General features: G+C 37.2%; 5 protein-coding genes, 1 long non-coding RNA gene and 3 pseudogenes across 6 annotated transcripts; 8 read left to right on the top strand and 1 right to left on the bottom strand.

The window, feature by feature from the left end:
- Positions 1 to 38152: 38152 nt before the first annotated feature.
- LOC116143998 (auxin-responsive protein SAUR68-like) lies at positions 38153 to 38665 on the top strand. Its single transcript, XM_031429446.1, is given in 2 exon segments — positions 38153 to 38442; positions 38445 to 38665. Coding segments are annotated over 2 exon segments (444 nt in total). The 5' UTR covers positions 38153 to 38183; the 3' UTR covers positions 38630 to 38665.
- A 4009-nt stretch (positions 38666 to 42674) lies between these two features.
- On the top strand, positions 42675 to 43121 carry LOC116144007 (auxin-responsive protein SAUR64-like). The gene has a single exon (XM_031429452.1). The coding sequence runs from the start codon at positions 42675 to 42677 to the stop codon at positions 43119 to 43121; it is 447 nt and encodes a 148-aa protein (XP_031285312.1).
- A 17925-nt stretch (positions 43122 to 61046) lies between these two features.
- Positions 61047 to 61483, top strand: LOC116144004 (annotated as a pseudogene).
- Positions 61484 to 68775: 7292 nt separating this feature from the next.
- Positions 68776 to 69270, top strand: LOC116144001 (annotated as a pseudogene).
- Positions 69271 to 72535: 3265 nt separating this feature from the next.
- Positions 72536 to 72901, top strand: LOC116143999 (auxin-responsive protein SAUR68-like). Its single transcript, XM_031429447.1, has one exon. The coding sequence runs from the start codon at positions 72536 to 72538 to the stop codon at positions 72899 to 72901; it is 366 nt and encodes a 121-aa protein (XP_031285307.1).
- A 7353-nt stretch (positions 72902 to 80254) lies between these two features.
- Positions 80255 to 80702, top strand: LOC116144005 (auxin-responsive protein SAUR67-like). The gene has a single exon (XM_031429450.1). The coding sequence runs from the start codon at positions 80301 to 80303 to the stop codon at positions 80700 to 80702; it is 402 nt and encodes a 133-aa protein (XP_031285310.1). The 5' UTR covers positions 80255 to 80300.
- A 2683-nt stretch (positions 80703 to 83385) lies between these two features.
- On the top strand, positions 83386 to 115989 carry LOC116144006 (annotated as a pseudogene).
- Positions 115990 to 133229: 17240 nt separating this feature from the next.
- Positions 133230 to 136430, top strand: LOC116144000 (putative disease resistance RPP13-like protein 1). The gene has a single exon (XM_031429448.1). It carries the CDS (start codon positions 133230 to 133232, stop codon positions 136428 to 136430), a length of 3201 nt encoding a protein of 1066 aa, XP_031285308.1.
- Positions 136431 to 141648: 5218 nt separating this feature from the next.
- On the bottom strand, positions 141649 to 144173 carry LOC116144014. Its single transcript, XR_004130201.1, has 5 exons — positions 143699 to 144173; positions 143006 to 143161; positions 142796 to 142887; positions 142540 to 142624; positions 141649 to 141880 (listed from the first exon to the last, which is right to left on the bottom strand). It is a non-coding gene; the product is annotated as an uncharacterized LOC116144014 (long non-coding RNA).
- Positions 144174 to 144179: the final 6 nt, after the last annotated feature.

The following is a 144179-nucleotide window of genomic DNA, read 5'->3' as shown; positions in this document are numbered from 1 at the left end:
ACCCTTTTGTCGCTTCTGTAGATTGCAAAATAGACCCCCCAACGACAAGAGCCAAGGAAGGGGCTAACTTACCTGTAGAGGGTGCTTTTGAGGACCCCCCTCGAGAAATTTACTCGGTGCTTATCATTGACGAGCTGCGAAGGGTAGTTAGCCAGTTCGTTGTCAAGATAGATGTCTTCCACGAGGTGGCATATACTGCTCGGGATCCACCACGTGGGTTCGCTGCGATCTCTGAAGATATCTTTAAGGGTGGGGGATTGATTCCTTTCCACCCTTTCACCAAGTCGGTCCTCGATCATTTCGGGATCGCATCGATGTAGCTCACCTCGAACGCGTACATGATCGCCATTGCCATGTACATCGCTTGTCGGGAGAATGGACTGGGCGAGTTAACTGCGGTTGAGCTCGACTGCTCGTATGTTTTGAAAAGGAGCAAGGACAAGGATTCCTGGTACTTATCTAAACGAAACACAATACAGGCTGGGATACATAGCTATCCAAGCAATGCAGGAGCATACGACACAAAGTTTTTCTTTTTCCGTTATGACGGCATTAGCCGTTTCCAGGATCCGAGTAGGTTCTATTTCCTTCTATCTGTCCCATTATCACTTCTCAAGATCTTTATGGTTTTTTCTACCTGTTTTTCCACTAGAAGCTTGACCTCTTTGAATACACCAGCAACCTGTCCTTTTTGCTTCAGAAAATACACCCAACACATCCTAGAATAGTCATCAATGAATAGCACAAAGTACTACTCCCATTCAAGGATAAGTTTCCACAGGACCACATACATCCGTATGATGAGTTGCAGTTTTTCAGTTGCTCTCCAGGTTTGGTTTGTAGGGAAGGATTGCCTACTCAACTTGCCAAGTTGACAAGCTTTGCACATGGTATCACTCTCCTCTAATCCTGGCAAGTTATGGAGCAGCCTTGGTTTGATTTCTTTGAGACCTTGGTAATGGACATGACCAAGTCTCTTGCCATTTCACAAATTCATCTACCTTTACACTGTGGCCCTATGTTCAGTTTTTTTCAGTTTGAGGGAAAGCTTTTCCCACCATTTTGACTCCATAACTCACACCCCTTACTATCTAAAATTTGACAGATTTGATTGTCAAAATGTAAAACATAATGGTTTTCTAACATTTGTCCTACACTTAGGAGGCTTTGAGTAATTTTGGGTACTATAACATTTGAGATGAGTTTGGTACCTGTGGAGGTTTGTATTGCAACATCTCCCTTCCCCTTGCTTCAACATAATCACCATTTGCCACTTTAATCCTGGACTGATGTGCTGAGTTTAATCTCACAAAATCCTGCAAGTGTGGTGTCATATGGTTTGTACACCCACTGTCAACCAGCCAGCCATCACAGCAGGTAGGTGTACACTGCAGGAGGCCATAAACAGCTGTTCTTCTCCCTGTTCTGGTTGCTGGTCCTCTATCACTTGTGCTTGCTGCTGGACTGCTCCCTTGCTCTTGCACACCCTCTCTATATGCCAAACTGCTTACATGCTCTGCATTGTATTCCTGGCCTAAACCAGCACCTTTTTTCAGAGTGTCCTTCCTTTTACAGTGGGAACAAGGTCGATATTCTTTCATCCCACCTGGTTTTCCCCATTGGCCATTACTCCTTTCTTTCCCTTTCTTTTCCCAACTACCTCTTGTTATTCCCCTGAACTTGTTTGGTTTTGTGAGTTGCCATCATTGCACCCCCACCAACATCTTCTTGCCTCAAGAGCCTTCTTTGCTCTTGTGCTTGCATGCATGAACCAGCTCTGTGAGTGTGACCTTCCCATGTCTCTTGAGTCCTCTAAAGATGAGATTTTGGACTCAATCTTTCGGGTAGGCTGACCGGGACTTTCTCCACCACTTTCCTATCAGTCACTCCACTCGCATAGCCTATCTTGTTTACAACACCCATTAACCTTGTAACATAGTCTTTGACCTTCTCTGATTCTTGCATCCTCTGCATCTCAAATTCCTCTTAAATTTAGCACCTGCATGTTCCTTGTTGTGGTGTGCTGCCCATTACTCTCTCCTCTTATCCCATGCCTCTTTTGGAGTCTCATATGCCATGATCCTTGTGAATACAAGGTCTGTTACAGCAACATGAATGTGGGAGAGAGCTCTTGGTGCTTTGGCTGTTTCTTCCTCATGCAATCTCATTTGGAAAGCCTTCATCTTAACGGCCCATATGTGGTAGTGCTCCCCATTATACTGGAGGTGACATCAGGGCTGATTGAGCGCCATTGTTTCAAGTTTTGTGTCTTACGCAGGGTAACAAAGGTTGCAGATGCAGGTTTGTTTTAGGCTGAAAATGGGAGGTTCTTGAGTAGAGATTGATGACTGAGTGTAAGAGAGATTTCAGTTGTTTTGGTGTAAAGCTTTGATACCATTTGTTGGTATTTGGCCGAGAACTCTAAAAGAAAAGAGAAAATGCTGAAAATGATGCTATATTTCATTATACTGTAACTTGCAATATACACATCAAAGGCTTACTGTTTTACCAACTACAACAACCATTCAGACTTTAAATTTCAAAACGAAGTTGGTAACTTGATTATCTTACACTGATTACACCTAAACATGACACAAAAATTAACAACTCCAGCGCAGTCACAGTAGCTTCAATTTCGACAGAAAATGGGGAATGCATCTGCTGCTTGGCACCAAACACTCTTCAAAATAAACTGACTTAACTGAGTTTCCAGCAAATTATCAATGCTTCAACACTTTGCTAGCTTCTATACAACATGTCACCACTCCGCATCGTCTTCTCTTGTTCAAGCCAGATTCATGAGCAAACACTTATTGGATACTGAAAAGATCTTGAAAAACGGACTCTTCACTTAAGAATGTTAACATATGATGTAATATAATTTCGCACATAGAGTTTGATTTTGTGATGGAAAAGAAATATATACATTTTCATTTTCATGAACTGTTGTGGTTCTTTATGGACCTTGCTAATTTTACTTACAGAATTGAGGGAAAAAAATACCCAGTACTAGTATACAATATCACAGCATGCAATGTTAAGAAATGTCTTTTCATTTTATCCATTTAACTTATATCGAATTTCCAGAGATCTAGTTTCAATACTAATTGGTCATGAGATTCAGAAAGTAGGCTAGACAAAAACTGAATTATGAGACAAATAAAAAGCAACTAGGCACAAATTAGTTCATGTGGCTTCTTAGTAAAGTAGCCCCTAAAGCATGTCCTCGGAAAAAAGATCTATAAGAGACCTTAAAGGGTTCACGAGGAAAATACCCCTGCATGACACGTATTATATATATGATACCAAAAACATTGGAATAAACATTTTTCTTCATCACAGTTACCGTGAACGCTTTGTTTGATAAAATTCTTAACCTTGATCGAAGGATCGTTCACCTTCTTGTTAGTTCCTTTTAGTTTAATCTATTCTTGTTATTTTGAGAAAGATTATAACTGTCACGAAATTGATGGAAACTACTGTGTCCTTTAACCACAAACAGAAAGGATGTGCTCTCCCATGACAATCAATTCAAACATCTATTCCTATATAACTAACTGCTTGGAGTCTCAAGTTACCACAGCTATGAAAATCATCAAATGATATTTTATTTCATTTTGTTGGTCATTCTAGCATAAGGTAGTTGTATTCATTATTACATGTTTTAAGTAGCCCAAATCGTTCATGCAAAACTTGTTAGCAGAAGAGACAAATGCATAACAAGTGACTAGACCTCACAGTTTTGAAGTATCTCTGCTTTAGGATCACGTGGAGTACATCCTATCGACCCAACATAGAAACAATATTGGTATATGATGTGTCTTCTCCTCGTCTGTAAATATGAGCAAATTTCCATTGCATTATGCACAACACAAGCCTAATCTCATCTCTACATCTTCTAATTCACTTCTTCAAAATCCAAAATCTATATCATGATCAACTCAAAGAGGCTCTGAATTCACCAGAAAGTGGCACAAAATGGCTGCAATGAAGCGCCTCAGGATTCTGTTTCCAGGATCCGATGCAGACCAGATCTCATTTATATCTAATAAGGCCATTTTATTGGGTACACCACTGATGAACGCGGGTTCACAATTCCCTTGGAATATCTCAGCACAAGTGTCTTTAGAAAGCTCTTAAGAATATCTGAAGAGGATCAAACATAGACCTCTTGAATTCTTCAAGTTGAGTTTGCTTACTCCCTGTCACAAGTAAATCATCAACATACAGGGAAATGATCATAATATCTTCATCAATCTCCCTAACATACAATGTATGTTCATTTGGACTTCTCACAAAATCCAAATTCAGCAAGTGATTGTTTATTCTGCTGTACCAGGCCCTAGGTGCCTGTTTAAGGCCATACAAGGCCTTCCTTAGGAGATACACTTTGTCTTCCTTTCCCCTGACTTTATACCCTTCCGGTTGCTCAACATATATCTCCTCATTCAGCCATCCATTAAGGAAGGCAGATTTGATGTCCAACTGAAATATTTTCCATGAGAATTGGGTTGCCACTGCAAGTAGTAGCCAGATTGTGTCATGCCTTGCAACTGCTACAAAGGTATCTAGAAAATCAACTCCATACTGCTGAGCAAAGCCTTTGACAACTAGCCTTGCTTTGTGCTTGAGGACTGAACCATCCAGATTGAGCTTCTTCTTGAAAATCCATTTAATTTGGATCACTTTTCTGTTTTGAGGTCTGTCCACCAAGTTCCAAGTTTGGTTCTTTTCAATCATTGCAAGCTCCTCCTTCATGGCCACTCTCCACACCTCTGATTTTGCAGCCTCAAAGTAACATGTTGGCTCAAGTGAAGCCATGTTGCATCTCTCATAAACCTCAGCTAAAGGTCTGGTACCTCTAACTGAAATTTCATCTTCCACATCACTCTCAACATCATCAAAAATCTGCTCATGTACAGCTTCTGTCCAGCCTGGTTTTGTCTCTACATCAGGTTTGTTTTCTTCCCAATTCCATACTCTATCCTCATTAATCTTGACATCCCTAGAAATCTGAATTTTTCTGGTTTCTGGAACATATACCCTATAGACTTTAGATTTTCTACTATAGCCTATAAAGATACCAATTAATGCCTTTTCATCTAGCTTGAACCTTTTTGTTGCTGGAACCAAAATGTAACATACACTCCCGAAAATTTTTAGCCTCTCCACTGTTGGTTTAACTCCATTCCATGCTTCATAGGGTGTTTTGCTGTCCAAGGCTTTTGTGGGAAGCCTATTGAGCAGAAAAATTGCTGTGTTAACAGCTTCTGCCCAAAATTTCTTTGGCAATCTCTTCTCAACCACCATGCATCTAGCCATCTCTACAACTGGCCTGTTTTTCCTCTCACTGACTCCATTTTGCTGTGGAGTGTGGGGGCTGCTGTATTGGTGCTTAATTCCAGCATCTTTGCACACTTGCTCAAACTCTTGAGAAGTGTACNACTGAGACCAAGTTTCATTATATTAATTGATTTCGATTTGAATTTTTTTTGTTTTTGTTTTTGGCTAAGATTGTTTTCTGTTTACTCAAAACCCTCTAGCCTTAGTCACATCATCAAAAATTCGGCTAGACACTCTTCGTGGGATCGACCCTTGCTTACCCTATTTACAGTTCAGTAGTTAGGTTAGGAAGGTTTTTAATCTTGGTTGCCTACGACAGCACACCACCACCAGACCCGCTGGAGCTGATCCCAGCGGTCCCTCAGTCGGAGCACAGGTGGGTGCTTCTACTTGACCTGCTGAAGTTCTTCCGCCAACTGCTCACCCAAAGCAGAAGACAACGGCTTCAAGGCCCAAGAAGAGGTGGCAAATTCGGACCGAGGAGACGGAGTCCTAAGGGGAAAGTGTGGGCATTCAACCCGAGAGGTCGTAGCCTTACCAAGCATTCAGCTCGGGAGGGTCGCCTAGGGGTGCAACCGACATTTCGATTGGTCAGTCACCGCGACCTGCGATTGCAGTACCCAGGAGGAGGCCGGGCAAAGAACCCACGGATCAGGCTCTACCCGTCGAGGGCGTCGGTACGCTCGTGCTAGAGTCAATGGCCCATGTCCCAGACCATCTACAGCTGGTGGTCCTAACACTCCTAGAATGCGAGCTTGCGGAGTCATTCGAGCAGTTTCTGACATCTAGTTCTGCCGAACTCCTGTCCACAACATTCTAACTATTTAGCCAGGTAAACGAGCTGTCCTGGTTGGGGACCTTTATTCCTTAAAAAGGGAAATATGCTAACTCTTTATCTTATCGTGCAGGCTTTGCTTTCCCTGCACATGTCTCAGCAGAAGGCCCAGCTGGGGTTTGTTAAGCAATTGGTCAAGCTGCGGGGGGAGAATGCTCGGCTCGTGCAGGACCTGGAGGCCGCACAAGCTGACAGAGATTCGTCCATTGCTCAAGCAGACCAATTCATGTCCGAAAGGGACGCTGATGGGAATGCAAAATGTCATATTTAACCCCCTTAATGTTTAGTCTTTTATACGTATTTGTTTCCTAATTGTACTCATTATTACTTTATTTTGGTTTAGGAAGCAAATGGAGGTTTTAATTGAAAAACGGAATTAATTAGGGGAATTCGGACAGTTTCGCCACTGCTTCGTATTCTGGGCATAATTCTCTCATCCAAGCTCCGATTGAGATGATTCAAAATGCTGTGGAACGCTAAGAAAGATATCTACAACTTTCATGTTTTGAGTTTTTAGAGATACTGGCTGAATAAAGGTTGTAATCGAGCTTGAAGTTGACACACCTGCATTGCCGACGTCCTGGACGTTCTGACTTGTTATGCAAGTCAGTCTATTATTGCACGTTTGTAGACATACATGCTGCACGAAAATTACAGCTGGAAACACTCCTTTCCTATTTTATTAGGACTCTATTTTATTTTATTTATTTCCAATTAGAATTAAATTAGGATAATGTTATTTTAGGATAGGAGAATATTTCTTTTAGGAGATTGAGTGGGATTCGAATTCTAAATTGGATTTTAAAAGGGATCAGATTAGGTTTTAAGGACCAGCCTCTCTCTCTTTTTCTTCTCTGAATTTTCTTTCTTTTTGAGTTTTGTTTATGCCATGAGTGGCTAAAGTTGTACTTGGTCACGGAAACGGAGACCTCGGAATCAACCAACTGAGATCTATCTATTTTATTTTAATGTTCAATTTTTGTGTTTGAGTATTGAATGTTATTCGTGCATATCTTCATGATTGATGCAATTAATTACTAGGAGGCCTACTAGTGTATTATTTGTGCAATCTACTGCTGAGTTTTATACAAATCTGTAATTGTTTGATCCCTCTAACTTGTGAAGCAATTAGGGTTAATAATTTGCTCCGTCAAGAATTATAATCTTAGAAGAACATTCACTAAATTAAATACAACCGCTTGTGTTTTGTGTGTTTAGCTTCATCGATTTCTCTAATTCTTAAGCTGCCATTAAATTAAATCTTGAGCGCTTGTCTAGGGTTGTTTAGTGGTAAGATTTTAGGATCGCTTGTTTCCTAATTAATTACAATTAAGGAGAGATAGGAAAATAGTTCCAACGGTGAATAATCAGGTATGAATTGATTTACTTTTGCATCATGATCAGTTGTAAGATCCGATGGTGGATGTTGACGGAGACCAAGTTTCGTTATATTAATTGATTTCGATTTGAATTGTTTTTTGTTTTGATTTTTGCTAAGATAGTTTTCTATTTTACCAAAACCCCCCAGCCTTATTCACATCATCAAAAATTCGGCTAAACACTCTTCATGGGATCGCCTTGCTTACCCTATTTACAGTTCAGTAGTTAGGTTAGGAAGGTTTTTAATCTTGGTTGCCTACGACAGCACACCAGACGCTACTCGCTGCACCGTGGACTTCCAGAAGACCGAACTGGACAAGCATGGCGAGGAGGTGAAGAGTTCCAGTGGACTTTGGCTAGGCTTTCAAGGAGGCTGAGAAAAAGGATCAAGCGTTATAGAATTCCTCTGAATGAGCCATGCGCTAAACAAGAAAGAGCTAACCTATGGAGGCTACTGAAAGGCAGCGAATAGAGCTCGAGGCCGTGCTTCACTTCGTTGAGGGCCGCATTGCCTTGCTAACTGCAAAGATGGAAAGGCAGGAGGCGGAAATGGAGAACAGGGCTGTGGACTGGACGATCAGGTCCATCTTCGCTCTTCAGGCGAAGAACCCTAAGATGGATCTGTCCGATCTTCCCAGTGAGTACCGAGATAACTGGTTGCTTTAGCCCAGGCTGAGACTGAGAGACAGCTCAAGGGCCTGATCCGAAAGTCATTCAGAGTATATCCCCGAGGTGGTCTCGCCTGAACAGGAAGTCGGCGACCAGCTTGGATCATTGAGGTCGCTCCTCCGGGCCTTGGAACAGTATCAGTGATTTGTCCTTATAACCCTTATCCTACTTTATGGACCTCTCTCCCCCCCCCCCCCCCCCTCCTTTTTTTTTTTATGATGAATAAAAGTCGCTTTGAGTAATTTTTTCAGCATGCATAGGAATTTTGAGTACCCTCAATTACATATGAGATCACATAGTAGTTGCTTACAATTACATTGGAATAAGTCTATGCGAACATAATTATACATTCTATGCGAGCAGAATTGGATATACAAAGCGATTACAAAAAGAACTGAATTACATTCGCTATTTACAAAAGCTTGCGAAAAATAAAAGTTTACAAGGAAACTGAGTCAGGAATTACTGATAATAAGGTTGTAAATGCTTAGCATTCCAAGCTCGCTGTACCACGGAACCATTCAACCTTTTGAGGTGGTAAGTCCCTGGTCTTACTTTGGCAATGCAGTATGGGCCCTCCCAGTTTGGTCCCAATACTCTGACACTTGGTTCTCTAGCACCGAGAAGAACTTCCTTCAATACAAGGTCACCGACCTGGAAGTCTCTTCGTCTGACCTTAGAATCGAAGAACCTTTTCACGGTTTTCTGATAGGCTACTATTCTCAGTGAAGCCTTGCTGCGACATTCTTCAACAAGGTCCAGACTTGTGTGCAGAATCGCTTCATTGTCTGCTTCATTGTAAAGGTCCCTCCGAAGTGAACCGGTTCCTACCTCCACGGGGATCATTGCTTCGCAGCCATATGCTAGCAAAAAGAGAGTTTCTGAGGTAGAGGTTCTCAGGGTTGTTCTGTATGCCCACAGAACTTCAGGAAGGTTGTCGGCCCAGTTTCCCTTGGCTGTGCCAAGTTTGGCCTTTAGAGTGTGCTTGATGGTTTTGTTGACAGCTTCAACTTGACCATTGCTTGCGGTCTTGCGACAGAGGAAAATTTTTTATGGATAACCAGCTCGTCGCAAAACTGCTTGAACTCCTCGTTGTCGAACTGTTTACCATTATCTGAGATGAGGGTATGAGGAATCCTGTAGCGGCACACGATGTTCTTGAAGACGAAGTCCTTGAGCTTTCTGGTTGTGATCGCGGCTAATGGCTGAGCTTCGACCTATTTGGTGAAGTAATCCACCGCGACCACGGCATATTTCACTCCCTCTTTACCGGCCGGCATGGGGCTGATGAGATCGATCCCCCACATAGAGAACGACTAAGGGCTGGTCATAGTCGTTAGTTGGTGAGAGGGAGCTCGCGGTATGTTTGCGAACCGCTGGCACTTATCACACCTTTTGACAAAGTTGTAGGTGTCTTCCTGGATCAGGGGTCAATAGTAGCCTTGGCGAACAACTTTGTTAGCAAGAGATCGTGCGGCGGTGTGATTACCGCAGATCCCTTCATGTATCTCCCTCATGATATAATCTGCCTCTTCGTTATTTACACATCAGAGGAGAGGGGCACTGAACCCTTGCCTATACAACTGATCTCTAATGAGGGTGTAACAGGTAGATCTTGTTCGCAGAATCCTTGTCTCGACCTTGTCGTCAGGTAAGGTCCCATCTTTGAGATGCCGAATAATGGGGGTCATCTATGAATCTGAATCTGTTACATTCATGACCTGTTCGATTAGGCTGATACTAGGGATCTCGATGAATCGAACAGGAATGCTCTCTGGTGCATCTGAGACCAATGATGAGGCTATTCTTGCCAAGGTGTCCGCCACCGAATTGCTATCTTTGGGAATCTGAGTGATCGTGAAGTGCTTGAACGGCTCGAGTGCGGCCTTAGCTTTCTTCAGATAATTGATCATGTTATCTTCATTGGCTTGGTACTCTCCTAAAATCTGATTAACGACCAGCATGAAGTCACTATGGACACTGATTGCGGCTGTGCCCATTTCCCTGGCCAAACTCAGTCTAGCGAGCAGAGCTTCATACTCAGCCTCATTATTGGTTGCTTTGAAACCGAACCGGAGAATGCCATGAATGCGAGCCCCTTCGGGACTCAACAAGAGAAGACCCGTCCTGGCCCTCTTTCTGTTCGATGATCCATCGACGTAGAGGGTCCAGGTCGAGAGATTTTGAACAGTTTTCTGGATGACTTCGTTAGGCTATTCCGACTCGTTCGCTAGATGATGCGAGAACTCTGATATGAAGTCGACAACAGCCTACCCTTTAATGGTTGCTCTCAATTTGTAATGGAGATCGAACTGATTGAGTTCTATGGCCCATTTGAGCAATTTACCCGACGCCTCTGGTTTTTGGAGGACCTGTCTAAGTGGGTAATTAGTCAATACGTGAACTGTATGGGCATGGAAGTAAGGTCGCAACTTTCGGAAAGTGATCAGCAGGGCATAGGCTAATCGCTCCATTTTTGGATACCACATCTTGGCATCCAATAGACGATTGCTCGTGTAATATACTGGCCATTGCGTTCTGTTCTCTTCCCGAACTAAAGTTGTACTGACTGCAAACTGCAAGACGGACAAGTACAGAAGGAGGATCTCTTGTGGGAGAGGTTTGGACAGAAGTGGTGGCTTCCCGAGTTGTTCCTTTATTCTCTAGAAGGCTTATTCGCACTCGGGGGTCCATTCAAACTTTTTATTGGCCTTGAATACATTGAAGAATGGCAAGCAGCGATCTGTTAGCCTCGATATGAAGTGACTTGGCGCTGCTATTCACCCGTTCAGGCTCATGACTTGTTTTTTGTTGGTCAGGCTCTTCATATCGAGGAGAGCTTGAATTTTTTCGGGGTTGATCTCAATTCCCCGCTGGTTAACCATGTACCCTAGGAACTTTCCTGAGGATACTCTGAATGAACATTTGAGGGGGTTCAGCTTCATTCGGTACTATCAGAGGAGGTTGAACATCTCAGCGAGATCTGCTACGTGATCGGAAGCGACATGCGACTTGACCAGCATGTTGTCCATATAGACCTCCATCGATCTGCCTATCTGCTTGGAGGACATCAGGTTAACTAGTCGCTGGTAAGTTACACCAGCGTTCTTGAGGCCGAAGGGCATAACTTTGTAGCAGTACAGCCCTCAGTCTAAAACAAAAGATGTATGCTCTTCGTTCGGTGCGTACATCAGAATTTGGTTGTATCCCAAGTACGCGTCCATGAAACTCAGCAGCTCGTGCCCTGAGGTGGAATCCACGAGCTGGTCAATCCTTGGCAGGGGAAAACTATCTTTCAGACATGCCTTGTTGAGGTCAGTGAAGTCGACGCAGGTTCGCCATTTGCCGTTAGGCTTCTTTACTAGAACTGGGTTGGCAATCCAGGTCAGATAGAGTGCTTCTCGGATGGATCCATTTCGGAGGAGGTTATCCACCTCAAGCTTCAAGGCAGTATACTGCTCCAGATCCATCGCTCTCCTCTTTTGACGAACTGGCTTGGCTTCACTGTCGAGGTTTAATGGATGGCAAATAACATTCGGGATGATCCCGACCATATCTGCATGCAACCATGCGAACACATTGATGTTTTCCCTGAGGAAGCTGGTCAGTTCGGTAGCGAGTTGGGGATTGAGATTTTTACCGATCCTTAACACCTTGCTTGGTTCATTCTAGTTGACCAGTACTTCAATCAGGTCCTCAACTGGCCCACTAGAAGGGCAGTCTTGAATGCGAGGATCTATATTATCCTCGGCTGGGCCAGGCTGTGGCTCGATCTGGCTGATCGCCATTGCTTGGTTATGATCACCGCGCGAGGTGCCTTTGCCTTTGCCTTTGCATGCCATCTGCACTACTTTCACATAGCAGTCACAAGATGCGATTTGAGACCCGCTAACTTCCCCAATCGTCGTCAGGGTGGGGAACTTCATCTTTAGATGGTATATTAAAGTGATTGCCTTGAAGTGTCTCAACAGAGGTCGCCCCAAGATTCCATTAGAGGCGGATGGGCAATCCACTACCAAGAACTCAATTACCTTGGTCACCTCGTCGAAGTCATCCAGCGTGACTAGGAGTGAGATTGTTCCCTTGGGGAGCAGGTGGCCCCCTGTGAAGCCATACAAAGGGAACGAGGCAAGCTTCAGGTCGGCCTCGTCTAACTTCATTCTTTCAAAAGTCGAAGCGAACAGGATGTTCACAGCACTTCCGTTATCCACTAACATTCTCTGGACATTATGGCACCCTATAAGGGGCGTGATCACAAGGGCATCATCGTGAGGATGATGCAGGCGGGCCGCATCTTTTTTGGAGAAGGAAATTTCCTCCTCCCAACAAACCTTTTGTGGTCATTGTGCCATGCTCATTGTTCTGATGGGGTCGCGATGTGCCTCGCGAGCATACCTTTCTTGGGCACCTCACGAGTTCCCTGTGAATTCCCCGCGAAGTGCGATCCTCCAAAGATTAAATTAAGGGTGCACACTCTTTTCTGATCACGGCGCTTCTTGCTTGGCTCCCCCTGGTTTTTCTCTTGTAAGGGAGCAGAGTCATCAATATACTCTTTGAAATGTCCCTGCTTGATGAGGTTTTCGATTGCTTGCTTGAGAGCTCGGCATTCATCGGTATGGTGCCCATTGTCCCAATGATAGCGACAATATTTTTTACTGTTCCTGGCCGATGGGGGATTTTTCATGGGCTCAGGTTCTCTGAGCAGGCTGGCCTCTTCTGATTTGTCAAGAATAGCCGATACAGATGCATTCAAAGGGGTATATTGGTTCCTGTCGCGATCGCGACGAGGAACTGGGGCATAAGACTTTTTGGGCTCATAGCACGACTTTTTCCCTTTTCACTGATCATCAGGAGCCCATCTATGATCAACTCTCATTCTTTCTTCCCAACCAGGTGCACTACCTGAGGTGTCGCGATCGCGGCGGTGGAGTGCAGCTATAGAACTTTCAATACAGAGATACTTCTCCGCGAGATTGTAAAAACGGGTGAGGGAAACATCATCCTCAGCCTGTAGCTCTTTCCACAGGTCGGTTTGTGGATGAACTCCTGCAATGATGAGAGTTCGGACAGACTCCTCGGGAGTGTGAGCCACTTTGTTGAGTTCTTTGTGGAATCTATCTATATATGATTGAAAGGATTCATCCCTTTCTTGCCTTATGTTGCTGAGGTAGCTCAGAGGCATTGAGAACTTTCTGTTTGCTTGGAAGTGTCTCAGGAACGTCGTGCTCATCCGAGGCCACGAGCTGATCGATCCCATTGGGAGCGACCTGAGCCACCGTTTGGCATGAGAAGTTAAGGTCACTGCCAAACACCGACATTTTGCCAAATCTGAGACCTGGTGAAAGCTTTATCAGGTCGTTGAATTCATATAAGTGATCCTGCGGATCAGAATTTCCATCAAACGCCCACATGTCAGGCATTCTAAACCTTGATGGTACTGGGGCGGCTAATATCGCTAGAGAAAAGGGAGACGCCAAAGTGACCTACCCTTGCTCGTTTTGCTGAGCTTTCATTTGATCAAAAGCTCGCTGCAGCTCTTCGATTTAAGGTAGCGGCGTTACCTGGGGATTACTTTCTGCAACATGGGTGCGACCCTCACGGTTACAGTTGAGGAATGACTGTAGGTCGGATTCCCCCTTGCCTCTGCCAGCAGTCCTAGCCAATCTTGACACACGCTGGCTAGAGCCGTGTAATGGCGTTGCATTATTCGGGGAACTTTCATGACCTCTGCGGTGGTGCGAACTAACCCGCAGAGTGTGGTAGCTTCCTGTGTGACGATTAGGATCGTTTTGGCAGTAATGAGAATTGCCCCGCCTAACACTTTTATGGGAGTTTTCATGTGACGTGGCGTGGGATGGCTCGGGCTGCACCCTTTCACCAGTCGCAACGCCACATGTATTCTACTAGGGGCGTGGTCGGTGTTCGCTAGGCCTTTTGAGCTTTTAGGCCTATTCGCCACTTGCTTACCCTTTCTTCAGCGCGCTGCAGTGCTCGCGGCATGAGCTATCGCCCTTTGCAGCGCTTTCGCGCGACCTGCAGACATTTTTGGCGGTTGCACAACCTCATTTGACTTGGGCAGTACATTCTGGTCCAAACGGTCCAATCTCCGCATGACCGTTTGAAGAGTATTATTGAACCCCTCTAGGTAGCTTAGAACGGTAGGGTCAAGTTGTGAACTTGACGGGATGTTCCCCGCGGTAGTCTACGGGGCCGAGGGTACCTTGGGGGAGGTATCCTCCTACATTTGAGGGATCCCCTCAGTATTCTGGTTGGTTTTCTTAGGTTCAAATCGGTGAGCCATTTGCTGCTGTAGGGCCGATAGGTTAGAGATTCTTCTGATGAAGGACGAGTGCCAAATCAGCCATTCCTTTAGCACCAAACTGTTGATGCGTGATTTTGACACCAATGAAACGCACGTGTGAGATGCTGAGCTGGCCCAGAAGACACACGTGAAAGCAAAAGAATCGAGAGCAAATGCAGTGAGAAAGAAGTTTTAAAGTGGTTCGGATGCTGAGAAAGCAAGTCCTACGTCCACTGATGTTTGTAGTAATGATAAAGGTCAGGTCGCTTCAGCGGATTGACTTTACAATGATAATACAAGGTATCAAATGCTGTATATTCTAGAGAGAGAGGGTAGCTAATCAAGAGTAAAATGTGCCAATCCCCTAAATGAGAGAGGAGCTCTCAGTTTATAGTGGGATGGATTAAGGTTATCACTACTGAATCTGTGAGCTGGTGGGATTATCCGTGCAAATCCTTCTTTATCTCACATTGCCCACCTTCTAGAGTAATTCACGCTATTTGTTGCGGAGATTGGACACGTGTACATCCTCTAGCCTTTCTTTAGTCTGGTGCGCACCCACTGTATTAACAGGAGTGTGTTGCTTGCATCATCATGCGACGCGGCTGTGCTAGAATGTCAACGGACTCTTCTCGAGGTCTGACCTTTCGCACTTAATTGGGTGCCACGTCAGCCCTATTTTCCCAGGCATAACATTACTCAACCTCGACTCCATTTTCTATGGGACAAAGTCATCAACAAACACTTATTTGTAGCTATTGAAGAGATAATGGTACATTAGCTTGTATATATGATTTATAGTTTTGATGTACAATACTTTCTCCAGTTTTGTAAATATCATTTCTGTGGTCAACTTAATGCCTGAATTTTGCTTTTCAATGTGCTTGGAGACAAATTTCATGTAGCCTAATATTTATCGAGAAAAGAATTCTCTTTAAGTGAAATATGTCTAAGCACATACGCATATTTAACACTGAGAGAGGAAGAAAATCTGTTAGCATTTGCTAACATATGAGCCACTATGTAAAATCTATAAGAGATACCCCCTCTTGGCATCCAATAGACGATTTCTCGTGTAATATACTGGCCATTGCGTTCTGTTCTCTTCCCGAACTAAAGTTGTACTGACTGCAAACTGCAAGACGGACAGTACAGAAGGAGGATCTCTTGTGGGAGAGGTTTGGACAGAAGTGGTGGCTTCCCGAGTTGTTCCTTTATTCTCTAGAAGGCTTATTCGCACTCGGGGTCCATTCAACTTTTTATTGGCCTTGAATACTTGAGAATGGCAAGCGATCTGTTAGCCTCGATATGAAGGACTTGGCGCTGCTATTCACCCGTTCAGGCTCATGACTTGTTTTTTGTTGGTCAGGCTCTTCATATCGAGGAGACTTGAATTTTTTCGGGGTTGATCTCAATTCCCCGCTGGTTAACCATGTACCCTAGGAACTTTCCTGAGATACTCTGAATGAACATTTGAGGGGGTTCAGCTTCATTCGTACTATCAGAGGAGGTTGAACATCTCCAGCGAGTCTGCTACGTGATCGGAAGCGACATGCGACTTACCACATGTTGTCCATATACCCTCCATCGATCTGCCTATCTGCTTGGAGGACATCAGGTTAACTAGTCGCTGGTAAGTTACACCAGTTCTTGAGGCCGAAGGGCATAACTTTGTAGCAGTACACCCTCAGTCTAAAACAAAGATGTATGCTCTTCGTTCGGTGCGTACATCAGAATTTGGTTGTATCCCAAGTACGCGTCCATAAACTCAGCAGCTCGTGCCCTGAGGTGGAATCCACGAGCTGGTCAATCCTTGGCAGGGGAAAACTATCTTTCAGACATGCCTTGTTGAGGTCAGTGAAGTCGACGCAGGTTCGCCATTTGCCGTTAGGCTTCTTTACTAGAACTGGGTTGCAATCCAGGTCAGATAGAGTGCTTCTCGGATGGATCCATTTCGGAGGAGGTTATCCACCTCAAGCTTCAAGGCAGTATACTGCTCCAGATCCATCGCTCTCCTCTTTTGACGAACTGGCTTGGCTTCATGTCGAGGTTTAATGGATGGCAAATAACATTCGGGATGATCCGACCATATCTGCATGCACCTGCAACACATTGATGTTTTCCCTGAGGAAGCTGGTCAGTTCGGTAGCGAGTTGGGGATTGAGATTTTTACCGATCCTTAACACCTTGCTTGGTTCTTCTAGTTGACCAGTACTTCAATCAGTCCTCAACTGGCCCACTAGAAGGGCAGTCTTGAATGCAGATCTATATTATCCTGCTGGGCCAGGCTGTGGCTCGATCTGGCTGATCGCCATTGCTTGTTATGATCACGCGCGAGGTGCCTTTGCCTTTGCCTTTGCATGCCATCTGCACTACTTTCACATAGCAGTCACAAGAGTCGATTTGAGACCCGCTAACTTCCCCAATCGTCGTCAGGGTGGGGAACTTCATCTTAATGGTATATTAAAGTGATTGCCTTGAAGTGTCTCAACAGAGGTCGCCCCAAGTCATTAGAGGCGGATGGCAATCCACTACCAAGAACTCAATTACCTTGGTCCCCCTCGTCGAAGTCATCCAGCGTGACTAGGAGTGAGATTGTTCCCTTGGGGAGCAGGTGGCCCCCGTGAAGCCATACAAAGGAAACGGCAAGCTTCAGGTCGGCCTCGTCTACCTTCATTCTTTCAAATCAAGCGAACAGGATGTTCACAGCACTTCCGTTACCACTAACATTCTCTGGACATTATGGCACCCTATAAGGGCGTGATCACAAGCATCATCGTGAGGTGATGCAGGCGGCCGCATCTTTTTTGGAGAAGAAATTTCCTCCTCCAACAACCTTTTGTGGTCATTGTGCCATCCATTGTTCTGATGGGGTCGCGTGTGCCTCGCGAGCATACCTTTCTTGGGCACCTCACGAGTTCCCTGTGAATTCCCCGCGAAGTGCGATCCTCCAAGATTAAATTAGGGTGCACACCTTTCTGATCACGGCGCTTCTTGCTTGGCTCCCCCTGGTTTTTCTCTTGTAGGGAGCAGAGTCATCAATATACTCTTTGAAATGTCCCTGCTTGATGAGGTTTTCGATTGCTTGCTTGAGAGCTCGGCATTCATCGGTATGGTGCCCATTGTCCCAATGATAGCGACAATATTTTTTCTGTTCCTGGCCGATGGGGATTTTTCATGGGCTCAGGTTCTCTGAGCAGGCTGCCTCTTGATTTGTCAAGAATAGCCGATACAGATGCATTCAAAGGGTATATTGGTTCCTGTCGCGATCGCGACGAGGAACTGGGGCATAAGACTTTTTGGGCTCATAGCGCGACTTTTTCCCTTTCAGAGTACCGAGATGAACTGGTTGCTTTAGCCCAGGCTGAGACTGAGGAGACAGCTCAAGGGCCTGATCCGAAAGATCATTCAGAGTATATCCCCGAGGTGGTCTCACCTGAACAGGAAGTTAGCAACCAGCCTGGGATCATTGAGGTCGCTCATCCGGGGCCTTGGAACGAGGATCAGTGATTTGTCCTTATAACCCTTATCCTACTTTATGTACCTCCCCCATCCCCCCCCCCCCCCCCCCTTTTTTTTTATGATGAATAAAAGTCACTTTGAGTAATTTTTTCAGCATGCATAGGAATTTTGAGTACCCTCTATTACATATGAGATCACATAGTAGTTGCTTACAATTACATTGGAATAAGTCTATGCGAACATAATTATACATTCTATGCGAGCAGAATTGGATATACAAAGCGATTACAAAAAGAACTGAATCACATTCGCTATTTACAAAAGCTTGCGAAAAATAAAAGTTTACAAGGAAACTGAGTCAGGAATTACTGATAATAAGGTTGTAAATGCTTAGCATTCCAAGCTCGCTGTACCACGGAACCATTCAACCTTTTGAGGTGGTAAGTCCCTGGTCTTACTTTGGCAATGCAGTATGGGCCCTCCCAGTTTGGTCCCAATACTCTAGCACTTGGTTCTCTAGCACCGAGAAGAACTTCCTTCAATACAAGGTCACTGACCTGGAAGTCTCTTCGTCTGACCTTAGAATCAAAGAACCTTTTCACGGTTTGCTGATAGGCTACTATTCTCAGTGAAGCCTTGCTGCGACATTCTTCAACAAGGTCCAGACTTGTGTGCAGAAGCGCTTCATTGTCTGCTTCATTGTAAAGGTCCCTCCGAAGTGAACCGGTTCCTACCTCCACGGGGATCATTGCTTTGCAGCCATATGCTAGCAAAAAGAGAGTTTCTGAGGTAGAGGCTCTCAGGGTTGTTCTGTATGCCCGCAGAACTTCAGGAAGGTCATCGACCCAGTTTCCCTTGGCTGTGCCAAGTTTGGCCTTTAGAGTATGCTTGATGGTTTGTTGACAGCTTCAACTTGACCATTTGCTTGCGGTCTTGCGACAGAGAAAAATTTTTTATGGATAACCAGCTCGTCGCAAAACTGCTTAAACTCCTCGTTGTCGAACTGTTTACCATTATCTGAGATAAGGGTATGAGGAATCCTGTAGCGGCACACGATGTTCTTGAAGACGAAGTCCTTGAGCTTTCTGGTCGTGATCGCGGCTAATGGCTGAGCTTCGACCTATTTGGTGAAGTAATCCACCGCCACCATGGCATATTTCACTCCCCTTTTACCGGCCGGCATGGGGCCGATGAGATCGATCCCCCACATAGAGAACGACTAAGGGCTAATCATAGTCGTTAGTTGGTGAGAGGGAGCTCGCGGTATGTTTGCGAACCGCTGGCACTTATCACACCTTTTGACAAAGTTGTAGGTGTCTTCTGGATCAGGGGCCAATAGTAGCCTTGGCGAACAACTTTGTTAGCAAGAGATCGTGCAGCGGTGTGATTACCGCAGATCCCTTCATGTATCTCCCTCATGATACAATCTGCCTCTTCGTTATTTACACATCGAAGGAGAGGGGCACTGAACCCTTGCCTATACAACTGATCTCTGATGAGGGTGTAACAGGTAGATCTTGTTCGCAGAATCCTTGTCTTGACCTTGTCGTCAAGTAAGGTCCCATCTTTGAGATACCGAATAATGGGGGTCTGTTACATTCATGACCTGTTCGATTAGACTGATACTAGGGATCTCGATGAATCAAACAGGAATGCTCTTTGGTGCATCTGAGACCAATGATGAGGCTATTCTTGCCAAGGCGTCCGCCACCGAATTGCTATCTTTGGGAATCTGAGTGATCGTGAAGTGCTTGAACGGCTCGAGTGCGGCCTTAGCTTTCTTCAGATAATTGATCATGTTATCTTCCTTGGCTTGGTACTCTCCCAAAATCTGATTAACGACCAGCATGGAGTCACTGTGGACACTGATTGCGGTTGTGCCCATTTCCCTGGCCAAACTCAGTCTAGCGAGCAGAGCTTCATACTCAGCCTCATTATTGGTTGCTTTGAAACCGAACCGGAGAATGCCATGAATGTGAGCCCCTTCAGGACTCAACAAGAGAAGACCCGTCCTGGCCCTCTTTCTGTTCGATGATCCATCGACGTAGAGGGTCCAGGTCGAGAGATTTTGAACAGTTTTCTGGATGACTTCATTGGGCTATTCCGACTCGTTCGCTAGATGATGCGAGAACTCTGATATGAAGTCGACAACAGCCTACCCTTTAATAGTTGCTCTCAATTTGTAATGGAGATCGAACTGATTGAGTTCTATGGCCCATTTGGGCAATTTACCCGACGCCTCTGGTTTTTGGAGGACCTATCTGAGTGGGTAATTAGTCAATACGTGAACTGTATGGGCATGGAAGTAAGGTCGCAACTTTCGGAAAGCGATTAGCAGGGCATAGGCTAATCGCTCCATTTTTGGATACCACATCTCGGCATCCAATAGACGCTTGCTTGTGTAATATACTGGCCATTGTGTTCTGTTCTCTTCCCGAACTAAAGCTGTACTGACTGCAAACTGCAAGACGGACAGGTACAGAAGGAGGATCTCTTGTGGGAGAGGTTTGGACAGAAGTGGTGGCTTCCCGAGGTGTTCCTTTATTCTCTGGAAGGCCTGTTCGCACTCGGGGGTCCATTCAAACTTTTTATTGGCCTTGAATACATTGAAGAATGGCAAGCAGTGATCTGTTAGCCTCGATATGAAGCGATTTAGCGCTGCTATTCGCCCGTTCAGGCTCATGACTTGTTTTTTGTTGGTCAGGCTCTTCATATCGAGGAGAGCTTGAATTTTTTCGGGGTTGATCTCAATTCCCCGCTGGTTAACCATGTACCCTAGGAACTTTCCTGAGGATACTCTGAATGAACATTTGAGGGGGTTCAGCTTCATTCGGTACTGTCAGAGGAGGTTGAACATCTCAGCGAGATCTGCTACGTGATCGGAAGCGACATGCGACTTGACCAGCATGTTGTCCATATAGACCTCCATCAATCTGCCTATCTGCTTGGAGGACATCAGGTTAACTAGTCGCTGGTAAGTTGCACCAGCGTTCTTGAGGCCGAAGGGCATAACTTTGTAGCAGTACAACCCTCAGTCTGAAACAAAAGATGTATGCTCTTCGTTCAGTGCGTACATCAGAATTTGGTTGTATCCCAAGTACGCGTCCATGAAACTCAGCAGCTCGTGCCCTGAGGTGGCATCCACAAGCTGGTCAATCCTTGGCAGGGGAAAACTATCTTTCGGACATGCCTTGTTGAGGTCAGTGAAGTCGACACAGGTTCGCCATTTGCCGTTAGGCTTCTTTACTAGAACTGGGTTGGCAACCCAGGTCAGATAGAGTGCTTCTCGGATGGATCCATTTCGGAGGAGGTTATCCACCTCAAGCTTCAAGGCAGTATACCGCTCCAGATCCATCGCTCTCCTCTTTTGGCGAACTGGCTTGGCTTCATTGTCGAGGTTTAATGCATGGCAAATAACATTCGGGATGATCCTGACCATATCTGCATGCAACCATGCAAACACATCGATGTTTTCCCTGAGGAAGCTGGTCAGTTCGGTAGCGAGTTGGGGATTGAGATTTTTACCGATCCTTAACACCTTGCTTGGTTCGTTCTAGTTGACCAGTACTTCAGTCAGGTCCTCAACTGGCTCACTAGAAGGGCAGTCTTGAATGCGAGGATCTATATTATCCTCAGGTGGGCCAGGCTGTGGCTCGATCTGGCTGATCGCCATTGCCTGGTTATGATCGCCGCGTGAGGTGCCTTTGCCTTTGCCTTTGCACGCCATCTGCACTACTTTCACATAGCAGTCACGAGATGCGCTTTGAGACCCGCTAACTTCCCCAATCGTCGTCAGGGTGGGGAACTTCATCTTCAGATGGTATATTGAAGTGATTGCCTTGAAGTGTCTCAACAGAGGTCGCCCCAAGATTCCATTAGAGGCGGATGGGCGATCCACTACCAAGAACTCAATTACCTTGGTCACCTCGTCAAAGTCACCCAGCGTGACTAGGAGTGAGATTGTTCCCTTGGGGAGCAGGTGGCCCCCTGTGAAGCCATATAAAAGGAACGAGGCAAGCTTCAGGTCGGCCTTGTCCAACTTCATTCTTTCAAAAGTCGAAGCGAACAGGATGTTCACAGCACTTCCGTTATCCACTAACATTCTCTGGACATTATGGCGCCTTATGAGGGGCGTGATCACAAGGGCATCATCGTGAGGATGATGCAGCCGGGCCGCATCTTTTTTGGAGAAGGAAATTTCCTCCTCCCAACATACCTTTTGTGGTCGTTGTGCCATGCTCATTGTTCTGATGGGGTCGCGATGTGCCTCGCGAGCATAACTTTCTTGGGCACCTCACGAGTTCCCTGCGAATTCCCCGCGAAGTGCGATCCTCCAAAGATTAAATTGAGGGTGCACACTCTTTTCTGATCACGGTGCTTCTTACTTGGCTCCCCCTGGTTTTTCTCTTGTAAGGGAGCAGAGTCATCAATATACTCTTTGAAATGTCCCTGCTTGATGAGGTTTTCGATTGCTTGCTTGAGAGCTCGGCATTCATCGGTATGGTGCCCATTGTCCCGATGATAGCGACAATATTTTTTACTGTTCCTGGCCGATGGGGGATTTTTCATGGGCTCAGGTTCTCTGAGCAGGCTGGCCTCTTCTGATTTGTCAAGAATAGCCGATACAGATGCATTCAAAGGGGTATATTGGTTCCTGTCGCGATCGCGACGAGGAACTGGGGCATAAGACTTTTTGGGCTCATAGCGCGGCTTTTTCCCTTTTCGCTGATCGTCAGGAGCCCATGTATGATCAACTCTCATTCTTTCTTCCCAACTAGGTGCACTACCTGAGATGTCGCGATCGCGGCGGTGGAGTTCCGCTATAGAACTTTCAATACAGAGATACTTCTCTACGAGATTGTAAAAACGGGTGAGGGAAACATCATCCTCAGCCTGTAACTCTTTCCACAGGTCGGTTTGTGGACGAACTCTTGTAATGATGAGAGTTCGGACAGACTCCTCGGGAGTGTGAGCCACTTTGTTGAGTTCTTTGTGGAATCTGTCTATATATGATTGAAGGGATTCATCCCTTTCTTGCCTTATGTTGCTGAGGTAGCTCAAAGGCATTGAGAACTTTCTGTTTGCTTGGAAGTGTCTCAGGAACATCGTGCTCATCTGAGGCCACGAGCTGATCGATCCCGTTGGGAGCGACCTGAGCCACCATTTGGCATGAGAAGTTAAGGTCACTGCCAAACACCGACATTTTGCCAAATCCTAGACCTGGTGAAGCTCTATCAGGTCGTTGAATTCATATAAGTGATCCTGCGGATCAGAATTTCCATCGAACGCCCACATGTCAGGCATTCTAAACCTTGATGGTAGTGGGACGGCTAATACCGCTGGAGAAAAGGGAGACGCCAAAGCGACCTACCCTTGCTCGTTTTGCTGAGCTTTCATTTGATCAAGAGCTCGCTACAGCTCTTCGATTTAAGGTAGCGGCATTACCTGGGGATTACTTTCCGCAACGTGGGTGCGACCCTCACGGTTACAGTTGAGGAATGACTGTAGGTCGGATTCCCCCTCGCCTCTGCCAGCAGTCCTGGCCAATCTTGACACACGCTGGCTAGAGCCGTGTAATGGCATTGCATTATTTGGGGAACTTTCATGACCTCTGCGTGGTGCGAACTGACCCGCGGAGTGTGGTAGCTTCCTGCGTGACGATTAGGATCGTTTTGGCGGTAATGAGAATTGGCCCGCCCAACACTTTTATGGGAGTTTTCACGTGATGTGGCGTGGGATGGCTCGGGCTGCACCCTTTCACCAGTCGCAACGCCACATGTATTCTACTAGGGGCGTGGTCAGTGTTCGCTAGGCCTTTTGAGCTTTTAGGCCCCTTCGCCACTTGCTTACCCTTTCTTCAGCGCGCTGCAGTGCTCGCGGCATGGGCTATCGCCCTTTGCAGCGCTTTCGCGCAACCTGCAACATTTTTGGTGGTTGCACAACCTCATTTGACTTGGGCAGTACATTCTGGTCCAAACGGTCCAATCTCCGCATGACCGTTTGGAGGGTATTATTGAACCCCTCTAGGTAGCTTAAAACGGTAGGGTCAAGTTGTGAACTTGACGGGATGTTCCCCGCGGTAGTCTACGGGGCCGAGGGTACCCTGGGGGAGGTATCCTCCTACATTTGAGGGATCCCCTCAGTATTCTGGTTGGTTTTCTCAGGTTCAAATCGGTGAGCCATTTGCTGCTGTAGGGCCGACAGGTTAGAGATTCTTCTGATGAAGGACGAGTGCCAAATCAGCCATTCCTTTAGCACCAAACTGTTGATGCGTGATTTTGACACCAATGAAATGCACGTGTGAGATGCTGAGCTGGCCCAGAAGACACACGTGAAAGCAAAAGAATCGAGAGCAAATGCAGTGAGAAAGAAGTTTTAAAGTGGTTCGGATGCTGAGAAAGCAAGTCCTACATCTACTGATGTTTGTAGTAATGATAAAGGTCATGTCGCTTCAGCGGATTGATATTACTTTACAATGATAATACAAGTATCAAATGCTGTATATTCTAGAGAGAGAGGGTAGCTAATCAAGAGTAAATTTGCCAATCCCTAAATGAGAGAGGAGCTCTCAATTTAGTGGGATGGATTAAGGTTATCACTACTGAATCTGTGAGTGGTGGGATTATCCGTGCAAATCCTTCTTTATCTCACATTGCCCACCTTCTAGAGTATTCACGCTATTTGTTGCGGAGATTGGACACGTGTACATCCCTAGCCTTTCTTAGTCTGGTGCGCACCCACTGTATTAACGGAGTGTGTTGCTTCATCATCATGCGACGCGGCTGTGCTAGATGTCAACGGACTCTTCTCGAGGTCTGACCTTTCGCACTTAATTGGGTGCCACGTCACCCATTTTCCCAGGCATAACATTACTCAACCTCGACTCCATTTGCTATGGGACAAGTCATCACAAACACTTATTTGTAGCTACTGAAGAGATAATGGTACATTAGCTTGTATATATGATTTATAGTTTTGATGTACAATACTTCTCCAGTTTTGTAAATATCATTTCTGTGGTCAACTGAATGCCTGAATTTTGCTTTTCAATGTGCTAGAGACAATTTCATGTAGCCTAATATTTATCGAGAAAAGAATTCTCTTTAAGTGAAATATGTCTAAGCCATACGCATATTTAACACTGAGAGAGGAAGAAAATCTGTTAGCATTTGCTAACATATGAGCCACTATGTAAATCTTAAGAGTTGTGTAAACACATCTTTGGTTTGCCATGAAGATTTCACAAAACGAATTTAGCATCGTTTTTTTCTTTGACAAGTAATATTTAGTCCAAGATTTCTTCTGATAATTCCAATTGAGTCAGCAAACAATATAAAGTTTGCTCAGCATTCATCAAAAAAAAAAAATAAAAAATTAGATCTCATCTGTTAAAGGTAGAGGCTCCTATATTTTCATCTTCCTTCTCCTTCAATGCTTTACATAGCTCAAAGCACTCATGCATGCCAAAAACCTACTCAGTGGGTCTTTTTGTAATAAAATAAAGCAATATCTTCAATAGTATGCAGAAAATGGGTCTTTTGGTAATAAAATAAAGCAATATCTTCACCAGTTGCAGAAAATGTTTTTATTTTTATTTTAATAAAAGAAAGCAATATCCTCAATACTATGGAGAAAGGTCCTTTGTAATAAAAATTTAGGAATATCTTCAATAGTATGCTGAAAATATGTTACAAGAAGACAACGTAATGTAGTGCCTATATTATTAGGAAATAATACTAACCTCACAACCCTCTCACTAACATCATGTGAGAGTTTGTGATTGGCTTGATTAGGTGGGATCCATTATTAAAGGTAGGACCCATATGAACTGATGAATTGTAAACTGACACGTGGCGTTAGTAAGAGAAAGTTAGTGAGAAGTGTTAGAGTGTAGTGTTTTATTAGTAGAAGCTACAGCAGAAGGAAAATGATAGAGTTACCGAAGTTTACACCGAATTTATGCACCGAATGACGTGATAAAACCTAACCGTTGATTAATATACTTATAATGGATCAACGGTCAAGATTTGATCACGTTATTCGGTGTACAAATTCGGTACAACCCCATCGATAACTGTAACATTACTTGCAGGAAATATCTATAGACATCTTATGTTGAATTTAAAACTCCAAACAAATATGCTTCTGTCATTTAATACTTGAACAAACTTAATGTTGAGTGAAGCTTCAAACGGTGTCGTGTTGGAGTCAGCAATACCTGTCGTTTTGAAGTTTTATTAAGTGATAGTTCTCAGCCTTTGGTTTCAGTCTAATCCAACGGTGCAAATGAAGCCTGGTCAACCTATTTAAAGCTGAAGTTACACAGAAACGAACAGCAGCATACACGCTCTCTATCCGTTTTCATCTCTTCTAGGGTTTTTATTCTTAGTTTGCTAATCTTCAATTTGTGTAATCGTTTCAATTTATCAGTTAAATTGTGGGTAGAAGAAGGTTAGATTCTTTTGGGTAAGACACTTGTATTAGTTGTCTTTGAGAGTAGATTACGGGTGATTGAAGGTTGGGTGTGTGAGATTTGAGTGGCTGTTCTTGAATGAGTTGTAATTTGTAATTGGATTGACTTTAGTGCAGTGAGCCTCCATTTTACTTGGAGCTCAACGTGGACGTAGTTTATTTCCTTTGGTATAAACGAACCGGTAAAAATTGGTTGTGTTCTTGGTTCTTGATTCGTTATTGTTTGTGTTGTTTCTTTAGTGTTTGCTGGTCGTGTTTGATAAAGGAACAGGTTAGGTTGAGTTTGATTGATTCTTAACACTTAATGGTATTCCAGGAGCCGTTTGGGTTAAATCTTGGACTTTAAGCTTGGAAATTTACGTAACCGTATTTCTTGTTCCTTGTTTGTTTCTTCTGTTGATCCGTATTATATTCTGTACTTGGTGAATTACTTGGATGGTGAAAACCAGACAAAACTACTTTTTGTTTTCGGTTCCAAGAGAAGATAATGGTGTTGAAGGGATTTCTTGTAAAAGCTACAACAAATGAAGTGCCTTTAGGCCTTAATGTTATATAAAGAACCCCACCACCATTGTGAGTCACTTAGCTCAAAAAAAAAAGACTTCAATTTTACATTTTCAATGGTCAGTTCCAGAAACTGTTCAAGATGCCCAGGACTAGCAAAATTTGCTGCAATCAAAAGGAGATAATTTCGCTATCAGGAAATGAAGGCAGTGATAGTAATAGCACACCGTTGCTTGCTCACAAGGTCATTTCTTTGTCTACACTACTGATCATAAACGCTTCTTGATTCCATTGGCTTTCTTCAAAAGAAGATTTTTAGAGAATTATTGAGATTGCTGCAGAGCAGTTTGGGTTCGAATTGATGGACCTATTAATTTGCCTTGTGATGCATTTTTTTGGATTACATTGTCATGTTAATTGAACAAGGTGCAGCCGAACATGTAGAAAAAGCTTTGCTCATGTCATTGCTACAGTTGCTAGACATCGCTGTCTCTTTCCAGGAAAGGCAAACAAACCAACAAGTAATTGTTTGCAGTTGTTGAACAAATTAATATCTTTTTGAATAATTAAATATTTCATTGAATACACAGGCTTTTTTTGTGAATTACCAGAGAGAGAGTTCTTTTATTCCATGATTAGCTACACTTTTGAATTTTGTAAAATGTAATCATGGCATCTACATCTGTTTTGAAATGACATACATAGTCCACAAGCTAGTCCACTGGCTGGACCTATTGGCAAAACTTGCTGGTTGGCAGTTTAACCAATAGGAAGCATTGTTTCCGTTACTATTAATTTGAATATCTACTGAGATGTCAAATCTCATTTAAGTAGGGTTTCTGTTAGGCAGTTCACTAGCATTTAGGGTTGAATTAACATGCCTGGTTCGTTTGTTTCATATTAATACAAATTCCAAAATCACAAATTCAATGAAATTCTTGTGGTTGAGACTGGTTCTGAAATTTTGAGCCATCACTAGGTTTAGACCCACTTGATGTGCTGATCTTTAGATATTACCAAACAAGTCCAATAGCCAATAGCAATTCAGTGTGCTATCCACATGACTGTGCTTCACAAAAGTCCCTACACAGGGGAAGCACATTAAGGTGTTGTCTCTAACTGATGACTATATAACCATCCATTTCCATAGCCTTCCACCAACAGAACCACACCATTTCAGTGTTCTTGAGATCCACACATTTCTCTCCCATAACATAAGATCTTTTTTCTCAGTTAACAAGAACAACATGATTAGTCCAAAGAGCTTATCAAATTGGCAAAGAAGTGGCAGAACCTGGCTGCGAGCAAGCAAAAAAGAATCTCATTGCCAAAGCATCTGGGGTTGCTAAACCAGAGATTTGCAGCCCATCTTCAATGGCTGAGAAGGTCATTTTGTTATTACACTGCAGACCAGAAGCGCTTTGTTATTCCCTTGAAATATCTTAAAACAACATCATTCGAGCACTCTTTAAAATAGCAGATGAGTTTGGACTTCCTGGTGCCGGGCCTATCACTTGCCTTGTGATGCATTTTTCATGGAGTATGCAATTCATTGATCCATAGGCGCATGGCAAAGATGTAGAGAAGGCATTGCTCACGTCCTTAAGTACCGGTCGCTGTTTATGTCTTCATACCACATCAGGAGCAAAGTACCCAACATCACTAGTTTGCGCCTTCGAAAGCAGATCTGTTTAGTTGAATCTTTGTACAATTTACAATACTGTAAAAAGATACTTTATGCATTATTATTAAATCCCTAAAGTTCCTCCATAATTAGTTACTCTTGAGGCAAACCAGTGTTATCTTTAAGAAGAACTAAAATATTCTTGTTAGTTTAACTGTCACTATGAAATTCCATTAATGGACCAACCTTTGCATAAGAAATTATAAATCATCTAGTCAATATCGATGTCTTTGTTAACTTAATTAGTTTTTAATCCTTCATTTAATATAGATCCTCTCTCTGATATTTGAGTTTAGGGCCTGCTTTGTCCTTAATCCACAAGGCTGAAAACTGTGCTCCCTATGACATGTAAAATTTCCAAGCACATGTAATTATGGACACAAACAAACATCAATTCCAAATAACACCACATGCAAAGCAAATTCGTTTGAAAATTATTAACATGATAGTGCCATCTCTTGGCTTCGATGATCTCTGGTGGTACAACCTATCAACCCAACAAAAGAAACAATTTGTTATGGTGCGGTCTTTCCTCATCTATATATAAGAGCAAATGCTATTGCCTTCTGGATGCACAGCCTTACCAGTATTCTTCTTTAAAGCTTCTAAACCTAGTTTTCAAAATATACCATCTATATAATGATCACCTCAAAGAGCTCATTGAATTAGCCAGAAAGTGGCAAAAAATGGCTGCAATGAAGCGCGGGAGAAACCAACTTCCAAAAATTGATGCTGGCCTGCTTATCAATTGCTAATAGGCCCTTTTGTTGTGTATACATGATGATATACGTTTCTCAATTTCCTTGGAATTTCTCAGCAAAAGTGTCTTTAGGGAGCTCTAAGAATGTCCGGGGAGGAATTTGGACTTCCCACCAATGGACCGTCACATTGACTTGTTAGTACATTGTTGGAGTATTTCATGTCATTGCTCAGAGAACAACTCAGAGTCTAGAGAAGGCTCTCGCTAACTTCCCTAACGACAAATCATTGCTCAGCATTGGCTTCTCTTGCTCTAGACAAACCATCAACAAGCCTTATATTTTAAGCTATTGAAGAAACAGTGATAACTGTTGAAGTCCCACACCGATTAAGCACGCTTAAGCCTATTGGTTTAAAGGTTAACCTCTAATTTAACAAGGCCTTATTGGGTGAGGAGTCAGACCCACCTCAAATTCTATTATGATATCAGAGCCCAGGTTCAGTTGAGGCTAGTGTTTGACCAACGGTGAGGAGTTAGAACCGACAACTACCTCCAATACCAGGCATAACACAACATATGGGTTTGACCGTAAGGGGGAGTGTTGTAGTCCCATGTTGTAGATTTTCCCAAGTATACAAAATCGTGCAAGTAATAAAGTGTATAAATACAGATATCGAATTAAGGGAATTACTATTATCAATTACCAATTAAACTATCCTATTACTATTTGATCAATCCAAATTGTATCAAGGAAAACCTAAATTAAATAAAATTAACAATTGGAATTAAAAAGAGAATTGAAAAGAGAACAATTGAAATAATCTGGGTTAAAACAAGATACTAGACAGGGCAAGATTTCACACCAACTCTATTCATATGTATCGATCACTTATACTAATTTTATTAAACTCTTCCTATAGGTCAAACTCCCTAAATTTCCAATAATTCTCTTGAACAATTACAATAACTCCTAATACTAACCCGAATTACTCTAATCAGATTTAAGCAATTGAAGATCAACCTCTATGAGTTTACTAGAATCTCACAAGTCGCGGTACCTATCTCTAGCGTTCGCTCAACCTATAGTTTTACTACCGTAGACCAACTAAATATCATCTCTCGATCTCAACTTAGTCCATTAGTTCATTCAATTCTTGGGCCCTTAAGAAACAAAAGCATTAGTATAATAGTAAAACTTAGGAAAAATTCTTAATAAAAATTACAAAATCAACACATAATCAAGAGATTGGGCTACATCTTAGCCCTAGAGAATAAATTTAGTTCATAATAAACATGAAAGAAACAATCATCTTTATTAAAACAATCATCATGAGTTTATAAGAAAGGAACAAGAAAAACTTCTCTATATTGTGAATCAAAGTTCCAGAACTTTTGTCTCTTTTCTTCTCTACAGGTTTTCCTTCTCTTATTTTCCCCAAAAAATTCCTAAAATAATGCTAAAAGACTTCTATTTATATCCCACAAGGGTTAGGGATTTATTTTTCTTAATTCTATTTGGTTTATGACTCTTAACCCTATTTTCCTACACAAAAACAGATGACAATTTCTTAACTGTCGTGATTGTGCTCCGACAATGTGCTGCAGCATGGTAGCTACTAGACAGAGTGTGCCATGACACTGTGCTGTAGAATGGTAGCTACTGGACAAAGTGTGCTACGGCATTGTAATAACTCTTCTTCTTCTCGCATCATTCTACAATACTTTAGAGATGATAATTTTTGAGTGCAATAACGATGGAATCTGGAGAAGGGGTTAACATATGAAATGTAGTCCCTTGAATTAGCTTTCTAACAGTCAAAGAATCATCTTAATCTTAGTTCTACAGCTCAAGATATTTTCAAACGACCAAGGTATGCTCAAGCTAGAGCGTAATCTAGAATTTTTTTTTTACTTCAAACCTCCATAACTTCTTCAATTCAACTCCGATTCTTGATCCGTTTGTTTCTACTCATCACTCATTCCATTGCCTACATGATTTTTCATCCCACCATAACATTTAGTACTAGTAGCTTGGAAAACACTCAAACACACCTGTGATCCCGTAAAAGACAATTATGAAAATATTAAGTAATTTTACCAAATTAAGCCTAAGTTCTCACAAATAATCCCCATAAACCACTAACTAAATGTGTATTTTCAAGCTCTTATCATCCCACATTGACTAGGCACGCTCAAGCCTATTGGTTTATAAGAGGGGTAATCCTCTCATTCAACAAGGCCCTATTGGGTGAGAAGTTAGACCTATCTCAAATTCTATCAATAAAAATGACCCTTTTAGACTTGTATACATTTGATGTAATATATTTTTTTTGTAAATATAAAATGAAAACTTTGGTTCTATGATCTCTAAAGTTTCCTGATGTGTATATACTAATACTATGACCATTTTTCTGTTGGTATTCTGAGAGTATCTAATAATAAAAACTGATATAGTTTAAAAAAAAAAAAATTGAGAAAAAGCAAATTGGACTTGAAGATGATCTTACTGAAGTTGCCTAGCAGCAAAATCCTACATATGTGATGGTATCTTGTGATAGCCCAGAGAACTAGCAAATTTTGCTGCAATCAAAAGGAAGATAATTTCGCTATCAGGAAATGAAGGCATGATAGTAATAGCACACCGTTGCTTGCTCACAAGGGTCATTTCTTTGTCTACACACTGATAAACGCTTCTTATTCCATTGGCTTATCTTCAAAAGAATTTTTAGAGAATTATTGAGATTGTCTGCAGAGCAGTTTGGGTTGCGAATTGATGGACCTATTAATTTCCTTGTGATGCATTTTTTGTGGATTACATTGTCATGTTAATTGAACAAGGTGCAGCCGAACATGTAGAAAGCTTTGCTCATGTCAATTGCTACAAGTTGCTGAACATCGCTGTCTCTTCCGGAAAGGCAAACAAACCAACAAGTAATTGTTTGCAGTTGTTGAACAAATTAAATATCTTTTTGAATAATTAAATTCATTGAATAAACCAGGCTTTTTTTGTGAATACCAGAGAGTTTCTTTATTCCATGATTAGCTACACTTTTGAAGTTTGTAAAATGTAAATCATGGCATCTCCATGCTGTTTTGAAATGACATACATAAGTCCACAAGCTGAGTCCACTGGCTGGACCTATTGGCAAAAACTGCTGGTTGGCAGTTTAACACAATAGAAGCATTGAATTTCCGTTACTATTAATTTGAATATCTACTGGAATGTCAGAATCTCATTTAAGTAGGGTTTCTGTTAGGCAGTTCACTAGCATTAGGGTTGAATTAACATGCCTGGTTCGTTTTGTTCATATTAATACAAATTCCAAAATCACAAATTCAATGAAATTCTTGTGTTGAGACTGTTTCATGAAATTTTGAGCCATCACTAGGTTTAGACCCACTTGATGTGCTGATCTTTAGATATTACCAACAAGTCCAATAGCCTAAATAGCGATTCAGTGTGCTATCACATGACTGTCTCACAAAGTCCTACACAGGGAAGCAACATTAGGGTGTTGTCTCTACCTGATGACTAATAACCAATCCATTTCCATGCCTTCCACCAAGCAGAACCACACCATTTCAGTGTTCTTGAGATCCAACACTTTCTCTCACTAACATAAGATCTTTTTCTCTAGTTAACAGAACAACATGATTAGTCCAAAGAAGCTTACAAATTGGCAAAGAAGTGGCAGAACCTGGCTGCGAGCAAGCAAAAAGAATCTCATTGCCAAGAGCATCTGGGGTTGCTAAACCAGAGATTTGCAGCCCATCTTCAATGGCTGGAAGGGTCATTTTTGTATATCACTGCAGACCAGGCGCTTTGTTATTCCCTTGAAATTCTTAAAACAACATCATTCGAGCACTCTTTAAAATAGCAGAGATGAGTTTGGACTTCTGGTGCCGGGCCTATCACATTGCCTTGTGATGCATTTTTCATGGAGTATGCAATCTCATTGATCCATAGGCGCATGGCAAGATGTAGAGAAGGCATTGCTCACGTCCTTAAGTACGGGTCGCTGTTTATGGTCTTCAACCACAATCAGGAGCAAAGTACCCAACAATCACTAGTTTGCGCCTTCGAAAGCAGATCTATTTAGTTGAATCTTTGTATACATTTACATACTGTAAAAAGATACTTTATGCATTATTATTAAATCCCTAAGGTTCCTCCATAATTGATTACTCTTGAGGCAAACCAGTGTTATCTTTAGAGAAGAACTAATATTCTTGTTAGTTTTAACTGTCAATGAATTCCATTAATGGACCAAACCTTTGACATAAGAAATTATAAATCATCATAGTCAATATCGATGTCTTTGTTAATCTTATTAGTTTTTAATCCTTCATTTAATATGATCCTCTTCTCTGATATTTGAGTTTAGGGCCTGCTTTGTCCTTAATCCACAAGGCTGAAAACTGTGCTCCCTATGACATGTAAAATTTCCAAGCACATGTAATTATGGACACAAACAACATCAATTCCTAAATAACTACCACATGCAAAGCAAAGATTCGTTTGAAAATATTAACATGATAGTGCCATCTCTTGGCTTCGATGATCTCATGGTGGTACAACCTATCACCCCAACACAAGAACAATATTGTTATGGTGCTGTCTTTCCTCATCTATATATGAGCAAAATGCTATTGCCTTCTGGATGCACAGCCTATACAAGTAATATCTTCTTTAAAGCTTCTAAACCTAGTTGTTCAAAATATACCATCTATAATAAGATCAACTCAAGAGGCTCTTGAATTAGCCAGAAAGTGGCAAAAATGGCTGCAATGAAGCGCGGGAGAAACCAACTTCCAAAAAGTGATGCTGGCCTGTCCTTATCAATTGCTAATAAAAGGCCCTTTGTTGTGTATACAACTGATGATATACGGTTCTCAATTTCCTTGGAATTTCTCAGCAAAAGTGTCTTTAGGGAGCTCTTAAGAATGTCCGGGGAGGAATTTGGACTTCCCACCAATGGACCGATCACATTGACTTGTGATAGTACATTGTTGGAGTATTTCATGTCATGCTCTCAGAGGACAAATACCAGAGAGTCTAGAGAAGGCTCTCTAACTTCCCTAACGACAAATCATTGCTCAGCATTGGCTCTCTTGCTCTAGGACACAACCATCACACAGCACTTTTTTTAAGCTATTGAAGAAACTGATAACTTTGAAGTCCCACACCGATAAGCACGCTTAAGCCTATTGGTTTAAAAAGGGGGTAATCCTCTAATTTAACAAGGCCTTATTGGGTGAGGAGTCAGACCCACCTCAAATTCTATTATGATATCAGAGCCCAGGTTCGTTGAGCTGAGTGTTGACCGGGTGAGAGTTAGAACCGACAATACCTCCAATAACAGGCATAACACACATATGGGTTTGACCGTAAGGGGAGTGTTTAGTCCCATGTTGTGATTTTCCCAAGTATACAAATCGTGCAAGTAATAAAGTGTATAAATACATATCGAAATTAAGGAATTACTATTATCAATTCCAATTAAACTATCCTATTACTATTGATCAATCCAAATTGTATCAAGGAAAACCTAAATTAAATAAAATTAACAATTGGAATTAAAAAGAGAATTGAAAAGAGAACAATTGAAATAATCTTTGGGTTAAAACAAGATGACTAGACCTAGGGCATAGATTTCACACCAACTCTTATCATATGTATCGATCACTATATATATTTATTAAACTCTTCCTATATCTCAAACTCCCTAAATTTCCAATAAATTTCTCTTGAACAATTATAAATTACTCCTAATTACTAACCCGAATATCTCTATCAGATTTAAGCAATTGAAGATCATTACGCTCTATGGTTTTACTGAATCTCACAAGTCGCGGTAACCTATCTCTAGCGTTCGCTCAACCTATAGTTTTACTACCGTAGACCAACTAAATATCATCTCTCGATCTCAACTTAGTCCATTAGTTCATTCAATTCTTGGGCCCTTAAGAAAAAAGCATTGTATAATAGTAAACTTAGGAAAAATTCTTAATAACAAAAACTATAGCTCAAAGCAACTCATGCATGCCAAAAACCTCATCAAGTGGGTCTTTTTGTAATAAAAATAAAGCAATATCTTCAATAGTATGCAGAAAATGGGTCTTTTTGTAATAAAAATAAAGCAATATCTTCACCAGTTTGCAGAAAATGTTTTTATTTTTTATTTTATAAAAAGAAAGCAATATCCTCAATACTATGGAGAAAAGGGGTCCTTTTGTAATAAAAATTTAGGAATATCTTCAATAGTATGCTGAAAATAATGTTACAAGAAGACAACGTAATGTAGTGCCTATATTATAAGGCAATAATACTAACCTCACTAACCTCTCTCACTAACATCATGTAAGAGTTTGTGATTGGCTTGATTAGGTGGGATCCATTATTGGATAGGTAGGACCCATATGAACTGATGAATTGTAAACTGACACGTGACGTTAGTAAGAGAAAGTTAGTGAGAAGTGTTAGTGAGTGTAGTGTTACTTATTATTAGGAAGCTACAGCAGAAGGAAAATGATAGAGTTACCGAAAAGTTTACACCGAATTTATGTACCGAATGACGTGATAAAATTCTAACCGTTGATTAATATTAACTTATAATAGATCAACGGTCAAGATTTGATTATGTTATTTGGTGTACAAATTCGGTACACACCCATCGATAACTGTAACATTACTTGCAGCAGAAATATCTATAGACAGTCTTATGTTGAATTTAAAACTCCAAACAAATATGCTTCTGTCATTTAATACTTGACAAAACTTAATGTTGAGTGAAGCTTTAAACGGTGTCGTGTTGGAGTCAGCAATACGCTGTCGTTTTGAAGTTTTATTAAGTGATAGATCTCAGCCTTTGGTTTCAGTCTAATCCAACGGTGCAAATGAAGCCTTGAGGTCAACCTATTTAAAGCTGAAGTTACACAGAAACGAACAGCAGCATACACGCTTTCTATCGCGTTTTTCATCTCTTCTAGGGTTTTTTTCTTAGTTTGGCTAATCTTCAATTTGTGTAATCTGTTGCAATTTATCAGTTAAATTGTGGGTAGAAGAAGTGTTAGATTCTTTTGGGTAAGACACTTGTATTAGTTGTCTTTGAGAGTAGATTACGGGTGATTGAACGTTGGGTGATTGCGAGATTTGAGTGGCTGTTCTTGATTGAGTTGTAATCTGTAATTGGATTGATACTTATAGTGCAGTGAGCCTCCATTTTACTTGGAGCTCAACGTGGACGTAGTTTATTCCTTTGGTATAAACGAACCACGGTAAAAATTGGTTGTGTTCTTGGTTCTTGATTCGTTATTGTTTGTGTTGTTTCTTTAGTGTTTGCTGGTCGTGTTTGATAAAGGAACAGGTTAGGTTGAGTTTGATTGATTCTTAACACTTAATGTGTATTCCAGGAGCCGTTTTGGGGTTAAATCTTTAAGGCTTGGAAATTTACGTAACCGTATTTCTTGTTCCTTGTTTGTTTCTTCTGTTGATCCGTATTATATTCTGTACTTGGTGAATTACTTGGATGGTGAAAACCAGACAAAACTACTTTTTGTTTTCGGTCCAAGAGAAGATAATGGGGTTGAAGGGATTTCTTGTAAAAAGCTACAACAAATGAAGTGCCTTTAGGCCTTAATGTTATATAAAAGAACCCACCACCATTTGTGAGTCACTTAGCTCAAAAAAACAGCCTCCAATTTTACATTTTCGTCATGGTCAGTTCCAAGAAACTGTTCAAGATGCCCAGGACATGGCAAAATTTTTGCTGCAATCAAAAGGAATAATTTCGCTATCAGAAATGAAGGCATGTATAATAGCACACCTTTGCTTGCTCACAAGGGTCTTCTTTGTCTACATACTGATCATAAACGCTTCTTGATCCATGGCTATCTTCAAAAGAAGATTTTTAGAGATTATTGAGATTGTCTGCAGAGCAGTTTGGGTTGCGAATTGATGGACCTATTATTTGCCTTGTGATGCATTTTTTGTGGTTACATTGTCATGTTAATTGACAAGGTGCAGCCGAACATGTAGAAAAAGCTTTGCTCATGTCATTGCTACAGTTGCTGAACATCGCTGTCTCTTTCCAGGAAAGCAAACAACCAACAAGTAATTGTTTGCAGTTGTTGAACAAATTAAATTTCTTTTTGAATAATTAAATATTCTATGAATAAACCAGCTTTTTTTGTGAATTACAGAGAGAGAGTTTCTTTTATTCCATGATTAGCTACACTTTGAAGTTTGTAAAATGTAAATCTGGCATCTACATGCTGTTTTGAAATGACATACATAAGTCCCAAGCTGAGTCCACTGGCTGGACCTATTGGCAAAAACTTGCTGGTTGAGATTAACACAATAGGAACATTGAATTTCGTTACTATTAATTTGATATCTACTGAGATGTCAGAATCTCATTTAATTAGGGTTTCTGTTAGGCAGTTTCACAGCATTTGGGTTGAATTAACGGCCTGGTTCGTTTGTTTCAATTAATACAATTCCAAAATCACAAATTCAATGAAATTCTTGGGTTGAGACTGGTCATGAATTTTGAGCCATCACTAGGTTTAGACCCACTTGATGTGCTGATCTTTAGATTACCAAACAAGTCCAACAGCCTAAATAGCAGATTCAGGGTGCTATCACATGCTGTGCTTCCAGTCCTACACACAGGGAAGCAACATTAAGGGTTGTTCTTAACCTGATGACTATATAACCAATCCATTTCCATAGCCTTCCACCAAGCAAACCCACACATTTCAGTGTTCTTGAGATCCAACCACATTTCTCTTCCCTAACTATAAGATCTTTTTTCTCTAGTCAACAAGAAACATGATTAGTCCAAAGAAGCTTATCAAATTGGCAAAGAAGTGGCAGAACCTGGCTGCAAGCAAGCGAAAAAGAATCTCATTGCCAACAGCATCTGGGGTTGCCAAACCAGAGGTTTGCAGCCCATCTTCAATGGCTGAGAAGGGTCATTTTGTTATATACACTGCAGACCAGAAGCGCTTTGTTATTCCCTTAAAATATCTTAAAAACAACATCATTCGAGAACTCTTTAAAATAGCAGAAGATGAGTTTGGACTTCCTGGTGCGGGCCTATCACATTGCCTTGTGATGCAGTTTTCATGGACTATGCAATCTCATTGATCCATAGGTGTATGTCAAAATATGTAGATAAGGCATTGCTTACGTCCTTAAGTACCGGTCGCTGTTTATGGTCTTCATACCACAATCAGGAGCAAAGTACCCAACATTCACTAGTTTGCGCCTTCTAAAGCAGATCTTAGTTTAGCTGAATCTTTGTATACAATTTTACAATACTGTAAAAAGATACTTTATGTATTATTATTAAATCCCTAAAGTTCCTCCATAATTAGTTACTCTTGAGGCAAACCAATGTTATCTTTAGAGAAGAACTATAATATTCTTGTTAGTTTAACTGTCACAATGAGAATTTTATTATTGGACCAAACCTTTGACATACTAGGCATGCTCAAGCCTATTGGGTTATAAGATGGGGTAATTCTCCCATTCAACAAGACCTTATTGGGTTAGGAGTCAGACCCACCTAAAATTTTAACATGGTACCAAAGCCCAGGTTCAGTTGAGCTGAGCGCTTGACCAGCGAGTGAGGAGTTAGAGCCAGCAACTATCTCCAATAACAGGCATGACCCAACATATGGTTTTGACTGTAAGAGGGAGTGTTAAAGTCTCACATCGACTAGGCACACTCAAGCCTATTGAGTTATAAGAGGGGGTAATCCTCCCATTGAACAAGACCTTATTGGGTGAGGAGTCAAGCCCACCTCAAATTCTAACAGACATAAGAAATTATACATCATCATAGTCAATATCAATGTCTTTGTTAATCTTAATTAGTTTTTAATCCTTCATTGAATATAGATCCTCTTCTCTGATATTTGAGTTTAGGGCCTGCTTTGTCCTTAATCTACAAGACAGAAAACTGTGCTCCCTATGACATGTAAAATTTCCAAGCACATGCAATCATGGACACAAACAAACATCAATTCCTATATAACTACCACATGCAAACCAAAGATTCGTTTGAAAATTATTAACATGATAGTATATTTCATTTCTGTGTTTAACCAAATGGAGTTTTTGTTATCTTTCTAAGATATTATGCAGTAGTTATATCTCATTTTCACATAGTTTTAAGTTGCCTAAACTGTTTAAGTACAGCCCTGCCGGCATAAGAAGACAAATTTATACCTAACAAGTGACTATGGCCTACCCTACAGATTTGATTCTTATCAAACACCAAACAAGATCACAAGTCCTAGCATCTTTTGGCTTCGATGATCTCATGGTGGTACATCCTATCAACCCAACACAAAGAAACAATATTGTTATGGTGCTGTCTTTCCTCATCTATATATAAGAGCAAATTGCTATTGCCTTCTGCATGCACAGCCTTACCAAGAAATATCTTCTTTAAAACTTCTAAACCTAGTTGTTCAAAATATACCATCTATAATAATGATTAACTCAAAGAGGCTCATCGAATTAGCCAGAATGTGGCAAAAAATGGCTGCAATGAAGCGCGGGAGAAACCAACTTCCAAAAAGTGATGCTGGCCAGTCCTTATCAATTGCTAATAAAGGCCATTTTGTTGTGTATACAACTGATGATATACGGTTCTCAATTCCCTTGGAATTTCTCAGAAAAGTGTCTTTAGTGAGCTCTTAAGAATGTCCGGGGAGGAATTTGGACTTCCTACCAATGGACCGATCACATTGACTTGTGATAGTACCTTGTTGGAGTATGTCATCTCATTGCTCAGAGGACAAATACCAGAGAGTCTAGAGAAGGCTCTGCTAACTTCCCTGGCGACATATNCGGGAGAAACCAACTTCCAAAAAGTGATGCTGGCCAGTCCTTATCAATTGCTAATAAAGGCCATTTTGTTGTGTATACAACTGATGATATACGGTTCTCAATTCCCTTGGAATTTCTCAGAAAAGTGTCTTTAGTGAGCTCTTAAGAATGTCCGGGGAGGAATTTGGACTTCCTACCAATGGACCGATCACATTGACTTGTGATAGTACCTTGTTGGAGTATGTCATGTCATTGCTCAGAGGACAAATACCAGAGAGTCTAGAGAAGGCTCTGCTAACTTCCCTGGCGACATATAATTGCTCAGCTTTGGCTTCTCTTGCTCTAGGACACAACCATCAACAAGCACTTATTTTAAGCTATTGAAGAAACAGTGATAACAATGACCCTCTTAGACTTGTATACATTTGATGTAATGTATTCTTTTTTTTTTTTGTAAATATTAAATGAAAACTTTGGTTCTATGGTTTCTAAAGTTTCCTGATGTGTATATACTAATACTATGACCATTTTTTTGTTGGTATTCTGAGAGTATCTGATAATAGTTAAAAAAAAAAGAGAAAAAGCAAATTGGACTTGAAGATGATCTTACTGAAGCTGCCTAGCAGCAAAATCCTACATATGTGATGGTATCTTGTACTTGTTATAAGATTTCCACATGAGTTTGAAGCAATTATCATTGGTAGGTATGGACACATACCTACCCAATAATACTGAAAAGAGTGCACAAAACTTCAAAGAATGGCACTGCAAATTAATGTGTTAATAGCTTGGAAAGCTGCATGGGGAACTAAAAAGATTCCTTATGTTAAACTTAGGCGATGTTTGGTTTATGGATTAGAAATTGATGGAATGAAAGTATCATAAATGAAAATCAATAAAATATGAAAGTATTATAAATGAATAGAATGAGATTACTTTGTTTGCTTGTAATCGAATATTGATGGAATGGAAAACAATTTGTTGCTTTTGGACTAAAATTCCCTTAATTTATTTTATTTAATAAATATAATTTTTTATTTCTTTAATTAAAAAATTAAGAATATTTTAAAAGCCATCGATCATCGGTGCGTGGAGAACCAAAAGCGATCGATCTGCCGGTTTGGGCAAATTTTGGCTGTCAAAAATTGGTGGTGTGACATCACGCATGATGGCCTTTCATCACAAAGCTAGATTTTGGCGGTTGAAATATGCCTAGATAGGCAAATTGCTAGTTGGTGATTGCTCATGCGCTTGCAATGACGCTAGTGACGTGACATAAATTCACCGTCTGGTGAATTTGATCAATGTTGACCGGTTTAAAAATTTTACAAATTTAGAATTGTTTTTGGAAATACTGAAATATTTAATCACTAATATTGTAATAAAATAATTATTGAATTTTATAAAGTAATTTAAATTTAAATAAATTGATTTATTGTAAAATGGAAAATCACAATTTAAAGATCTGGGTAAATTAGATATTTTAGCCATCCATTACTAGTAATGGATGGCATTTCTCCTAAACACTACACCCTTTCTTAAGGAATAGGATTCTTATTTCTTATGCAACTCCTATGAACCAAACAAGGGATTAAAATTAAGATTCATATCCGTCGTTCATTCAATCCTAAGCAAAACATAACCTTAATCCCCAATAAATATGCTTCAGTTATTTAGTCACTTGTCTAAAAGTTAATTAAAGTATCTTTGGAGACTGACCTTTCAGTTAGTTACCGGCAAGGGAGAAAAATATCATAAACCTTACTCTTAGGTTCAATGCTCTAAATTGTAGTATACTTGTCCTCGTAGTTATATTTAGCTAGGTGTTTTGTCTTTTTAAAGGACAAACATGGGTACTTTGATTTATGTTGTAACTTAGTGGTTCTGTTATTGATTTTCTTTGTTCCTTTGTGTTCAGCACATTTGCGCCTGGGGGATTGCTAAGCTGCCAAGTCTTTGAAAATGTTAATTAGATTCTTGGAGGCTTGCCTTTCTGTTTGTTTGCAAGCAAAACACAGGAATAATACACTGGACCGTACAATGCTCTAATTTGTAATATTTTAGTCCCGAGGTAGTTATATTTGAGGGGTTTTGTCTTTTTAAAGGAAATGGGTACTTTGTTTATAGAGTGACTTAGTGATTCTGTTATTGACTTGGTTTGTTTCTTTGCGTTCATTGTTCAGTACAATTTTGCACTTGGTGAATTGCTAAGATACCTGGTCTTTGGAAATGTCATTAGGCCAAACTGGTGAGGAAAAATTTCTATGGGCTGCCATTCAACTTTGTTCAAGATTTCCAAGGCGATAGCAGGACAAAATTACAGTTGTTTTCACCATATAATACAGTTGAAGTTTTTTCTTGTAAAAAGCTACAACAAGTGGAAGCGTCTTCAGGCCACTCTGTTATATAACTAACTAATGCCTCAACCGTTTTCACTCCACCTCGCGAAAAAATCCTGTTTCCATTGGCTCCCTCTGAATTATGTCTAGCATGATTTGTTCCAAGAAGCTCTCCAAGATGGAAAGGAAGTGGCAAAATTTTGCTGCCATCAAAAGGAAGCGAATTTCTCTGCCTAGAATTGAAGTCTGTGATGGTTGTACGGCATCTTTGCCTACTCATAAGGGCCATTTTGTTGTCTACACTTCTGATCAGAAACGCTTTGTGATTCCCTTGGAATATCTTAATAACAAGATTTTCAGAGAACTATTAAAACTTTCTCAAGAGGAGTTTGGATTGCAGATTGATGGGCCTATCATAGTGCCATGTGATGCCTCCTTTATGGAGTACATAGTTATGTTAATTGAACGTGGTGCAGAGAAAGATCTAGAAATCACTTTGCTGATGTCTTTTGTTACTGCTTGCTGCATATCACCATCTCTTTTCTACCAGGAGCATTCAAACCAGCAAGCACTTGTTTGGGGTTACTGAGTAAAATCAGACATCTTTGTAAAACTTTATACAAATTGTATGTATAAAATGTCTCGTGTAGACAGCAGTTTTTGTACTCCATGATCGGCGACACTTATGAAGTTTGATCCGACTGTAAATTTGTAATACATATGATTATTCTTCAACATTATTTCGCTGCCTCTAGATAAAAACATGCATAAGTCAAGTCCTGAGTCCACATGCTGTCTGCATTAACTACACCTATGAGCAGAAACTTTCTGGTAGAAGATTTAACATAGTAGAAATCAATTAATTTTTGTTGATAGAAATTTGATTCTCCAATGGGAAATCTGAGTCACAGAAAATCTGTGAGGCAGATTACTAGCATCTTGGACCGAACACGTAGGTTTACCTATCGCGTATGATTGTAGATCAAAAGTGATTACTTCAAGGAAATTTTCATCTTCTTATATCCTGATCAATAATCAATGCTTTTGATGATTTTCAGCTGTCCCAAAGTACAACCCACTTGCAAGAAACCAAAATGGTGCCCTGTAGTGGACCACCATGTTTTTAAGCATTATCAATTATGCCGACCACCTAAATATTTGTTCTTCATTGCATCACATGGTTTTTGTTAATATATGAAGCCCACAACGTTGTCGTTTTTAGCTTTAGAACATGCTGCCTTTTTGAGTTATCATCTTTGCAATCCTGGCCCTTGATCTGCTACTAATCCAATGGTTGAAATCACCCTTGACGGTCAACGGTATAAAAGCAGTTGTTTCGCCCAAATTTGCACAGTTAAATCTTTGTATTTTTGCGATTACATTCTCTCTGCTAGGGTTCTTAATTTTTCTGATCTCTTGTGTAAATCTGATTGTAAATCCAATTGAAAGTTTTGAATCTTTCAAGGGTAGAGAAGTAGGAATAGGTTTCTCTAAAAAGTTGTAGATTTACATTGATAAGGGTAGAAAGATTGAGGTGTTTGAGAGTGAGCGTGTGTGATTGAGTTTGTACTTTGAGATTCTTTGGTAATAATAATGCAGCGAGCCTCCATATTCTGGAGCTCAACGTGGACGTAGCTTGTTCAATCTTGAACACGTGAACCACTGTAAAAAGATCGTGTGTTGTTATTCTTGCTTTGATTTGTGGTTGTTTGTTAATATTAAGGTTTGATTTGGTAGACTCGATTTACAACAGTGGTATCAAAGATGAGTTTTTTAGGGTTCCTCGAATTTTCTTTTAGGGTTTCTTGATTTGGGAAATTTTCTAGGGTTTGTTAAATTGGGGGTCTTTTAATTTGATAGTTTCTAGAGTCTTAGGGTTTCTAAATCAACAAGAATTCCAAAAATTCTTGGAAGTTAGAGATCAATTTCAATCTCTAAGGGTCGAGTCCAAAAATTCAATCTTGACTTTTTAGGGTTTGCTACTAAACCCAAATCATGAGTACGACGTGCATGGAAATCTCCTAGTACAATGGGAAGATTGACTACAATACCTGGAAAAAGAAGATGAAGGCTCTTCTATCCCACAATAAGGTGGATATTACTATGGAGAAGGACACCACTAAATGGTCCGAAGAAAAGCTGAAGAAGAAGGCAGAGGTAGACGAAAAAGCTTATAATTTGATCGTCATGAACTTATCTGACAACGTACTGTGAAAGGTAGATGGTTTGGAATCTCCAATCGCTCTCTAGGGTAAACTCGAATCTTTATATGTTCTTTAGTTAGCTCCTAATTTGGCTTTTTTAAAAGGTGCCTTGTTTTCGTATAAAATGGATTTAGCTAAGTCTTTAGATGAAAACTTAGATGAGTTTCTAAAGATGACCCTAACACTGAAAGGTTCTGACCAAGAACTAGGAGATTCTAGTCTTGCTATGATTCTGTTAAATTCTTTGCCTGTGGAGTATTTAGTAGTAAAGAATGTGTCATAGTATAGTGGGACTATCCCCAGTGTGGTCTTGATAGTTTATGGGTTAAAATCTAGGGAACTAGAATTGCAGATTCAAAAAAGGAATGGTAATAATCTGTTTGTAAAACGTAGGATAGATTTTGGTTGGTTTGGTAAGGAAGCTGGAAAAAGTTCTCAAAGCAATCTAGGCTATAAAACCAGAAAGAAAGGTAAGGGAAATGGGAGACCTAAGGGAGAACTAGGAAGTGCTTCTTTTGTAACAAACCAGGACACCTTAAAAAGAATTGTTATGAATGGATTAAAAAACAGAAATAGGTCAGTACTGAGAGTAACCTAGCATGCACTAACAGTAATCTAGCATGCACTAACAGTAACATAGAAATTTCTGAAGCCCTTACTGTCTCTAATATTGCTTGTGTTAAAGAGTGGGTGTTCCACATGAGTCCGAACAAAAACTGGTTCCAAAAGACTTAAAATTGGTGAACAAGAAACAGTGTTCATGGGAAATAACCATTTCTGTGAGGTCTAGGGCATAGGTGATATAACCATTAGACTAAATAATGGTAAGATGTATTGTTAACTAGGGTCAGGTATATACCTGAACTCAAACGAAACTTGATCTCATTAGGAACATTAGATGAAGTTGGTTGTTGCTATAAAACCTCTAATGGGTGTATAGAAGTGTAAAAATGGTAATATTATACTTAAAGGTGTTGAAAATAATGGCTTGTATATTTTATGTGGTCAATATTACTCTGATGTTTTTAATATTGTACTCTTATTCACTAACATGTTTGTTTTAGAGAAATGACACTTGAGATTGGGCCATTTAGGCCAGAATGGCATGAATGCACTTAGACAACAAGGTTATTTTGGTAATCATTCTGCGTCTGACTTAAGTTTTTGTGAAACCTATGTCCTCGGTAAACAACACATAATGAGTTTCCCAAAAGGAACTCACCTGGCTGTTAATTGTTTGGATTATTTGTACGCGGACCTTTGGGGTCTTGAGAGGGGTAGGTCGTATGGAGGGAATAGTTACTTCCTCTACACTGTGGATGATTATAGTAGGAAGGTATGAGTATACCTTCCTTCTTAAGACTAAGGATGAAGCCTTAATCAAGTTTAAAGGCTGGAAAACTTTGGTGGAAAACCAAGTAGATAAAAAGGTTAAGGCTGTTAGGACTGATAATGGATTGGAGTTCTATAACTTTGAGTTTGACACACACTGTAGCAATGACGAGATCTTAAGGCATAGGATAGTTTAGGGAACCCCACAACAAAATGGGGTTGCAAAGAGAATGAATAGAATACTTTTAGAGAAGGTGAGATGCCTCTTATTCACTGTTGGACTGACAAAAATCATTTGGGGGGAAGTCCTACCAACTGCTACCTATCTTATCAATAAGAATCCCTCAAGCTCTATAGGGTTTAAGTGTTTGGAAGAGAGATGGTCAGAGAAAAGACCAACTCTCAGCCACTTAAGGGTGTTTGGGTGTGCTGCTTATGCACACAATTGAGATGGGAAATTGGAGCCTAGGTCCCTAAAATGTGCATTTCTTGGATACCAAGAAAGGACCAAAGGCTATAGGCTATGGGAAAAGGATGCCTAAGGGATTAGAGTCATAATCAGTCAAGATGTATTTTTTAATGAGAATGTGTTTCTTTGCAAGTTTACTAACAACAATGAAGGTAATTCAAGAAGTAACTCTGAAAATTTTTGATCAAGCTGAGATAACTCAGTTTTAGGTGGAGCCAGCAAGCCTTGATCAAAGTGAAGGGACTGAACCAGCAGATGAACCACTGTCAATCAATGAAGACCAAGATGATGAAGGGGAAGTGACAAAAATATTAAAGAAGCCCAACATGGTAACCTGGCCCAATACTAGTTGGCAAGAGATAGAGTTAGGAGAGAGATCAGACCTTCTACCAGATTCAGTTATGCAGACTTGATCTACACAGCATTGGTTGCTAGTGTAGAAACTCATAGGTTTGAGCCTGACTCCTATAAGAAGCAATGAGTTCCAAGGACAACAAGAAATCTTGCTACCATGAAGGAAGAAATTGAGTCATTGAAGCTGAATAAGACTTGGTCTTTGGTCTCAAAGCCAACTGACTAGAAGCTGGTGGAGTGCAAATGGCTCTACAAGTTAAAGGAAGGCATAAACATATCAGATCCTCCAAGATACAAAGCCAGACTTGTGTCTAAGGGCTTCACCCAAAGGGCAGGTATTGACTTTAACAAAATCTTTTCACCTGTGTTAAATTTAAAACTATTAGGTTAATGTTGTCAATTGTTGTACATTATGATTTAGAATTAGAACAATTGGACGTCAAGATTGCCTTTTTGCATGGTGAATTAGAAGAAAAGATTTTTATGAGTCAGCCTATTGGTTTTAAGGATAAAAGCCTACCTAAATATGTTTGCCTATTGCATAAGTCTCTTTATGGTCTTAAACAATCCCCTAGGCAGTGGTATAAAAGATTTGACTCATTCGTAGTAGGAATTGGCTTTACTAGGAGTGAGTATGACAATTGTTTCTACTTTGCTTGTATTAATAACATGCCCATATACCTGCTTTTGTATGTTGATGACATGCTATTAATATATAAATTTAAGCCTCACATAGATGACTTGAAAGCAAAATTAAGTGTTGAGTTTGACATGAAAGACTTAGGTTGTGCAAAGAATATATTAGGGGTGATAATTGATAGAAACAAGAGGTTAAATAGGTTAAAACTTCACCAATTGCCATACTACAAAAACTGACTTCTATTTGGAATGGTTGGCTCAAAAACTGTTACCATGCCCTTAACAAGTCACTTTATCCTTAGTAAACTACATTATCCTAAAACAGAAGCTAAAGTGTTAAAAATAGAAAATATTCCATACTCAAATGCCATAGGTTCTGTGATGTATGCCATGATAAGCACTAAATTTGATTTGTCGTTTGCCATATCATTGTTAAGTAGGTTTATGTCAAATCTAGGAATATAACATTGGGTTGCATTAAAGTGGATGTTTAGGTATTTCAACAGTACTATGCATGTTGGGTTAGATTTTTGCAAGAGAATCAGTTCACTTGAACTGGTTGGGTATGTAAACTTTGACTTCATAGGTGATTGAGACTCAAAAAAGTCTACAACAACCTACTACTTCACCATAGGAGGCAATTGCATCAGTTGGAAATCGCAATTGCAACCACTGGTTGCATTGTCCAAAACAGAAGCAAAGTATGTGGCAGTGACTGACGCATTTAAGGAGGTAATATGGCTGCAAGGGATCTTAAAAGAAGCAAGTTTGCTAGATGGACTTGTGACTATATATTCTGACAGTCAAAGTGCCATCCACTTGAGCAAAAACCCAGTGTACCATGAGAGGATGAAGCATGTGGATGTGAAGTATCGCTTTGTCCGAGACCTAATCTCAAAAGGGACACTAAATATGATGAAAGTTCCAACTAAAGAGAATCCAGTCGACATGGGAACTAAAGTAGTGACCCCTGCAAAGTTCAAGCATTGCTTGAACTTGCTGCACATAAGTTGATCCAATAGAGCTAAGAAAGAGTATGTAAGAAGCTTGCTGCAATGATGGTATGCTACTTGGAGTGATGTAGGCTTCAAGGTGGAGATTATTAATATATGAAGCCCACAACAGTGTCGTTTTGAGCTTTAGTAACACGCTGCCGTTTTGAGTTATCATCTTTGCAATCCTGACCCTTGATTTGTGACTAATCCAACAGCTGAAATCACTCATAATGATCAATGGTATAAAAGCAACAGTTTCGCCCAAATTTGCACAGTTCAATCTTTGTATTTTCGCGATTACATTCTCTCTGCTAGGGTTCTTAATTTTTCTAATCTCTTGTGTAAATCTGGTTCTAAATCCGATTGAAAGTTGTGATTCTTTCAAGGGTAGAGAAGTAGGCATAGGTTTCTTTAAAGGGTTGTAGATTTACGGTGATAAGGGTAGAAAGATTGAGGTGTTTGAGAGTGAGCGATTGGGTGTGTGTGATTGAGTTTGTACTTTGTGACTCTGTGGTAATAACAATGTAGTAAGCATCCATATTCTGGAGCTCAATGTGGATGTAGCTTGTTCAATCTTGAACAAGTGAACCACTATAAAAAGATCGTGTATTGTTATTCTTGCTTTGATTTGTGGTTGTTTGTTAGTATTAAGGTTTGATTTGGTAGACTCCTTTTACAACAGTTTTGTATCACATAAGTCCCTGCACTAGGGTAGCAATATTAATGGGACTGTCTCTAGACTTGCAACGATATAAACAACCCCATTTCAATAGACTTTCATCCAACAATCACAGCATTTTAGTGTTTCAGTATCCTATATTCATTCTCACATTCATTTCAAAATCCTTTTTTCTAATAACAAGAAACAACATGATTAGACCAAAGAAGCTAATCAAAATGACAAGGAAGTGGCAGAAAGTGGCTGCTAGTAAGCGGAAAAGAATCTCATTGCTAAAAGCATAGGGGTAGTTGATTCAGAAAGTTATAGCACATCATCAATAGGTGAGAAGGGTCATTTTGTTGTGTACATGGCTGACCAGAGGCGCTTTGTGATACCCTTAAAATATCTTAGAAACGACATTACTAGAGAGCTCTTTATAATGGCAGAAGATGAGTTTGGGCTGCCAAGCGGCGGACCTATAACGTTGCCTTGTGATGCAATTTTCATGGAGTATGAAGTCTCTTTGATCCAAAGGCATGCGACAAAAGATGTTGAGAAGGCGTTGCTCATGTCTTTAGCTACTGGTCGCTGTTTACCATCTTCTCATCTCCATCAAGAGCAAAGTAACCAACCATCACTAATTTGCAGTTCTAAAGCCAACTATAGTTGGATATTTGTAAATAGTTTACAACACACTGTAGCAGGATAGTTGACACATTAATATAAAGTTGATAAAAAGTTCCTCCACTTTAATTTATTCCTGATATTTACTGAATTTCATTTTATTTTTTTATGAACAAATATTATCCAATGTAACTTGTCCTGCCCTATACAAATACCTATTGTGATTTCTAACAGTACATCAAATAAATTCATGCCCCCACCCAAAAAAAAAGAAAAAAAAAAAAAGAAGTTTATCTGCATTTTCTACTTGTTAAGCAGAACATGGGCATCTTCTGTTCATAAAATAAATTTTGTTTAACAAAAGCATTAACTGCAATGGATATTCAATAATACTATCTTCAAGGTAGTGGTTCAAAATGCTTCTCATGCCTCATCAGTTTTGGATTTAGCATATCATAAGTTGCTGAACAACTTGGCAAAGAAAAGAAAGGGTACCTATTATTGCTCTAGCTTGGTAAGTAGATGCCAAGCATATATCTAAAACATGCCAACCACCGCAATTGCTATTGCACATGGATTTGTTTTCCCTGGGCCTCTATAAACTAGAAGGGCATTTAAAAACCTTGTCTTTACCTTTGTGATTAAAATTCAAACAACCCTCTTCCATTGCCTTCAATCCATCACAATTTTTATTTTGTTTCTCTACCATACAAAAAACAACATGATCAATCTTAAGGATTTCTTTAATGTCAAGTATGAAACTAAATTTTGAATTATTTTATTAACAAAAAGAATTCCAGTGAGAAAAGAGAAAGGAGAGTGAGAAAAGAGAAAGAAGTACCCAGAGAGAGAGATGTAAGAGTATTAAGCTTGAAATGGAAGATTTTTGTTCATATTACACACCAATTAAATTATACACATTTACATAACTAATTCAGGAAGCTTCCTGATCAATTTACAAAACTTGGTGGGCAAGAACAACAGTGAGAGAGTGACAACACATCAATATAAGACCACAAGAATCTTAGTTTGTTAGAGAGCTGGCGGATGGAGACACTTGTCGCCAGTGTTGTCTCTCTAATGTGTTGCCATTTGCCCACTATCCATCTTCTATACATTCCCCTTCAAACTAAGGTATTTGTGTAAGACCTTAAGTTTGTTTCTCATCCATTCGAAGTGGTTCTTAGGACTTAGCTTTGTGAATATATCTGCTGCCCGTTCTTTTGATGGACTGTAGCTGACTTCAACGTCTCCATTACTCACCATTTCTCTTATGAAATGAATGTCCACCTCAATGTGTTTTGTTTTCCCGTGCAAGATAGTATTCAAAGTAAGGGCTGTGGCACTAACATTATGACACTAGATTCTTGGTGTTGAAGAAATCCATATTTTCAGTTCTGAGAGTAGAGAAGTTAGCTAGGCTATTTCAGCTTGAGTTTGAGCAAGAGCTCTGTACCCACTTTCAATGCTTGATCTGGACACCCCTCTCTGTTTCCTTGAGTTCCATGCAACTGGATTTCCATTTAACATAATATAGTAGCCTTCTGTAGACTTCCTGTCCTCAGTGTCACAAGCCCAATCTGCATCAGAGTAGGCTTGGATTTCACACTTTCCCCCTGGGTTTTGGAGAAGGCCATACTCCGAAGTTCCCTTTAAATACCTTAGGACCCTTTTAACTCCCTGTCAATGATCTTCAGAAGGATGTTGCATAAATTGACTCAATTTGTTCACACAGTATGCTATGTCAGGTCTTGTAATTATTGCATATTGTAGAGACTCTATCACACTCCTATATAAGGAAGGATTTGGTAGAGATTTTCCTTCGTTACTTGTAAATTTGTGCCCAGTGATCATTGGTGTAGGACATGATTTACTCAACTCCGTATGGGATTTAATGAGCAGGTCTTGGATATATTTGCATTGAGACAGATGCATTGAGGACCCTTGTCTGTTTACTTCAATTCCTATGAAGTAGGATAGCTCTCCCATGTCCTTTAAGGCAAACTTGTCTTTCTGTTATTGAACAACTTGATTTATCAGATGGCTTGAACTTCCAATGATGATGATGTCGTCCACATACACCAAGAGGATTATTAAGTCTTTCCCTCGATGTAGGTAGAAGAGAGATGAGTTAGTTTTTGATCCTTTGAAGTCTTGACTTTTAAGAGCTTCTGTGAGTTTGTGGAACCAGGTTCTTGGGGCCTGTTTGAGTCTGTAGAGTGCCTTGTTGAGTTTGCATATGAAATCTGGACGTCTTGGATCCTCAAAACCTTTTGGTTGGTCGATGAAGACATCCTCGGTGAGTTCTCCATTGAGAAATGCATTGTTGATGTCTATTTGTCTTGTTTCCCAGTTTAGTGTTGTGGCTAAGCTTAACACTGATTTGATTGTGTTACATTTCACCACAAGGCTGAAAGTCTCAAAGTAATCTACCCTTACAGTTTGTAAAAATCCCTTGGCCACTAGTCTTGCCTTGTACCTTGACACACTTCCATCTGCATTGTGTTTTATTTTGTAAATCCACTTGCACCCCACAGTCTTAGTGTTTGAATTTCTTGGTACCAAGGTCCAGGTTTGGTTTTTACATTATGCTAGGGGTGAGCACGGGTAGCAGGTAGAACCAAAACCTGCGAGTAGAACCAGAACCGAAACCGGAACCTACCTGAAACCGGCACTGTGCGAGTAGGTTCCTGTTCCATTTTATTGGAACCGACACTGTGCGGTTTCGATTTCGGTTTCGGTTTCAATGTGTGAAGGAACCGAAACTGGAACCTGGAAAAAGAACTTGAAACGAGTACCCAGTTTGGAACATGCTTGGAACTTGTAGCGGGTACCCGATTTGGAACCTGTTTCGAACTGATTTTTGGAACCTGTTTTGGAACCTGGGCTCCAATGAAATATTTGTGAATAATGGGGGGTTTTCATTATTTTACATATAAAAAATTTAAAATAGAAAAAGTTAAAATTTTATAATAACCTAATTAAATAAATATATAATGATACTTATTACATATAAACTACACCATATTAAAAACTTTAATATATTATAATATATAGTAAATTAGCAATTAATTAATTATATATGATAAATTGATAAACATTAATAAATTTAATTACTAGTTAAATATCATACTTAATCAATTATAATATTATATTATAGTTAAATGATTACTTAATTAATTATAATTTTATAACATTACTTAATTGATTTATAGTATAATTAATTATAGCATTACATTAATTGATTACTACTTAATTAATTGACTTATAACATTTAGTATATTACTTAATTAAATAATTAGAAATCTAATTAATTATAGCATTATATTATAGATTTATAGTATAATTAGTTAATTACTTAATTAATTATAACATTTCATTACAAACATTAGTACAATACTTAATTAAATTATTAAAAATTTAATTAATTATAATATTACATTAAAGATTTATAATATGATTACTTAATTCACTATAACATTACATTATAGTATGATCATATAATTAATTATAACATTACATAATTAAATGATTACTTAATTGATTATGACATTATATTATAAATATTTGAATTACTAATTTACTACATAAATATTAGCATAATACTTAATTAAATGATTAGATATTTAATTAGTTATAACATTACATTATAAATTTACAGTACGATTACTTAATTAATTGTAACAATAATTAAATGATTACTTAATTAATTACAGTATTTTATTATAAATAAATAAATTATAATATTATCTTAAAGATTTATAGTATGATTACTTAATTCATTGTAACATTTTATTATAGTATGATTAGATAATTAATTATAACACTACATAAGTAGATGATTATTTAATTGATTATGATATTATATTATAAACATTAATTATAACATTACATTATAAACAAATGATTACTTAATTAAATGATTAGAAATTTAATTAATTAAGCATTACATTATAGTTAAATAATTACTTAGTTAAATTATAACATTATTACATTACATTATATTATGATCACTTAATTAATTATAACATTGCATAGCTAAATGATTACTTAATTAGTTATAAATTTATAATATTACATTATAAACATTAGTAATTTATTATATTATTACATAATTTAATTAAATGATTAAAAATTTAATAAATTATAATATTACATTAAAGATTTATAGAATGATTACTTAATTCACTATAACATTACATAATTAAATAATTACTTAATTGATTATGGTATTATATTATAAACATTAGTAATTACTAATTTACTACATAAACATTAGCACAATACTCAATTAAATGATTAGAAATTTAATTAATTATAACATTATATTATAAATTTATAGTACGATTACTTAATTAATTGTAACATTACATTATAATTAAATGATTACTTAATTAATTATAATATTTTATTATAAAAAAATTAATTATAATATTATATTAAAGATTTATAGTATGATTACTTAATTCATTATAGTATGATTACATAATTAATTATAACATTATATTATAAATAAGTGATTACTTAATTAAATGATTAGAAATTTAATTAATTAAGCATTATATTATAGTTAAATAATTACTTAATCAAATTATAACATTATTACATTACATTATATTATGATCACTTAATTAATTATAGCATTATATAGTTAAATGATTACTTAATTAGTTATAAATCTATAACATTACATTATAAACACTAGTAATTTACTAAATTATTACATTACTTAATTGAATGATTAAAAATTTAATTAATTATAACATTACATTATAGAGTTATAGGATGATTACTTAATCAATTATAACATTTCATTATAGATTTATAGTATGATTACTTAATCAATTATAACATTCCTAAACATTAGTAAATTAATTAAATGATTAGAAATTTAATTAATTACAATATTAAATTATAGATTTATAATATGATTACTTAATTCATTATAACATTACATTATAGTATGATCACATAATTAATTATAACATTATATAATTAAATTATTACTTAATTGATTATGACATTATATTATAAACATCACTAATTTACTACGTAAATATTAGCATAATACTTAATTAAATAATTAGAAATTTAATTAATTATAACATATTAACATTACATTATTAATTTATAGTACAATTACTTAATTAATTGTAATATTATATTATAAACAAATGATTACTTAATTAAATTATTACGTAATTAATTATAACACTATTACATTACATTATATTATGATCACTTAATTAATTATAGCATTATATAATTAAATGATTACTTAATTAATTATAAATTTATAACATTACATTATAAACATTATTAATTTGCTACATTAGTCATTAGTACATTACTTAATTAAATGGTTAAAAAATCTAATTAATTGTAATATTATATTATAAATTTATAGTATGATTACTTAATTAATTATAACATTACATTATAAACATTAGTACAATATTTAATTAAATAATTAGAAATTTAATTAATTATAACATTATATTATAAATGTATAGTATGATTACTTAATTAATTATAACATTACATTATAATTAAATAATTACTTAATTAATTACAATATTATTATATTACATTATAAACATTAACAATTTATAACATTAAATTAACAATTTACAGATGAATAGTTGTTTGTGTCTTGGTTTTGATTGAGAAATTTTATGTGAATTGATTGAATTCAAGTGTTTTCTAGAGGTTAGAGGATTTATGAGTTACATTGGACACAAATGAATGAGTAATCAAAATTCGTTAGGCGTGTATTTATAAACTTTTAAGGTATTTTTGTCGTTTTTTAAACTAATGGGGGGTAATTGATTTTTTATAGGGTACGGGAAAGGAACTGGAACCTGCATTTTAGATTTCGGTTCCTTGAATTTGAGAACCTATAGCGTACGGTTCCAGTTTCGGTTCCTTTTTCTGGGAACCTGCACTGTGCGATTCCGGTTTTGGTTCCCCCGAAAAATGCAGGGTACCCGGAACCGCTCACCCTTACATTGTGTAGTAAATTCATCTTTCATGGCTTCTTTCCATTTTGGATGATTTAGAGCATCTTGAGTGCATGATGGAGTTAGGACAATGTCAGAAGTCACTTGGAAGACCTTAGGCTTATAAATTCCAGCCTTGGCTCTTGTCACCATGTGGTGTGTGTTTTTGGGAGCTTCTCCTTGAGTGGTTTCATTAGATTCTACTGGTTCATCATTGATTTCGGGAGCTTGATCATTGTCTAGAGGATTAGATTGAGCTTGATTAGATAGGTTATCATAATTTTGAGACAAAGAAGGTGATGAACTTACTGGAGGAGTTGCCGTTGGTGGATTGCTCACTGTTGAACCATCACACTAGTGGAGATTCATGCTATTGCAGGTTGTTAGGAATTGGGTGGTAAGGGTTGTGTTTGAAATGTTGTTCAAACTTTGTGGCAGCTTGTTCATGATTTTGTTGAAGGGAAAGTCATGTTCATCAAAAACCACATCTCTAGAGATGTAAACTCTACCAGTTTCATGCAAGCACATGAAACCTTTGTGGTTTGGGTTGTAGCCAATGAAGATACACTTGCTGGTGTGGAAACCAAACTTGTGTCTATTGTAGGCTCTCAGGTATGGATAGCAAGCACATCCGAAGCACCTAAAGAAGCTGTAATCAGGTCTACTTTGAGTAAGTTTTTCATAGGGTGATAGATTGTCAATGATTGGAGAAGGCATTCTGTTCATGAGGTATGCAAAGATAAGGAAAGCTTCCCAGCAATAATCCAAAGGCATGCTAGCTTAGGCTAAGAGGGTTAGACCAGTTTCTACAAGGTGCCTATGTTTCCTTTCTATTTTTCCATTTTGATAGTGAGTGTGTGGGGAAGAGAATCTATGGACAATTCCATTTTCTTTGAGAAAATGAGAAAAGGCAATGAACTCTCCTCCCATATTTGTTTGAATGGTTTTGATAGGTTTGTTGAATTGTTTTTCTGCCATGGTTTTGAATTGTTTAAAAACGTCTAAGGTCTGGAATTTTAGAGTGATAGGATAAAGCCATCTGTATCTTCAGTAATCATCTAGGATACTAAAGTAGTACCTAGCTCCATTGGTTATAGATATGGGTGCTGGACCCCATAGGTCAGCATGAATTAGTACCAGAGGATGACTTTATTTTTTTTTAGAATTAGGGTAGTGAATTTCATGCATTTTCTCTAGCCTACATGCTTGGCAGAAATTTAGATGAGAGGTCTTCTCGGAGTTGTGAATTTTGATGGAGCATGACTTTAGGATATGGTTTAGAGTATTAAGGTTTGGATGTCCAAAACATCTATGTAGTAGGTCAAGTGTGACTTTGTCATTGACATAAGAATTTAAATTAGACAAATTTTCATTAATGTGATCCTTTTCAGGTTTACAATGAGGTGAGACAAGGTTTGTTTCTTTTCCAATAACTAGGAAGGAATTTTGTTGATAATCAACTTCTTGGAAAGCTAAAAGTGAGATAGTACTGGACCTATTTTCCTTAGAATTTTGCAGTCTGGTTCCAATGTGATGGTTCAGCTTGTAGGGTCCTCTTTCAGCCACTCTTTCCGGTAGAGTTGTCCCCTTCTTGTCCTTGATGGAACAATATTTACCATGAAACAATACACATAGATTATTATCAGTGGTGAGTTGAGATACACTCAAAAGATTTTTGGTGTTTTAGGGACAACTAGAATGTTCTTTAGTAGTATAGAAGTAAAGCAAGAAGAGTTTAGGAAGCCCTTACCATAATGAGTTATATTGAGAGCTTAGCCATTTCCCACTATTACCTTCTCTGGTCCTTGGTATTCACTTTTTAGGCTCAAGTTGTTTAAGTCATTGGTGATGTGTGTTGATGCTTCACTGTCCATGTACCATCCTCCTTCACTTGAGAATTTGGATGGTGAAAATGGTTGGTTGGAGGCTGTAGCATAAACTTGATTTGGTTCTCCTTGGTTCTGGTTTGCTGGACTTGGAGGAGCAAAGTTCTTGTCATATCTGTGATAGCAAACATCGACTGAATGGCCATATTTTAGGCACAGCTGACAGGTTGATTTGGTCCCAAAACCATTCCTATTTCCAATATTTTTGGATTTGCCCCTGCCTCTTCCTCTGTTGGCTTGGTTCCTATTGTAGTAATTATGACTTTGTTTAGATGAAAACTGTCTTGGATTGTTACTTTTGGCAAACTGAGCAGAAGGATTTTGTTGCACCTCAAATGTTGAGTTAGTGTTCATCCTTTCCAATCTGGATTCATGATTGAGAAGCAAGGTGTAAGTCTCTTGCAATGAGGGAAAAGTTCTGAGAGAGGTGGTAATTGAGACCACAGTTTCGAACTTAATCCCTAGTTCACCTAATATTTTCAAGATGAGTTCTTCTTCCTGGATAATGTGGCCAGCCAGATTCAGCTCATCTGCAATATCCTTCATTTTGTCAAAAAATTCGGTTATTTTCATTTGCCCTTTTCTAGTGTTTTGGAGCTGAAGTTTCAAGTGAAAAACTCTAGCTTGTGACTCAGCTTCATAGAATTGTTCGAGGCTGTCCCAAACTTCTCGAGAGGTGTTGCACTTGTTGATTTTTCTTAGAATACCATCTGAGATGATGGAAAGCAGCCAACTGACGAGGGTCTGGTCTTGCCTTTTCCAGATTAGATAATTTGGATTTGGTAAATTGATAGTCTCTATTGTCCCTGGACTTGGTGTGAGGAAGGGAGTTGGTTTTGGTTTAGTTCCATCAATCAGGCCCTCAAGATCATTGGCTCTGATCGGAGGTATTACCTGAGTCTTCCATGAAAGATAGTTTTTGAGATCAAGTTTAGTGGGTACAGTGAAGTTGAAATTGGAAGGTTGGAATGTGTTTGAAAGGGTGGTGTTGGTGGTATTTATAGTTTGTGGAGTAGAGGTGTTAGAACCACTAGGAGTGGAGTCTGCCATCTTGTCCTACCTGCTTTGGTACCAAGTGAGAAAAGAGAAAGGAGTACCCAGAGAGAGAGACGTAAGAGTATTAAGCTTGAAATGGAAGATTGTTGTTCATATTACACACCAATTAATTTATACACATTTACATAACTAATTTAGGAAGCTTCCTGATCAATTAACAAAACTTGGTGGGCAAGAACAGTAGTGAGAGAGTGACAGCATAGTAATATAGGATCAGAAGAATCTTAGTTTGTTAGAGAGCTGGCGGATGGAGACGCCTGTGATCACCAGTGTTGTCTCCCTGGTGTGTTGCCATCTGTCCACTGTCCATCTTCTTCACATTCCAAACATCATGCCTATGACACCCAGACAATTAAGAGTTACAACCTGTGTAAGAGATATTCATAGAATTGAATTTATGGTAAATGAAATATTTAAGATCAAAGGAAGGGTTAATTTCTTTTTCATTAAAGAACTAATTAAGGATTCTTTTATAAGTTTTAGTTGGTGGGAGAGTTATAAAAATTGAGACTTTCAATTCTGTCTTTAAATCTTCCACTTCTGTAACGTGCAAGAATTATCACATCTCTTCAACAAGACTTGATTACATCTCTCCAGTTTTGTTTCCTAATTAAAACGTGATGTTTGAATTTATTTGCTTATTCAATTTCCCTAATCAATTCATCTTTTATAAATTCTCTGTGTCAAAATTATCTTCTTACCCAGCTTAACTTAAGAAGAGCAATTACTGAACCATTGCCGATAGCGAACTGGTTTGATTTGGAATCAAAACGTAGGGAGGGAAGTAATAGATATTCTGTACAAATATAACCAAAGAGGTACAAAGAATTCTGTGTACTTTTTTTTGGGTAAGTAAGTTTTTATATCCAAAAAAAGGAGGTTACAAAAGTAATGCAAACAGCTTAAAGGCCAAACAAACTAAAACGACAAAGGCACACATGCCCTGATCATGATAGTACAAAGGCTCAAATAAAGAAAAAAAGGCACAGACTCTCACAAAGGAGCACGCAGGCTTGTAACCAGAAACACAAAAAGAGGCACAAACGCCCAAAGAGAGCACACAGGCTCTACAAAGAAGAAAATGAACAAGAAACTAGGATCGTCGTCCTTTCTTCTTACTCTTCTTACCCTTGGGCATGGGCAGATTTAGAGGACAGGATGATTGGGATTGGAGCAAGGGCCAGCCCATGTCAGAGTGGAGGTCCACTTGACGCCTTCACCGAGGGTAGCATGAACCATGGCTAACGACCCTTATTGGCCATCAATAGAAGACTTATCACTCAAGTGGTCCCTCACTGCCCTTTTAAGGGCTTTGAAGGGTAAAAGATCATGAGGCTCAATAAATGGGTTACCATTTTGGACACCACATTGGTTTCCATTCATAAGCAACTTTGATTTCAGCTAAGAGGTCGAACATACTAACTGTAAATCGATGTAGTATAGGTTTGTCAACATCGATCTCCATGCACACTCGGACATAATTAAGTCGGGTGAACTCACAAGTTGATTGGTCGCAACATAACGGGCGACCAACTACACCGGAAGGAAAGCCCAAACCCTCATGCGACCAAAGAGCAAAGGGCAATCTGTGTATTCTGTGTACTTTCTAGCAACCATATATAGTTTTCTTCTGAAAAGTGCTTCAGATGCCATGTATTCAACCTTGTTCATGCAATAATGTATAATGATAGGATGTTGCATATCATCTGAGAAACAAGGAAAATGCAACTGAAATAGATTGGAAGACAATAAAAAAGTAAGGCAGTCTGAGCCATATGATTCTTCTACTTAGGCAGCTCACACATGGTTTGTCCCACTGTCTCATGCAACTAAATCACCAAGACAAATTTTGTTTTAAGCTTATAAGATAGTCATATGCATCTTCTTGTTACCAGATTGAACATTATATCTGCATTATGTGCTTGACAAAGATGATTTTCAGCCACTAACACTAGCAAATTTGGACCAACATGCCATCAAACTGCCCAGCAGGAAAAACATGAAATTGTTGGGTGTAAGGCTCCACCTGATGTGTCAAATTATAAACACAACTGGCTGAATTGACCAACTACCTAAATTGCTATACTTATCTTCATATCAGATGGCTTTGTCTCCCTTGAGTCCTACATAAGGGTAGCAGCATTAAATAGACTATCTCTAGCATTGTGACTATATAAGAAGGCCCATTTCAGTAGCCTTCAATCCATAGCAAACACAACATTTCAGTGTTCTTTAGATCCAATAAAAGTCTCTCACACAACATAAGATCTTTTTGTCTAGTTAACAAGAAACAACATGATTAGTCCAAAGAAGCTAATCAAATTTGCAAAGAAGTGGCAGAAACTGGCTGCAAGCAAGCGAAAAAGAATCTCATTACCGAGAACCACTGGGGTTGTTGAAGCAGAGAGTTACAGCACATCTTCAATGGCTGAGAAGGGTCATTTTGTTGTATACATTGCTGATCAAAAGCGCTTTGTGATTCCCTTAAAAACAACATCATCAGAGAGCTCTTTGCAATGGCAAAAGATGAGTTTGGACTTCCAAGTGGCGGACCTATCACATTGCCTTGCGAAGCAGTTTTCATGGAGTATGTAGTCTCTTTGATCCAAAGGCATGCAGTAAAAGATTTAGAGAACGCATTGCTCATGTCTTTGGCTATTGGTCGCTGTTTGCCAACTTCAAATCTCCACCAAGTGCAAAGTAACCAACAATCACTACTCTACAGCTTCTAAAGCCAACCATAGTTGGATTTTCGTAAATAGTTCAGAACATTGTACAAAGATAAACTGATATCTTGATATAAACTACCATTCTTTGAGAGGAATTGACTTCCATTCTTTCTTCTAAGCCAATATTTTGTTTAGATGCAGAGAAATATGTGTTCTCTCTCCAGTCTCCACACAGGAATATTCTTGTGGGAAAAGCAAGGAAAAATAAACTACCATTTAATTTAATATTTCAATTCCCAATTTAAAACCTTTAGTTGAAGGAATATGATAGTCCCTCGTGCTAAAGAGACAATTCAAACTCATATCAGCAATAATATAAAGATTATTTGACTTGCCATGGTTCTACTTTGTATGCCAGTTGTGACGAATGAGAATGTGCCTTTCCTATGAGGAATGGGGAAATATCACAAATTAGTAAAGAAAAAAAAAATCAACTTTTTAATTTAAAAATCAACTTTTTAATTTAATCTATAATCATTCTTTAGCAAATATTAGAATAGTACTATCAACTTCAATCCGAAATCTGTTACTTCTTGATGCAGGAGAGTAGATATATAGCTATTTTGGAAATGTCTTGTGATCCAAATCCATAATTGTTCTAGTTTGCAGTTGGCTAGTTCATTTTGATACATAACAATGTTTTAATCCATCAATTTACTGCATAAATAAGCCAACATTAAACATTACTTATTTTTGGTAGAATTTTGGAATTTATTTCATGTAAGAGAGTTCCAACAGGGTATTTCAAACTTCAGTGATAGGATCTTGGCAGCTATATCTTAATTAGGGCTTCGAAATGTCAAATTCTAATTTATGCAAGAAGAAAGAGTAAGATAGCCTATGTGAATTTGAAGCCCAACATCTAAGGTGAATCAGTTTAATTCATCCCAAAAAATCTGAGTAGTTGAACTGCATTTTCCTACTATTAAGTAGAAAAAGAACATTCTTGTTAGATTGATCAAAGTTTGCCCTCCCAATCATGTGCAAGTTCGAGTTTATTTCAGAGAGAGTAAAGTGAATTTCTTCATTGTTCAGCTCAAAAAGTTAACTGTACAAGTGTTAATTACAGCTATATACAATCTGTAGTAACTATGGTTAAGTTAACTATAGTTAAATATTTCTACCTAACCATAATAGCAGTTAACTAACTATAAAACATTTCTTCATTATTCAGCTCAAAAAGTTAACTATACAAGTGTTAATTACAGCTATATACAATCTGCAGTAACTATGGTTAATTTAACCATAGTTAAATATTTCTATATTTCTAACTAACCATAACAGCAGTTAACTTACTATAAAACTAATTAACTACTTTATTAACTAATTGCAACAATTAATCAATAATCCTAATAATCCAAGATCCCCCCTCAAGGTGGTGGGTGATGAATTTCAAGCACCCCCAACTTGGACAATAAATGGCGATGAAGAGAAGTCGGAACAACCTTAGTAAACAAATGAGCAGGCTGCTCTCGCGTGGGAACATGGAGAGGATGCACCAAACCCTCTTTAATCTTTGTACGAACGATGTGGCAATCAATGTGGATGTGCTTCGTCCGTTCATGGAACATAGGATTGGAAGCAATGTGAATGGTTGATTGATTGTCACAGCCAAGGGAAATGAGCAACTCCAGTGAGAAACCAAGATCATGTAGAAGTTGAATAAGCCAAATAATTTCACAAATTGTGGATGCCATGGCACGATATTCAACTTTAGAAGATGATCTAGAAACCATAACTTGACATTTAGATTTCCAGGACAACAAATTTCCAAAGAAAATGCAGAAACCAGTCACTGATTTACGAGTCATAAGGCAGCAAGCCCAATCAGAGTCACAAAATGCTTGAAGATGCAAGGAGTCATGTGCTAGCAAAAATAAGCCCAAACCTGGAGACCCTTTCACATATCTGACAATCTTAAAAGCAGCATGTAGATGTGACTATTTAGGTTTGTGCATAAATTGGCTGGGGAGGTTTACTGCAAAACTGAGATTAGGTCAAGTGAGACAAAATAAAGCAATTTTCCAATCAATTTTTTATTTACCGAGGGATCAACTAAGGTTGGATCCTTTTGGCCAGGAAAGGCTGCATCATACTCTATATTAGTGAATTTTAGATGAGGATCAAGAGGAACCAAAGTTTGTTTGGTAGCAGCTAATCCTGAATCAGCTATTAACTCTAAAGCATATTTCCTTTGACATAGACTTATACCTTTGGAGGATCGAGCAACTTCAAAACCTAAAAAATATCTAAGAGAGCCCAAGTCCTTTAGCTTGAAATGAGAATGTAAGAGATCCTTAGTAGCTTAAATCAGGGAACTGTCACTGCCAGTGATGACCAAGTCATCAACATACGCAAGGAAGATAACAATGTGCCCATTATGTTTCTTAAAAAAGAAGGAGTGATCCATTGGGGATTGTTGAAAACCACCTATCAACAAGGCATTTGTGAGCTAAGAATTCCAGGGCCTGGAGGCTTGTTTTGAGCCATATACAGACTTGTGAAGTTTACAAACTAAGGGCTTGTCAGGTTGATTTGAGAAACCTTGTGGTAAATTCATGTATATTTCCTCTTGAAGATCTCCTTGTAAGAATGCATTATCAACATCTAAGTGAAAAAGAGGCCAACCTTTCATGGATACAATGGCCAAGACTAACCTCACTATCTCCATCTTTACTACAGGAGAAAATGTCTCCTCATAATCAATTCCAACTTGTTGAATAAACCCTTTGGCCACTAACCTAGCCTTATACCTTTCCAAAGTCCCATCGGCATTATACTTAAGCTTATACACCCATTTACACCCTATTGGAATCTTACCAGGAGGCAGGGGAACTAGAGAGCATGTCCCATTTCTTTCCAAAGCTTAATTTTCCTATTGCATAGCTTTAATCCAATTGGGATCTTTGGATGCTTGGGTAAAAGATGTGGGTTTAATGATAGCAGAAATACTGGACATACACTTTTGGTATGTAGAAGAAAGATTAGTATAGGTAATGTAATTGTGTATAGGATAGTTGACAGTAGAGGTCTGATTTGACTTGGACAAAGTAGGACACACAAAATCAGTGGTCCAAATAGGAGGTTTAGTGGGTCTGCTGGACTTTCTAATTTGGTTGTGAGAAGGTAAGGGTATATTAGGCGTAGAAGAGGGTGAATGAGAAACTGAAGAACTAGGTGTAGTTGGTTCTGTCTCATGAAGATCATTTGTAGAAGTGGTATGCAAAATTGAATCAGAGGATGTATTTACTTCTTCTTCCATGAAATTTTCAAGAAGAAATGGAAGTTTAGTGGACTGATGCAAAAGAAAAGGAAAAATGTGCTCATGAAATATAACATCTCAATTGACACATACTATTTTGGAGTGCAAATTATACAGTATATAACCTTTCTTGGTAAAGGAATAGCCAAGAAATACACAAGGAATGGATCTTGGAGAAAACTTATCCTGGACAGGCAGATTTGTAGCATATGCCAAATAGCCAAAAACTTTCAAATGATATAACTTAGGCTTGTCACCATAAAATTTTTCAAAAGGAGAAAAACCATTCAAAACTTTGGTAGGCAATCTATTAATAATATAGGCAACAGCTTTGACTGCATAGCCTCACAAGTAATCTGGAATATGAGATTGAAACTTAAAGGCTCTAGCTATGTTAAGGATGTGTCTGTGCTTGCGTTCTACCACTCCATTTTGCTGTGGAGTGTAGACACAAGTGCTTTGATGTACAATGCCTAAGCTAGACAATAAATCATGACATTGTTGGTTGAAAAATTCCAAGCCATTGTCAGTTTTAATATATTTAGGTGTTTGATTGTATTGATTTTGGACCATATGTAGAAAGCTTTTTAAGGTTTGAAAGACATTAGACTTGAATTGCATAAGAAAGATCCAAGTTGTCCAAGTAAAATCATCAACAATCATAAGAAAAAACCTTGCATTACCCTGGGTTGCAACTCTATAAGGGCCCCAAACATCTAAATGTAGCAGTTCAAAAACATGTGATGTTATTGTTTCACTTAAAGCAAAGGGTAATCTAGTTTGTTTAGCTAAGAGACAAACATCACAATGAAACTTGTGCTTATCATTAAGTCCATGATGTAATGTTTGTAGAATTGGCAAAGATGCATGCCCTGACCTTCTATGCCGGAGAACAATATCTTTAGCTTGAAGAGGTTCTTTTATTGACGAATTAGTAGCTACATTGATAGAATTGCAAACTAACAATTTATGACAATCAGACTTTTGTATGTCTAAGCCCTTTCCTAAAGCTAAAACAAAATCAGGATAAACACAAATTTAATTTTGAAATTGGTATGAAATGATATAGCCCCTGGCATTGTTTACCAATCCCCTTTAGTTTACCACTCCAAAGATCCTGGATAATACAAAAATGTGATGAAACATTGACCGGTAGTAGCCGATTTAGACATTGACATCAAATTGTACTTAAAATCTGGTATGTATAAAACCTTTTCGAGAGACAAATTTTCTTGCAATTTGACAGAACCAACATGTTTAATTGAGGTTTTTGTTCCATTTGGGAGACCTACATAACTAGCTATGGATGGTTTACTAGCAACAAAGGACTCAAAATTTTGGAAATTATGGGTCATATGGTCAATAGCACCAGAATCTAGAATCCAATCATTGGCAGTATTGCAATTTGAGTATAAGGAAACGATTTTACTTGCCAAATTAGCAAATGGTGCTCCCATGTTCTCCTTTCCCAGCAGTTGAAGCAATTGTGCATATTTTTCTGAAGTCAATACATTGCCTAGATTAGCTCCTCCTTTGTTATTGTCGGGTGCAGATTCAGTGTTCAACACTTGCTCCTAACTTGAGTGAACATGATTAGCTTTGACCTTCAACTCTGACTTTCCTTTATTAAACTGGAAATCTGCAGGACAGCCATGCAATTTGTAATAAGTATCCCTTTTATGCCCAGCAATATGACAATAGTCATATTCTATGTAAGGTTTCTTCCCTTTGTATTTCGAATTTTGAGTTTGATTCCTTTGATTCCCTTGTGAGTAAAATGTTGTAGTAACTTCAGTATTATGATTGAATCCAGTCAATACCTTCTGACTCTCATCTTGACTCACTATTGAATAAGCCTGTTTAACTAAGGGCCATCAACAAAGTCTGACTTCACACCAAGGCATATGATTCATTAAGTCCCATTAGGAACTATAATAGCTTTTGTTGGTTGAGATGAGCCAAATAAGCCTTGGCTGACTCACTATCTGGTGGCGATAGACTCACCAATGAACCCAGTTCATCCCACAGAGTTTTCAATTTGTTGTAATAAACTGCAATCGTATTTGTTCCTTGTACCAAATTAGATACCTCTTTGTGAATACCAAACACTCTCGTACCATTGATTTTATTGTATTGTTCTTGAAGATCTTGCTAGACCTGATGAGCACTGGTAGAGTACACAATACTGTTGAATATCTCCTTCGACATAGTGTTAAAAATCCATGCCAAAACTAAGGAGTTACAACGTTCCCACTGTGCATGCAGAGACTCATTGAATTTTGACTTCTCACAAGACCCATCAACAAAGCCCAATTTGTTCTTCACCCTTAGAGAGACTGTTATCGCACGACTCCATATCCCATGATTCTCTATTCCAGTGAGTTGTTTTGAAATCAGAGTAGAACCTGGGGTGTCCAACGGATGAATGTAGAGAGGCGAACCTGAGTCAGTAACATTCGACATCTAGAATCGATTGACTTTAAGATATGTGTAGAAATCAAGCTAATCAAGAATTGATTTAGCCGAAAACCAGTTTAATCAAGGTCAAAATTGATGACAAAGATAGAAGAAATCAACTTAATCGAGAACTGATTTAGTAGAAAACTAGTTTAATCAAGGAAGAAATTGATGACAAAGATCAACCGGTCTTGAAAGATGATACAAATACATCTTCTATTTGAGCTTGATTCTTTGATTGAAGTTTGTCAATTTCGTAGCTTGAAACGCTGCTCTGATGATACCATGTTCGAGTTTATTTTAGAGAGAGTGAAGTGAATTTCTTCATTATTCAGCTCAAAAAGTTAGTTGTACAAGTGTCAATTAGGGCTATATACAATCTGTAGTAACTATGGTTAAGTTAACCATAGTTAAATATTTCTAACTAACCATAACAGTAGTTAACTAACTATAAAACTAATTAACTACTTTATTAACTAATTTCAACAATTAATCAATAATCCTAATAATCCAAGATCAAGTATGTAGACAACCAAGTTTAATCCAACAAAATGCATTATCTCTCATAGTGCCATGTGATGCCTCCTTTATGGAGTACTTAGTTTTGTTAATTGAACGCGATGCAGATAAAGATCTAGAAATCCCTTTGCTGATGTCTTTTGTTACTGGCTGCTGCTTATCACCATCTCTTTTTCACCAGAAGCATACAAACCAGCAAACCACTTGCTTGGGGTTACTGAGTAAATCATACATCTTTGTAAGTATTTGTACACATTGTAAGTATAAAATGTCTCCTCTCTGTAGACAGAAAGGTTTTGTACTCCATGATCAGCGACAGTTACGAAGTTTGATCGGATTTTAAGTTTATAACACATATGTTTATTCTTCAACATTATTTCGCCGCGTCTAGATAAAAACACTTGTAAGTCCACAGGCTGTCTGCAGTGAGTCCAGTGACTACACTAATCAGCAGAAAATTTCTTGTAGAAGATTTAACATAGTAGGAATCTATTAATTTTTGTGGGCAGAAATTGATTCTCCAATGCCAAATCAGAACCTGATTTAAGTAGGCTTGATTGAGCCACAGAAATTTTGCTCAGCAGATTACTAGCATCATGGACCGAACATGTTTGTGTTCTTGTCGCGTACGACTGCAGATCCATAGTGATTACTTCAAAGAAATTGTCATCTTCTTGTATCCTGAATCCTGATTAATAATTACTATATTCAAGTGGTTGAGAGTAATTCGGGTGATTTTGATCTATCACCAAACACAGACCCACTGGGAAGAACTAAACCAATATAGTGCCTTGCAGTGGTCCACCGTGCTTTTAAGCATAACCTATCACACCAACCACCTAAATATTCATTTGCCATTGTATCACATGGTTTTGTATCACATAAGTCCCTGCACTAGGGTAGCAATATTAATGGGACTGTCTCTAGCCTAGTGACCATATAACCAACCCCATTTCGATAGACTTCCATCCAGCAATCACAGCATTTAGTGTTTCAGTATCCTATATTCATTCTCACATTCATTTCAGAATCTTTTTTTCTAATAACAAGAAACAACATGATTAGTCCAAAGAAGCTAATCAAAATGGCAAAGAAGTGGCAGAAAGTGGCTGCTAGTAAGCGGAAAAGAATCTCGTGGCCAAAAGCCACAGGGGTGGTTGATTCAGAAAGTTGCAGCACATCATCAGTAGCTGAGAAGGGTCATTTTGTTGTGTACACGGCTGACTAGAGGCGCTTTGTGATTCCCTTAAAATATCTTAAAAACGACATTATTAGAGAGCTCTTTACAATGGCAGAAGATGAGTTTGGGCTGCCAATCGGCGGACCTATTACATTGCCTTGTGATGCAATTTTCATGGAGTATGCAGTCTCTTTGATCCAAAGGCATGCAACAAAAGATGTTGAGAAGGCGTTGCTCGTGTCTTTAGCTACTGGTCGCTGTTTACCATCTTCACATCTCCATCAGGAGCAAAGTAACCAGCCATCACTAATTTGCAGCTTCTAAAGCCAACCATAGTTGGATATTTGTAAACAGTTTACAACACACTGTAGCAAGATAGTTGATACGTTAATATAAAGTTGATAAAAGTTCCTCCACTTTGTTATTCCTGATATTTACTGAGTTTCATTTTTTTTTTTTTTTAATGAACAAATATTATCCAATGTAACTTGCCCTGCCCTATACAAATCGCTACTGTGATTTCTAACGGTAAATCAAATGAATTCATGCCCAACCAAAAAAAAAAAAAAAATACACCACAATTTTTATTTTGTTTCTCTAGCACACAAAAAACAACATGATCAGTCCAAAAGAATCTCATTAGACTGGCAAGAAAGTGGTAAAAAAATGGCTGCAATAAGGAAGAAAAGAATCGCATTCCCAACCTTAATTTGAGGGATCATGGTTTACCAAAAAAGTTATCTGCCAAACAATTTTCAGTATTGATAGTTCAAACTTCAAAGACAAGAGGACAATTTTCTGTAATCTCAAAAATTTTACACAACGTTACTGACTTTTGAAGATTCATCCAATAAATTTGGTTGGTTTTCCAATCATCTTGGGGCAGTAAAATAACTCCACAATATAAATTTTAAATCTTAGGGCATAATTTTCAGTTTTAATACATTATAATTTAATGTTAAGTATGAAACTGAATTTGTAATTTTTAGTGGGAGAGTTACAAAAGTTGAGACTTCAATTCTGTCTTTGAATCTTCAACTTCGCTAAAGTGCAAGGCTTATCCCATCTCTTCAACAGGACTTGATTACATCTCTTCACTATTGTTTCCTAACGTCTAAAATAGATTAAAAAGTGACCTTGAATTTATTTGCTTATTCAATTTCCTTAATCAATTCATCTTTTATAAGTTGCACATGTGTCAAAATTATCTTCTTACCCAGCTTAACTTAAGAAGAGAAAAAACTGAGCCATTGTCCATGACAAACTGGTTTGATTTGGAATAAAAAATAGGGAGGGAAGTAACAGATATTCTGTACAAATATAACCAAAAAGGTACACAGATTCTGGCAGCTAAATATAGTTTCTGAAAAGTGCTCTCAATTGCCATGTATCCAACCTTATTCCTGAAATAAAGTACAATGATAGGGATGATGCATATCATCTGAGAAACAAGGGAAATGCAGCTGAAATAGATTGGAAGATGATAAAAAATTAGCTGTCTGAGCCACATGATTCTTCTATTTAGGCAGCTCACACATGGTTTGTCCCACTGTTTGATGCAACTAAATCACCAAGACAAATTTTGTTGTAAGCTTATAAGATAGTCACATGCATCTTCATGTTACCAGGTTGACCATTATATCTGCATTATGTGGTCTGTGATTTTGAGCCACTAACACCAGTAGATATGGACCAATAGGCCATCAAACCGCCAGTAGGAAGAACATGAAATTGTTGTGCGCAAGGCTCCACTTGATGTGTAAAATTATAAACACAACCCAGTGAATTGACCAATTGCCTATACAGCTATGCTTAGCTTTCTATCAGATGGTTTTGCCTCCCTTGAGTCCCTACATAAGCGTGGCAGCATTAAGTGGACTGTCTCTAGCCTTGTGACTATATAAAAAAACCAGTTCAGTAGCCTTCAATCCATAGCAAACACAGTATTTCAGTGTTCTTTAGATCCACTTCAATTCTCTCACACAACATAAGATCTGTTTCTCTAGTTATCAAGAAACAACATGATTAGTCCAAAGAAGCTAATCAAATTAGCAAAGAAGTGGCAGAAACTGGCTGCAAGCAAGCGAAAAAGAATCTCATTGCTGAGAACCACTGGGTTGTTGAAGCAGAGAGTTGCAGCACATCTTCAATGGCTGAGAAGGGTCAAGATAGAAGAAATCAACTTAATCGAGAACTGATTTAGCAGAAAACCAGTTTAATCAAGGAAGAAATTGATGACGAAGATCAAACGGTCTTGAAAGATGATACAAATACAGCTTCTATTTGAGCTTGATTTTTTTATTGAAGTTTGTCAATTTCGTAGCTTAAAACGCTGCTCTGATACCATGTTCGAGTTTATTTCAGAGAGAGTAAAGTGAATTTCTTCATTATTCAGCTCAAAAAGTTAATTGTACAAGTGTTAATTAGGGCTATATACAATATGTAGTAACTATGGTTAAGTTAACCATAGTTAAATATTTCTAACTAAGCATAACAGCAGTTAACTAACTATAAACTAATTAACTACTTTATTAACTAATTTCAACAATTAATCAATAATCCTAATAATCCAAGAGCAAGTATATAGACAACCAAGTTTAATCCAACAAAATGCATTATCTCTCATAGTGCCATGTGATGCCTCCTTTATGGAGTACTTAGTTTTGTTAATTGAACGCGATGCAGATAAAGATCTAGAAATCCCTTTGCTGATGTCTTTTGTTACTGGCTGCTGCTTATCACCATCTCTTTTTCACCAGGAGCATACAAACCAGCAAACCACTTGCTTGGGGTTATTGAGTAAATCATACATCTTTGTAAGTATTTGTACACATTGTAAGTATAAAATGTCTCGTCTCTGTAGACAGAAAGGTTTTTTGTACTCCATGATCAGCGACAGTTACGAAGTTTGATCGGATTTTAAGTTTATAACACATATGTTTATTCTTCAACATTATTTCGCCGCGTCTAGACAAAAACAGTTGTAAGTCCACAGGCTGTCTGCAGTGAGTCCAGTGACTACACTAATCAGCAGAAAATTTCTTGTAGAAGATTTAACATGGTAGGAATCTATTAATTTTTGTGGGCAGAAATTGATTCTCCAATGCCAAATCAGAACCTGATTTAAGTAGGCTTGATTGAGCCACAGAAATTTTGTTCAGCAGATTACTAGCATCATGGACCGAACATGTTTGTGTTCTTGTCGCGTACGACTGCAGATCCAGAGTGATTACTTCAAAGAAATTTTCATTTTCTTGTATCCTGAATCCTGATTAATAATTACTATATTCAAGTGGTTGAGAGTGATTCGGGTGATTTTGATCTATCACTAAACACAGATCCACTGGGAAGAACTAAACCAATATAGTGCCCTGCAGTGGTCCACCGTGTTTTTAAGCATAACCTATCACACCAACCACCTAAATATTCATTTGCCATTGTATCACATGGTTTTGTATCACATAAGTACCTGCACTAGGGTAGCAATATTAATGGGATTGTCTCTAGCCTAGTGACCATATAACCAACCCCATTTCGATAGACTTCCATCCAGCAATCACAGCATTTAGTGTTTCAGTATCCTATATTCATTCTCACATTCATTTCAAAATCCTTTTTTCTAATAACAAGAAACAACATGATTAGTCCAAAGAAGCTAATCAAAATGGCAAAGAAGTGGCAGAAAGTGGCTGCTAGTAAGCGGAAAAGAATCTCATTGCCAAAAGCAACAGGGGTGGTTGATTCAGAAAGTTGCAGCACATCATCAGTAGCTGAGAAGGGTCATTTTGTTGTGTACACGGCTGACCAGAGGCGATTTGTGATTCCCTTAAAATATCTTAAAAACGACATTATTAGAGAGCTCTTTACAATGGCAGAAGATGAGTTTGGGCTGCCAATCGGCGGACCTATTACATTGCCTCGTGATGCAATTTTCATGGAGTATGAGTCTCTTGATCAAAGGCATGCAACAAAAGATGTTGAGAAGGCGTTGCTCGTGTCTTAGCTACTGGTCGTGTTTACCATATTCAATCTCCATCAGGAGCAAAAACCAGCCATCACTAATGCAGCTTCTAAAGCCAACCATGTGGATATTGTAAAAAGTTTACAACACAGTAGCAAGATAGTTGATACGTTAATATAAAGTTGATAAAAGTTCCTCACTTTGGTATTCTGATATTTATGAGTTTCATTTTTTTTTTTTTTTTTTAATGAACAAATATTATCCAATGTAACTTGCCATGGCCTATACAAATCGTACTGTGATTTCTAACGGTAAATCAAATGAATTATGCCCAACCAAAAAAAAAAAAAAAAAAATACACCAAATTTTTATTTGTTCTCTAGCACACAAAAACAACATGATCAGTCCAAAAGAATCTCATAGACTGGCAAGAAAGTGGTAAAAAAATGGCTGCAATAAGGAAGAAAAGAATCGCATTCCCAACCTTAATTTGAGGGATCATGGTTTACCAAAAAAGTTATCTGTCAAACAATTTTCAGTATTGTAGTTCAAACTTCAAAGACAAGAGGACAATTTTCTGTAATCTCAAAAATTTTACACAACGTTACTGACTTTTGAAGATTCATCCATAAATTTGGTTGGTTTTCCAATCATCTTGGGGCAGTAATAACTCACAATATAAATTTAAATCTTAGGGCATAATTTTCAGTTTAATACATTATAATTTAAGTTAGCATGAAATGAATTTGTAATTTTAGTGGGAGAGTTATAAAAGTTGAGACTTCAATTGTCTTTGAATCTTCAACTTGCTAAAGTGCAAGGCTTATCCCATCTCTTCAACAGGACTTGATTACATCTTTCACTATGTTCCTAACGTCTAAAATAGATTAAACGTGACCTTGAATTTATTTGCTTTTTCAATTCTTAATCAATATCTTTATAAGTTGCACATGTGTCAAAATTATCTTCTACCCAGCTTAACTTAAGAAGAGCAAAAACTGAGCCATTGTCCATGGCAAACTGGTTTGATTTGAAATAAAAAAGTACGGAGGGAAGTAACAGATATTCTGTAACAATATAACCAAAAAGGTACACAGATTCTGGCAGCTAAATATAGTTTCTGAAAAGTGCTCTCAATTGCCATGTATCCAACTTGTTTCTGAAATAAAGACAATGATAGGATGATGCATATCATCTGAGAAACAAGGGAAATGCAGCTGAAATAGATTGGAGATGATAAAAAATTAGCAGTCTGAGCCACTTGATTCTTCTATTTAGGCAGTCCACACATGGTTTGTCCCACTGTTGATGCAACTAAATCACCAAGACAAATTTTGTTGTAAGCTTATAAGATAGTCACATGCATCTTCATGTTACCAGGTGACCATTATATCTGCATATGTGGTCTGGATTTTGAGCCACTAACACCAGTAGATAGGACCAATGCCATCAAACGCCAGTAGGAAAATGAAATTGTTGTGCGCAAGGCTCCACCTTGAGTGTAAAATTATAAACGCAACCCAGTGAATTGACCAATTGCCTATACAGCTATGCTTATCTTTCTATCAGATGGTTTTGCCTCCTGAGTCCTACATAAGTGTAGCAGCATTAAGTGGACTGTCTCTAGCCTTGTGACTATATAAAAAAACCAGTTCAGTAGCCTTCAATCCATAGCAAACACAGTATTCAGTGTTCTTTAGATCCACTGCAATTCTCTCACACAACCTAGATCTGTTTCTCTAGTTATCAAGAAAAAAATGATTAGTCAAAGAAGCTAATCAAATCAGCAAAGAAGTGGCAGAAACTGGCTGCAAGCAAGCGAAAAAGAATCTCATTGCTGAGAACCACTGGGTGTTGTTGAAGCAGAGAGTTGCAGCACATCTTCAATGGCTGAGAAGGGTCATTTTGTGTATACACTATGATCAAAGGCGCTTTGTGATTCCCTTAAAATGGCTTAAAAACAACCATCCAGAGAGCTCTTTGACAGTGGCAGAGATGAGTTTGGACCTCCAAGTGGCAGACCTATCACATTGCTTGCGTGCAGTTTTCATGGAGTAGTAGTCCTTTGATCCAAAGGCACGCGGCAAAAGATTAGAGAAGGCACTGCTCATGTCCTTGGCTACTGGTCGCTGTTTGCCAACTTCAAATCTCCCACGAGCAAAGTAACCAACAATCACTACTCTGCAGCTTCCCAAGCCAACCATAGTTGGATTTTGTAAATAGTCAGAACATTGTACAAGATAAGCTGATAGATTGATATAAATTAAGTTCATAAAATTTTCAATTTTTAGTTGTTTTTGAGATAATTGACTTTCATTTCTTCTTCTGAGCCAATATTTTGTTCGATGTAGAGAAAATATGTGTTCTGTCCACCCCGGTATCGAATAGACTACCACTTTATTCACAATACAAATCCCAATTCAAAACCTTCAGTGAAGGAATAGTGTTGGTTAATTGTAACACGCTCTCCAACTACTATTCTTATAGTTCATACTATGTAAAATATAGATTTGTATATCATATGAAAGATAGTGGACTCCAAGTTTTTCTTTACTCATAAAATATAATTCATTACAAATACAAAATACTATGTATAAAACTTTCTAATTAATACAAAATATTATAGCTGGTGGACAGTGGTGCCAAACTCTTCGCCCCCTCGACGTCCAATCCGACCGCTGCGCTCTATTCCTGCAAAACAGAGAAGAACAACGGGGTGAGCACAACAATGCTCAGTAAGTAAATCCTTACTACCTGTCCCCGCAACTCACTCTTGGTTCTTTCCTACTCAACCATTCTTATATTCTAATTCTCACTGTTTTTTCTCTTCTTTCTATACTGTTATCTCCTTAACCTGTTCTGCTCTTTTTCTTCTTTCTCTCTGTTTTTCTCTTATCTTTACTCACCATGAAGGAAATCATGGTTTCTCTCTATTCTCATCTACTCATCGCTAACCATGGAAGAAATCATGGTGCATGCGTATGAGATGTAAATACAACTAAAGTAAAAGAACTGCATATTTCTTTTTTCTACTCTCTATTCTTACTAGCTTAAACTTTCGCATTCTTTCTCATTACTTTCTCTCTCTTTCTATATCATTTCTTTCTCAAGCTTTCTCATTCTTTAATTCTTTCTATATCTCATCTCATTTCTGTTTCTCTTTCTCATAACTCTTTTCTGTTAACTCTCTCTTAGTAGTCACGGCCTCATCTTACCGGAGGCCACGGCGGGACTCGCTCCCGCTATACGTGACTTCTCTCATTTTAGCCGATCGAACATTGGTTATGCATGGATCGGAACCCTCGGCCATGTGAGTGTATAATCTCTCTCTCTCAGTACTCGGGTTAGCCTCATCCGCATGTACTCTACGGGCTACACCACTTCTCTTTCTCATACTATGGCTCTCTCAATGCGGCGTAAATGCGGGAATACATCTACCCATTACTCCGAGTTCCCCATCGCATAACCTACTTATGCTCTATCTCTCTCTTATTCTTTCTCATGTTTACTCTCTTTTCTCAAGCTAGTACTCATAATACAACTAACTCTTAGCTTTTCTATCTTTGTTCTTTCTATTTTTTTCTTTCTCATTCTTAACTATTTGAATGTCACGACCTCATCTGAATGGAGGCACGGCTGGGCGCTACCACTCTATGTGACTTCCGCTCATTTCTCTACCGATCGGATTTATTCATGCATGGATTCGGAACCTTTGGCTGTGAGTGTATTCTTTCTCTCTCTCTGAATGTCACGGCCCCATCTTACCGGAGGCATGGCTGGAACATCATGTTCCACTCTGCGTGACGGTCACGGCCTAATCTGAACGGAGGCACGGGGGGATCACAAAGCACCCATCTGTAACTCTACTCGTCACTCACAGGTTCCCATCGCATAATTACTCTATTCTTCTGTAGCATTTTCTCTCTTTATTCGCTAGTGCTCAATCTCACTTTCTCTTTACTATCCAAGTATTCTCATTCTCTTTACTCTTAAGAGTTGCATTTTCAACATTCTCTACTCTTCTCACTCAAACTATTACTCACAGTATAGCTTATACTCAAAATCTATAACTTAAGCTAGTACTCATAAGGTAGCTCATACTCTCATAGTATAGCTTATACTCAAAATCTATACTCTTAAGCTAGTATCATAAGGTAGCTCATACTCAACATTCTCTATTCTTTCTCAAAACTATTGTCAATGCACAATTAATGCATATGGATGGTTCATACTCTTTAATGCACTTTTGAAATGCCAAATGCAATGTTGCCTCCAAAATCGTCATTACACAGGTCACACTAAAAAGGGATAACTTGCGTTATACACATCGGATTGCTACGGTCTTATATTGTTTTAAAGCTTAAAAACAGGGCTACAACTTTGATGTTTTGGTCTCAGCCCAGTTCAATCCGTAAAATGCCCAAAAATCACTCAGAAAGTCACGGCTGTGGACGGGCAGTTGTAACATGTTTTCATTAGGCATTTCATCAAGCAACTCATGTGCATACAAACACTCTTCTCTAACTACAACTCTCCTTCCTTTTTAACCATCCAAAATGGGAGGAAACTCCCTTCATGGGCATGGTTCCTATCATAGAAGAACACTCCCAAAATATCTATTCAATCTCCTCCAACTTCATCTCAAACTATTACACAACAACACTTCATAAAAGAGCATATCAACAAACATAACATAAATACTCTTCTCCATTCAATTCCTCAACAAGTAGACATATATCTCTACTCAATTTCTCAACAAGCTGTATATACATGCATAAATAAATCTCTATTAGAATTTCTTAAACTTTAGCTGAGTTGGATTTACTTACCTCATACTTGAGTAGTCTCCACAACCTCTCTACTCTTGTTGGATCATAGCTTTCCCTTATTTCCTAAGCATAAACTTAGTAAGAACTTAACCTTACATAAATAAAAAGCATATCTAGAGTAGGGATTCTTACCTCTTCTTGTCTTAGGAATCCTTTGTCAAATTCCAACTCAAAACTCTCAAAAATCCCTTGGAGATTGAGTGAGGAATGAGAGAAAATGGGAGATGAAGAGGCGGTGGAAATGGGTGAAATGAATGGGTTTAGAGAAATCAACCCATTAGCTCATATATATACACTCTTTCCCATTTGCCCTTACTCTTTCTTGAAATTTTCACCTTTATACTTAATCTTACGAACTCCCCCCATTTTACAATTCTCCATGTTAAAATTTCCTTGCATTTTACTCCCACTTTTCCTGCTAATTAGGGGTAGAATGGTCATTTTACCCTTATGGAGAATTCTCTAAAACCTCAAGGAACTTTTCTGCCATCTCGTCGCGCGGCAAAGAACTTTCGTCGCCCGGCGAAACAGTCCAGAACCAACACCGCCAACATAGAACCAACGTCGCCGCGGCGAAGCTTCTCCCTCGCCCGGCGAAGACTATAATCCAAAATCTGCCAAGTCTTGATCAATTCCATGGTACACACTCAACCAAACCCAAAACATAAACTCAACCAAGGCTAACCAAACAACATGAAACAATATACAAACTCATTTAGGGGCAATTCGTAATCCTTTAGGCCATACCATAACAAGGGCTACGTATCTCAGCGGGGTGTTTACATTAATACCGGAAAATCCAAAGAAAAGAAAGAGAGCAACTGAAAAAATGAAGAGTAATCTTTTCTGCATTACCAACTGAGTGTTTACATCATAACTAATAAAGCAAAAGTTGACATATTCTATACCAACATTAACTAAAGCCATAAATTACTACCAACTTACAACAAACATTATAGACACATCCATATAACTGGCAGTACAAATCTAAACCATTACAAAATGAATCAAACAAGGCTGCCTCACAAAAATGACAGACGGCAGATTGCAATACACTTTGGCGCCAGAATAGATTCAAAACAAGTTGACAAACTGCTACATTTCCAGCTAAATATCAGAATTTAACAAATATGATAGTCCCTCAGTGCTAAAGAGAATTCTAACTGACATTAGCAAAAACTTTATACATAACCTAGTTTTAATCCATCCATTTACTGCATAAATTAGCCAACATTAAACATTACTTATATTCGGTAGCAATTTTGAAAATTTATTTATGACACAGAGTTCCAATAGGTTATTTAACTTCAGTGATGGGTCCTGACAGCTATATCTTTATTAGGCTTGAAATGTGAAAATTGTAATTTATATAAGCAGATAGAGTAGAATGTAAACTGGTTAGCCTATGTGAATCTCAATCCCAAACAATGATTTCAAAGGTGAATCAGTTTAATTCATCTAAAAAAATCTGAGATGTTGAACTGCATTTTCTGTTGTTAAGCAGATAAAGGACATTCTGGTTTGATAGAATAAAGTTTGCCTCTCAGTCATGTACAAGTATGTAAACAACCAAGTTCAATCCAACAAAATGCATTCTCTCTCAAAGTGCGATGTGATGCCTCCTTTATGGGAGTACTTAGTAATGTTAATCAAACGTGATGCAGATAAAGATCTAGAAATCACTTTGCTGATGTCTTTTGTCGCTGGTTTGCTGTAATCACTTTCCACCGGGAGCTACAAACCAGCAAGCACTTGGTTGTGGTACTGAGTAAATCAGACTCTTTGTAAATATTTACATATTGTCAAGATAAAGTGTCTCAAGTATGTAAACAGAAAGGTTTTTTTGCTCTCCATCATCAGCGACACTTACGAAGTTTCATCTGATTATAAATTTATAAAACATATTTATTCTTCAACATTATTTTGCTGAATAGATAAAAACAAACATAAGTCCAGGGCTGTGTGCATTGACTACACCTATCAGCAGAAACTTTCTGGTAGAAGATTTAACATAGTAGGAATCAATTAATTGTTGGCAGAAATTTGATTCTCCAATGGCAAATCAGAAACTGATTTAAATGGCACATTGAGCCACAGAAATTTGTGTAGGCAGATTACTAGCATCAGGGACAGAACATGTTGGTGTTCTTGTCACGTACGATTGCAGATCCAAAGTGATTACTTCTAGGAAATTTTCATCTTCTTGTGTCCTGATCAATTAATCAAACATATTCAAGTGGTTGAAACTGTTTCTGGTGATTTTGAGCTGTCACAAAGTATAGACCTACTTCAAAGAAAGAAAGCAATATGGTGCCTTGCAGTGGTCCACCTTGTTTTAACCATAATCTATCTTGCCAACCACCTAAATATTCATTCTCCATTATATCACATGGTTTTGTATCACATAAGTCCCTGCACTGGGGTAGAAATATTAATGAGACTGTCTATAGCCTTGCAACTATATAACCAATCCATTTCAATAGACTTCCATCCAGCAATCACAGAATTTCAGTGTTTCAATATCCAACACTCCTTCTCACATTCATTTGAAATTTTTTTTTTTTTTATCTAATAACAAGAAACAACATGATCAGTCCAAAGAGCTAAGCAAAATGGCAAAGAAGTGGCAGAAAGTTGCTGCAATTAAGCGGAGAAGAATCTCATTACCAAAAGCAACAGGGGTGGTTGATTCAGAAAGTTGCAGGACATCATCAGTGGTTGAGAAGGGTCATTTTGTTGTGTACACTGCTGATCAGAGGCGATTTGTGATTCCCTTAACATATCTTAAAAACGACATTATTAGGGAGCTCTTTACAACGGCAGAAGATGAGTTTGGACTGCCAAGTGGCGGACCTATCACATTGCCTTGTGATGCAATTTTCATGGAGCATGCAGTCCCTTTGATCCAAAGGCATGCAACAAAAGATGTTGAGAAGGCGTTGCTCATGTCTTTAGCTACTGGTCGCTGTTTACCATCTTCACATCTCCATCAAGAGCAAAGTAACCAGCCATAGTTGGATATTTGTAAACAGTTTACAACACACTGTAGCAAGATAGTTGATCATTAATATAAACTTGATTAAAATTCCCCCAGTTTGAGATATACCTGAGATTTACTGACTTTCAATTTTTTTATTTTTTTATGAGCAAATATTTTCCAATGGAACCTGCCTTGCCCTATACAAATCCCTATTGTGATTTTCGGAGGGTTAATCAATTGAATTCATGGAAAAATGTTTGAACTGCATTTTCTACTTGCTAAGCAGATCATGGACATCTTATGTTCAAAAACTAAACTATGTTCTCCTAACTTACGTCAGAAAACAACTCTAATTTAACAATGGCATTAACTGCAATGGATATTCAGTGATACTATTCTCAATCCTGTGGTTCAAAATGCTTCTCATATATGAACGCATCAGTTTCAGATATAGCCTGCTATAAGTTGCTGAACCACTTGGCAGTGAAAAGAAAGGGTATTTATTCTTGCTCTAGCTTGGTAAAAGCCAAGCATATAGCTAAACTTGTACATGCCAGCCACCGCAATAGCTATTTCCATCCTACAATCACATGGGTTTGTTTCTTCTGAGCCCCTGCAAACTAGAAGCTGCATTTAAGTACCTTGTCTTTTGCTTTGTGAATAATATATGACTAACCCTCTTCCATTGCCTTCAATCCATCATAATTTTCGGTTTTAACACATTATAGTTTAATGTCAAGTATGAATTTAAATTTGTAATTTTTATTAACAAAAAGAATTTCAAACATCATGCCTTTAACGCCCAGAAAGTTGAGAGTTATTTAAGAGATATTCAAAGAGTTAAGTTCATAGTAAATATTATTTAAGAGAAAAGACGAGTTAATTTATCATTAAGGAACTAATTAAAGATTTTTGATGAATTATAATTAGTGGGAGAGTTTTAAAAGTTGACACTAATATTGTTTGAATCTTCAGCTTCTAGAGTGCTTGGGAGTTTGTTTTCATTAGTTTTTAGGGGTTCTTAATTAGATGGTTTTGAGGTATTTTAAACCATTACTTGTCAAATTTTTATGCACTAGTTTTTATTGGCTCAAAAACCCCCCAGAACTGTAGTGTGTTTTAAGGGTTTATAAAACACCCAAAATCGAGGTGTCTTGGTTGGTTTTAAAATTTTATTCCCCAAATACCCTATCCACTACAAAACTATCCCAATTATAAAAATATAAATATATATATATATATATATATATATATATATATATATTATATATTATATATAGATTTATTTATTTATTTAACCATATTATGCACATCTCCAACCATAGTAAATATAAAATAATTTTAAGTAATCATAAAAAAAAAAAAAAAAATTATTAAAATCTCATTTCTAAATGCTTTCTTGGAGAAGTGGAGCTACAATTTTTTAATCATTCCAGATGCTACAAAGAATGACAAAGAAGAATAAAGAGACTTTATCATATTTGAAGTTATAAAATACTAAATAAGTAGAAAACAAATAAAGAACCCTTATCTTGTAATTAAAAAAAACAAAACTCCCGAGTATTGGTTGAAGTTGGATATTTTTATGGGCACATATGTAAATTTATCATTTTAAAAAACTGTCAGAACCACTGGAAAATAAACTCCCAAGCACAGGTTGTGTGTTTTAAAAATCGGTACTCAAAACCGTTACTGTAGTTTACTCTTAAAACCGTTATGGTAGTTTATCCTCATAACCACTACCACGAAACTCCTAAGCGGACCCTAAAGTGCAAGACTTGGTTACACCTCGTCAATTTTATTCCTTATGTTTAAAAAGACTGGAAGGTAACCGTTGAATTTTACCCCAATCTTCTACAGTGTATTCCTTGGCATTTGATAAAAGTTGTGCTAGTCTTGGTGTGCCTGACCGAAGAAGAGCAGGTACTGAGCCATTACTGATAGCAAACTGGTATGATTTGGATCCAAAAAGAAAGGTGGCAAGTAACAGATGTTCAGTATAAATAGGAACAAGGAGGTTAAAAGATTATGTATACATCCCAAAAGCTATGTAGTCTTGTTCTGAGAAGTCTTCTCAGATTCCATGTGTCTAAATTTGTTCCTGAAGTGATGTACAAAGATAGGGATGATGCATATCATCTGAGAAACAAGGAAAATGCAACTGAAATAGATTGGAAGATAATAAAAAATTAGGCAGTCTGAGCTACACCATTCTTCTGTTTAGGCAGCTCACACATGGTTTGTCCCCCTGCCTCTTGCAACTAAATCACCAAGGTAAATTTGGTTGCATGCTGTAACAATGTTATAGTTGGAAACAAGTCACTTGCATTTTCTTGTTACCAGATTGACCATTATATCTGCACTCTCTGGTTGACAATGACTCTGATTTTGAGCCACTAACACCAGCAGATTTGGAAGAACATGAAATTGTTGGGTGTAAGGCTCCACCTGATGTGCCAAACTATTAAAACAACTGGCTGAATTGACCAACTGCCTAAATTGCTATGCTTATCTTCATATCAGATGGCTTTGTCTCCCTTCAGTCCCTACATAAGGGTAGCAGCATTAAATGGACTATTTCCAGCCATGTGACTATATAAAAAACCCATTTTAGTAGCCTTCAATCCATAGCAAACACAGCATTTCAGTGTTGTTTAGATCCAATACAATTCTCTCACACAACATAAGATCTTTCTCTCTAGTTAACCAGAAACAACATGATTAGTCCAAAGAAGCTAATCAGATTAGCAAAGAAGTGGCAGAAACTGGCGGCTAGCAAGCGAAAAAGAATCTCATTGCCGAGAACCACTGGGGTTGTTGAAGGAGAGAGTTGCAGCACATCTTCAATGGCTGAGAAGGGTCATTTTGTTGTATACACTGCTGATCAAAGGCGCTTTGTGATTCCCTTAAAATACCTTAAAGACAACATCATCAGAGAGCTCTTTACAATGGCAGAAGATGAGTTTGGACTTCCAAGAGGCAGGCCAAGAGCAAAGTAACCAACAATCACTACTCTGCGGCTTCTAAAGCCAACCATAAATAGTTGGATTTTTGTAAATAGTTCACAACATTGTAGAAAGATAACTGATATATTGATATAAATTAAGTTACTAAAATTTCTTCAATTTTGAGTTGTTTTTGAGATGAATTGACTTCCATTCTTTCTTCTGAGCCAATATTTCGTTCAGATGCATAGAAATGTGTTAGAAATCGGAAGAGTAAAAAATAAAATATAGACTTGAAAAATGAACACTTGTGAACCGAAGAAATAAAACTTTTATTTCAACATAAACTTCATGCAATCTCCACACTAAAATACAACTCTAATTCCCCTTTTATAGACTTGTAAGGGATAACACTGAACAACTTATATAACTAAACAAGATAAATAAAATAACTTGAATCGTCAGTTTGACAGTTGTAATTTAACTAAAAACAAACTGCTGCTCAAACCTAGACATAACTGAATTTCTTAAAACGCGCCTAGGCATGAGCATTCTGGAATTTTTAAGTTCCAGCTTCTTTTCTGCCAAAACGTGTTCAATATTTAACAAAATGTGTTCTCTCTCCACACAGAATATCTTGTGGGAAAAGCAAGGAAAAGTAAACTACCATTTAATTTCACACTTCAATTCCCACTTTAAACCTTCAGTTGAAGGATAGATAGTCCCAGGAGCAGTATCTTCAAATTTTTTTTTTTTTTTTTTTTTTTTTACCTCCTTTGTGCAAAATTTCTCCATAGTAAGTGCCATTTTATGTTCATAACACTACGACACTGAAATTTTTACACCGAATTTTTGTACCGCCGACGTGGAACGCGTTCTCCCATTTCTTTATAATTTTTTTCTAGTGAACGGCCATCCATCAAATTTGGACGGCCGTTCACTCACATGGACGCCCGTCCATCAAATATGGATGGGCGTCCATATGTCAAGGACGGCCGTCCATATGATATGGACGCCCGTCCCTATTAAAATAAAAAAAAAAGTTTGTAAAAGTTAGGGACGGCCGTCCATCCATTTTGGACGCCCGTCCACAATATGGACGGCCGTCCATATGCGAGGGACGCCGTCCATATAATATGGACGCCGTCCCTATTAAAATAAATAAAAAAATTTGTAAAAGCTTAGGGACGGCCGTCCATCCACTATGGAGGCCGTCCATTATTTGGACGGGCGTCCACAAGTAATGGACGCCCTCCTTCACCCAAATATGAAAAAAAATAAAACTTTCATTATGGACGGCCGTCCATAAATTTTGGACGGCCGTCCTTTTTATTTTGGACGGGCGTCCATTACTTATGTACGCCCTTCCATGTTTTAAAAATTTTTAAAAAAAAAAATTTCGCGTTTTAGGTTAAAACATTTGGGGGAATTTAAAATTTTTTTTTTCACAGGCAGCCATTCCATCTTCTTCGTCTTCCATCTGCGTTCTTCGTCTTCGCGGTGTTTTTCTTCTGGACTCTCTGCGCTTCTTCTTCGTCTTCCATCTGCGTCTTCTTTGTCTTCGCAGTAATTAAACAGTTTCCTTTTTCAATTTTTTTTTTTTAAATTTTTTTTTTTGGTTGGATGAATGTGTTGAATGGAGTTGAGTTGATGAGATAAATCCAGTCAATTTGGTGGGACTGGTTTGTGTGATTATGAATAGAAGTGCTCTGCCATTGATAAAGATAATGGAGTTTATTTCAAAAAAATGGTTTGTGTAAACTACCGTGGAATGAAATTGGTTTTAGGCTATGTATAAATTGATTTTAGGCACAATTTAGACACATTTGATTCGAAAACAAGGATAACAATACACGATATACACGATATGGAACGATATGGAAACAGAGAATGTTTGCTTGTAATCAGTAAGATAATGTACATTGTGAGAAGGTTTAATTTGTCAGGTGAAGCTGATGGATTAATTGAGTATGGATTAAAACGATATGGAAACAAGCTGATGATTTAATTTGTTTTAAGTTTTACAGATAATGTATATATATATGAGTTCTAGTTTGCTTAATTTTCCAATAAGGATAACATTGATTCGAAAACAATTAACCCAGTCCATAGTTCGACATAAGAAAATGTCCCTGGTTTGAGCAGCAAGCCATAAGACATTAGAAAAAGGGTATCTAAAAACAAGTGATCATGCAAGTCCCTGGGCCCTCCACACAATTCACAACTCAGAATTTCAGGACCCCTCAAATTCTCATCCTATCCGAGTAAGCAACTGGTAAGTGCATAACAGAGAGAAAAAAACACATAAAAGTGGCAGCCAAATGACAAGAAGCCTCACCAGCTAGGGTACCATGGCGCTCTCCTTTAGTGTCTTTTCTTATAACAATAGACAGTAATTGCCGGTTACAAGTACTGACCATTCATTGCCTATTGACATATAGAATCAATTAGAATGAAATCAACTTTGAACAAATAGACCAAACCGAGTCATAAAGTTCATAAATGTTCATAGAGTGTAATCTTCCAAAGCCCTAACATGTTAAGCTGAACTGGACTTGCCCATTTAAATTTGGACTTCTAACAATTTTAAGCATAAACATTAGAAAAACCCATTACAATTCAGTAACATAGAACATGATGGTTTACTTTTTGCATTATGAATTCATAGTCATACCTGAGTTGCTTGAAACTGCAATTCGAAAACAACTTTGATCTTGTCTTGTCGTTCCTCCATGACTTGAAGATTTTTTAGGTTCGGATAAAAGCTTATAGTTTTTTGTTAGTGAATCTTTGTTAAAAGTATCCACTCACCTCATTGGATTGTGGCAAATGATAATGCCGCTTGTTTGGAACCTTTTTGCAGCAAAATTTAGAGGTGGGATGAGTAGGACAGAAACGATTAGTTTATTTTGTTTACAACAGATAGCAAACAGAGGCTCGTCCAGTTCAGCTTAACATGTAAGGACATTAAAATAAAATGTTGCAGCTCATGATCTACATGAAACTGATGACTAGTTAAAAATTGATGACTAGTTGAAACTGCATGTTAGCTTCAATATTTGAGCTGTGTGTTTGACATCTCTTAAGGTACTATTTGAGCTATGTGTCTTTGGCAGATTCTGATGACGATTTTTTAATGTATACAGGTTTTAGAAGAAAGCAGAAATGGTGAGGGCAAAAAATACAACCGTTCCTCAGGAAGGCACATCCTCATCTGCACTTCAATTTCGAGACTGGCGACATAAAAAACAATACGAGGACGTGTCGAAAAGAGATATTCCTTGAAGAAGTTTGGATTTAGGACTTCTAACAAGTTTAGGTTTAGGTGATGAAATCAATGGTTGCATTAATCATTTGAAATGGGACCGTTTAGTCAGTATGAGATATGGATATAGGCATTTGATATATGAGTTTTTTGTAGTTTGGAAGTTTTAGAGACAGACACTGATGAGTTTCAGGCGTATACAATGTTCTTTAAATTAAAGAATCAGAACTTTGTAGTGACACCCAGATTTAGCAACCTGGATAGGATTTGATTGTGAAGGTTTGGAAAACGTACCTAGAAACTGGATTCCAACAAGCTTGGATTGATGTTTCCGGAATAGGACTTACCATCCACATGGTTGTAAATCTACAAGTTACAGAATCCTGCTAGAGAGTATTATACAGATACTTGACTTTCACATTTAATGTAGGAAAGAGAAATGGAAATGTGACGGTTAAGGATTTATTGTTCATGGAAGCAGCAGTGCAGGGGCAAGTTAATTCAGCAAAGTTATTGATTAGAAGGTTGGAGAGATCCCTCAGAGAAAGGAGAAATATATTGGGGGATGTTGGTTACGTTAATATGTGAGAAGTTGAATATTGAGATCACCCTGATGATGCAAAAAATAGATATGTTTTCTAACAACTAATGTGTTGGGGGATGTGACATTGAATAGAATGGGTTTGATTAAAAAGAATGTGCAAGACAATGATATCTTATTAGGGATGAAATCGAGGGAGATGCAATGGTTACAGAAGTGTCAGTATTCAAGAAGTGTACTGAAGGACAGTTTATGTGCGCAAAAGAAGAAGAATAGGTATTGAACCTAACCATCTGAGAATCTAAGATAGTGGGTTCTCATACTTTACAGGAAAAAAGCATATTGAGCGGATGGAAAAGTTTCCAGAAGAGCGTTTTTCACGAACTGAGAGGCAAATGCAAGAACTGCAAAGTGATTTCAACACGTTTGCATCAAGAATTGAAGAAACAGTTGACATCATTGGAGACCGCATGACAGAGATTTTCACATGATGAAAAACTTCTCAACAGCCTCCTCATCCTCTAGTCAACCTCCACCCCCTGCACCATGATGAAGAATTCTTCCCTTTGTTTATAAATAGATTGATTTGAGCGGATGTTGTTAATAAAGATTGTAGTTTGTTTATAAATAAAGTCTTTTTTGTTTATAATAGATTTGTCTTTTGTTTATACATATGTCTACAACTCTTTTCATGATATGTATATGTAATACTAGACATACCCAAAGACATAAAAATTCAAATCTAAAAAGATGAAATACAAAAAATAAAAACACTGTATAAGCTACAACTCAACTGCATTCGTAGAAATAACAAAGCATGAAAAATTATACCAAATACAATTCTATATGCTTCAACTCGGCAAAAATATCAAACATCTCCCACGAGACTGTTCATCATTTACAAACTCCTGTCCAGTATGAAACTACTTGTCCTGTGAGATTTGGAACCGGACCGTGGGACATCTGTCATTGTTAACAACCACAATTTAGCACACGGTATAGAAAACTTAAGGCAATACAGTTATACAATATCTAACACATACTTGTGTAGTACAACATCATTTGACAACACTTGAGTTTCCGCATCGGCCACGGAAGTACTTGAAAGAAACTGTCCTGTTGTCGCTGTACCGATGATCCTTTCCTAAAAAGTATCATAACACATTATAATCAAGTCGATATTACTAAACTTCAAATAAGTAAATAATGTTTCAAAAAAATTACTGAAATAATGTATAGTCATACCATTCTTGTTTTTGTAATTTTTCTTTTACCCTACGTACAATTTCTTCAATCTTCGACTGCTTTCTTCTACATGGAGGACGACCTTTGCTACGAGCTGCCTATGGACTAATGATTACGGTATTCCCCTCTTTAGGAGGACTGTCCCCTCTTGACAAGTCAAACCGATTCTAGAAAGATGTTCACTGTTGTACCACCCCCTCCTCACTTTCCTTTTGCTCCAACTTTTTCCCCATGTCAATCATAATACGTCCGTCATCATATTATAATCTTCCTCATTGTTTGATGCCAATCCTACTGTCAGCATTAAATTTGACAACTTATCAAAACGTTGTCCTTCAATGTTAGTGCTCCACCTATTAAACTGACCTTAATTTTCGTATGACATCTATTCACATTCTTCTCCAATGCTGTAAAATGTACTTTTCCGGAACGTGTGAAACCCTTTTATGAATCAACACCATAATGGCATGTCTACATAAAATCCCCCTGACTCAAACAAATCAAGTACACCGAATATCAACGAACTTCATCAAAGTATACTACATGAGGAACCACGCGACTATTATCTCCAAACCAACATCTTCCCAAACTTGAAACTCGCATGAATCACATTTTTTCAGAAAAGATACTCACAATAAATCTTCCCGGTAATCTCATCTTAAGCTCTTTAAACTTTGCAGTTGTGTATGCACTTTGAAATTTTTCTCAATGGGGTAATTAGTTATGCATGGTATCCAAGATTTAAAGATCTAAAATCACCTCCTTTCTTTTTCCACTTTAGCTCGCAATGCATTATCATATGTTCCACAAATTGTTTCAAAGTGGTTTGGAATTGACATACCCATCAAAAAATGCATGCATACTTTCACTACGTTGGGTATAGACATACCTGCCAGAAGTATCTTTAAGAAATGCAGGCACCCATCATACTCTTTCTTTGTACATCCACATAACCATGCATTTCGTGAAGGTTGTGCACATCATCAAATTGGTTCCACCGCTCTCAAAACTCTTCACGCGTAAGGAATCATACACAACATTTTGCAACTTAAACTTAATAGTTTTCATATTCCTTATACCCCCTTAACTTTTCAGGCAGTTTCTTCATTATATGCCACAAACACACCTATGTCTTGTACCAAGGAAAACAATCTCAATTGCATTTTGCATGCCTAATCTTGATCAGTGATTATTCCATTAGGAGCGACATCCATGCATTCAAGCCAAGAACGAAATAGCCATACAAATTTCTAGTGTCCTCATGAGAAATTAACCCACAACCTAACAACGTTGAATGTCCATGATGATCAACCCCCACAAAAGCAGCAAATGCATGTCATACTTGTTCGTTAGATACGTTGTGTCGAAGGTGATAACATCACCGATTCTTTATATGCACCCACATCTAGCATCAACCCATACACATCTGTAATCGACTCTTTTCATCTACATCAATCATGTACCAGAAATTTGAATTCTCCTTTTGCATTTTCCAAAAATACTCAAGTACTGCGCGGAAGCATCTCCAACTCCAAGTCTTAACTTTCTCACTTTTTCAATGTAGTTCCTACAATCTTTTTCTAGAAATGTCAAATTCTCTACACCTCCGGCCTCAACTGAACATGACTAAAAATTCTTACACGGTCTAATCCCCCCACATCATTAACTTCAAGTCGCCTTTTCACAAATATGTATCGTTCGGTTAACCTTGAAATATCTTCTTTTTGTCGGACTCGTAAGATCATGATTATGTTCAAGTACAACTGATTTAATTTCCCTTTGCATTCACCATTCAAAGCTGCACTAATCCACTCTTACAATCTGTTTTGGCAACAGGTTATTTTTTCAAAGTATTTCTAGACTTACATCTCTCCTTTCCGAACAAGACATGCCACTGTCACATATCTCATCTCTCCATCTTCGCCTTTCTTTGATGTACGTATCATTGCTTCAAATCCTATTTTGTTACCATACCGTTTGTAATACTTCACCAGCTATCAACTGAATCAAACACTCATTCCAATAGCTCTACTTCTTCCTCTGCACATCCCATGTCTTCTAATTCATCACGTTCATTTTCCTGATTTAATAGCTTTATAATACATAAAATTATGTACTAATACAACACATCAAAACAAATAACAATACGATCAATAATTACCAATATCATTGAAATGAGGCAAACTGGACTCTTCCATATTCTGAGGCAAACTGGACTCTTCTATATTCTGAGGCAAACTGGACTCTTCCATATTCTGAGGCAAACTGGACTCTTCCATATTCTTTAATCTGATCATAGCTCAGCAACAAATTCTGTATCAGTGTTTTTCTATTGTAACATATATTCAATCCAAAATATAATCAAAACAAATAAATGTATAAGTTATTCAAAATGTTCATGGTAAAAACTAATAAATGTATAAATTATATAAAAATCGTTATTACCCTGCACAAATCTCTCTAATCTCCCTTGAACAAATCTCTGTAATCTCCCTTTCCTGTATCTCTCTTTCGACTGTAAAAAATTGCTATGAAGTTTGATGCAATGAAGTTTGATGAAATGAACACATGATAGCTTTCGTTATTCACATGGTACCTGGAAAATGAGGAGAAAATGTTTGTATTTGCGGGAAGAAATGGCTAGGAATGCAGACCTGAGACGAGGAAGACGGCAACGATGAAGCAGGACGACGAATTTTGGTGCTGGTTTTCTTTCGCTTTAGCTCTTGTAATTGGAGAAGCGTATTGGAGAAGCTAATATAAACAAAAAAAACATTTATTCTGAAACGCAAATTTTTTTTTTTTTAAATTTTTAATAACATTATGGACGGCGTCCATAAGTAATGGATCCCGTCCATTCATTTGGACGGCCGTCCATAAGGTTGGACGGCCGTCCTCTACAAAAGGGACAACCGTCCAACCATTATGGAGGGCGTCCATATGAATGGACGGGCGTCCATAATGAATGGACGAGCGTCCATTAAGTTATGGACGCCCTCCAAAATTAATGGACGGCCGTCCATAATGAATGGACGACCGTCCATGGTTAAAAATTAATTAAATTAATTTTTTTTACATTACTTTTGGACGGGCATCCATTACTTACAACGCCCTCCACAATAAAAGGACGGCCGTCCAAAATTTATGACCGTCCAAATGGAATTTTTTTTTTTTCTATTTGTTGAAGGACGGCGTCCATTATTTGTGGACGCCCATCCAAATTAATGGACGGCCGTCCATAGTGGATGGACGGCCGTCCCTAGTTTTACAATTATTTTATTTTATTTTAATAGGGACGGGCGTCCATATTATATGGACAGCCGTCCCTCGCATATGACGCCCTCCATATTTGTGGACGGCGTCCAAATGGATGGACAGCCATCCATAATGGACGGACGGCCGTCCCTAAACTTTTACAAACTTTTTTATTTTATTTAATAGGGACGGCGTCCATATCTATGGACTGCTCCCTGCATAGGACGCCCGTCCATATTTGATGGACGGGCGTCCATGTGAGTGAATGGCAGTCCAAATTGATGGACGCCGTTCACTAGAAAAAAATTAAAAAGAAATGGGAGAACGCGTTCCACGCGCCGTACAAAAATTCATGTAAAATTTCGGTGTCCGTAGTGTTATTGTTAAAGAATATGAAGTCAGTTGCCTCAAATATGGAAGATTCAGTTTGCCTCGAGAAAGAAAAGAAAGTCCAATTTGCCTCAGAATATAAAGAGTCCAGTTTGCCTCAGAATATGGAAGAGTCCAGTTTGCCTCATTTCAATGATATTGAGGTAAATTTATTGTATCGTATTGTTTATTTATTTTGATGTGTTGTATTAGTACATTCTAATTTTATGTTATATAAAACTATTAATCAGAAAATGAACGTGATGAATTAGAAGATATGGATATGCAGAGGAAGAAGTAGAGCCTCATATTGGAATGATGTTTGATTCAGTTGATAGTCTGGTGAAGTATTACAAACGGTATGGTAACAAATAGATTTGAAGCAATGATACGTACATCAAAGAAAGGCGAAGATGGAGAGATGAATATGTGACAGTGGCATGTTCTTGTTCTAGAAAGGAGAGATGTAAGTCTAGAAATACTTTGAAAAAATAACCTGTTGCCAAAACAGATTGTAAGAGTCGGATTAGTGCAGCTTTGAATGGTAATGCAAATGGGAAATTAAATCAGTTGTACTTGAACATAATCATGATCTTACGAGTCCGACAAAAAGAAGATATTTCAAGGTTAACCGACGATACAACCTTATGTGAAAAGGCGACTTGAAGTTAATGATGTGGCTGGGATTAGACCGTGTAAGAATTTTCAGTCATGTTGAGTTGAGGCAGGAGGTGTAGAGAATTTGACGTTCTAGAAAAAGATTGTAGGAACTACATTGAAAAAGTGGGAAAGTTAAGACTTGAGTTGGAGATGCTTCCGCAGTACTTGAGTATTTTAGGAAAATGCAAAAGGAGAATCCTAATTTCTGGTACATGATTGATGTAGATGAAGAGAGTCGATTACAGAATGTGTTATGGTTGATGCTAGATGTAGGGGTGCATATAAAGAATTCGGTGTATATTATCACCTTCGACACAACATATCTGACGAACAAGTTTGACATGCCATTTGCTGCTTTTGTGGGGGTTGATCTCATGGGCATTCAACGTTGTTAGGTTGTGGGTTAATTTCTCATGAGGACACTAAGACATTTGTTGGCTTTTCGTTCTTGGCTTGAATGCATGGATGTCGCTCCTAATGGATAATCACTGATCAAGATTGCCATGCAAAATGCAATTAGATTTTTCCCTGGTACAAGACATAGGTGGTGTTTGTGGCATATAAGAAGACTGCCTGAAAGTTAAGGGGGTATAAGAATATGAACTATCAAGTTTAAGTTGCAAAATGTTATGTATGATCCTTTACGCGTGAAGAGTTCGAAGAGCGGTGGAACCAATTTGTTGATGTGCACAACCTTCACGATAATGCATGGTTATGTGATTGTACAAAGAAAGAGTATGATGGGTGCCTGCATTTCTTAAAGATACTTTTCTGGGCAGGTATGTCTACTACCCAACGTAGTGAAAGTATGCATGCATTTTTTATGGGTATGTCAATTCCAAAACCACTTGAAACAATTTGTGGAACAATATGATAATGCATTGCAGCTAAAGTGGAAAAGAAAGGGAGGCTGATTTTAGATCTTTTAAATCTTGGATACCATGCATAACTAATTACCCCATTGAGAAACAATTTCAAAGTGGCATACACAACTTGTAACCCCGCTTGAGGTACGTTGTTATTATTCCTCTTTCGCCCTCATTTGAGTTGTTTTTTGTAATATGTTTGATTGTCATTAGTATGAGTGTTGTGTGATTAATTGCCTTGAAATGGGTTAAAAATAGAAGAAGTGTAGTATGCCGAGCTTCACCGGGGCGAAGAATAATCTTCGCCGCAGTGAAGATGTGTTGAAACCACCGAAAACTCTCTGGACGTGTTCGCCGCGGCGACGGGCCGATTTTCATGTTGGTTGAGTTTTAGATATTTTCTTCCCTAAGGGCAATTTGACCATTCTACCCCTAATTAGCAGGAAAGTGGGGAGTTAATTGTAAGGATTTTTCATGGAAATATGTTGTTTTGGGGGTGAGTTTGTAATGAATCAAAGATATGGATGGAATTCCCAAAGAGAGTAAGGGCAAAATGGGAATGCTTTGTTATATTTTCATTAAAAGGAATTAGAATCAAAGAACCCTCATTTTCTTCTTCTCAAACGCAACTCTCCCATCTCCACTCCTCTCAACTTTTCTTTTCTTTTGATCAAGGAATGTCAAGGGTTTTTGAAGTGATAAGGTGGAAAATCAACCTAAGGCTCCCTAAGATAAGAATCTCTACTTATTTGTGTGATTTGGGAGTTTTAACCCATATTGAGTTTGAGGGTTTTCATTCTTTTGGTTAATATTAGAAGGAAGTCAAGCTAAACAAGTGAAAGGAATTTTGTGAAGTCTCTCCATAACAAGGTAAGTAAAACCTAACCCAATTTGAGATTCATGAATTTCTTGATTAGGGTTTTGATAGAAATGATGTATGTATGTGATGTACATGTAATATGCCATGTATGGAGTATTAATGGAGATTTTTATGCTTGTGAATGTTAATACCTTGTAAATATGAGAAATGGTTGTTGGGTTGACAGTAGTTGAGATGGATTTGAAGGGGTGTTATGGAACCCTTTTTGGAAGTGTTTTGTTTGACAGGTTTTTTGGCTTTGTGAAGGGGTTTTTCCCCAGTTTGGATGGTTAGGAAAAGTTTTAGAATCATGGCTATGATAGAGCTTTATAGTGCAATGAGTTGTTTGATGAAATGCCTAATAGAGGTTTGAGTGTGAGTAATGAACCTTAATTCTTGCAACATTGCATGTTGGCATCTCATAAGTGCATTGGTGAATTGAACCATCCATAGCACTAGTTGTACATGGAAAAGTGACCTAAGAAATGTAAGAGATTGTGTATGTAATTACCCTATGAGTAGAGAGCTTGGTGGGTATAACTACTCTAAGGGTAGAGAGCATTGAAAAATACTACAATAAATGAATTAGAAGAGTATATAGTTGGGATGATGCTTTGTGACATCACCCGACCGTTATGGGAATCGGATTGATGCTTTGTGATCATCATCCGAATAGCCCTTAGAGATGGGTCGATGCTTTGTGATCGTCACCCAATGAGTAATAGAAATGGGGTAGATGCTTTGTGATCGTCACCAATGAGTAATAGAAATGGGGTAGATGCTTTGTGATCACTATCCGATTAGTTATTAGAAAAGTGGGTTGATCTTTGTGATCATCATCCAACAGTTAGTAGAAACGGGTTGATGCTTTGTGATCTCACCCATAGTGACTAGAGGCGGGTTAAGCTTGGTGATCGTTCCCAAAATTTATGAGGAACGGGTAGGTGCTAGGTGATCTCCACCCATAGTTAGGAAAACCGAGTAGGTGCTTTGTGATCCCCACTCGGTAGTCACTAAAAACGGTTGGTACTGTGTGAATTCCACCCGATAGTTATGGAGATGGATGGTGCTGTGTGAACGCCATCCGGCCACACCTCCGTAAGATGAGGCCATGCTATTTAGTAGAAATAGAAACAAACAGAATTAGAAAAAGGAAAGAATTAAGAGTCACACGGGGACAGACAGTTAGAGAGTTTTACTTACTGAGCATTATTTGTGCTCACCCCGTTATTTTCCTTTGTGGATGCAGGATCTAGGTGATGTGCAGTCGAAGGGGCGTCGGCAAGCGAGGAGCAATAGCTACACGTTCCCCTATTTTGTCTTTAAAATGCATTTTTGTAAACAGTACTATTTGTGTATAAAAGACATATGTATTATTAATAAAAGAAACTTTGGGCTCAATTTTACATGTTATTATGCATGCATCGTACGAGTTTCGCAGAGGTTACATTTTTGGTATCAGAGCAAAGATGGATTGAATAGTGTACTATTCTCATCGCCACGACGTCCTCTAACCGACTTTGTGGTAATTCTTTCCTTACAGTAATTGTTTCTTGAGTTCATTAGTGTGATCATTTTGTAGATGAGGCGTAGTTATCGAAAACGCGGTAAAGGTGTGGTGAATGAAGGAGAACCTTCTAACCCCCAGAGTCTATGCCCCCTCCCTTGGATGAAGCTAGAATCCGACGAATTATTCAGCAAGTTATGCTGAAACTCAGGGAGAGTTGTACCCCCGTACAGACACCGCCAGTTACGCCTGTCGAAAGAGGGCAAACGTACCTCCCCCAGTACCGAACAAAGTGGAACCATTTACGGTCTTCCAGTCATCTCAACCCTCAGGTTTAAGGGTACTACAGATCCAGTATAGCAGAAGAGTGGCTTGGGTCAGTAGAGCGAGCCACGGGTTTATTTCCCATGTCAGACCGGAGAGAGCGGTATGCGAGTTTCTTGTTTCGGGTGATGCCCGAATTTGGGAATTAATGGAAGAAACTCATGATGTGACAGTGATGACGTGGGAAGATTTAGGCAAGAGTTTGAGGCTGAGTATAGAACAGGACCAAGTTCATGAGAAGGTCCAAGAATTTATCAGTTTACAGCAAGGGACTAGCGCTGTGAAGGAGTACTCAGTGAAATTCAACGCCCTTGCAAGGTTTGCACCGGGAATAGTTAGCACTCCGGCCTTGAAAGGGATAAGTTTGTGTATGGATTGAAGCCGGAGATAGCCCGGGATATTATGACAAGCTCCAACCCTCCTCGAAATTATAGTGAGGCTTTAGGCGGGCGATGAAGGCGGAGATTTTTGAGATAAAATCTTCCCTTAGGATCCTCGACGGGAGACCGAAGGAGCTACCCTCCGCTCCTCTGAGAGTGAGGCATGAGGTGAAAAAGGTAAAGACATGAAGAATAAAAAAAGTTTCAGTATAGACAGAACAGAAAAGAGTGGAAGAATAACGACCCTCGGACGGAAGGGTTTCCTCCTTGCCCTAAATGCGGGAAGAATCACCCCGGAGAATGTCTGAGGGATCAGAGGTGATGCTATAGGTGCCACAGCCAGGGCACATGATGAGAGATTGTAAAGCTCCTCTTCCTCCAACTACTCAGGGTTCAGGAGGTACTGCGAATGCCAGAGTTTTTACTATGGCACAAGGGAAGCAGAGGCCAGTCCATCACCGTTACTGGTCAGAGTTTTATTTCATTCAGTCCCCTTATATGCTTTAATGATTCGAGTGCTACTCATTCATTCATATCTTATGGGATGCTCGAGAGATTAGGTTTGAAACCTACTAGAGCGACACAACCCATTAAGATAGAGCTACCCGATGGGGTTGTGTTGTGACTCAAGAGATTTTGTTAAGAGAGTCCTTAGTGATCCAGGGTAGGGAGTTATGTTGACTTAATAGTTTTCGATATGCCGATTTGTGTGATTCTGGGTATGGACTTCCTAGGAAGATATGGAGTAAGATTGACTGTCGAAAAGAAGGCGAGTTTAACCTCGATAGTGGAGATAAGTTTAGTTTTGGAGAAGCCATCAGTTGAGCATGCTGATTAGTAGTGCGAAAGCTAGGAAGATGTTGAGAAAGGGGTGTTCGAGTTATATGCCCATGTAGTGCAAGTGGTGATGTTCCACAGTTGAGATTCAGAGGGTGCCAGTAGTTCGAGACTTTATAGATGTGTTTCCGGAAGAGTTACCGGGTTTGCCTCCAGAGAGAGAGGTAGAATTTAGTATCGAACTAGCACCAGGGACAGCGCCAATATCTAAAGCCCCTTATCGAATGGCCCCAGCTGAGCTCCAAGAATTAAAGAAGCAACTCCAAGGCTTTTAGTAAAGGCTTCATCCGACCAAGTCATTCCCCTTGGGGAGCTCCAATCCTATTTGTGAAAAAGAAGGATGGATCACTAGGATGTGTATTGATTATAGGGAGTTGAATAAGTTACAGTGAAGAATAAGTACCCCTACCCCAGATAGATGACCTTTTTGATCAGTTGAAAGAGCGGCAGTGTTCTCCAAATTGATTTGAGGTCCGGGTACCATCAGGTAAGATGGCTGAGCAAGATGTGGCTAAAACTGCCTTTCGTACAGCATAGGCATTATAAATTTGTAGTGATGCCTTTTGGCTTGACTAATGCCCCAGCAGTTTTTATGGACTTGATGAACAGAGTATTCATGAGTATTTGGATCAGTTCATCGTGTCTTCATCGACGACATTCTGATTTCTCGAAGTCCAGAGAAGAGCATGAGAAGCACTTGGGTTAGTATTGCAGCGGCTGAGAGAAAAGAAGTTTGTGCTAAATTTTCCAAGTGTGAGTTTTGGCTGAACCAAGTGATTCCTGGGTCATACCGTGTCGAAGGAAGGGATTTCGGTAGATCCGAGTAAGTGCAGGCAATCCTAGAATGGCAGAAGTCGAGGACAGTGAAAGAAATCAGGAGTTTCTTAGGCTTAGCAGGTTACTACCGCGATTTGTAGCAGGATTCGCCCAGTTGGCTAAACCGTTGACAGCTCTTACCAAGCAAAAACTCCTTTTGTCTGGTCAGCAGCATGTGAAGAAAGCTTTCAAGAGTTAAGAAGAGGTTAACCAGCTCCTGTGCTATGTTACCGCAGGAGGGTGTAGATTATGACATTTATACCGATGCCTCTTTGCAGGGACTTGGTGCGGTGTTAATGCAGTTAGGTAGGGTTATAGCTTACGCTTCTCGTCAATTGAAAGAGTACGAGACCAGATACCCTACGCATGATTTAGAATTAGCAGCCGTGGTCTTTGCTTTAAAGATATGCCACTACCTTTATGGTGTGAAGAGTAATATCTACACCGATCATAAGAGTTTAAAGTACCTCTTCACTCAAAAGGAGTTAAATATGAGGCAGAGAAGGTGGTTAGAGCTGGTCCAAGGATTATGATTGTGAGATCAAGTACCCCAAGGAAAGCCAATGTAATAGCCGATGCCTTGAGTAGAAAAGCCATGTTTTCCGGCTACCAGGCAGAAAGAGTTAATAGAAGATTGTCTAGGAGCAGATTGAGTGGTTCCGGGAAGAATCGCCAGCCTAGAGGTTACAATCCTCTTTACTAGAGGAAATTAGAGAAAGCAAATGGCCGATGAGTGGTGTCAGAAAATAGTTCAGCAAGTGCATGAGGGCAAGACAGCAGAGTTCTTTATGAGAGTAGTGTCCCCTATTTCAGAAATCGGTTGTCATACCTCCAATGAGGAGTTGAAGCAGAAAATTCTTGTGGAGCTCATGACACACCGTCACCACTCTACCGGGAGCAACCAGATGTATCAGGATGTTAAGAAAGGCTATTGTGGTCAGGTATGAAGAAAGACATCACCGAGTTTGTGGCTAAATGTCTAACTTGCCAGCAAGTGAAAGCAGAACATCAACGGCCGTCAGGGTTGCTTCAACCATTGAGTATTCCAGAGTGGAAATGGGAGAGCATTTCACGATTTTATCACGGGTCTCCCCAGAGTGCAAAAAGGATATAATGCTGTATGGGTGATTGTGGATAAGTTAACCAAGTCAGCCCATTTTCTCCCAGTAAAGGAAAGTACCACTACAGATCAGTTGGCTCAGACTTACCTCAGAGATAGTCAGATTGCATGGTGTGCCAAGACTATAGTGTCCGATAGAGATTCCAGATTTTTTCAGCCTTCTGGACAAGTTTACAGAGGAGTTGGGTACCGTTTAGCATTCAGTACTGCCTATCATCTCAGACAGATGGCAAACCAAGAGAACGAATCAGGTGCTCGAGGATATGTTGAGAGCCTGTTGCATGATTATAGAGTGTCCTGGCATGAGATGTTACCCTTAGTGGAATTTGCCTACACAACAACAGTTATCAGTCTACAATTAGAATGGCGCCTTATGAGGCTTTGTATGGTAGACGTGTAGGTCTCTGCTTCATTGGGATGAAGTAGGCGAAAGAGATGAGTTGAGTACCGCTCTTGGGCCAGAGATGACTCAGAAACTAGTAGAAGATGTGAGGTTGGTCCGAAATAGAATGAACAAGCCCAAGATCGACAGAAGAGTTATGCCGACTGAAGAGGAAAGAGGTAGAATTCCAAGTGGGCGATAAAGTGTTTCTGAAGTTTCCCCTTACAAGCGAGTCATGCGCTTCGGAAGCAAAGGGAAATTAGCACCGCGGTATGTAGGTCCTTTTGAGATCTTGCAACGAGTAGGAAAGTGGCCTACAGATTGGCACTACCACCTAGCATGGACAGGGTGCATGATGTCTTCCATGTCTCGATCCAACGAAATATGTAAGTGATCCCCTCCACATCTTGAGTATAAGGACGTTAAGTGACAGAGAACCTAGTATAAAGAACGCCAGTTCAGATTTTAGATCGAAGGGTTAAGAGCTTCGGAACAAGAGTGTTCCGCTAGTGAAGATCCTTTGGAGGAATCACAAAGTGGAAGAGGCCATTTGGGAAGTAGAACGAGACATGCAGAATCGTTTCCCAGAGTTATTTGCATGAATTTCGGGGACGAAATTCTTTAAGGGGGAGAATTGTAACGCCCCGCTTGAGTACGTTGTTATTGTTTCCTCTTTCGCCCTCATTTGAGTTGTTTTTGGTAATATTTTTTATTGTCATTATTATGAGTGTTGTGTGGATTAATTGCCTTGAAATGGGTTAAAATAGAAAGTGTAGTATGCCAGCTTCGCCGCGGCGAAGATGTGTTGAAACCACCGAAAACTCTCTGGACAGTTTCGCCGCGCGACGGGCCGATTTTCATGTTGGTTGAGTTTTAGATATTTTCTTCCCTAGGTAATTTGACCATTCTACCCCTAATTAGCAGGAAAAGTGGGGAGTTAATTGTAAGATTTTTCATGGAGAATATGTTGTTTTGGGGGTGAGTTTGTAATGAATCAAGGTATGGATGGAATTCCCAAAGAAGAGTAAGGGCAAAATGGAATGCTTTGTATATATTTCATTAAAAGGAATTAGAATCAAAGAACCCCTCATTTTCTTCTTCTCAAACGCAACTTCCCATCTCCACTCCACTCCTCTCAACTTTTCTTTTCTTTTGATCAAGGAATGTCAAGGGGTTTTGAAGTGATTAAGGGTGGAAAATCAACCTAAGGCTCCCTAAGATAAGAACTCTACTTAAGTTGTGTGATTGGGAGTTTTAACCCATATTGAAGTTTGAGGGTTTTCATCTTTTGGTTAATATTAGAAGGAAAGTCAAGCTAAACAAGTGAAAGGAAGAATTTTGAAGTCTCTCCATAACAAGGTAAGTAACCCAACCCAAGTTGAGATTCATGAAATTTCTTGATTAGGGTTTTGATAGAAATGATGTATGTATGTGATGTACATGTAATATGCCATGTATGGAGTATTAAATGGAGATTTTTATGCTTTGTGATGTTAATACCTTGTAAATATGAGAAATGGGTTGTGGGTTGACAAGGTTTTGAGATGGATTTGAAGGGGTGTTATGGAACCCTTTTTGGAAGTGTTTTTTGACAGGTTTTTATGGCTTTGTGAAGGGGTTTTTCCCCATTTTGATGGTAGGAAAAGTTTTAGAATCATGGCTATGATAGAGCTTTATAGTGCACATGAGTTGTTTGATGAAATGCCTAATAGAGGTTTGAGTGTGAGTAATGAACCTTAATTCTTGCAACATTGCATGTTGGCATCTCATAAGTGCATTGGTGAAGTTGAACCATCCATAGGCACTAGTTGTACATGGAAAAGTGACCTAAGAAAGTGTAAGAGAATTGTGTATGTAATTACCCATGAGTAGAGAGCTTGGTGGGTATAACTCCTAAGGGTAGAGAGCATTGAAAAATACTACAATAGAATGAATTAGAAGAGTAGTATAGTTGGGATGATGCTTTGTGATCATCACCCGACCGTTATGGAATCGGATTGATGCTTTGTGATCATCATCCGAATAGCCCTTAGAGATGGGTCATGCTTTGTGATCGTCACCCAATGAGTAATAGAAATGGGGTAGATGCTTTGATCGTCACCAATGAGTATAGAAATGGGTAGATGCTTTGTGATCACTATCCGATTAGTTATAAAAGTGGTTGATGCTTTGTGATCATCATCCACAGTTTAGTAGAACGGGTTGATGCTTTGTGATCATCACCCGATAGTGACTAGAGCGGGGTTATGCTGTGATCTTACCCAAAATTTATGAGGACGGTAGGTGCTAGGTGATCTCCACCCATAGTTAGGAAAACCGAGTAGGTGCTTTGTGATCCCCACTCGGTAGTCACTAAAACGGGTTGGTACTGTGTAAATTCCACCGATAGTTATGGAGAGTGTGATGGTGCTGTGTGAACGCCATCCGGCCACACCTCCGGTAAGATGAGGCCATGCTATTTAGATAAATAAAACAGAAACAGAATTAGAAAAAGGAAAGAATTAAGAGTACACACGGGGACAGACAGTTAGAGAGTTTTACTTACTAGCATTATTTGTGCTCACCCCGTTATTTTCCTTTGTGGATGCAGGATCTAGTGATGATGCAGTCGAAGGGGCGTCGGCAGCGGGAGCAATAGCTACACTGTTCCCTATTTTGTCTTTTAAAATGCATTTTTGTAAACAGTACTATTTGTGTATAAAAGACATATGTATTATTAATAAAAAGAAAACTTTGGGCTCAATTTACATTGTTATTATGCATGCATCGTACGAGTTTCAGCAGATGTTACACAACTGCAAAGTTTAAAGAGCTTCAAGATGAGATTGCCGGGAAGATTTATTGTGAGTTATCTTTTCTGAAAAAATGTGATTCATGCGAGGAGTTTCAAGTTTGGGAAGATGTTTGGTTTGGAGATAATAGTCGCCGTGTTCCTCATGTAGTATACTTTGTGAAAGTTCGTGTGATATTCGTGTACTTGTCATTTGTTTGAGTTCAAGGGGATTTTATGCAGCCTGCCATTATGGTGTTAATTCATAAAAGGGTTTCACACGTTCCGAAAAAGTACATTTTACGGCATTGGAGGAAGAATGTGAACAGATGTCATACGAAAATTAAGGTCAGTTATAATAGTGGAGCACTACATTAAAGGACAACGTTTGATAAGTTGTCTAATTTAATGCTGACAGTAACGGATCTGGCATCAAACATGAGGAAGATTAGAATATGATGACTGAGTTTATGTTGACATGAGAAAACAATTGGAGCAAAAGGAAAGTAAGGGAGGGGTTGTACAACAGTGACATCTCTTCTAAATCGGTTTGACTAGTCAAGATGGGGACAGTCCTCCTAAAGAGGGGAATACCGTAATCATTAGTCCATAAGCAGCTCGTAGCAAAGGTCGTCCTCCATGTAGAAGAAAGCAGTCGGAGATTGAAGAAATTGTACGTAGGGTTAAAAAGAAAAAATTACAAAAACAAAGAATTGGTATGACTTATACATTATTTCAGTAATTTTTTTGAAACATTATTTACTTATTTGAAGTTTAGAATATATCGACTTGATTATTAATGTGTTATGATACTTTTTAGGAAAAGGATCATCGGTACAGTGACACAGGAACGTTTCCTTCAAGTACTTCCGTGGCCGATGCGGAACTCAAGGGTTGTCAAATGATGTTGTTACTACACAAGTATGTGTTAGATATCTTGTATAACGTTGCCTTAAGTTTTCTATACCGTGTGCTAAATTGTGGTTGTTAAACTGACAGATGTCCCTGGTCCGGTTCCAAATCTCGCAGGACAAAGTAGTTTCTATCTGACAGGAGTTTGTAAATGATGAACATGTCTCGTTGGAGATGTTTGATATTTTTGCCAAGTTAAGCATATAGAATTGTATTTGGTATAAATTTTCATGCTTTGGTTAATTTCTACCGAATGCAGTTGAGTTGTATGCTTATACAGTTGTTTTTTTTTTGTATTTTCATCATTGATTGTGTAGGATAGTGAATTCATGTAAATGACGCTAATGTATATACATTTTGGATATGCATTTGTTTTTAGATTTGAATTTTTATGTCTTTGGTATGTCTAGTATTACATATACATATACATTGAAAGAGTTGTAGACATATGTATAAAACAAAAGACAAATCTATTTATAAACAAAAGACAGCTTTATTATAAACAAACTACAATCTTTATTAACAACATCTCTCAAATCAATCTATTTAAACAAAAGGAAGAATTCTTCATCATGGTGCAGGGGGTGGAGGTTGACTAGAGGATGAGGAGGCTGTTTGAAAGTTTTTCATCATGTTGAAAATCTCTGCATGCGGTCTCCAATGATGTCAACTGTTTCTTCAATTCTTGATGCAAACGTGTTGAAATCACTTTGCAGTTCTTGCATTTGCCTCTCAGTTCGTGAAAAACGCTCTTCTTGAAACTTTCCATCCGCTCAAATCTGCCTTCTATTTCCTTAAAGTATGAGAACCCATATCTTCTACATTCTCAGATAGTCCAGGTTCAGTACCTATTCTTCTTCTTTGCGCACATAAACTTGTCCTTCAGTAACCCCTTCTTGAATACTGACACCTTCTTGAACCGTTGCATCTCCCTCGATTTCATCCCTAATAAGATACCATGTCCTGCCACATTCTTTTTAATCAAACCCATTCTATTCAATGTCACATCCCCCAACACATTAGTTGTAGAAAACATAATCTTATTTTTTGCATATCAGGGGTGATCTCAATATTCAACTTCTCACATATTAACGTAACCAGCATCCCCAATATATTTCTCCTTTCTCTGCAGGGATCTCTCCCAACTTCTTAATCAATAACTTTGCTGAATTAACTGCCTCCCTGCCACTACTACTTCCATGAACAATAAATCCTTAACCTACATTTCCATTTGTCTCTTTCCTACCATTAAATGTGAAAGTCAAGTATCTGTGAAATACTCTCATAGCAGGATTCTGTAACTTTGTAGATTTACACCTATGTGGATGGTAAGTCCCTATTCCGGAAACTCAATCCAAGCTTGTTTGGAATCCCAGTTTCTAGGTACGTTTCCAAACCTTCACAATCAAATCCTATCCAGGTTGCTAATCTTGGGGTGTCACTACAAGTTCTGATCTTTAATTTAAAGAACTTGTATACGCCTGAAACTCATCAGTGTCTTTCTCTAAACTTCCAAACTACCAAAAAACTCATAATCAAATGCCTTATCCATCATATCATACTGACTAAACGGTCCCTTCAAATGATTAATGCAACCATTGATTTCATCACCTAAACCTAAACTGTTAAAGTCCTAAATCCAAACTTCTTCCAAGGCAAATATCTCTTTTCGACATGTCCTCATATTGTTTTTATGTCGCCAGTCTCGAAATTGAAGTGCAGATGAGGATGTGCCTTCCTGAGGAACGGTTGTATTTTTTGCCCTCACCATTTTTTGCTTTCTTCTAAAACCTGTATACATTAAAAATCGTCATCATAATTGCCAAAGACACATAGCTCAAATAGTACCTTAAGAGATGTCAAACACACAGCTCAAATATGAAGCTAACATGCAGTTTCAACTAGTCATCAATTTTTCAACTAGTCATCAGTTTCATGTAGATCAATGAGCTGCACATTTTTATTTTTCTAAGTGTCTGCAACATTTATTATTTTAATGTCCTTAACATGTTAAGCTGAACTGGACTGAGCCTCTGGTTTGCTATCTGTTGTAAACAAATTAAACTAATCGTTTCTGTCCTACTCATCCCACCTCTAAATTTTGCTGCAAAAAGGTTCCAAACAAGCGGCATTATCATTTGCCACAATCCCAATGAGGTGATGGATACTTTTCAAGATCACTAACAAAAACTATAAGCTTTTATCCGAATCTAAAAAATCTTCAAGTCATGGAGGAACGACAAGACAAGATCAAAGTTGTTTTCAAATTGCAGTTTTCAAGCAACTCAGGTATGACTATGATTTCATAATGCAAAAAGTAAACCATCATGTTCTATGTTGCTGAATTTGTAATGGGTTTCTTCTAATGTTTATGCTTAGAAATTGTTAGAAGTCCAAATTTAAATGGGATCAAGTCCAGTTCAGCTTAACTGTTGGCTTTGGAAGACTAACACTCTATGAACATTTATGAACATTTATGACTCGGTTTGGTCTATTTTGTTCAAAAGTTGATTTCATTCTAATTGATTCTTATATTTTCAATAGGCAATGAATGGTCTACCTTTGTAACCGGCAAATTACTGTCTCATATGCTTATAAGAGACTAAAGGAGAGCGCCATGGACCCTAGCTGGTGAGGCTTCTTGCTCATTGGCTCCACTTTATGTGTTTTTTTTCTTCTGTTTATGCACTTACCGTTGCTTACTCAGGATAGGATGAGAATTTGGAGGGTCCTGAAATTCTGAGTTGTGAATTGTGTGAGGGCCCAGGGACTTGCATGATCACCTGTTTTTTAGATACCCTTTTTCTAATGTCTTATGGCTTGCTGCTCAAACCAGGGACATTTTCTTATTCGAACTATGGACTGGGATTAATTGTTTTCGAATCAATTGTTATCCTTATTGGACAAATTACAAACCAGAACTCACATATATATATACATTATCTATAAAACTTAAAACAAATTAAATCATCAGCTTGTTTCCATATCGTAATCCATACTCAATTATCCATCCTTTCACCTGAAAAATTAAACCATTCTCGCCAATGTACATTATCTTACTATTAAGCAAACATTCTCTGTTTCCAATCGTTTCCATATCGTGTATATCGTGTATTGTTATCCTTGTTTTCGAATCAAATGTGTCTAAATTGTGCCTAAAATCAATTTAACATAGCCTAAAACCAATTTTTCATTCACGTAGTTTAAACAAACCATTTTTTTGAAATAAATCCATTTATCTTTATCATGGCAGAACACTTCTATTCATAATCACACAAACCAGTCCCACCATTGACTGGATTTTATCTCTCAACTCAACTCCATTCAACACATTCATCCAACCAAAACAAAATTTCAAAAAAAAACTTGAAAAAGGAAACTGTTTAATTACCCGCAAGACGAAGAGACGCAGATGGAAACGAAGAAGAAGCGCAGAGAGTCCAGAAGAAAACCCGCGAGATGACGAAAGCCGCAGATGGAAGACGAAGAAGATGGTAATGGCTGCCTGTGAAAATAAAAAAAATTTGAAACTTCCCCCAAATGTTTTAACCTAAAACGTGAAAAATTTTTTTTTTTTTTTAATTTTTAATAACATTATGGACGAGCGTCCATAAGTAATGGACGCCCGTCCATTCATTATGGAAGGGACGGCCATCCCACCATTATGGACGGCAATCCATAATGAATGGACGAGCGTCCATTAAGTATGGACGCCCGTCCACAATTAATGGACGGCCGTCCATAATGAATGGACGACCGTCCATGGTTAAAAATTAATTAAATTAATTTTTTTTTACGAATTACTTTTGGACGGGCGTCCATTACTTACGGACGCCCGTCCACAATAAAAGGGCGGCTGTCCAAAATTTATGGACGGCCGTCCATAATGGAAATTTTTTTTTTTTTCATATTTGGGTGAAGGACGGGCGTCCATTATTTGTGGACGCCCGTCCAAAATTAATGGACGGCCGTCCATAGTGGATGGACGGCCGTCTCTAAGCTTTTACAAATTTTTTTATTTTATTTTAATAGGGACGAGCGTCCATATTATATGGACGGTCGTCCCTCGCATATGGACGCCCGTCCATATTTGTGTACGGGCGTCCAAAATGGATGGACGGCCGTCCCTAAACTTTTACAAACTTTTTTATTTTATTTTAATAGGGACAGGCGTCCATATCATATGGACGGCCGTCCCTGGCATATGGACGCCCGTCCATATTTGATGGACGGGTGTCCATGTGAGTGAACGGCCATCCAAATTTGATGGACGGCCGTTCACTAGAAAAAAATTATAAAGAAATGGGAGAACGCGTTCCACGTCGGTCGGTACAAAAATTCGGTGTAAAAATTTCGGTGTCCGTAGTGTTATTGTTTATTGTTTTCTTTCTCCGTTACTATGAAAAAATTTCGAGTCTCTTCTTAGTTGTTATTACAGAAATAACTATAAAAACTCTTACTTGATTGATAGTTTTAAAGTGAAATTAGTTAACGTGCAAATAAATTTATTCCGACTCTTAACATAGACTTTATAGACTCAACCGTTTTTTAGAAAAAAAAAAAAAAATTATCCTCCAATGAATTTGGCAATACTCTAGTCTTAGTCTTAGGCTTAATAGACTGTTAACATAGACTTATAGACTTAACCGATTTTACTGTATGTTTTTTTTCATTCCGGTTAGGGATATGCTAAACTTGCAAATACCCTGGTGCCTAAATAAGTCTATAAATAAAAGTCAAATGGATAAGGATATTTAGGTAATTATGCATACTAGATGTACAAAGTCAAATAAGTGAAGGGTGTTTAAGTAATAACACCAACTGAATTAAAATTTTCTTTTTTAGTTTTTTTATTTTTCTCCCCTACTTCTTCTTCCTCCTCTTCCTTTTCTTTTTTATTAGGAATTATTTGTTTTTTCAACTTAAGTCTGAATATGACTTAATTTACATTTTCCAGGATATTTCATAGTGTTTGTTTTTTAACTTAATACTGACTTTTTATTCAGTGAATTGAAAAACCTATTTTTAAAATTTTTCACTTAATTAAAAATTATCTAAATGGTTGTTAATTTTTGTTGACAATATTATCCTTGTATATTATAACTAATTACAACCCCTACCTATTTAAATGACATCTTAATATCTTTCATTGCATAAATCAATATTATTTACTTTAAAGTATTTGTTAATCAATGCCATTAATTATGCTAATAATTATTTCAAAAAATTGGAAATATTGATTTTAATATAAGTTGTATTATATTTGTCAAGTTATAATTTTTATATTTTTTACTAATCAAACTTAAAACATTATTTCAGTTAACAGCTAGATCCCCGTGGATTTGGCCGAAAAGATACGACCATGATTTGGCCTTTTTCCGTTAAAAACATTAGGAAACATGTATTAAGAATTGATTATATATGAATTTGGGGGATTCCTGGTATTTAACCAGCTCAAAAGCCTCCTTCCAAATGACGTAGGATGTCTCACTTTATATATATATTATCAAATTCTACAGCATGTTGTTTCTAAACCTCTCTTTTAAGTCTGTTGTGCGCAATATTTCATTTGCATGTTCAACTTGTAAATATCAATCTACTTTTCCTCTCTCTCAGTCTAAGATATCATCTCTATTGGAATAGTCTTCTAGGACTTGTGGGGACACGCTCTCTAAAGAAAGTTATAAGGTGCATTTGATTTATTATTTTGGATAAGATTTTGGAGATAGTATTGGATAGTTGAATAGGGTGATTATTGCGAGGTAAAATTTAAAAATTAAAAAAAAATCCCATAGGTTTGCTAATTTAACTAAACACCCAAATATATAAAAATTTTGTAAAATGAAAAAAAACACCCCCACCCACCCACAGTGCAAAATTTCGGCCACCACTGCCGGAATCTGGTCAAAATTTGGCGTTATGACGCAGACCGCTCGGATTTGACCGGATGTGCATCAATCTAGCCTTTTTCGGCCATATCCACCATGGATATGGCTATCAAAGACCGGAAAAGGCCAGATCTTGCCTTTAGCGATGGCCAAAGATATGACCGTCGTTGATTGTCAACGACAACCATTTCTTTTGCCGTCGTTGAAGGCCAGATCGGCGAATTATCGGCAAGTTCCGATCATTTATAGGCCGTTGTGACAGATTCTGGCTACCATTGATGGAGGTTGCCGGAATCTGGCAACTAGAGGTGGGTGGGGGTGTTTTTGTTAATTTTTAAACCTTTTTTTCAGGAGGTATTTAATGAAATTAATAAACTTAAGGGGTCTAAAAGTAATTAAAATAATATAATAGTATTTCCTAAATAATTAAATAAACAAATATTTTGGGAATATGATTGGGTATAGGGATAGAAATATTAAACCAATCGCACCCTTTAGTCTACACTCTGGTTTATTGTCTAAAAAAGTCATATGATCCAGTTTTTGTCCAACCAAACAAGGGAATGGGTTTATTCCACCAAACCAAACACCCCAGTAGTTCCCAACTTAATTTCCATGCAACTATGTTCATCCGACAAAGACTTTCAAGTTTTCAATGCCTAATTAAGTCACTTTTCTCTAAAAGATTAAAATTTCTTAAATTTGAAGAGGTATTGACTGACTAATCTTTAATAAATATATCAAATAAAATGTATCCGAAAAATTAGTATATGCAGCGCATATACTATTATTTCATGACAATTCTCCATCTCCCTTCTAAACGATGAATTTACCCATCCAACTTTGATAGTGTATACGTATATATGGAAGAAAATTATAGGATGTAGATATTTTAAGATTTTTAACATTAGAATCAAATGTTAATGTACTATATATTAGAATCAATTATCCATCAGTATGTACATATCTCAACTAATCCCACGAGACCCTGAAGTGAACAATTAGGTAAATCTTCTCAGTGACTACCCCTATTAAGTTGTTTAGAGGGACTCGAACTCAAGAACTCATATTAAACCCCTTTACTCTTTTACCATTAAATCATCCAGTGGTGATTCTATATATTGATCGTTGGATTTTGATTTTGGCATTTTGAGAAACTAACAATTAGTTATTGATCTTTGATCTACCATCTTAAAAACATTAGGAAACCTATATTAAAAATTGACTATATGTGTATATATAATTGGCTATTAAACATTGTTGCTTATTATCAACTTGGAAGTAGAATATATGTGTAGGCCAAATAATAGTTACACTGGTACAAAATTTAATAAGCGACATTTCTTTTTGCCCTAGCTTAAATTGACATATGGACCTTCTAGGTAAAAAGACCTACAAAAATAATTGATGGCAATTCATTTGCTTTTGTCACTTCAAAGAGTTCAATTAATTTGGGCTTAGATATTTTGTCTACTGTATAAAAATGAAAAAAGACGTGTATACAGGGAGACTAGAACAATTGACTGCACATTAATATACTGTGTATTAATACATTAGCACGACGTAGAATTTATGTATTAGTGTTCATTTTATATTTTGAGATATCATTTTATAATAGTGAAATTAACTTAAGGGTTAAGAATTAATTTCTTTGCAAATAATTTTGGTATGGTTATAATTTATAATAGTCAAAGATTTTGAAGGAGAAAATATATACCAATATCCTTTTTATTAAATATGAATTTGAAGAGAAAACATATGTGAAAAGTTTCAAAGTTTGGGAATAGGTATTACAAAGGAACCTTCCAATCTTATGACCTTATAAGTTGCCAGAATTGAATCATGAGCAGCTTGACTTTAAAGAGTCAATATTAAGGTAATTAAATAACGTTATATATTATCGTATATTTAATGATTTTTTAAGTTAGTAGATACCTAATGATTCAATATTCATATTAAGACAAGTAAGAAAAAGAAAAAATTCACAATATGTAAAAGAATACATGGTGGTGTGATTCAATGTAGTTAAAAAAAACTTTCCGAGTATATGTATGGCCATAAAGTGAGACAATTTTGCTTAGGTAAATTCAACTGAACTAGATCGAAAAAAGGAGAGAAAAAACTAAGAAAGCCAGTGAGAGATTGAAGAATGATCTTGATTCTAAACCTCCTGTTTCAGATAGTTTTATTGCTATCTTTGCCAATAAACACATCGGCAGCAGCTTTTCCTATAACAAAACCTGGTTGTACACCAAGTTGTGGAAATGTTTCCATTCCATTTCCGTTCGGAATTGGAGAAGATTGTTATCTTGAAGATGACTTTGCAATTGATTGCAACTCTGATTAGCCATTTCTCAGGAATCTCAACTTGGAAGTGCTTGATATTTCACTGGATGGAACTCTGCGAGTTAATCTGAAGTACTTTACACTTGCGATGAGCTGGGCACTGATAAACCACTTTTTATTATTCACAAACTGGGAACAGATTTACTGCCTTAGGTTGCAATAACCTTGCCTTTTGAACGAAATAGAGACAACAACAGGAACAAAATATAATAGTAAAATAAATCAAATAGTAAACAAAGAAAAATAATACGCACGATTTACCCTGGTTCACCCAATATAGGCTACGTCCAGCTGAGTCAATATTATTGCAATATGCCTCACCTCTCTCGTTTACAATGAATGAATTGCTCTAACACTCATAACAAGAGAAACGTATGTTTATATACTAGGTTTAAGAGATTAAACCTAGTTTTACAAGGATTCATATTCTTAAGCCCAACCCAAAAAGGAATTAATAACTTAAAAGAAATCCTACAGCAGTTATACATGGAAAAGACAAAAACTGCCGAGTGCGTGTCCCGTTACCCATTAATGCTGAAGTAGTCGACAACTCCAACATCTTTATGTCGAGCAACGTAACTGTTTTTGTTGGCTTCTTCTCTACTTGCGATGGTGAGTCTTCTTACAAAAAAAGAAATATCAAAATCAACATTTCAGAACAAAATGGTTGCTATGGAATCAATTGCTGCCAGACCAGTACTATCCCTTCATATCTCCAAACACTAAATGTTTCTATAAGGAGTCTAAATGATGAAGGAATTCCAGGCACAGAAGATCAGGGATGCAAGTCTGCGTTTTTAGTGGACCAAAGCTGGTTTGTACCCAACTTTACAAATCATACAAATTCACAAAAACTTTCACATGTTCCTGTGGTGTTGGATTGGAGGATATCAAATTTCACCTTTGTTATTGCGATGAATAAATCGAGCCTATACAGAAACAGTTATATCTGTGCAGTCTCTTCTAGTAATCTGTATCTATTTGATTATTGTAACTGCAAGAAAGGCTACGAAGGGAACCCCTATCTTTAGCAAGGATGTCAAGGTATGTACCTAAAATTCTTATTCTGTTCTCATGATTATATTCTTAATTAACACTATGTATCAAAAACTCCATTATAACATATTTAATGTATTATAATTTTACCCTTTCATGAAATTACTTCAAAACCATAATATAATTTCTTTAAAAATTAAAAATCATACGACAAACATTAATTTCCTTTTTAAACGTCAACCTAGATTAACACTTGATTTGAAATAAATTTGGAAATTTTAGAAAATGTAACCAGTATTTAAGGTAATGGAAAACATATCAGATGTTAAGGTTCAACCGTTTAAGTTTAACAGAAGTAACTGTGCTGATTAAGTAGTTAAACTTGTAAAAGTTTGTCAAGTGTTAACTGTCGTTAGTCTCTGTTAGTTAGTCAAGCTTTAGTCTCTTAAGTTCCGTTATAGAGCTGTTAGTTTTCTGAAGTCAATGTTAGTAACTGAGTTTAGGTACTCAACCTCGGTAAATCAGCAACTGAAATGAAGCAGCCGTCGAAACCTAGCTTATTTCCACAAAGCACTTTTTTAAAACCCGACTGATTTAATCGTTCTAACTGAGACCCAAGGCCTTCTCAAGTTGTTGTCAACGATTAGCGGGGCGAGTAGGGGGGTGAGATGGGTTTTCGTCATAAGGCTAGGGGGAGTGTTTTTGTAGTGATGGAGAATGTTGTTGATGCTAGAAACATGCCTATTTGGTATAGGTTGTCAATGCTGTTGGTGGTTTTTTTTTTTGCTAAAAATGGTTCAATTTCGACTAGATCTTGGGTAAATTTACTAGAGAATGGCTTAAAGGATAAGTGAGATTTGTATTTGGTGTGTCATCATCGCCAATTAGCAGACTGCCAATTTGCATTTGGCCAAATCAAAAGGGTTTGTTTACTAGATTCCAAATTTGTAGGGACTAATGTAATTTCTCAAAGGTGTGTTTGCTGGATTTCAAAGCTCTGGACATGTTGACATCATCAGTTTGACTCACCGGTCAAATCGATTCAACAAGTCAAACCTGGGTCCCGACCACTTTACCGGGTTTCATCCTGAGTTGATTATTAAAACATTGCCACAAATTTCTTATTCTAAATTTGTCTTTATAAAATGAGAAATATTTGAGAATAAGAAATAAGTAATAATTTTATTTTTGTGTCAAATATTTTTGGTCTTAAATAATTTAGCTTTAATAAGTACGCGATGAGCAGAATTATAGTTTAAACTGCACCTACCTAGTACGTACTCCACCCAGCAAAGTCAAATGCGCTTGATAAACATTTATTTGAATATATATAATTCTAAGTTTCATGTGAGAGGATTATTGGACTCAAATATAAATGTTAAGCCTTCATCTTTCCCATTTAGGTAGAATGACAGCTTAACCCAAAAAAAAAAAAAAAAAAAGGATTCTCTGCAGTGCTAGGAGGTTCCAAACAAGATCTAAAAATTATTAGAGCTTATACTGGCAAACTAACATGCCAATAAAATATTCTGCTTAATTGGTATCCATATTCTTTTTTTTAAAATTGGTATCCATATCTCTCTCTTTTTTTGTTCGTTTTTATTCAGTGTTTTTTGTGAATGTATGGCAGATATTGATGAATGCAAATCAAATGTGTGCGGCTCAGACGTATGCATAAACGTAGTTGGGAACTACTATTGCTATCCACACCCACCAACCAAATTATGGGAGATTAATTTTGTTATAATAGGTATTCCTTTTAATGCTTTTGAATATAAAATGTGGCGCTTCAAAGTCTTCACCAAATCATCACTTCTTATCATTTTAATTAAACTATGCAGTTTTAGGCACCAGTTTTGGAAGTTTATTTCTACTTGTTGGGGCATGGTGGTTGTCTATCATAATAAAGAAGAGAAAGGAGAAGAAGCTTAAAGAGAAGTACTTCAAACAGAATGGTGGTCTACTTTTAGAAAGACAATTAACTTCATCAGATGGAAGTGTTGATAGAAGCAAACTATTCAATTCAAAGGATTTAGACAAGGCTACTGACCATTTTAATGTGTATTGAAAGATCGGTGAGGGAGGTCAAGGTACCGTTTACAAAGGAATGTTGGCAAATGGAAGAATCGTTGCTGTAAAGAAGTCTAAAGTAGTTGATGATAATGGAAAGCTTCAAGAATTTGTTAACGAGGTTATCATTCTCTCAGAAATAAAGCACAGGAATATCGTTGAGTTATTAGGGTACTGTTTGGAGACACAGGTTCCTTTATTAGTTTACGAATTCATCCCAAACGGAACCCTTTTCGATTATCTTCATGATCCCAAAGAAGAGCTTCTCTCGCTCACATGGGACATGCGCTTAAGAATCGCCACAGAAGTTGCAGATGCTCTTACTTACTTGCACTCAGCAGATTCCATGGCTATCTACCATCGAGACATCAAGTCTGCAAATATACTCTTGGATAATAAGTAGCGAGCAAGAGTCGCAGATTTTGGGATTTCAAAATGAATTGAGATTGACCAAACTCATGCAACCACAAAAGTAGTTAAAGGGACAATCGGTTACATGGACCCAGAGTATTTTCAGTCAAGGCAATTCACTAATAAAAGTGATGTCTATAGTTTTGGGGTAGTACTTATTGAGCTTTAAACTGAACAGAAACCAATATCATCAAAAGGTGGAAGTTTGGTTCAAAAGTTTATTGAGTTAATGAAGGAGAATCATTTGTTTGATATTCTTAGTTCTCAAGTGAAAAGTGAAGGAAAAGATGAAGAGATCATGGCAGTTGCTAACCTCACATATAGGTGCGTGTACCTAAAAGGGAGTAAAAGGCCTACCATGAAAGAAGTTTCAATGGAGCTGCAGAGAATTCGAGCATCAGAAAACAATAATCTTCATCAAAATTATGAAGAAGTTGAGAACATGAGAAGTGAAATGCTTATACCTTGGGATGGCCCCTCTATTTCAACAGGTTCTACTTTTGATAATACTGTTCCATCAACAGACTTCCAACCCCTGTTAAATGCCATCTAAGATCTCTTTATGTTTATTTCATGTTGTTATAGAAATATATTGGTTAAGCAGTCAATTTATAGTGTGGTTGTATTTAGAAAACATGTAGTTTTTGTTGGAACTGTTATCTAATTTCGGATTTCAGAATTATATAAAATAAATTATGTCGTGTTCATTAGTTTTAAGCTGAAGAGATGATTTCCTCAAATTTGAAGAAAGAAATTCCTGAACCTTTAGTCCTATGACTTTAAAGAATAAATAAGGAATAGAGGGTGATGTCTATAAAAAAAAATTTGAAATAATTCTTGTTTCCCACTCTCTCACTGGAGTTCATAAAAATACATTTAATATATATGTGATTATTCAATGTGTTTTGACGATGAATAAAACCAGTCGGATAAGTCTAGAGAATCAATTATTTCATCTCTCACTTTTAATAACATTCAATATAATGTATTCACTTTACATAAATAAACACTTATAAAATCGAAGATTACATTTGCATGATTTTATTTTCTTTGTTACATTTGTTACAAAAAGGTAATTAAAAGTCTCCCAAATGTATATGTGTTATTATGAATTTTCACAAATGAAAACATTTCTCATGACGTTACATTAATATATTACACCATGGCGCATGACAATTTGTTTAATTAATTTCCTTTATCTTATAATAAGAATGTTCTTGGTTCATCTTATTTTCTTGATGTGGTGTCTATCTAGTTAGAGGGTTTTTTTATTTTTTTATTTTTTTTTTACCATGGGTTGTTCAGGCTAGTTTGCCTGCACCTCAACTAATCTCTCGAGATCTTGGAATTTTCTGTCGGGCAAGCGTCTCGGTGCTTATAGCAAATATATGAGACTTATTTACGAGCTAATTAATTACGAATTATCACGTTGAGGTTGTGAAAGAAAGTTTGTGAGATTAGATTGTAAGTGCGGTATTGCCCTAAAAATTATTATGTCACTAAGATTAAACTTGTTAAAACAAAAAATTATTTAAAAGTGAGAGATATTGATGGAGGGCTAAAAATCACTTCCCTAGATAAGAATGATGTATAATTTAGAATAAGTGGGGCCTAAACCTGTCTAACTCACACATTTCTTGTTTTGGGTTAGACAAGCCCAACGAAATAATTGGTATTTTGGTTGATGGGTTTATAACAATGATTCCCCTGAGGTATAATAAAAACACTCAAAAATTTCTGTGTGGTTATAGTAATAACATAAATTCTTATATCGTTAAGTTTTTTACATTAAAATAAATGGCAAAGAAATAATATGGTAAATATTTATTAACTTTTTATGTTATAAATTCTAACAGTATACTAACAGTTCACTAACGGTATGAAAATTTCCGTTATTTTTAAAAACTCAAGGAAATATTTGTTATTTGGTCATACCTCGAGGGGTTAAGATTAAAATCCCTTTTTTTGAATAATCCTTCTTTTTTTTTTTTTATAAAATAATATGGGCAAAGATGGCTTCTAGATCTCCTATTGGATCATCTATATGAAAATGAAGCCATTTGACAGTGATGAAGTTGTCTTGAAACTTAGAAAAGAATGTAATATATTTCCATCTTTAAAGTACAAACACAGGATTTGCGAGAGGGATGTGATCATGTGAATAAAAAATTTGAAGTTTCCTATCTGATGATCATTGCTGGAATTTTCATTAAAATTCACATAGCGGTTATTGAATAATATTTAATCAAGGCTTATCATGTTGTGTCATGGAATTACCATGGGGAGGCCAACAGGGGAAGGTTAATTATGCAATTTATGCTACATTTTATAGCTTTTAATTGAGAAGGATATATTTTGATGTCTGAGATTCTGAGCCACCAGCTCTAGCAGCCCTGAACCAGCATGCCATCAAACCTCCAGGCAGCACGAATGTGAAAGGCTCCACCCTGTGTATAAGATAATAAACACAACTGATTAAGTTGGCCAATTGCCTAAATACCTCTACTGATCTTAAATGATTTGCCTGATTGCCTCCCTTAAGTCCCTACAGAAGGGCAGCAACAATGAATGGACTGTCTCTACATTTGTTACAAAATAACAAATCCATTTCCAACAACCTTCCATCCATAGCAATCACAGCTTTTCAGTGTTCTTGAGATCCAATACATTTCTCTCAAAAAAACAACATGATTAGTCCAAAGAAGCTGGTCGAATTGGCCAAGAAGTGGCAGAAACTGGCTGCAAGCAAGCAAAAAAGAGTCTCGTCGCCGAGCACCTCTGGGCTTGTTGAAGCAGAAAGTTGCAGAACATGTTCAATGACTGAGAAGGGTCATGTTGTTGTATACACAAATGATCAAAAATGCTTTGTGATTCCTTTGACATTCCTTTAAAACAACATCATTAGAGAGCTTTTTACGATGGCAGAAGATGAGTTTGGACTGCCAGGCAATGGACCAATCACATTGCCATGTGATGCAGTTTTCATGGAGTATGCAATCTTGTTGATTTAAAGGAATGCAGCAAAAGATGTAGACAAGGCTTTGCTTATGTCCTTAGCTACATGTTTGCCATCTTCAAATCTCCATCAAAACCAAAGTAATCAACAATCATTAATTTGCANATTACCATAGGGAGGCCAACAGTGGAAGGCTAATTATGCTACATTTTATAGCTTTTAATTGAGAAGGATAAATTTTAATGTCTGAGATTCTGAGCCACCAGCTCTAGCAGCCCTGAGCCAGCATGCCATCAAACCTCCGGGCAGCACGAATGTGAAAGGCTCCACCTTGTGTATAAGATAATAAACACAACTGATTAAGTTGGCCAATTGCCTAAATACCTCTACTGATCTTAAATGGTCTGCCTCCCTTAAGTCCCTACAGAAGGGCAGCAACAATGAATGGACTGTCTCTACGTTTGTTACAATATAACAAATCCATTTCCAACAACCTTCCATCCATAGCAATCACAGCTTTTCAGTGTTCTTGAGATCCAATACATTTCTCTCACAAAAACAACATGATTTGTCCAAAGAAGCTGGTCGAATTGGCCAAGAAGTGGCAGAAACTGGCTGCGAGCAAGCAAAAAAGAATCTCGTCGCCGAGCACCTCTGGGGTTGTTGAAGCAGAAAGTTGCAGAATATGTTCAATTTTGTTTCCTAACGTCTAAAACAGATTAAAACGTGACCTTTGGATTTATTTTCTTATTCAATTTCCTTACTCAATTCTGATGGTGTTATGGCCGGAGAATTCAAAGAGAAGAAAAGGAAAAACTAGAAGAATGTATGGAAGACTTGTAACTTTTCATTAAGGCTGATAATTTATACAACAATGCAACTAAAATATCCACTGTTACAACAACTACAGCAGGGATATTTTCATATTTGAATTTAAACTCTAACAACCAACAAAAGCATGCACAAAAGACATCATTTACAGGTCTAAATCACACCTAAACAAATCAACAAGAATGCACCAAAATCTGCAGCTCACACACATCAGACCAACTGCAGCAACAGAATTCAATTGGCGCCAAAACCTTTCAAACTGCAAACTGAAACATTGATGCATTTCAGCAAAATATCACTGCATCAACACTCCTCCTTGATACTTTTGCTGGAAACACCAAGTTTGAGCCTAAGATCTTCAAACTTGGCTTTGGACAATGCTTTGGTCATAATGTCAGCAGTTTGATTTTCACCCCAGCAATGGATTAAACTAACTTCACCATTATACTCAACTTCCCTCACAGCATGAAATTTTATCTTGATATGCTTGGTTCTACTGTGAAGTACTGGATTTTTGGCCATGACAACTGCAGACTGATTGTCACATAGAATTACAGTTGGGCTTCCCTGGTTTTGCTTCAAGTTTGCCAGAATTTTCCTAAGCCAAATGGCTTGTTCACAGCTACTGCAGCAGATATATACTTTGCTTCTACTGTGGACTGAGCCACTGTCTTCTGTTTCTTTGACAGCCAACAAATTGCACCAGAGTTTATGTAAAACGCATAACCTGAGGTGCTTTTCATGTCATCAAAAGATCCTCCTCAATCACTGTCAGTATAGCCCAACAACTTCAGGTTTTCAAATTTTTTGAACCAAATGCCAAGCCTGGTGCTTCCTTTCACATACCTCAACACTCTCTTGGCTGCCCTAAAATGCAACTCACTCGGATTACTCATGAACCTGGAAAGATAGCTGGAGGCAAACATGAGGTCAGGTTGTGTAGCTGTCAAGTATAGCAAGCATCCAATTAGGCTTCTAAATAGCCCCTCATCCACTCTCATTGCACCATCATCTTTGCTTAACTTGAAATTAGGAACCAATGGAGTGTCCATTGGTTTGCAATTTTCCATGCCAAACTTCCTAAGAACTTCATTTGCATACCTTTCTTGGCACACAAAAATCCCATCATTAGACTGATTTATTTCCATACCAAGGAAGTATGTCATTTGCCCTAAATCAGTCATCTCAAATTCACTTTGCATGGACTTCTTAAACTGATTTAATTGTTCAACATTACTCCCTGTGATCAGCAGATCATCCACATACAAAGAGACTACAATCAAGTCTCCTTTAGTCTCCTTAACCCTAAAGTGTATGCTCATTATGACTTCTAACATATCATAGGCTGTTTAGATAGTCATTTATCAAGCTGTACCAGGCTCTAAGTGCCTGCTTCAGGCCATATAAGGCCTTCTTCAGCAGGTACACTTTATCTTCTTCACCTTTGACTTGATAACCTTTAGGTTGCTCCACGAAAATTTCCTCACTCAACCAACCATTTAAGAATGCCGATTTATATATTAGCTCTTATTTATTTATTTTGAATGAAGTGATTGACATTGACACTATACAAATGGATTTAAGAAGCTTAATTCTTAAACTTTTTATTTTTTATTTTTTTTTTATGCCACCTCGTAAATTTCATAAATGCTCTTCATTCTTTGTTTTTTTATATTACGAAAAAAATTAATATCTCATACTCTTCACTTATACTATATACTCCACCATTATTATCATAAACTAAAATATTAGATAATTGAATTGAAAGTTAAAAAATAAAATCAAACTAAAAAAACTCTTATAAATAATTTCAATAACATAATACAGTTAAACAACATAAAATATATATAGATTAAAAATAGTTATCAATATTTTGAAGACAAAATAACCCTAAATTTATATGTGAAGCAATTAAAAACTTTCAATTTTGTATTTCTTTTAATTACGAATCTTCTTCATCTATTAAATTGTTACTTTGTTGTAAGAATGATTCTGGATAGCTTAAAAAAAAAAATCAGGTTTATGAGATAATAGTGGACCATAACATGAAAAGTCTTGGTCAAGTTAATTAATTCAAAAACTTTATAAATAGTCTAATTTTTCTGAAACTATTGATGATTATAATTACTTGGGAAATTTCTTAAAAAATCAAAGACAACATGTTAGTTGCCATAACGTGAGAGTGTTAGACTTATACTATCATTCTCTATTTTAATCATTCGACTTACATCTGTGGATGTAGGTAAGGGTTTGATGAACCATGTAAATTGTTGTATGATTGTCTTTCTACTTTCCTTATTTTTCATATCTTACAAAGTCATTGCAATATTTATTATAACAAGTCATTAATGCTTTGTTTAGTGCCCAACGTTAATCATCATACGTAACTAACAAAGATTGGCAGGGATTGTAGTGTCACTTACACATTTTGTTGGATCCAATTTTTTTTTTTTTTTCCAAAAATTTGTTATTATCCCAGAGGTACGATTTGAAATGGACAGTGGAGATTACACAACAAAATAAATTTATGATCTTCATGTTCCATGTAAACTTCTAAGTAAATTTATGTTCCAAGTCCTTTGACATTTTTATAGCTAATGTTAAGTCAAGGATTTAATCGTCTTTTCACCCTTTACATTTCCTCCTTTTTGAACAAGTCCAATAATGCAAGTGCATGCAATATATCCAATTGAAACATAGATCAGCTATATATGCCAAAAAAAAAAAAAAAAAAATCAATACTATATTTCTATTATGCCACATCGGGGAATCACTTATATTAGTTCAATAATATTATAAGACCAATAATTAAAAGGTGATACAGTCGGCTCAATGTTTGACCCTCTAAAACATACAGCCTTAAATTTATAAATAAATAAAAAATAGAAAATTTAAATGAATTTTTAATATTCAAGGAAAATGTTATAAAGTTCTTAGCAATTTGAATTAAATTAGAAACTTAATTCTTTTTAAATTTTTTTTCTACATATTAATTGTGATTAAAATCTAATTATAAATTACTAAAAAAACCTGAAAAACTCCATGAAGCTAGTAAGCAGTATAGCTATATAGAAAAAGAGGCAATTCAGGAGTTATTGCCCTTACAGAATCCTGTGGAAGCCCTACGAACATATTTCCAAAACCGTTATCAGTGTTAAAAAGTTTACTTGACAAAACAAATAATTTTAGGAGTTTCTGTAAAATTCTGTAAAGTTTACTTGATGTTTAAAATAAATAGATTCTTATCTTAAAATTCTACCATGTTAAAAAGTTTCAAAAACTGGAAAAACTATTTAAGAGTTATTTATATAAATAATATATTTTGGTAGTTTTGTATATACAATATAATTTTAAACTTTATAAAATTAATAATCGAGCTTAATTAGACTTTAGGTGGACTCAAATAACAATACTCTTTCTCAATAGGTCCGAATAAACAAAAAACTAAGCCGAACTTGGTTCACCACAAAAAACCAAGGTTCTGAAAACTGGAACGGACCAACCGATTGGATCAGAAACCGACAACCTCTCCAGTCCGGTTCAGGTTCTAGGGGGATTTTGTTATATTTTAAACCTATATGGGTTACCTTGTAATTTTTTAGGGGTTTTTTGTAGTATTTTAAAATCTTAGGGACTAAACTAGACACTTTTAAATATATTAAATTTTCAGGGGTATTTAATAATATACTAAAATTTAAGAGACTAAGTGTAATTTAAAAAAAAAAAAAAAAAAAATTGGTTGTTGACTCCCGGTCCCACAAGGATTGGTGGTACCACAAATTGATGAAAATGAGCTCCATATGGAGCCCAACTTTGCTCTCTTAGTCTGATCCACTAGCCCACTATCCGAGTTAGATGTTATTATGAATGAGTAATATTACACCGTTAACTCTCTCTCACAAACTTTTTTTTACAACCTTGATGTGGTAGTTTGTAATTACTCAGTTCCTAACGGATCTCATATGAGTCACACTAATTAATTCCGAGCTGACTAATTACAAGTTGCATATCATAGAATTGATGGTATAGTATTACTCATTATAAATATTAGAGAGAACGACATTTTCCCACCCGTCAAGTTTCAAAATGACACTTTCTCACCTTTCGTCAAAATCTGTTATGTTTTCTGTTAATATTTGATTGAAAAAAAACAAAAATACCCTTAAATATTTGACTTTATAAATTTTTATTTATTTTTGAATTAGCCAAAAAGTAAGATATTAAGAAGTCAAAAAAGAAAAAATAGTTAACACAAACTAAAAATTTAAAAGCAATGCTATGAAATTGTTTAAAGTTAAATGACCTTAATATTTATTTATTTATAATGTCATAAATATCTCATCACTATTATTCAATAATCTACTAAGACAATGCTTTTTATTTTTACTAATTAACATAGAAAATCTTAATAGTTAATATTCATAATTAATTAATTAAACAAAGGGAAAAAAATATCTTTACATTTGAGTAAATGCTTTCACTTAACTAAATTTTAATTTATAATAAACTATTTAAGGATATTTTTGTCTTTTAGTCAAATATTAACAAAAAACACTAATAGAACCTGATGGAGGGTAGAAAAGTATCATTTTGAAACTTGATGGGTGGAAAAGGTAGTTTCATCAAACATTGGGTGGGAAAATGTCGTTCTCCCTAAATATTATTATAGCTCGCCTTGCAATTTCTTGCTGCCTGGTTTTTTGTTACTAGAACAAGGTAATTTTGACAATCCACAGGAGCTTCCTATTGAATTTTCTGAAATCTTTCAGTCGGTAGAGTCAACATCTGCACAAATTTTCAAGTCATTAATGCGTTACTTTGATCAAAAAAATATTTTGACCTCCCATATGCATCTATTCAGAAGAAAAGAACAAGACAAAGGCCAGTTAATGGATGGCATTTTCAACAACGTGTGACAAAGTCAACAATATTATTCGCTTAAGTATTTTTTTGTTTTTTTAATTTTTAACCATTGAAATTAATAAAGAAGATTAATGGTAGGGCAAGATTTACCAGGAACTCTCCTTCTGCAAAGGTAAAGGGCAATTGCTCTTCTAAGTTTTGAAGTAGCTCCTGTTAAGAAAACCTCTTTTAACATCTTTTGGAATTTCTTTCAAATTGACTCCAACAGTCAGGGTATTTCCATGAACAACTCTAACTTTAAGGTTCGGCTGCTTGTCAACAAAAAGTCTTCCACCTCCATTTAGAGATTCGTTCTGCATACGATAAAATCAATCAATCAATATTTGATTGAACGACTAATCTTAAACAATCTTATATGAACACGATGGGCCTTTTTTTAGATACAAATTTAATAAAATTGTTTAACATAGGTCTAGCTATTCAATTCTCAACAATTAATTAATACTTTCTATACAAATAAACTTATTATTTCAGCTAAATATTGCTAAATGAATTTAACAAAATTAAGCACAGGCAATTGAAAAAGATAGAGATTGATTTTGAAGGACAATAAATGATGGCAGACTGGCATATTTGATAAGAGTGAGCCATAGCAGGTCCCCTTTCATTTAATTGCTGCATAAGAGTTTATTTCTTCCAACTACCCATTTCAGAAAGGGAGAACGACTTTTCACCCCCCAAAGTTAGGCGAAAAACACTTTCCCACCCATTAAGTTTCAAAACGACATTTTCCCACCCTCCGTCAGCTTCTGTTAATGTTTTCCGTTTTGAAAAAGGGTAATATGGTTAATTTACATCAAGCCGCAAAAATGAAAAATAAAAAATTGAAATATAGGGTTTAGTTGCTGAATGGTTGCCACGTGGCAGGGAGGTTGACTTTTAAAAACAAAATAACACCAAAAAGTTGATTGTATTCTATTGTAACTCTCTCTCTCTCTCTCTCTCTCTCTGCTCTCTGAAACTAAAACGCCCAGAGTTCTATTGTAACTCTCTCTCTCTCTGCCCTCTGGAACTAAAATGACTGACCCAAAGTTCTATTGTAACTCTCTCTGCTCTATAAAACTGAAGCGTCTTCTCCCTCTTTTCTATCATATCCCTTTCTTCTGCTCACGGTACGTATTGGCTTCTCTTCCAAACTCAGTTGCCTTCTATTTTGGTGTCTTCTTGGGCTGAGATAGAGTGATCATGGTTGTGGTTTGAATGCACGACAATTTTGTGGACTAACAAAAAGCTGATTTTGTGTTCTTCCTGTTCTTGAAACTAAAGCAATTGGGGACTTAGGGTTGGCGACTAAGGACGACGATGAACAAAAAAAGTTTTGAAACGGCGAGCGACGATTGGCTACGACAACGATGAGAGAAAAATAATGACGACGACGACTAAGCCGAAAGTTGTGGGTAATCTTCTTCTTTTTTTTGTTTTTGTCTTAGTTTAAAACAAAATTGTTGTGTGTTTTTCGTTTGGTTCTTACTGGTTAAATTATAGAGCTTTTTAGAAGGAACAAAAAAAAAAAAAGGTTACTTTCTAGAGTGGAGTCCTTTTTGGTGCAAAATATGGATTCTTATAACGTCTATTAGTTTGTGAGGCAATTGTTCAACTTCTGTCCCAGTTCTACTTAACGAATTTCAGATTTTGCATTGCCATTGGTGCCTTTTGTCTCGATGAGAATCTTCACTTGAAGGTCCTGTGAAATTTTTGTTGCAACATTTTAAACCATTTAGTCTTTCGGATAGGGAATATTGAAGCTGGGACTTCTAGTGTTCAAATTAATTACATATAAGATTTATTGATAGATAATGGGAAAGACACATCTTGCATCAAATTGAAACAAAGACACTGCATTTGTGGAATATTTTATTAGTTTCTGATTGATCTTAAAGAGTCCTAGAATTTGTTTTCAACAATGATAAGAATGTGGAGTTTGCAAAGACCACAATAAGAAGCTATGGTGTTGATATATATTATTTTCTTGGATAACAATGTTCTTGTGTTATTTTAATTATTATGAAATTGAAACATTTAAGTTTGTAGTACCATCGGTTGAAAATTGAGATCGTCTTTGCTTGTACAGGTTTAATTTACTTGTCTTTCAACTCTTTTAGCATTTTTAATCAATATGTTATATGATGTTTGAGCATTGTTATTTTTGTTGTATATCTTGTTTTGGTTAATGAATTGTCTTGACTTAAAAGACGTGGTCTTTTTGTCAAAAAGGAAAAAAAAAAGTGTTTTGGGGCCCCCACATGATCTCTTCGTAATCCCCTGTTGTAAATCAAATTCTTTAGTAGAGTTAACTCTTATTATATTCTAATAACACCAAAGAGAGAGTATTATTCAAATTAAAGTGTGTATATTTATGCAATCAGCCAAATGTGTAGTCAGACAATTAACTTTTGGTCTGCAAGTAATAATGGCTCATGTCACATTTTAGTTTCTCATGCATCACCTTCATTAAAGGCAAAATCAATAATTTATAAGGAAAAACGTATTTCCTAATTGTGTATGTTGGTGCGTTTTGATTCTTTGTTTAAAAATTTATAAAATTTTCACTGTAAAATTGAAATGATTCACTGTAAAATTTAATTTGAAGTTGGCTGGAATATGTTTAGAATTGTTGGTGCACTATAGGATGTTATCTAATTCATTATATATTTGTGCTTTGTAGGATGAAGTCACAAAAGTTCAATTTTAAGTTTCAGTTATTTGGAATTGACTGCCAAATTCGAAATGTGGACCCTGATGAATTCAGTTATATTGTGTTGATTAAGGACATGAAGAAATGTGTGGCCGAGAAGAATGAGGAAGTATTACTTTATCCTGACGAGAGGTTTAGAGTAGAAGCTAGATTACTTGATTTTGGGGAGAAATATTTATTAACTACTAATGAGGATGTAGCATTTCTTTTGCAGTAGTCTGGGTTGAAAGGGGTAGTAGACATTAAGTTTATTGTTGAGGTTTTACCTATAGAGAGAATTCAACCCTTAGTACCTTTGCTAGAACCTAGACGGGACTTGGATTATGTAGATGAGCAATCAAAAAATCCCCAAGAAGAGTGTTGTGAGGATGAATTCCATTGGAGTGATGCATCTAATGATGATGATGATGATGTGAGTGGAAATGGTGAGACTAATGTAGATGGTGATGGGACTATAGGTGGTGATGGTAATGGTGATGAGGAAGGGGCTGAAAATAGGGGCATGATGTCTGATTGTGAATATAACAGTGAGGATATCATAGGATCAATGTCTAGTAGGGATGATGATGTAGTAAGTAGAATGAGTAGGCATATGAAACACAATGAGTTTAAGTATGGGGCTGATAGAAAGATTAATTTTGATGTAGGACAGGTGTTTAATGATGTTAACCATTTTAGAGAAGTTTTGAAGGATTATACAATACAAAGAGGCTTTGCTCTTAATAAGGTGCATAATAAGAAGAGGAGGATAAAAGTCGTTTGTAAACAAGATGGGTGTCCATTCCATATTTATGCAGCTTTAATGGTTGATAAGAAGTCCTGTCAACTTAGAAAATATGAAAACACACACACTTGCCTAAGAGTTTGTAACAATCCTAATGCCACTGCCCTATGGATTGCGAAGAAAATGGGTGGTTTTATTAGGTCACACAAGGGGAGTTGTATGAAGCCCTTAGATTCAGAACTTAGGAGGGTACATTATTTGGAGTTGGGTAAATATAAGTTGTATAGAGCTATGAGAATTGCCACTGGTATGACCATAAAAGAACATGCTGATTCATTTGCATGGTTGTACAAGTACAACCACATTATTCAGGTGACGAATCTTAGCTCAAAGACAGAACTTAGGGTGATTAGAGAGAACGTGCCAGAAACTCCTAAGTTAAAAAGATATTTCCTAAGTTTTATGGCGCCAAAAAAAAAAGGATTTCTAGAAGATTGTAGACATTTCATTGGGATTGATGGGTGTCATCTCAAAGGATACTATGGTGGGGTTCTTCTATCTGCTGTCTCAATGGATGCTAATAGTGGGATTTTTCCTTTGGCCATATGCTTTTGTGAGGTAGAGAATAAGGATTCTTGGGGATTTTTCCTAAGCTTATTGCATGATTTTATTGGGGATGTAGATCATGTCACATTCATGAGTGATAGACAGAAAGGTATTTTAAATGCATTAGAAATTCATTGGCCACATGCAAAGAGTAGGTATTGTGCTAGACATGTCTATGCTAATTTCAGAAAAAATTTCCCGGAGTCCACTTAAGAAACTTATTTTGGGCAGTGAGTAGAGCTTCAAACAGAGTAGATTTTCTTGCGGCCATAGGTAAGGTAAGGGAGGTCGATGAAGACGCATACAAATGGATACTAGAGAATGAACCTGACCAATGGTCAAGACATGCCTTTGACCCTATAGCTAAGTCGGACCACATTACCAATAACATGAGTGAATGTTTTAATGCATGGTTGGGTGAGGGTAGAGAACTTCCCATTTTGATCCTATTGGAGCTATACAGAAGGAGGGTAATGAATAGGCTGCAGTGTAGGTACCAAGCTGTTACTTAGTGGATAACTGCTCTTCCACCAGTGGTGCATAGAAAGATTAATAAGTTAATGGAGTCAGCTAGAAATGTTTATGTCTTGTATCCTGGATCTGATGAGTTTGAAGTTATTAACAAAAATGTGATGCCAAGTAGAACACATACACTAGTTTTGGGGAACCCAGTGTGTGATTGTGGGATGTGGCAGATATCTGGTGTTCCGTGTGTGCATGCGCTCTGTTGTTTGATGTTTTTGAATAGTACCAACTTTGAAGAGCATGTGGATGAGAAGTTGAGAATTGGAATGTACATGCAAACATATGCTGATATGATCCATCCTGTTCCAGACAAGGCCAGTTGGCCAGATGTGAGTGATGAAAAAACATGGCCACCATACATGCACGTAAAGTCTGGCAGACCACGAAAGGCAAGAAAGAGAGATCCAACTGAAGAGCCAAAGAATAAGAAGGTTTCTACACTAAGGTGTAGTATTTGCAAAGTCATGGGACACAACAAGAGATCCTGCAAAGATAACAAGACAACCCAAGAGGTATTATTAATTTCATCATTTTATCAATTTTAATGTGGTTGATTTTGTAACTAATATTGTTTGCCATTTATTATCTTGTAGAGAATGTTTGTACCAACAATGACTACACCTTCTTCAAGAGCTAGATTTGCAACATCTTTGAGAAATGCATCTTCTTTAATGCCTTCTTCAAGTAAGAGTTCAAGTTCATCACATTTTCCAAGTTCAATAGGTATTCATTGATAGATAGGGCCAGACTAGTGTTGATGTCTATTCATTATTTGCTTCCCTAACATTATTCTTAATCATGTTAACAGGTCAAGCAAAACAGTAATGCAGGGGTTATTTTGTGTGCAGCAATTGGCTGTTTTGTTTCAAATCCACAAGTAAAAATATAGTTTTCTATTTTCAGTACCTACTTATTCTTTTGTTTTTGAAAGAGATTTCAGTTAACCATGCAGCAAAAATACATGTACAGGGTCAGTTAGTTTATCATCTATCTTAATATGTTATATTAACAATTTTTTAGAAAATTTTCCTATTACTTATTCAATGGTTGTTACATCATGATAGTTTAAGAAAATTGTGATAATGTTTTTATGAGTATTTAATATTACAATCATCTTTGATGGTCCACAAAATATTTATCGAGCCTTATTTATTGGGCAATAAATTAGTCTATTGTAGTTCTAAACGATTTACAAATTTGGGATGGTGATAGGATCAGTCATATTTTATCTTTCAACATTTTTTGGCCTACTATTAAAGAACGGTGGTTATTTTGATTGGATCAATTGCAAATTTTGCCTTGTTTTGTGGTTACTTTGATGTTTTTTATTGAATTTATGGTTATTTTGATGGGATCAGTCACAAATTTTGCCTTGACTGCTGGTTACTTTGATGTTCTCTATTCAATTAACAGAATATTAAAGAATGATATATTTTTTTGTGTAGGGTATCATTCTAGCGATGATTTCAAGTGTAGAGCTAATGTTAGAAAGATGGAGATATCATGAAGGCAAGGAGATTGAAGTATTCTAGGAATTTATGGTTTTGGCAACATAAATTATTTTCAGGACAACTTTTGGAAACAACTAGATAGAAGGGGAAAATATATGAAATTTTTGTAATTTGTGGCTACTTGGTTTTACACTTTGCTTCTCTTTTAATTCTACAGTACTATTTTTTTGTCTTTGCACAAAGTTTGTGGAAACCTACTTTCTTGGTATTGAATTCCCTATTCTCAGTGGGTTTCAATTGACAAATTTTTTTTTATATAAATTCGTTAGTAATGCTGGTACTTTGTTTTATTTGGGTTTAAATTGACAAAATTTAAATATAAATGCCAATGTAGGGTTGCAGCAACTATAAGGATAAAATGGTAATTTTACAAGTTTTAATATTTTGAAAATCCAACGGTAACTTCATACATTTGAAACATTATTTTGGATAAAAAAAGGACAAATTGGTAATTTAATTTTCATAAAAGTTGAGGGCATGCTAGTGATTTCATTTTTAAAGAGTGGGTATTTTGGTAATTGACTTATTGATATTAAAAGAATAATAAAAAATAATAAAGTCAAATATGTAAGGGTACTTTTGTCTTTTCAGTTAAATATTAGCAGAAAACACTAACATAAGCTGTGGAGGGTGGAAAATGTCGTTTTGAAATTTAATGGGTGGGAAAGTGTTGTTTTGCCTAACCTTGGGGTTGAAAAGTCGCTCTCCCTTTCAGAAAACCAGCTGAAATAGTTAATTATTTACAGACCTTATTCAATGCAGCAAGGCTAATGACTTTAACCCCTAGTCTATCAGCCCCCAAAATCGCCTGCTCAATCAGATTATTGATGCCTTCTATTGCAAATGGCAAGAAATACTGCAAAAATACACAAATAAATAAATAAACATAATTCATTTAAAAGTTTCGATAATACTCAATAAGATTAGCACAAATTTAGGAAGTTTACGTGAAAGCCATAAAAGGTCCACTTTCATTTAATTGCTGCATAAAAATTAATTCTTCCAACTACCAATTTCAGAAATGAAGACACATCCACCACATGTGCGAGGAAAACAAAATCATTTAAGTTTCTGTTTGTTAGTAGTTGGGATGTTTCAATTAGTTTCCATTTAATTTTCTAGCTACCATTTTAACCATATTGGTGAAATAATTCTCTGAAAAAAATGTGTCTCGCAAAAATAATTAATATATAAAAAGGGAAAAAAACGTACAAGATTAGCTTCATATAATTGGGCAAAAACAAGATGATGATTAAGAAAGGTAGTTATATCAACATTAAATTAGGGTTTATTACTCGGGGTCGGTCCATTTTCACCATAAGATCATCTAATGCTCGATTTAGAAACTTAAACTAAATTTAGGTGAATAAAATTGTAAGATTACATGGAACTTAGAAGCCTTGAAATGCATTAAATCATGGTACTTGCTTATAGAGAAGATATCGAAGAATGATATGGACTTTCAACATTGGAAAGCCCCAAAGATCTTAAGAAATCAAAGACCATAATAGAGGAGATGCATGCCCAGCTGAATAAGAAAAATCATACAATTAAATTGAAATATTAATACCCAATGAATTGGATTGATCATCAGTACAAAAGTTAGAACGAAAAAATCTAAATTTATTTATTGATTTTACCTGATACAGCCTGAGGTACTGGACATGAATGGTAATTTTTATTGATTACAGAAAATATTTTAATAAATTCATAAGTAACATAAATTCATTGACTATAGAAATATTTTAATAAAGAATATGGCCTGTAACTTTCAATAAATAGACTTAGAATTTTCATAAACGTCTTGGTCAAGTGGTTCCCACCCTGAATAAGTATTGTAGCCACAAAGGCCTGTAACTTTCTTGTATCTTAAGAGTTCATTTTCAGCATCCTTTACACTAAAATTAACCTGTTTCTATTTGCTTTGCTCTCAAACTCAGATCGTTCACATCTTTTCTTTTGATTACCAAAACCATGGCTGAACTTTTGCTCTCTGCAACCCTTCCTTTGTTGTTTGAAAAACTTTCTTCCCCTGAGTTGTTCAAACATTTTGCAAATGAATTAAGAAGGGGTTCGTTCAAAGCTCAAGAAGTGGGAAAAGAAGTTGAAGAAAATTCAGGCGGTTCTTCGCACTGCAGAAGAGAAGCAACACACGAACGACGCTGTGAAACTGTGGCTCGACGATCTCCAAGACTTGGCTTATGATGTAGAGGATTTACTGGAAGAGTCTGCCTATGAAGTTTCATGGCAAAAATCCATTAATATGCCTTCTTGTTTCAATAATTTCACTCCTCGCGCTATAAAGTTTAATGTCAGTATGCGATCCAAGATGAAAGATATCAGCGGCAGATTCGAAGAGCTTTATAAAGAAAGAGTTGAACTTGGATTGATGCACGAGACTTCTGGAGGCACATCAAGTACTGCTGCATCTACCCAGCAAGGAGCAGATCCAAGACCACCCACTTCCAGTCTGCCAACTGATGCAGCTGTTTATGGGAGAAGTGAAGACAAAAAAGAAATACTTAAGATGGTGTCAAGTGATAAACCGATTGATACCAGCTTTGGTGTGATAGCAATTGTGGGTATGGGAGGACTCGGCAAAACAACACTTGCTCGGGAGGTGTACAATGACAAGGAATTGGATCATCTCAAGTTCGAGAAAAAGGCATGGGTTTCTGTCTCAGACGATTTTGATGTTATGAGAATCTCGAAGTCAGTTCTCGAGTCAATAAGTCCCTCATCCAGCAATCTAAATAGTTTAAATGATGTACAAGATAGGTTGAAAGAGGAAATACGTGGAAGAAAATTCCTGCTGGTCTTAGATGATGTGTGGAACGAGAATTATAGCTTGTGGGAAACATTCAAGTCTCCATTCAAGGATAGTGCACGAGGAAGTAAAATAATTGTGACTACACGTATTGAAAATGTTGCATTAACGATGAGATCCTTTGAAACTCATAAATTAAAGGGTCTGTCAGATGGAAGAATGTTGGAATTTGTTTTTGGAGCATGCACCTTCGGCTAGTATGGATATTAATGCTCTTGGAAAATTTCATGAAAGCGTTGTTAAAAAGTGTGGAGGATTGCCCCTAGCAGCAAAGACTCTAGGTGGTCTTTTACACTGTGAGCCGAAAGTTGATGCATGGGAGAATATATTAAACAGCAGAATCTGGGATTCAGCTAACGGAAATGACATCCTTCCCGTGTTAAGGTTAAGCTACCTCCATCTTCCTCTACATCTTAAAAGATGTTTTGCTTATTCTGCAATTTTTCCTAAAGATTATGAGTTCGATGAGAAGGAACTTGAGCTTTTGTGGATGGGAGAAGGCATTATTCAACAATCAAGTAAGCAGCTGAATTTGGCTAGTGAGTATTTTCATCATCTATGTTCAAGGTCATTTTTCCAAAAATCAAGTAGCAATAATTTTAAATATGTAATGCATGACCTTGTTCATGATCTAGCACAATCAGTTTTTGGAGAAATCGGCTTTAGATTTGAGGAAGCCAATTCTATGCTACCAAAAAATTTTGAAAGGACTCGTCATTTTTATTATATTTCTAAATATTATGATGGAAAAGGTATGTTCAAGGACTTGCAAAAATTGAAAAGTCTAAGAACATTTTTTCCGGTATTTATGAGTGATAATTGGTATGACAAATGGTACATAGATGCTACCATTATTTTTAATTTATTGCGGCATTCAAAGAAGTTAAGAGTGCTATCCCTACAGAGATACCAAATCACACGTTTACCAAATTCAATTGGAGGCTTGATACATCTAAAGTATCTCAATTTGTCCAACACTATGATCAAAAGTTTGCCCAAGTCAACAAGCTCATTACTAAATTTGCAAACTTTGCTACTAAAAGATTGTTCCCGTCTTTTGAAATTACCTTCCAAGTTGAGACATTTGACCAATCTATGTCATCTTGATATTAAAGGTGCAAACTCATTAAAAGGGATGCCGTCTGGGATGAAAGAGTTGATAAACCTCCGAATATTGTCAAATTTTATTGTGGTCAAAGGGAAAAATTTCAATTTGAATGATTTGAAGAATTTAAGATTTCTTCAAAGAGAGCTTCACATTTCCAAATTAGAGAACGTTAGTCATCAAAACCAGATAAGAGAGCCCATACTAAAAGATATGAAAGATTTAGAAGTATTGTTGTTGGAATGGGGATCTCAATCTGATGGCTCACCGAATGAGGAAGTAGAAAGACATGTTCTTGAGATGCTAAAACCTCATAGCAATTTGAAAGAACTTGTAATCAAGTGCTATGGTGGTGCATGTTTTCCATCTTGGTTAGGAGATTTGTCATCGCTCTCCAATATGACCGTCCTTAAATTAGAAAATTGTTACAACTGTGGAAGTTTGCCTTCACTCTGGACGATGAGCTCACTTAAAGACCTCACCATTGAAGGGATGAAGAGACTAGTTAAAATAGATTTCCAGATGCCTTTCAAGTCATTAGAGGTTCTTCGTTTTGAAAATTTGCAAGAATGGTGGTTTTGGAACACTAAGATAGAAAATGACGATGTTGAAATATTCCCTCTTCTCCGAGAGCTTTCCATTGTGGAATGTCCAAAACTTGCTGGAGAATTACCTAATAGTCTTCCTTCATTGGAAAGGCTTTTTATTCAAAAGTGTTCAGAGTTGAAGGCTTCAATTTCAAGTGTTCCATCGCTATGCAAAATAGAAATTAATGACTGCAAGGAAGTGGTGTGTCGTAGTACTATATCTACAGAATTCCGGTCTTTAAATCCTATGGCTCCTTCAAGTACTCCAAAGTTTGGAAATTGGATAAAGCAAGGATTTCAAAAAATTTCAAAGATTGTTGGCTGTGAAGAGCTCACAAATTCGTGGCAAAATTTGAGTTGTGTTGGTAAGCCACTTCATGGTATTCATAGCCTTACATCCCTTAAAGAGTTGTCTTTTGTAAACTGTACAAGTCTTGTTTTGTTTCCAGAGATCGATTTTCTTCCCAATCTGAGTTCTTTGACGATTAGTAATTGGGAGGCTCTAAAATCTTTACATGAAAGACTGAAGCAAAACAATCTAGAAAAGCTTGTAATTAAAGACTGTGATTCTCTAACAGTCTTTGAAGGAGGTATACTACCTTTATCTTTGAAAGAACTTGAGATAGAAAATTGTAAGCACTTAGAACGCTTGGAGGATTTGAGTGCTACCCATTTGGAGTTCTTGCACATTGGAGAATGTCAATCTCTCACGTGCATATCATTAAATTGTTTTTCACTTGAACATCTCTCTGTTGTCTCATGTTCAAAGCTAGAGTCAATAATAGAGATTGAAAATAGCACGTGTCTGAAAGACATTTGGTTTTCGAAATGTGATAAACTTAAATTTGTACCTTCAGACCTACACAATCTTACATGTCTTCAGAATATTTACATATGGGGTTGTCCAAAGATGGAAACATTTTTCAAATTTCCAAACTCTCTTCAAGAATTAGTTATAAAGGATAGTCCAATATTGTTTGCAGAAGAAGGCGTTCCAACCAGCCTAACAGGACTCTTTGTTTGGGAAGGTGCCAAAATCTATAAGTCACTAATAGAGGGGGCCTTGAAGAAACTCACCTCTCTTAGAGAACTTCATATTACTAGATGTGAAGATTCAGAGCTGAATTCTCAAGAGGGCACGGGAACTACCTCCTCTCTAACTTCTCTATCTAGTTTGGGTCTTCGAAGCCTCACCTCTCTTGAATCGTTGACTATCGACAATTTTCCAAATCTAATAAACATTCAAGACTTGGGCTGCCTCATCTCTCTTGGTTGTTTGGAAATTGAGAATTGTGAAAACCTTGAATCCATTCCAGACTTGGGAAGCCTCACCTCTCTTAAAAATTTGTGTATTCAAAGATGCCCCAAGCTCAAGTCCGCTCCAAATCTGGGAAGCCTCACCTCTCTTAAATCTCTGTCCATTTTGAAATGCCCAAAGCTCAAATCCTTTCCAGATCTAGCAAGCCTCACCTCTCTTGGATGTTTGAGAATTTCGAAATGCCCAAAGCTCAAATCATTGCAAAGCCTGCCACCCTCACTTCTTTATCTAAGTATTTACCATTGTCCATTGTTAAAAAGACGGTGGAAAAGGGGTAGAGGAAAATACTGCTCAAAGATTGCTAACATCCCTAGAGTTTGCATAGATCGAAAAGTAATCTTCAATTCAAAGGAGGAAGACATGAAAGACATGGAAGACGACAGCGAATAAGTGTAGTTATTTGATTTCACAACATCCAATCACAGAATCATCTCACTTCAACCCAGTTTGGTAATTTTTCTTCAACCCAGGGTGAAAGGTAACTAAAAGAAATTTAAATTATGATTTAGTTTGGTATGTGAGTTCTGATATTAGAGATATAATTTGAATTAATCTCCTCATCTTTTTGTAGTTCAGATGAGTTAAGCTTCTTCCACTCAGAGGAGTAACATTTGTAGGCAGAATCCGAGTCTTTTTAGATCCCAAAATGAAGAACTACTTAGAGAATCATCTCATTCCAATTTCAGGTTTGTCGATTTCAAACATGTGAATTGTTTTCCATATTATAATCATAAAATAGTGTTGAATATATTCCATTTCGTTGTTCTACAGTTTTCAATCCAGGAGTGGAGTATGACATTTTGATACAAGAATACTTGAAATTTGAAGTTCTTACACCATTTTTTTGAAGTCATTAGTTTCTTCAACTCTTGTGGGTGAAAGGTAACCAAAAGAAAGTCTTCAATACAAATTCCAATATTTTCAATTATTGATTTATATAGATAATATTTGCCAAAGTTCCTTCACAATATATGGTTGCCAAACTTGAGATTCTTTGTTAAGGTGAAATGAAATCAGACTGCGACTGCATTGCCATAAAATTTTCCTTATCCAACTGCATGTAAGCATGTTTGACATACTTTTTATATTTAAACTCTTAGTAAATGGTAATCCTAGATCATCTTTGATTCAAACGATCAAGTTGCCCTCATCGGCACAAGATTGACCTAGTCCTTATGGTAGTTCATCTGGTATAGATGAAGAGGACGATGACAGTGGATTCTTCTGTCAACATATGTGTAATGTATGAAATAACTCTCACGCTATGATTTTACAATTTTGATCTGACAACTTTTGATAGCAGTTTAATGTTGTATTATTGCTCTGTTGGTGTGCTCTGTACCTAAAATAACTCTCTGCATTGATTGGAAGGTTGGAAGCCAGTAAAATTTTGTTTTTCAAAAAGAGGCCAGAATCCATGTAAAAAGGTTAATAATCATCTTCTTCTTCATTATTTATTTGTTTTTTCAATTTATTATATACAGAACGAGATAGCCTTATATTTCCTTCATCACTTGCTATTCTCACTTTTCATGGGTTATGCCACTTTGTTAGTCTGTTGTCTGATTCATTTAATTAAGGATTTGAGTAATACTCGTTTGGAGTGCTTGAAGATTAGTTGTTGTCTATCTCTCAAGTGCATATCATCAAATGATTGTTTGCCTGACACACTCAAAGAACTTAGCATTCAGACATGCCTAGAGCTCACAACTCTATCATCTACACAGTGGGGTTTTCCTAAGGCACTTGAACGCCTCCATATTAACCATTGTTCAAAGCTAGAGTCAATAATAGGGACTTTTGAAAATAGCGCATGTCTCAAAGATATTAAATTTTTGTGTTGTGACAACCTTAAATATGTACCTTCAGACCTAAGCAATCTTACATGTCTTTGGAGTATTATGATATTTGAATGTCGAAATATGGAAATATCCTTCAAATTTCCAAAATCTCTACAAACATTACATGTAATGAATTGTCCAATCTTGTTTGCAGAAGAAGGTGTTCCAACCAACATAATCTATAAGTCACAAATAGAAGGGGGATTGCACAACTTGACCTTTCTTAGAGGCCTCTTTATTACTAAACGTGAAGATTCATAGCCAAATTCTCAAGATAGCACGGTAATGCCATCCTCTCTATCTTCTCTATCTACTTTGGGTCTTCAAAGCGTCTCCTCTCTAGGAATCAACAATTTTCGAGAGCTAAAAGCCATTCCGTACTTGGGAAGCCCACCTCTCTTGAATCTTTGTTCATTTCACAATGCCCAAACCTCGAATCCATTCCAGACTTAGGAACCTCAGCTCTCTTGAAGCATTGTTCATTGATGAATGCCCAAAGCTCAAATCCGTTCCAGATCTGGGAAGCCTCACCTCTCTTAAGTCTTTGTCCGTTAAGGAATGCCCAAAGCTGAAATCATTGCAAAGCCTGCCACCCTCACTCTATCTTTAAGTATTAAGCATTGTCCATTGTTAAAAAGACGGTGGAAAAGGGGTAGAGGAAAATACTACTCAAAGATTGCTCACATCCCTAATTGCATAGATGGAAATTAATCTTCAATTCAAAGGAGGAAGAGTATCAAGAATCAAAGAATCATCTCACTTCAATCCAGGTTGGTCATTTTCTTTCACTATTTTCTTTATCCTCCTCCTTAACTTCAAAGTTTCCTAAAATTGTTTTTCGTTTAACTTTAATTGCCTTGTTTTCTAACACCTTGTACTGCAATTTGTCTGTCACTTGTCTTATTTATAACTTTTCTGTCTTAATTTTGTTTGGTTCACTAGATTTAATCATATATTTTTTAGGATGAACCAAGTGGATAGCTGAAATCTCAAATCTGGAGTACATTCTTCAATCTGATACTCTCGCGGGAGAAAGGTAACTAAAGAAATTTAAATTGTGATTTATTTTGGTATTTGAGTTTGTATTAAGATATAATTTGAATTATTTTCCTCATCTTTTGTGTTTCAATAGAGTTAAGCTCTATACCACTCAGGAGTAAAATTTAAGAGCAGAATCCGAGTCTCATTCCAATTTCAGGTTTGTCGATTTCAAACATGTGAATTGTTTTCCATATTACAATCATAAAATAGGGTTGAATATATTCTGCTTTTTCAATCCAAGAGTGGAGTAGGACATTTTGATACAAGAATACTTGAAATTTGAAGTTTTATATACCATTTTTTTGAAGTCATCAATTTCTTCAACTCTTTGTGGGTGAAAGGTAACCAAAGAAAGTCTTCAACACAAATTCAATGTTTTCAATTATTGATTATATAGATAATATCTGCCAAAGTTCTTTCCCAATATTGGTTGCCAGACTTGAGATTCTTTGTTGAGGTGAAATGAAATCAACTGCGATTGCAATGCCATAAATTGTCCTTATCTAGCTGTATGTAAACATTTTTGACATACCTTTTATATTTAAACTCTTAGTTAATGTATCCTAGATCATCTTTGATTCACAGGATCAAGCTGCCCTCATTGGCACAAGACTGACCTAGCCCTTACGGTAGTTCATCTGGTAGAGAAGAGGACGATGACAGTGGATTTTTCTATCGACATATGTGTAATGTATGAAATAACTCTCGTGCTATGATTTTACAATTTTGATCTGACAACTTTCGATAGCAATTTAACATTGTATTATTGCTCTGTTGGTGTGCTCTGTATATAAAGTAACTCTCTGCATTGATTAGAAGGCTGGAAGCCAATAAATTATGTTTTTCAAGAAGAGGCCAAATCCATGTAAAAGGTTAAAATTGTCTTATTCTTCATTATTTATTGTTTTTTTTCAATTTGTTATTGACAAACGAGATAGCCTTATATTTCCTCCATCACTTGCTATTCTCACTTTTCATGGGTTATGCCACTTTGTTAGTCTATTGTCTGATTCATTTAATTAAGGAGTGAGAGCAAACCCAAGGTGATGGACCTCTATCTATTGCAAGCACTTGAGGTATTCTTTCTCCACTTATGTAGACTTATTCTTATATTTTCCCCAGATCATTGCCTTTTTTTATTGGGAGAGCATTTCCACATAATTTGTATTTGTTAATGTTCAAGGTGTATCCTATGAATGGAGTGACTAAAGCAGTGTTGATCAGAAAATGATTCACGGTACTCTTGAGATCTCACTTTCGATGCTGGTATGACATTTCCTACTCATATCAGGAATTCTTATACATTTTGAGGTCTTTGTAACGATGAAAAGCTAATTACCATTCTGTAGGATCAAAGAGTGCAAAAATCTCCAATATTGCATCTCTTGAGCTTATGGAGATCATCAAGAGAAGTTCTCTTCTTGAACCTTTTTCAAAGAAGGCTTGCTGGATAAGATAATCTCAAGTACTTACCAATGAACTTATTAAAAATATTCTCAAATTTGCTTTTTTGTTGTTGCTTTGCCTAATTGCAACCCAAATTTTGATGTCTATCCCTTGATAATTCACAGCTCAGTGCAAGAAAGACAAGGGAAGCCTGTTGTCCCTTATATGATATAAAATCTACTCATTCGCCATGGCACTGTGAACTTGTTGCATGGATAAGAGGAATAAGAAGCCTGAAAACTTGCAGTGGCTTAGACAGCAATGTAAGCACCGGATTTGAGATGGTTTCTTTTGTCCAAATAAAATTAATATGTTCATCTCCTCTTCTTCTTTGATTATATATAGGCTTGTGGGTGGTGATGTTAAGAAAATGTATGGGTAAAGAGTGAGTGTTGTGAGGACTTCTTAAATAATAGGAGTTGTAGATTACAGAAGAAAATTTCAGCTTTTGGGATTTGTGTGCATAAAGTGGCAGTGTTGAAAGAGATATAAGAGAAGGGTGTACACGGGTTTCAGGTTTGGATTGGGTATAACGTGAGTGTATTAGACTCATACTATCATTCTCTATTTTAGTCATTTGACTCACATCCGTGGATGTAGGCAAGGTTTTGCCGAACCACGTTAATTTGGTGTTGTGTGATTGTCTTTCTGCATCCTTATTTTGCATATCTTACCAACCCTATCAGAGTTCTAGTTTCTAAACAAAGTATTCCTTCATGTAAGATATGTCGAAGTCATTGCAATATGCGTTACAAATTATAACAGGTCATTAATTCTCTGTTCTGTTCACAACATTAATCATCTTACATAACTAACAAAGATAGACAGGGCTTGTAGTGTCACTTTCACATTTCATTGGAGCCACAAAAGTTTGCCAAACCTAAGGGATGAATTTGTTATTATACCAGAGATCCCATACGGTGAAGTTTACACAAGAAAATAAAGGCTCGAAAGGAACCAATTTTTGGGGCCACCCTTTTCGTCATAATATCAAATACACCTCCTTATTTGCGAATTAGCTTTCTAAACATACATTTAAAATGGGTTAATAATAAATTAACCAATTTTTTAAACTTAAAAGCAAAATGAATATTATTTTTTATAAACTTAAGAGTTAAGAGATTTCAAATTCCTACATTACAGGAAACATATATAATCCTCTAAAATACATTAATTAATAACAATAAAAAAAAAAAAAAATTGATGTTCATTTTCCTGCTTTTTTTTTTTTTTTTTTTTTTTTTTTTTTTTTTCTTTTTGGTTGGGCATAAATTTCTAACTACTGTATCACAATTTCCAAACAATAATATTTTGTAGTAATTTTCTACATGAATTTTTATTTAATTTGTAGTAGTATACATGATCTTCAAGTTCCATATAATCTTCTAAGTTAAAGTAATTTTATGTTCCTAGTACTTTGACATTTTTATAGCTAATGTTAACTCAAGTATATAATCGTCTTTTCTTCCTTTACATTTCCTCCTCTTTGAACAAGTCCAATAACATGAGTGCCTGCAATATATCCAATTGAAACATTAATCAACTATATATTCCAAAAAATAATAATAATAATAATAATAAAAATCACAATAGTAAATTTCTATTATGCCATACCGAGAAATCGCTTATATCAATTTGATAATATCATAAGACCAATAATTAAAAGCGTACATACGCATGGCATTATATCCAAAATATTTTAAAATTAGAATCATTTATTGACAACTAAATTGTAAGTTTGACTCCATCCGAAAAATAGTAAACATTAGATTGACATTCAAAATATGTGAAATGCTAAGTATCGTCTCTTTTTCACTTCTCACTCTCTTTTTAACACATATACAAAAGAGAACAAAGTGTTTTTCGCATTTCTCTTTAAAATACAGCAAAGTTTTTTTAGATGCCAGTCGAATACTATCCCAATTAACAACATCGATTTGGTAACATTATCGATTTATTATCAAAGTCACTCTGCATATCTAGATTTTTTTTTCTTTTTTTAAAATCAATATTAGGAATAAAACAACACTTTGTGAATCAATTACAAGTAAACAAAATTAATCCTAAGAATTAAAATAAAAGAAGTCTATATATACATAATCATTATTAATTATTCTCCTTCAATTTCCAGTTCTAACTTAGAGTAATAATAATTAAAAAATTAATATTACCTGGGCTGGAAATCTTTGATTCTCCTCTGCACTTTTTATCTTCCCATGCAGATGGCTCAATGTTTGACCCTCCAAAACTTACAGCCTTAATTTATAAATAAAAAAGAAAAATAGAAATTTGAAATAAATTTTTAATATTCAAGAAAAGTATTATCAAGTTCTTAGCTATTTGAATTAAACTAGAAACTTAATTCTTTTTTATTTTTTTCTATACATTAATTGTGATTAAAATCTAATTATACATTACTAAACAAACCTGAAAAACTTCGTTAAGCTAGTGAGCAGTATAGCTATAGAGAAAAAGAGGCAATCCAGGAGTTATTGCCCTTATAGAATCCTGTGGAAGTCCTACAATCATAATTCAAAAACTGTTATCAAAATTAAAAGCTATAAAAAATGAGAAAATGTTTTTTTTCTTCACTTTTTTATTTTACACTAATTTTTAGAATTGGGCTTGAAATTTTACCAAAGAGTTGGCGGCAAAGATCTTCTTGCATTATTTCGTTGTTGCAAACAAAAATCTAGCCTCCCAGAGCGTCATTCCTTGGCAACATTTCGTCCAGAGGAAGTCTTGTACCATTTATGATCAGCAGCCTGATGCTGCAGCTTCACTGATAAATACCTAAACAAAGAAAAACTATAATTATAAATGATAGAACAACCACAATTTCTATTAGTTTTTCTCAATGAATAATATTTTTGTACTATCAATATTCATCCATATAAAAATTCCAACCCTCACCACAACAAATTCTTGGTTTCACCCTAACTATTTGTTAGCTAAGGTTGTTTAATTAAATTAAGCATGTATCAAAGTTGTTGAAGAGTGATGCAATGCACATGGTTTCACAATAAACAAAGTAATGCTGCATCTAATGTCTAGGTATAATAGTCTGATTCATTGTGTGAACTTAAGCATATGAATCAACAGGTAACAGTTGATTTCTTTTCATCAAATTCTGGTGCGATTGAAAAATTCATGCTGTTGTGAAAATTATAGAGGGTAGCATATAATTACCAAGATAAATCTTTGTGAAATTAAAACCTTTAAATTTAAATCAAACTTAAAATAAAAAAAATGTGCCACAAGATGGTAATGTATTATCGGCCAAGTAATCATGAATGAAATTCAACGGCTCCACACATCTCAACCACTCACACAAGTGAGAGAATTTCCTTTGTACAACGCTGCATCTCTGCAGAGAAGGCCCGAGGATTTTCCTGGGCTGGGTTAATGAATTTGATCCACACGTGTCTCTTGTGGCATGATCTGCATTACTTGTTCACCTTATTTATATTCCACAATTTCCCATGTTAACTGAAAGATGTGGGATTAGAAACATAATATTTGTAGATCACAAAGAAATGCTGCATTCTTTAAACTCGAAATAAGATTGCATGCAGCTAGACATTTCCCTTTCCTTTGGAGCCAAAGTAATGCTGCATGTAACATCTAATCATAATAGTCCGATTAAGTGTGTGAATTTAAGCATATGCCCCATCTCTGTAACTTCATCTAGTGTTTTCAAAATACTGCCTATTCTAACATAATTATCATTTTGTTTATCACGTTCTGTCTAAAATTAGAACTATAAAAACAGGGGACTGGTCTTCTCTCTATGGCTTTTTTTTTTTTTTTT

Source organism: Pistacia vera, unplaced genomic scaffold (assembly GCF_008641045.1).
Source record: "Pistacia vera cultivar Batoury unplaced genomic scaffold, PisVer_v2 Contig436, whole genome shotgun sequence".
Classification (NCBI taxonomy): Eukaryota; Viridiplantae; Streptophyta; class Magnoliopsida; order Sapindales; family Anacardiaceae; genus Pistacia; species Pistacia vera.
This window is presented reverse-complemented; position numbering and strand designations above follow the sequence as displayed.

Coding starts and splice junctions, on each gene's coding strand:
- LOC116144007 (XM_031429452.1), top strand. CDS start 42,675: ATGTCTAGCATGATTTGTTCCAAGAAGCTCTCCAAGATGGAAAGGAAG.
- LOC116143999 (XM_031429447.1), top strand. CDS start 72,536: ATGATTAGTCCAAAGAAGCTAATCAAAATGGCAAAGAAGTGGCAGAAA.
- LOC116144005 (XM_031429450.1), top strand. CDS start 80,301: ATGGCAAAGAAGTGGCAGAAAGTTGCTGCAATTAAGCGGAGAAGAATC.
- LOC116144000 (XM_031429448.1), top strand. CDS start 133,230: ATGGATATTAATGCTCTTGGAAAATTTCATGAAAGCGTTGTTAAAAAG.